The sequence below is a fragment of the Microtus oregoni genome, unplaced genomic scaffold (genome assembly GCF_018167655.1).
Source record: "Microtus oregoni isolate MIOR12 unplaced genomic scaffold, Mior012 000000F_ref0000247, whole genome shotgun sequence".
Classification (NCBI taxonomy): domain Eukaryota; kingdom Metazoa; phylum Chordata; class Mammalia; order Rodentia; family Cricetidae; genus Microtus; species Microtus oregoni.
The window spans coordinates 43,878,803-44,014,783 of record NW_024543059.1 but is presented as its reverse complement, the minus strand read 5'-3'; the positions used below and the strand labels follow the sequence as shown (position 1 = coordinate 44,014,783).

General features: G+C 50.2%; 10 protein-coding genes across 16 annotated transcripts in view; 5 read left to right on the top strand and 5 right to left on the bottom strand.

The window, feature by feature from the left end:
• Gys1 (glycogen synthase 1) overlaps positions 1 to 2,820 on the top strand; it is a 21,968-nt gene extending 19,148 nt beyond the window's left edge. The window contains exons 15-16 of the mRNA XM_041653995.1: positions 1,102 to 1,182; positions 1,300 to 2,820. Of these exons, the coding sequence (XP_041509929.1) occupies positions 1,102 to 1,182; positions 1,300 to 1,626 (408 nt within the window). The 3' untranslated portion in view covers positions 1,627 to 2,820. The remainder of the gene's footprint in view (positions 1 to 1,101; positions 1,183 to 1,299) is intronic.
• A 975-nt stretch (positions 2,821 to 3,795) lies between these two features.
• Ftl (ferritin light chain) lies at positions 3,796 to 5,491 on the bottom strand. Its single transcript, XM_041654492.1, has 4 exons — positions 5,178 to 5,491; positions 4,767 to 4,913; positions 4,243 to 4,368; positions 3,796 to 4,109 (listed from the first exon to the last, which is right to left on the bottom strand). Exons 1-4 carry the CDS (start codon positions 5,277 to 5,279, stop codon positions 3,954 to 3,956), a joined length of 531 nt encoding a protein of 176 aa, XP_041510426.1. The 5' UTR covers positions 5,280 to 5,491; the 3' UTR covers positions 3,796 to 3,953.
• Positions 5,492 to 7,140: 1,649 nt separating this feature from the next.
• Positions 7,141 to 12,728, bottom strand: Bax (BCL2 associated X, apoptosis regulator). 2 transcript variants are annotated; one of them, XM_041654476.1, is made up of 6 exons: positions 12,615 to 12,723; positions 12,108 to 12,159; positions 11,863 to 12,009; positions 11,171 to 11,306; positions 8,934 to 9,038; positions 7,141 to 7,416 (listed from the first exon to the last, which is right to left on the bottom strand). In XM_041654476.1, exons 1-6 carry the CDS (start codon positions 12,646 to 12,648, stop codon positions 7,312 to 7,314), a joined length of 579 nt encoding a protein of 192 aa, XP_041510410.1. In that variant the 5' UTR covers positions 12,649 to 12,723; the 3' UTR covers positions 7,141 to 7,311. The 2 variants fall into 2 exon arrangements, with proteins under 2 accessions (XP_041510410.1, XP_041510415.1); XM_041654481.1 differs by lacking the exon at positions 12,108 to 12,159 and having other exon boundaries at positions 11,863 to 12,010; positions 12,614 to 12,728.
• Positions 12,729 to 16,243: 3,515 nt separating this feature from the next.
• On the bottom strand, positions 16,244 to 27,239 carry Dhdh (dihydrodiol dehydrogenase). The gene is made up of 7 exons (XM_041653345.1): positions 27,065 to 27,239; positions 26,455 to 26,566; positions 25,433 to 25,596; positions 21,425 to 21,677; positions 19,546 to 19,670; positions 17,279 to 17,426; positions 16,244 to 17,058 (listed from the first exon to the last, which is right to left on the bottom strand). The coding sequence occupies exons 1-7, from the start codon at positions 27,152 to 27,154 to the stop codon at positions 16,952 to 16,954; spliced, it is 999 nt and encodes a 332-aa protein (XP_041509279.1). The 5' UTR covers positions 27,155 to 27,239; the 3' UTR covers positions 16,244 to 16,951.
• Positions 27,240 to 31,436: 4,197 nt separating this feature from the next.
• Nucb1 (nucleobindin 1) lies at positions 31,437 to 43,489 on the bottom strand. 4 transcript variants are annotated; one of them, XM_041649353.1, is made up of 13 exons: positions 43,352 to 43,489; positions 42,763 to 42,904; positions 39,310 to 39,417; positions 38,121 to 38,253; positions 36,857 to 36,960; positions 35,863 to 36,048; positions 35,541 to 35,631; positions 33,915 to 33,973; positions 33,605 to 33,697; positions 33,439 to 33,531; positions 32,984 to 33,154; positions 32,559 to 32,655; positions 31,437 to 32,480 (listed from the first exon to the last, which is right to left on the bottom strand). In XM_041649353.1, the coding sequence occupies exons 2-13, from the start codon at positions 42,895 to 42,897 to the stop codon at positions 32,368 to 32,370; spliced, it is 1,383 nt and encodes a 460-aa protein (XP_041505287.1). In that variant the 5' UTR covers positions 42,898 to 42,904; positions 43,352 to 43,489; the 3' UTR covers positions 31,437 to 32,367. The 4 variants fall into 4 exon arrangements, with proteins under 4 accessions (XP_041505287.1, XP_041505296.1, XP_041505307.1 ...); XM_041649362.1 differs by having other exon boundaries at positions 42,763 to 42,917; positions 43,352 to 43,445; XM_041649373.1 differs by having other exon boundaries at positions 43,361 to 43,427.
• A 2,741-nt stretch (positions 43,490 to 46,230) lies between these two features.
• Positions 46,231 to 54,490, top strand: Tulp2 (TUB like protein 2). Of its 2 annotated transcripts, XM_041656937.1 has the most exons (10): positions 46,231 to 46,356; positions 47,052 to 47,189; positions 47,292 to 47,459; positions 49,052 to 49,230; positions 50,063 to 50,359; positions 51,149 to 51,261; positions 51,761 to 51,875; positions 51,972 to 52,070; positions 53,977 to 54,148; positions 54,338 to 54,490. In XM_041656937.1, the coding sequence occupies exons 1-10, from the start codon at positions 46,266 to 46,268 to the stop codon at positions 54,469 to 54,471; spliced, it is 1,506 nt and encodes a 501-aa protein (XP_041512871.1). In that variant the 5' UTR covers positions 46,231 to 46,265; the 3' UTR covers positions 54,472 to 54,490. The 2 variants fall into 2 exon arrangements, with proteins under 2 accessions (XP_041512871.1, XP_041512861.1); XM_041656927.1 differs by lacking the exon at positions 46,231 to 46,356 and having other exon boundaries at positions 47,129 to 47,153.
• Positions 54,491 to 55,218: 728 nt separating this feature from the next.
• Ppp1r15a (protein phosphatase 1 regulatory subunit 15A) lies at positions 55,219 to 58,004 on the bottom strand. Its single transcript, XM_041631226.1, has 3 exons — positions 57,775 to 58,004; positions 55,910 to 57,238; positions 55,219 to 55,610 (listed from the first exon to the last, which is right to left on the bottom strand). The coding sequence occupies exons 2-3, from the start codon at positions 57,227 to 57,229 to the stop codon at positions 55,305 to 55,307; spliced, it is 1,626 nt and encodes a 541-aa protein (XP_041487160.1). The 5' UTR covers positions 57,230 to 57,238; positions 57,775 to 58,004; the 3' UTR covers positions 55,219 to 55,304.
• A 5,854-nt stretch (positions 58,005 to 63,858) lies between these two features.
• Plekha4 (pleckstrin homology domain containing A4) lies at positions 63,859 to 92,392 on the top strand. Of its 2 annotated transcripts, XM_041654918.1 has the most exons (20): positions 63,859 to 64,005; positions 64,458 to 64,549; positions 66,341 to 66,448; positions 67,175 to 67,247; positions 67,345 to 67,445; positions 67,578 to 67,687; positions 69,685 to 69,888; positions 70,295 to 70,574; positions 73,197 to 73,280; positions 74,164 to 74,214; positions 74,674 to 74,754; positions 74,877 to 75,026; positions 77,930 to 78,028; positions 82,735 to 82,875; positions 84,546 to 84,645; positions 84,714 to 84,784; positions 85,559 to 85,720; positions 90,975 to 91,024; positions 91,355 to 91,467; positions 91,564 to 92,392. In XM_041654918.1, exons 2-20 carry the CDS (start codon positions 64,466 to 64,468, stop codon positions 91,806 to 91,808), a joined length of 2,307 nt encoding a protein of 768 aa, XP_041510852.1. In that variant the 5' UTR covers positions 63,859 to 64,005; positions 64,458 to 64,465; the 3' UTR covers positions 91,809 to 92,392. The 2 variants fall into 2 exon arrangements, with proteins under 2 accessions (XP_041510852.1, XP_041510860.1); XM_041654926.1 differs by lacking the exons at positions 90,975 to 91,024; positions 91,355 to 91,467 and having other exon boundaries at positions 91,564 to 91,620.
• Positions 92,393 to 97,604: 5,212 nt separating this feature from the next.
• Positions 97,605 to 119,954, top strand: Hsd17b14 (hydroxysteroid 17-beta dehydrogenase 14). The gene is made up of 9 exons (XM_041675366.1): positions 97,605 to 97,671; positions 109,677 to 109,715; positions 109,879 to 109,961; positions 111,097 to 111,163; positions 112,080 to 112,171; positions 113,975 to 114,079; positions 118,906 to 118,973; positions 119,059 to 119,155; positions 119,483 to 119,954. The coding sequence occupies exons 1-9, from the start codon at positions 97,605 to 97,607 to the stop codon at positions 119,654 to 119,656; spliced, it is 792 nt and encodes a 263-aa protein (XP_041531300.1). The 3' UTR covers positions 119,657 to 119,954.
• A 2,193-nt stretch (positions 119,955 to 122,147) lies between these two features.
• Positions 122,148 to 133,929, top strand: Bcat2 (branched chain amino acid transaminase 2). Its single transcript, XM_041657570.1, has 11 exons — positions 122,148 to 122,223; positions 127,456 to 127,530; positions 127,780 to 127,983; positions 129,814 to 129,924; positions 130,011 to 130,130; positions 130,317 to 130,480; positions 132,142 to 132,284; positions 132,444 to 132,529; positions 132,673 to 132,813; positions 132,885 to 132,959; positions 133,549 to 133,929. The coding sequence occupies exons 1-11, from the start codon at positions 122,200 to 122,202 to the stop codon at positions 133,585 to 133,587; spliced, it is 1,182 nt and encodes a 393-aa protein (XP_041513504.1). The 5' UTR covers positions 122,148 to 122,199; the 3' UTR covers positions 133,588 to 133,929.
• The last annotated feature ends 2,052 nt before the right edge of the window (positions 133,930 to 135,981 follow it).

Here is a 135,981-nt window from a genome sequence, read left to right as displayed (position 1 = left end):
GATCTCCTGAGTAAATTGGGAGCATGGGGATCTTGGGGGAGAGCTGAAGCGGGGAGGGGAGAGTCAGGGAGGGGACCAGAGAAAAATGTAGAGCTCAATAAAAATCAATTTAAAAAAAAAAAAGGAAAACAAAACAACCTAGAAATAACATCTGGCCAGCGTTTTTTTCATTTGTGTGTAGTGGCGTGCCCAGTCAGCACCTGATCTGAGAATTTGTCTGCCCTGTGGTAAGGTGTAACAAAGATGATCCGTGCTTAGCCAGACGGGGCATTTGCAGTTACATAAGGATATTTACCTGGGACAGACAAATCTGCCCAGTGAACTTGTTTGCCTAAAGGTGTAGCAAAGTGGAGCCTGCTGACAGTTCAGAGCCAGTTGGGCGTGGGTAGTCATCCCCTCAACCCTCAGGTGTGACCAGCTGTATCTATTGGCCCAGGCTTGTCATCCCGGGTACTTGGAAGGGGGAGGCAGGAGAACTATACTATCTATAAGCCAGCCTAGCTAATTACCAAGGGAAAGTTGGCTGTCAAGCCCTTGCCTAGACTCCTCCTGTGACAGGGGTGGAGCTTGGCTCAGTGTTGGCTCAGGGGAAATGGGGTGGTTAGGTTGTAGACCCTTACCTAGCACCTACAGAGTGGCACAGTGTAGAGACCCTGCCTTGCTTCCCCCGGTGATAATCTGGGGAGCGTGGCTCTTCTTTTTTTTTTTTTTTAAATATTTATTTATTTATTTATTTATTATCTATACAATATTCTGTCTGTGTGTACGCCTGCAGGCCTGAAGAGGACACCAGACCCCATTACAGATGGTTGTGAGCCACCATGTGGTTGCTGGGAATTGAACTCAGGACCTTTGGAAGAGCAGGCAATGCTCTTAACCTCTGAGCCATCTCTCCAGCCCCGCGTGGCTCTTCTTTTAATAAAATATATGGCCAGGCAGTAGTGGCCCATGCCTAAATAACAGCACTTGGGAGACAGAGGCAGGCCGATCTCTGGGTTTAACAGGACCACCAGGGCTACACAGAGAAGAAAAAGTGGCTGGGCTTGGTCTGCCGGGAGCTGGAGTGTAACTCTGACATATTCTGTCCCCCTTCCTGCCCAGTACTACATGTCTGCACGCCACATGGCCCTGGCCAAGGCTTTTCCAGATCATTTCACCTATGAGCCCCACGCGGTAGATGCGGTAAGTGAAGCCCGGACCAATGCTGGGCCGGGCGGGACAGGCTGGTTTGGGACTGACACTAATGAGGGCTTATGTGGCACCCGTTCACCCTGTTTGTGTCTGCTCCGGGTTATGCAGTCCCAGGGGTACCGTTACCCACGGCCAGCCTCCGTGCCGCCATCGCCCTCACTGTCTCGACACTCCAGCCCACACCAGAGTGAGGACGAGGAAGAGCCCCGGGATGGACTACTGCGGGAAGACAGTGAGCGTTATGACGAGGAAGAAGAGGCTGCCAAGGACCGCCGCAACATCCGAGCACCGGAGTGGCCCCGCCGGGCCTCCTGTTCTTCCTCCACAGGTGGAAGCAAGAGAAGCAACTCAGTGGACACTGGCGCCTCCAGCTCACTCAGCACACCCACTGAGCCCCTGAGTCCTACCAGTTCCGTGGGCGAGGAGCGTAACTAAGCCCCTCTACCCCACTCCCTACCTGTCCTGTGTCCCTCCTGCAGAGGGCCTGATAGATGGGAGGGTGCCTGAACCCCACTCCAGACCCTGAGAGGGACCCGTACCCAGTGTGGTCCACAGCCCAGCCTGTTTCAGACACTCCAGCCCCTGGGCTCCAGTCTTGGAGCCCCCACACTCCACGCCGCTGTGTGCCTTTCTTGAATTGCAGAATGCATTCTTTGTGTTCTGGTCTGGAGTCTCCAGACTCAGACTGGGTCCCAGAGGCCAGGAATCTGCCTTTGTTCTTCGATGCCAGAGGTTTTCAGCCTCCTGGTTTATTGTTTTCCAGGCTGCAGCTTCTTCATTTGATCCTAAACCACAGAGTATGCTGTGCTCAGGCCTGCCCCTCATGTTAGAATCTGTGGCCTCTCTGCAACCGGGACGCCAAGTGCAGAGTTAGGACGCCTCAGGGATTAACATAGTTGAATATGAGCTGGAAAAGTAGCTCAGTTGTCAGAGTGCTTGCCTGGCACACCCAGGGATCTAGCTCTAACACCTCACCTCGTAAACCTGAATTGCTGGTGCACCTCTGTAATTCCAGCACTCAGTAAGTAGAGGCAGAAGGGTCAGGCGTTTGTCTTCTGCTACACAGGAAGTTAGTTCAAGGCCAGGCAGGGCAAAAGTCAATGAAGCAAAGGTAACAGTGCTTAAGGTCCTCCATTTCAGCCCGCAGCTGGGATTCCAGGACAGGCTGCAAGCTTGGTCTCCCTGGGTGTGTCCTGCTCATTTCTCCCAGGGAGCATGCAGAGTTGGACCAGACCTTTTTGCCTTCTTGTGGACCAGAGGTTATTCTTCCCTTTGGCCCAGTGTCCCCTCCAGGAAATGCCTCCTTTGAGAACAGGATGACTATCAACCCCACAACGGCTCAGCCTGCGGTGAAACAGCTGGGCTCTGGCTCCCAGTGGCCAAATCAGGAGTCTGATCACTGTGCTGCCCCCTGATCCCCTTTCCTGATCTAGAACCGAGCCCACTGGCTTCTCGAAGCCCCACATGTACCTCGAGGCCTTTCTGCCTGCAAGCTTTGTCCTGCCCCAGCTTCAGTGAAGGGGGGCCCTCATACCTGAGGCCCTTCTTGGTTTGCATTTGGAGGGGGAGGGCAGAAGGTGTGTGATTGGAGTGTGTCCAGAGATGAAAAAAATATACATGTATTTAAGAGTTCCGTGTGGCTGAGCATGAAGTCCTGTGTTGCAGCGTGTCCTGTCTCCGCTCCCCGCTCCCCGCCTTTGTGTAAGCTTAGTTTTTCAGGTAGGTCCTTGGCACACCCCAAGGTGATGGCTCAAATCTGCAGCAGTCCTGCCTTAGCCTCACAAACACATAGCAGGAGCCCCAGCTTCCTCCTGGTTTCAGTCTGCTCTAGCCTGCCCAGCGCTTCTGTGCAAAGCCTTGAATTGCTGTTGGGAGAGGCCGGTGTTTTCAGGAAAGGTGATGTTGACTTAGTTTGGATTTGAGGCTCAGTGACCGCTGGGTAGAGATATGCAGGAAGTCACAGGGGCTCGCAACAAAGGACCCAAAGTTCAAAGCCTCCCTAGACTGAGGCAAGAGCCAGCCTCAAAGAGTGAAAAGCAGGCTCCTGTCAGCCAACACCGTGAAAACCAAAACTTAAATTATGTTTCTCAGTCGCACTGGCTACTTCCTTGGCTCTCAGACCTCAGTGCATGGCTGAGTTCTCCCTTCAATCTCTAAATCTGAGGATGGGGTGGCCAGAGTACAAAGCAGTGATTGTATTGGGTCATTTTCCTGCCCATGTGACTGTCCAGGGAGCAGTTTCACCCAGCCCTCCTCCTGTATGTTAGAGCAGACACAGCAGTGTAATCCAGTGACCCTATCCCACCCACCCCCGGAGCAAGGTTTTGGTTCCCTTTTGGACAGTGGTCCAAACTTTCACATCCTCCTTTTTGATGGGCCCCAACCTCTAGCTCAGCATCCCATGGACACCCTGTGACCCTGGCTGCCCCACCCTCCCAGCATGCGTTGCACTGGCATTTAGAGGCCCCCATTTGTTTAGTTTTCCTTCAGTGATAGGGGTGTAGCTCATTTGAGTTCAGCTATGAGGCCTCCACTCCTCTGCCAAGACCCATCCCTCCAACACACACGGTTCCCACAGAAAACAAGAGCCAGGCCGTCACCAACTGCTGCTTCAAAAGGCTTTATTTTTACTTGGTCCAAAACTTGAGAGGGGCTCCAGGGCGTTACAAAGCTGCCTAGTGGCTTCTTGAGAGGTTAGGGTGAAGGTCCTGAGGCGGGCTGGTGCAGAGCAGAGGTGGGAGCCCCTCGGAAGGAGAGGCCTCCTAGTCATGCTTGAGAGTGAGCCGCTCAAAGAGGTACTCGCCCAGAGATGCCTGGGGTCCAGTAGCCAACCTGCGGAGGTTGGTCAGGTGGTTGCCCATCTTCTTGATGACCTTCACCTCCTTATCCAGGAAGTGGTTTTCAAGGAAGTCACAGAGCTGCAGAGGAAGGAGAGACATCAGAGACCCAGTTCTCAGAGGCAGGTGTGAGCAGGAGGTTAGGTTAAAACTGTAATACAGGCAGCCAAGGTCTTGCCATAACAGGGAAAAAAGGGACTAAGAAGGTACTTACATGAGGATCTGTGCGGGCAGAGCCCAGGGAATGAAGATCCAAGAGGGCCTGGTTCAAGTTCTTCTCCAAGGCCAGGGCAGCTTCCATGGCCTCCTGGGTTTTACCCCACTCATCTTGAGATGCCTTCTGCACAAGAGAAAATAGTGTCTCAGTACTAGTCCTCCATCCTCCCAGCCAAGAATAAAACGGTCTATGCAGGGCCTGCTCAGTACAGAAACATTACGGCCCGCTTCTGATGAGTTCCAGGTCAACTAGGGCCACAAAGTGAGACCCTGCCTCCCCGGATCACAGCATCCTGTGGTCTCGGTTTGCACTGCATTTCCCACTTTGAGACACTGTGCACTTAACTGTCTCTACCTGCCAATCCCCACCACCACCACATACACCCCTCAAGAATGGAATGCAACTTTCCAGCAGTCGGACCTATATCGGGTCAAAACCACGAGATGGCAGTAACAAACAAACCAAGGGGCCGCATGGGTGCGGCGCGCTCGGTGTTGACCAATGTCCCCCGCCGCTCTCACCTGCACATCCTGAAAGAGTGCACGGCCTCCGCGATCGTTCTGCAACTTGAGGAGACGCTCGGCACCCTCGCGCTTCTCCTCGGCCAATTCGCGGAAAAAGTGGCCTACACCCTCCAGAGCCACGTCATCCCGGTCAAAATAGTAGCCCTGCGGTAAGAAATATTACAAGCGAGTTAACGGAACGCAGTGGCGCACACCTTTAAACGCAATACTCGGGAGCAGAGGGAAAGCACGTGCTAGTCGAGGCCAGCCTGGTCGTCCACACTGTGCTACAATCTCAAAGTAAACAAGAGCTGTGCAGGGGCGAGGCCGGCGCACGAGGTCCCCGCCCTTGATGGAACAAAGGGGGCCCGCGCATGCGCGGCAGGGTGGGCGAGTGATCCAGTGCGGAGGGCAGCCCGGGTTACTCACCAGGGAGAGGTAGGTGTAGGAGGCCCGCAGGTGCAGGTTGACCAGGCGGTTCACGGCAGCCTCCACTTCGGTGGAATAATTCTGACGAATCTGGGAGGTCATGGTTGAGACGCAGTCTGGAGCTACCCGCAAAGAGACGGTGTTAGCTGGTCCTGGGAGCTGAAGGCGGCGAGGTGATGGTCCCGGAGGCTGCGGCTGCAGATGAGGAGCGGTGGAAGCTAACAAAGGGAGGCCCCGGGTCTGTTCCGTCCAAACACTGTTGAAGCAAGACACAGATCCACGGGATCTCCGAAGGCTGCTGCGGGCCGAGCGCGGACGGCTCCTTTTATATTGTGCTGACCCCCCCCAGGGGGCGGGACGCCCCAGCCAGGGATTAGCCAATGGGCGGTGCTGTGAGGCGGGGAAGGAAGATTGTACTCGACCAATCCTGACTGAGGGGGATCCCGGCCCCACCCTTCTCCCGTGGGGTAGTCACGCGCCTGGAGCGCGAGGCCGTTGTGAAATGGAGGCTGGGGGAGGGGCGGGGGTCGTGGTTCGAGCGCCAATCTGAGGTCGGGTGGTCATGGCGATTAGGGGGAGGGATGGCTCTGAGCTCCTTTGGGGGTGTTTCACAGAAGGCAAGGCCTGAGAACATGAGTTCAGCGATGGGCTCAGTGTGGGTGGGGTACGTCTGTAGGGCAAAGAGACCCTCCATTGCCCAAAAATTGCTTCACGTGATGAAGGGTATCACTTCATGGGGATATGTGGTATGGAAGGGGTACTCAGAAGTCTAGGGTTTCAAGGTTCACGATGCTTCGTGGGTTTGCTTTTTCCCTGCGGAGGTCTTGAAGCCTTGAGGTGGTATGCGGGATGGAAAGGGTAGAGAGCCCTGGAGTATCGCGTGTGCGCGTCTCTGGTGCTCTGAGTCCTGGTCAGCCTGTCTGGTCTGGGGACCGGTTTTTCTAGGAACTGAGACATGCCTATGGGGAATTTCTGGGCTGCCTTTCCTGGAGACTGGTCCAGAGGCTTCCTTGCCGCTTGTTCTTTGGGAATTAGAGAAGTCCGACTCTACAGAACAAGAACTCAGGATCCAGGAAAATCGTCTTCAGCCAAACACTTGATGCATGCAAGGTCCTAGTAGGCAGGAAAGGCCCCTACCAGGGTTCCAACCTCAGGAACTTGAGAGGAGGGCAGAGGTGAGAAATGTCCCATCCTCGAAGGGGAGTTAATACAAGGAACTGGAAAGATTGGCCTTGGGGCCTGGGAAAAGGTCCACTGGCTGCTGCTGAGTCATTGGTGGAAGGGGTAGCCCGGGCCAATACTGCTGAGTCACGCTGAGCTCAGCTTGGTGGTGGTTGTGGGATGGGGCTCTGGCCCCACCCTGGCTGACAACCTGTTGTCCCCAGCTGAGGGACGGTGGGGGCTGTGGCCTGGGTCCCCCCACCACGGCGGTTCGCTCCCTTCTTTCCCCAAGTGTGTTCATGCAGTTTTACTCTGCGGGTGGGTGTCCTACACATATCTTTACCCTGACTTGCCGTCTGCGGTGTCCTGTTGATGTGGGGACCAGAGTTAGTCATTAACCACAGCCTGACCTTTGTCTCCAACCTGACAGACCTGGACAAGGCAATAAAGGTGTAAAAAGGCAACATCCGGGAACCATAGAAAATAAGGGAGCACTCTGAAGGCATGGCGGAGTGTAGGGAATATGGGTGGCAGTCTCATGAGGGGAAAGGACCAAATCCCCTTTGAAAGTCCTCCTCTCCTTTTGTGCCTCTCTGGCAATCCAGCCCCTAGGAGTTTGCTCTCTCCACTCTGCTCTTCGGATCCAGCAGGGATGGATCTGGCCCCCCAGGCCTGCAGCCTACACTATCCCCAGAGCTAAAGGCAGCACGGCAGCTGCTGCACCCTTTGCGGAGCGGGCTGTTCCAAGTCCCTGGTGGGCAGGGGGCCTGGTGCTGTTGACACCAGCTGGGTGGACACTGGACCATACAATCCAAAGTGGACCTGAGGTTTATTGTCCCCTCCCCCAGGCCACCATTCCCACCCTTCCCAATAATTACAAAAGTAAGAAAAATGCCTGTCCCCTGTCCCCATTCACCCCAGAAAAATGCCATAATTTATGAAGAAAAGACACAGTCCAAGGCAGCAGGTGGCCTCAGCCCATCTTCTTCCAGATCGTAAGTGAGGCAGTGAGGACTCCAGCCACAAAGATGGTCACTGTCTGCCATGTGGGGGTCCCGAAGTACGAGAGGAGGCCATCCTGGGAACAGAGACATTTGTTACTTCAACACCAAGGGGGAGTGGGAGCAGGGAGCTCACATGTGGGAATTCTAAGGGGACCCCAGGACTAGAATCCTAGTCCCAACACTCAGGACCCTGAGGCATTCTAAGGGGACCCCAGGACTAGAATCCTAGCCCCAACACTCAGGACCCCGCCCGAGGCATTCTAAGGGGACCCCAGGACTAGAATCCTAGCCCCAACACTCAGGACCCTGAGGCATTCTAAGGGAACCCCAGGGAATTCTAAGGGGACCTAGCCCCAACACTCAGGACCCTGAGGCAGCAGGGTTAGAAGTTTAATGTCAACCTGGGAAATTTGTTGAAACCTTCACTCAAAAAACAAGAGGCTGGGTGCTGGCACATGCCTTTAACCCCAGCCAACACTCGGGAGGCACAGAGGCAAGTGGCTCTCTGAGTTTGAGGCCAGCCTGGTCTACAGAGTGAGGTCCAGGATAGCCAAGACTGTTTGTTACACAGAGGGACCCTGTCTCAAAAATAAAAAACCAAAACTCTAGAGGCAGAAGCAGCTGGATCCCTGAGTTCAAGGTCAGCATGTTTTACAGAGTGAGTTCCAGGACAGCTAGGGCTACACAGAGAAACCCAGTCTCAAAAAACCAAAAGCACCATAGGGCCAGCGAGCTATGGGAAACGTGATTGTTGCCAGGCCTTTATCAACGTAAATTCCATCTCCAGAACCAACAGGGTCAGAGAGAGCAGACCACTGCAAACTATCCTGACTTCCACACACGTGCTTACAAGCACACACACACATCAAAATAAACGTAAACGGTAAATAAAATATACTCCCCCTACACACAATCCCAAAACAGGAAAACAAAAACAAAATTCGACTTTGGAAGTGGTGGCCCACGCCAGCACTGAGTGGAGGATCACGTTTGGACCAGTGTTGGTTACACAGTAACTTCCAGACCATCCCTGAGCCACAGCATGACCCTGTCTCCAAAGAAAGAGGACAGAGGCCACAGCTCGGCTGGCAGAGTGCTCGGGGCCTGGGGCCTCCCCAGCACCTCACAAACTGGCACGAGGGAGGGAAGCAGGGTGCTGAGAAATTCAAGGGAGTCTTCAGCTAGAGTAGTCTGAGGCCGGAGTGAGGTAATGAGACAATCTCAAAAAAATCAAAGGGAAGATCAAGCTGGGATCAGAGGATCACCAGTGTACTGGAGAGATTCTGAAGGGAAAGCCATCTCAGCTCACAGAAGTCAGCGGGTACCAGATGCACCAAGCTGGGAGATACAAGTACAAGTATCTTAGATAATGTCTGACAGACTGGGGCACCTCTGTGGTGGGCCTTGGTTCTATGTAAGTGGTTCTCAATCTGTGGGTCATGACATATAAAGCTATCCTGCATATCAGATATTTACATTGTGATTCTATGGTTGGGGTGACTGCAGCATGGGGAACTGTACGACAGGGCTGTAGCATTAGGAAGGTGGAGAACCACTGCTCTAAAGTGTGGCAAGGACTGAGGAGTCTCACCCAGCCGCCCTGGTCTTGGATCCAGACAAGCAGTCGCTCTCGGAGGAAGTCCAGTGTCCAGCCCATAATGGTTCTGATGAGCTCGGGCACTTTGGTGCACAGGGCCTGCGGGGAGTGGGGAGGTTACACTGGGGTGAGTCCTGTGCCCACACTGCTGGAGAAGGAGGTCTCAAGCCTTTCTATCACTCCTTGGCCTCTATAAGCAGTGGCTCCTCCCACCCCCACCTGCTTGAGTCAGCTCCATCAACTACTATCTAGGAAAAGCCACCTGCTCAGGAACCTGACTCCTCAGTGCCCTCTAGCCCAACACTCAAAGGCAGGGCAGGGGGAAGGCTCAACAGTAGAGCAACAGCCTAGCGTGTGTGCCTGGTTCCATCCGGGAAGAGCTGGGAGTGCAGAATGTTTGAGCTGGCTTTCAGGGCCCAGACACCTAGGTGGTGGTGTTTTTTTGTTTTGTTTTTGTGAGACAGGGTTTCTCTATGTAGCCCTGGCTGTCCTGAACTCTCGTAAAGAGATACAGCTGGGGCTGGAGAAATGGCTCAGTGGTTAAGAGCATTGTCTGCTCTTCCAAAGAAAGGTCCTGAGTTCAATTATCGGCAACCACATGGTGGCTCACAACCATCTGTAGTGGGGTCTGGTGCCCTCTTCAGGCCTGCAGACATACACACAGTCAGAATATTATATACATAATAAATAAAAAAAGAAAGAGATACAGCTGTCCTGAGTGCTGGGATTAAAGGTGTGTACTACTACTCGTGGCCCAGATACCTAGTTCTTTTGGAAGGATAAGGATGTTGAGGACTCCAAGACCTGGGAACAACAACGGCAATCTGGAAAGCTCTGAAAGCTCAGCAGGACCATGGGAAGAACTCTTCCCAGTTTTGCTGTTATGAGTTTCCTAACACTGCCCAAGCCAATCTTGAACTTCTGGACTAAGGTGATTCTCTTGTTACAGTATAGCTGGGACAATATACACACACCACCAGCACAGGCAACACACCTCTTCATGTCTATCACTCTGATGCAGGCTGACTTGACAGAATAAGCTTTAACCAGCAATCCTCACCCCTCAAAGCTCAGGTCCTGAGCCACCTTCTAGAGACGTTTTCTAGACAGGTAAGACCACCTCCAGCCGACTCAGGACTTGCTCTCTTGATTGAAACAATGCATTTTGGGGTCCAAGGTGGACGATTGTTCAGACCACTATCCTCCTGCCTCCAATACTTAAGTCCCATCAGCCCAAGCAGGAAACCACATCAAGGAGATGGGGGGTGGCATGGACGATGGTCACAGTAATCTCCCTACTCTTGCCCTAACATACCCTACCACAGCCTGATCTCAAATGTTCTCTGTGAAGATAACCTTGAACTCCTGATCGCCTACCTCCAATTCCCCAAGTGGTGGAACTGGAGGAATGCACCAAACACACCTGGTTTATGTGGTACTAAACCCAGGGATAGTGTATACGCTAATCAAACACTCTATCAACTGAGCCATGGTCCCAGCCCCCTTTTTATGTTTGTGTAGGGTGATGGGAGATCGAACCTAAGGCTTCCCTACTCAGCCACACACCCCATTTGTCATGCCCATTTCTCGGGTTTGTTTTGTTTTTGTAAACTAGCTTTTAAAGCCGGGCAGTGGTGGCACACGCCTTTAATCCCAGCACTCAGGAGGCAGAGGCAGGCGGATCTCTGTGAGTTCGAGACCAGCCTGGTCTACAAGAGCTAGTTCCAGGACAGGCTCCAAAACCACAGAGAAACCCTGTCTCGAAAAACAAAAAAAAAAACAACAACAACAAAAAAAAAAAACAACCAAACCAAACAAACAAAAACCACCTAGGTTTTAGGTAGCCAGAATAGTCTGAAACTCAGTATTTAGCTATAGTTAACCTTAAACTTTGATATTCCTACATCAGTCTCATGAGTACTGAAATTAGAAGCATAAACCACCACGCCAGTTTTAAGGTACCACCTATCCTGAGAAATCTTTCTAGACCTCTCTGATCCATCCACCTTACTTCAACATCACAACAACCAAGCAGAGCTCCATCAGGAAGGGCTAGTTGCTTTGTTGGGGCAGAGACTAGGTGCTGGGGTTGGGCCATCATACATTAGGCCCAACCCATTTGTTGAGGGGATAAATACACAGCCATTTTTCTCCTGTCCCTGGACCTCACCACCCGGGCCACCACAGACCTGAGGGTGCGCCCCTGGCCCCGCGACCCTGTGGCTGCTCACCTTGAGCACCAGTTTGCTGGCAAAGTAGAAGAGGGCAACAACCCGGCCCCAATTGAAGTTGCCATCGGCAAACATGTCAGCTGCCACACGGAAGAAGACCTCTCGGGGGGAGTCTGTATCGACGTCAGCAATCATCCTACAGGACAGAGCAGTGCTGAGCAAGGTGGGCAGACCCATCAGGAGTTCCCACAGCCTCCCCATGCTAGGACAAAGGCCAGAGCCTGCTCTGGGAAGGAGGCGAGGCACCTAAGAAAGCAAAGTTCCAAGGTCCTGGGGAGAAAGTGACAGCAGAAGTGCACTCCTAGTACCTACAAGTGGAGGGCGGCAGAACACCTACCTCCAGGGGCTCCAAGTGGGACGAAGTGGCTCAGCCCCTGCCTAAGACTCATGGGAGGTGTCAGAGGCACAGCTCTGTGGTAGAGCACCTGCAAGCGTCTACCAGCCAGGGGCTGGAGACCTGGCTTTAAGGTAACTATTCATGCAGCGCCCACGAATGAGAGGGCTGTGGGCATGGCTCAGTATAGTACAGCACCTACCCAGAACCCACCACTGTGACTCCAGGGTGGCCTACCATGTAGAGTATCCCTAGCGCAGAGTATCTGAGGTGAGTGGTGGGAGGACCAAAGTACACAGTGCCCAGTTCTCGAGGGGGCATAAATCCCCGGATGGACCCCAGGTTGCAGGAACCACACCTCTGCAGTTCCATGTTGTTGTCCAGTTCATCTCCAATTCGCCTGAGACACTCGCCCAGTTTCTTGGTGGACGCATCCTGCGGTGGCTGCTCCAAGGTCAGCTCAGGCGTCTCCCCGGCCATCCTCCCAGCTCGGTCCTGGATGAAACTAGATGTGAATGGAAGTGGGTGAGGAAGGCGCAGAGTGAGAACCGCGTGTTGCTCCCGAAGCCAACCCCACCACAACAGGGCCTCACTCACACTCACCCCTGTAGCAAAAAGGCCCCCGTCTTCATGATCTGCTCAGAGCTGGTGGGCCCTGGTGGAGAGAGGAGGAAAGGGGTGCCTGGACTCCTAGGTCCCGGGAAGAGTCAGGGGGCTGGGGAGGCTCATAACCCTGAAGAGAGACAGTGCTGGGTACCCTAGTAGTGAAAGGCAACATGGAAAGCAGGGCGACTGCTCCTGATGGACAGGGGGCGGGACCCGGCCTGCATCCCAGCTCCTCCGAGCACGGAGAACCGGGCACCAAAAGCAAACAGACCCCCCGCCCGAGGGGCGGCGCTGGGACCCGGCCCAGCCCGGGCGACCAGCAGGAAGTGGCGCCAGCGACAAGCCCGGGCCTGCCCAGGGGCGCGCACGCGGATGTCCGCTGTCGGGGTGCGGATGCGCCCGGCGGGATGGATCCGCGCGCCCCAGCGGACTCCCACCCGAGCCCAGAGCCGACGGGGTCCCGGGGTCCCTCGTCCGGGACTCGTCCTCCGCCTCCCTCCTCACCGCCGCCTCCGAGCTGCTCCCCCGACCCGTCCATCACCGCCGCTGTCTTTCGCCGGGTGCGCCCCGGGCGGCTACAGCGCGCCCCGGTCACGTGACCGCTCGCGGACGTGCGCCCCTCACGTGGGTGCCCCGCAACATGGCCTCCGCCCCGCATGGCAGGTCACGTGACTGCCCGGTCTGCCGGGGCGGGGCCTCTGTCGCTAGAATGCGACACATCTGCATAGGGCTTCCGCCTTCTGGGATTACAGGTTTGGGCCACAGTACCGGGTCTGCAAGCGCGTTTCTGCCTGAAGCCAGACCAGTACCCATTATTCCTTTTGCCATAGCTTTGTGGCAGAGAGCACTAGAGAGGCTGAAGTAAGATTACCTCGAGTTCAAAGCCTGTCTAGGATAAGCAACAAAGCCTCGTCTCAAAAACAAAAACCGAGACCAGGCATAATCACTTTGTCTCCCAGCACTGGGAGGCAGGAGGGAGTATCGCCTCAAACTCAAAGCCAGCCAGGACTGTAACCAGACCCCCATCTGGAGAAAATAAACAAACAAAACCAGATCAAGGCTGATAGCCAACAGGGGCGAGGTCAGCCCTGAAGACAGTGAAGCAGGAAGATTGCCAAAGAATTTGAGGCAAGCCTGGACTGTACAGTTTGAGTCCAGGCTGCATTACTAAGAATTGAAAAATCAAAATCAGGCAGTACGCAGAGTCTTTAATGTCAGCTTCCAGGCCCAGAGGCCAGCAGACCTCCATGAACTGTAGATCAGTCTGGTCTACTACGTCTTTAATGCCAGCTTCCAGACCCAGAGGCAAGCAGATCTCTGTGAATCTGAGATCAGTCTGGTCTACTACGTCTTTAATGCCAGCTTCCAGATCCAGAGGCAAGCAGAGCTCTCTGAATTTGAGATCTCTCTGGTCTACTTAGGGAGTGGCAGGCCAGTTAAAGCTCAGTAGTGAGATCCTCCCTCAAGACAAACAGAGAAAGGAAGGGGATGGGACAGACCCTAGTATGCGCCCATCCCTGTAATCCCAGAACGTGGAAGCTCTATGTAGAATTGCTATGAATCTCAAATCAGCCTGCATGGCCAAAACAGACTTTGTCTCAAAAGGAAAGAAGGGCCGGGCAATGGTGGAGCATCCGTTTAATCCCAGCACTGGGCACCCTGGTCTCAAACCAAGGTTCCAGGATAGCCAGGGCTGCACAAGAAACCCTTTCTCAAATAAAAACAAATGAACAAAAAATAAGTAAATAAGCCGGGCTATGGTGGCGCACGGCAGAGGCAGACGGATCTCTGTGAGTTCGAGACCAGCCTGGTCTACAGAGCTAGTTCCAGGACAGGCTCCAAAGCCACAGAGAAACCCTGTCTCGAAAAACCAAAAACAAAACAAAACAAAAAATAAGTAAACAAATAAATAAACAGAAAAGGGAAAAAATGAGTGAGAGAAAGAAAACCTTCAGAATATGAAGTAGCAACAGGCAAGGACAAACTCTGTAATATACTAGGAGGAATTTATTAGCCTTCTTAGGGTGGCAGGGGCCCTGGGGGAAGGTAGACTCATCTAGGTGTCAAGACTGGCTTTAGTCCTCTGTTGAAAAAGCCCTCCTAGCCCCAGGGTTTTTTTCTCATTGTTTCTTTTTCTTTTAACTTTTTATCGATCCTTTGTGAATTTCACATCCTGCACCCTGATTCTATTCATGTCTCACCCTCTCACATCCACTCTCTGCCCCTTCGACCCCCACAAAACAAAACAAAATTTAAAAGAACAACAAGAAAAACAGAAAAAATTAAATAACAACAAAATTCGGCGTGGGAGCCTAGTGAGTCACACAATGTATCCTAAATCCATACTTCTTTTTCTTGTTTGTTTGTTTGTTTTGAGACCAGGTTTCTCTGTAGCTTTGGAGCCTGTCCTGGAACTAGCTTTTGTAGACCAGACTGGCCCTGAACTCACAGGGATCCACCTGCCTCTGCCTCCTGAGTGCTGGATGAAAGGTATACACCACCACCACCCCCCACTCTGGCTGAATTTTTAAAAAATGTATCTATTTTATTTTATACGTATGAGTAAATGAAAAAAAATAATAATAAAGAAAGGACATGACTCCTTATAAGTATGGTGGAGAAGAAAGTTTATTGTAACTAAAAGGTAGGGTGTAAGTAGAAGCAGAGACTTCTGGGAAAGTCCAGCATTGACAAGACGGTACTGACCGCGATTATGAGGAGAGAAGAGGAGGGAAGGGAACTGAGCCCCAACAGCCAAGGAGGCAAAGGTACAAAATGGTAGGAACCCAAATGTCTGGATTACACAGGGCAGAGCTTCTGGGGAGCTCCTGGGCTGGAGGGTTCAGGGTAGAGGGCAGGGTGTGCCAGCCATGCCCCACCACCAACAGGTAGGGACTGAGGGATGCTGGGAGCACCTCAGCCCTTTGACCCAGGGTGTGAGACTTATGGCCAGCACACGGATGTGTACCCGGTGTGCCTGGTTGCTCACGGAGGTCAGAGGGCATCGGATTCTCTTGAACTGGGGTTAAAGACAGTTGTGAACCACTTTGTGACCTGAATCAAGACCAACAAGGACTATTAACTCCTGAGTCATTTCTCCAGCTCCAGGGTCTCTGTCATCGTACCCCCCTCCCCGCCTCCTGAACCCCCCAACCAATCCCTCTCTAAGGGCTCACATTGGAACTGGATGACCTAAAACTTGCTGTGTAGACCAGGCTGGTCTCAAACTCATAGAGATCTACCAGCTTTTGCCTCCCCTTACACCCTGCTGCCACACCCACTCTCAATCAGTCCCTAAAAGGAAAGGAAGAGGGATTGATACAGTCAGAGCAAGCATAGCAGGGTTACCTGGCAATCCTAGCCACCGGGTATTCCGCATTCCTTCGAGGTTATTTTGGGTTTCTCTTTGTAGGGTAACAGGCCAGTGGAGGATCATCCTGCCCTGGCCTGTCCCCACCCCCATGACCCAGGGTTAATGTCCTAATCATATTTCTGACTGCTCGGTACTTTGTGTGGCTCACTGTGCATGCATAACAGACCCTATAAAAGCCTGCACCTGGAGCCGGGCGGCGGTGGCGCACGCCTTTAATCCCAGCACTCGGGAGGCAGAGGCAGGCGGATCTCTGTGAGTTCGAGGCCAGCCTGGTCTACAAGAGCTAGTTCCAGGACAGGCACCAAAACCACAGAGAAACCCTGTCTCGAAAAACCAAAAAAAAAAAGCCTGCACCTGGGGCTGGAGAGATGGCTCAGTGGTTAAGAGCACTGCCTGCTCTTCCAAAGGTCCTGAGTTCAATTCCCAGCTACCACATGGTGGCTCACAACCATCTGTAATGAGATCTGGTGACCTTTTCTGGCCTGCATGCATACATGCAGACAAAATACTGTATACATAATAAATCTTTACAAAAAAAAAAAAGCCTGCCCCTCCGCCCAGCCCGCTGCTGTCTCTGCTGTCTCTGTTCTGGGGTTGCTGCCATTCTGGGTTTCTCCCCAATAAAACCTCTTGTGTGACTGTGGGATTCTTTGGCTCCAGATCCCCAAGATACCCTTGGATCAGAAAACACTTTCAATCATTATAACCGGAAGTTTCTCTCCCGCCCACCAGTTCCCAAATAACCACTCAGAGGCTTATATTAATTTAAATGTTTGGCCTATGGCTCAGGTTTATAACTAGCTCTTACATTTATTTTTTTATGGTTTATTTAACTTTATTTCATTTGCATTGGTATGAAGGTGTCAGATCCTCTGCAACTGCATCTTCAGACAGTTGTAAGCTGCCATGTGGGTGCTGGAAATTGAACCCGGATCCTCTGGTAGAGCAGTCAGTACTCTTAACCACTGAGCCATCTCTCCAGCCCCTAGCTCTTACATTTAAATTAACCCATTTCTATTAATCTGACTATTGCCTCGTGGCTGTGGCATTACTGATCTGCTGGCATGTTGTTCCTTGGGCAGCTGGATGGCATCTCTCGAGTCTGCCCTTTTTCTCCTGTATCTGTGCTTGGATTTCTCACCTGGCTCTATCCTGACTTCCCATAGGCCAAAGCAGCTTTATTTATCAACCAATGAGAGCAGAACATATTCTACAGCACACAGAAAGACATCTGCATCAACTCACACTTCCCAGAGCTGCATCCTAGTGAGTGTGAGGACAGGTGATGCCAGAATGTGCAGGAAGAACATCAAGAGGACGGTGATTCTCAATAGCTCAGAAAGGGCTTTCTCCAATGGGAAAGCTCGGGCTGTTTTGCAAAAATAACTCCAAAGCAATGAGGGTCAAGCTAGAGTGTCCCAAGTAGGAAAAATTATTGCTTGTCGTGTCCAACCCAGGAGTTGCACCATCATTTGTCCTGAGGGAAGGTGACTCCAATGGCCTTCCTCGCCTCCTCAAGAATTTCAGCCAAGAGCTCACTCTCTGCCAGAGGAACGACGGGACTTTCCTTAAGTCCTGGGAGGAAAGAGCACAGGAAGCCTCGTCCAAAACCCACACACTGGACACCAAGAAAACTACAATTCCCAGAAGTTCTTATGGAATAGGCGAGGTGATTTGAGCAGGTGGATGTCCCTCAGCATCCTGGGAAATGTAGTTCCAAATTACCTGCTTGGGCTTCAGGGTAGGAGGGAGCACAATATTCTGCTTAGACTGATTGTAGTCCTTCACTCCTTACCTTTACGCAGGCACTCGCGGACGTGGTTTGCTTCATAACTCATGCATGATCCGTTTAAAAAATTGTAGTTTTTCCCAAGGGCAGGCGGAGGGAACTCTTTACGCTCACCATTCACTACCAGCTCCGTTGGGCACCACGTTTTGCAAATCTGGAGGAAGATAACAATGCCTACACTACCACTCAGCCCTTACCAGCAGAGCTGCAGACTCCACTCCGGAAAGCATGCCCAGAGGGCCAGGGGAGGAGCTCTGGCACCTGAGAGCTAAGGTTTTATCCCCATTCGACTTGTGAGGTTCAAGTTTGCCTTCTGCCGGGATTGGGGTTGATGAGTTTGATCCTTGGCAATGATCCTGTCATACTAAGACCCTGTCTGTTGTCTCCTGGAATCAAAACCAGCTTAGACTTGAGGACCAGCTCCTCCTCCAGTCCAGTAACGAAGGCTCAGGACCACACTGCAGGAGGGCATCATCACTCTTGGAGACGAGGGCTCATGAGGCCCAGGCTGGATCCCAACTCCCAGTGAAGCTGATGTTGCCCTTGAACTTCTGATTCTTTTGCCTGGTATTAGAAGTGTGTGCCACCTTACAACCCCTTCTGTAGAAGAGATCCCACAGAGACATTGCCTCTAGCTTGAATTCCCAAGTGTTAGCATCTAGCCTTTGAACTTCCTTCAGTGATTGTTACCTTTCCTTTAAATGTTTGCTTCTTAGTAATGGGAGGACTAGGCAAACCAAGAAGTCTCAAGGCTGAGAACCTCTCAGACAAACAGTTCCTTCAAACAACTTCAGATAAGAGTTGGGTATGTGGAAATTGCTTGCTTATAAATCCTGCCAGGTGGTGGTGGCGCACACCTTTAATCCCAGCACTTAGGAGGAGGCAGAGGCAGGTGGATCTCTTTGCATTCAAGGCCAGCCTGACCTACAAAGTGAGTTCCAGGACAGCTATAACACAGAGAAACTCTGAAAAGATGTATATCCTGTAACAATATAAAGGCTTTCGTAGAGCAAGGAGCAGTCAGTTCCCAGTTCACGGGAAGCGGGGACCCTGCTTTTGCTAAGCCCGATTCCCTAGAATGACCCTTGTTCTTCCAAGGACCCACACAAAGCAGGGCGCTGACAACCTTCCTTCTTACCTAGTAGACCTGAATGCTAAACTAGTCCTCTGCCCACCTGTAGGACAGAATGGAACCAGTGGATGGCAGCTGGGACACAAGGGAAGGACGGTAGAAGTCCTACAAAATGCAGGAAAGGGCTGAAATTATTCTATAGCTTGACTTGCTGGATATATGATTTCTTCTCCCTTTTTCATCTTTTTCATTGACGTGTTAGGGATCAAACATACTCAGCTGCACGCTAAAAGTGTGCTCTCTGCTGAGCCGTGCACACAGCCCTCACTGGAGGATTCTAGGCAAGGCTAGATCTCTCTCTCTAGATTCTTTCTCCTTTTTATTTTTGAAGGTCTTGCTAAGTAGTCCAAACTGTCCTTGAAATCCCTCTGTAGCCCAGAATGGCTTGGAACTGTGGTGCCTCCTGCACCCCAGGCCCAACAGGATCTCCTTCCTTTGGCAGCTAGGTGTCAACTGCAGGGTACCATACACGCTAGCCATGTCTTCCACTGAGCCACATTTTCAGGCCAAAAAATCGGATTTCTGTCTAGCAACAGCATTCCCAGAATCCAAGAAAATCTGGCTGCTGGTAAGACACAGATTGTCTGGAGACAACTGGAAAGCCCTAAGCCCGGCTAGCATGATGTTTAGACCCTGAATGGTTCACAGCAGAAGTAGGTGGCTGGAGTGTGGGCCTGGAGGGTTATGTCCACTCTTGGTGCTCACCTGAGTTCCCGGCTTCCTCACCGGCATGGAGAGCAAGCTGTGTGTAAAGCCTGCCATCGCTACAAATCACAGCTGTTCAGCCTCCGTCATGATGGGCAAGCCTGGGCCAAAATGAACCATTCCCTCACTTAAAATGCTTCTGTCAGACATTGGTCACAGGATTAGGGAAAGTAACAAATACAGCTGGAAAGAACTCAGGGCTGGAGAGTCACTTGGTGGAAGAGCATGTGTTCAGAGTTGGGAAGGTAGGCACCAAAAACCAAAGGCCTCAGAATAGGGGACTATAACCTTAAGGCCAAAACCGCATCCCTTGGCTTGGCTGTTGAGGAGTCTGAATGTCTCAGAAGCAGGGTAAATAGTGGTTACTTCAGCTTTAGCCTCCCCCCCCCCCCCCCGCAAGGCTGCTGCACAGCCTTCCGAGACATGTGTGGCTCACCTGGGCCATGCCCTTGGTGCCAATCACATATGCTGTGTTGGAGAGGTTGGAGGTGATGCTACAGGTGAAGCTGCCGTGGACCCCTCCTGGGTACTGAAGTAGCACACTAACGGTGTCGTCCACACCTGTAAAGAAAGCGCAGGTCAGCACAGGGCAGGGGCACAGGACAGACTGCACCGGCTCCAGCCGTGGCCCAGACACTTTTTTTAAAAATTATGATTTATTTTCATTTTAAATGCATTGGTGTTTGTCCTGCATGTGTGTCTGTGTGAGGGTGTCAGATTCCCAGGCACTGGAGTTACAGACAGTTGTGAACTACTATGTGGGTGCTGGGAATTGAACCTGGATCCTCTGGGTCATCTGGAAAAACTGCCAGCGCTTTTAACCTCTGAGCTATCTCTCCAGTCCCTGGCCCAGACACTTGGCCTGTTTTTTGTTGTTTTCTTTAGTCTCGTTTTTGTTACTTTTGCTGGGTTTTCTTTATTAGTTTGTGACAGAATTTTCTGGAGTTCGGGCTCAAGCTAGCCTTCTTAGGGATTAGATAATAACCTACCCAGATCCTCCTGTCTCCACTCCCTAAGGAGGCGGGATTACAGCCACACACCACCAGGTGTCTAACTTATTAGAAGTGTGCCAAAGCACACCTGTACAAGTGAGAAGAGTCCAGAAAATTCTGGGGATCAAACTCTGGCCTTGAGGCTTCCAAGGTCTCACCTGGTCCCTGTTATCCTGTTTGTTTGTTTATTATGCATAATGAAGTGTTCTGTCTGCGTTTATACCTCCATGCCAGAAGAGGGCACCAGACCTCATTATAGACGGTTGTGAGCCACCATGTGGTTGCTGGGAATTGAACTCAGGACCTCTAGGAAGACAGCCAGAGCTCTCCAGCTCCCCCACCCTGTTTTGTTTTTATCAAATAAGGCTTCACTGTATAATCCAGGCTGGCTTTGGACTCATGAACTCTTCCTGCCTCTGTCTTTCAAGGGCTGGGATTACAGGCTTGAACTACAATGCCCTGAATTAATAATAATGTACTTTGAACGAACAATTGTATGGCATCTGAATTTTACCTCAGTGTGTAGGAGACCTTGCTGCTCTTCCAGAGTAAGTGGGTTAGTTCCCAGGACCCTATGGCAGCTCATAGCTGCCTGAAACTCCAGTTTCAGGAAATCCAATTCCTTCTTCTGACCTCTGAGGTCACATAGCATATGTTCATGCTGACACACACACATACATACATACATACATACAAATTAAAATAACCTTTAAAAAAATCCTGCCGGGTGGTGTTGGCCCATGTCTTTAATCCCAAATCTCGGAAGGCAGAGGCAGGCGGATCTGAGTTTGAGGCCAGCCTGGTCTACAGAGTGAATTCCGTGATAGACTCCAAAGCTACAGAGAAACCCTGTCTTGATAAACAAAACAAACAGTCTCTTCATCAACTCCCATGACATTAATATTAACATCATTAATATTTGACCAGTCAAATTAAAATAGAGCAATCCAGTCTCAGATCACGTGACAGAGTGTCAGTGCGTGACCAGTGGAGAGCTGACATGTGTAAAAGGGTAAAGGTGTGGAGGATGGGGTTGGGAGTCAGGTTTTGAAGGAGACATTGGGCCTTACCGACCTTTCTGAGGGTGCACTAATTCTTTGAACTACATTTCCCAGAAAGCCATGGTGTAATATGTATACATGTGCCACTGGCAGTTCTGGGAATGGTAGTTCTTTCTGTGTGTAGTGCGTGGCTAGGAGAGGCGTCGCTCAAGGAAGTCCCTCCAGCTGTCTAATTTGATTTTTCTGGGGGGAAGCGGGGCTCAGTTCTCGAGAACTGAGCGAGAACGCCTCCTACCACCATCTAGCCGAGGGTGCGCAGTACCTGTTTCATGGATCCTTCCCACGGCTGAAACTTTCTCGGGCTTCTGCGCACCAAAGACCGTAGAGAGGAACTGCACACAGTAGATGCCTAGGTCCAGCAGGCTGCCGCCGGCCTGGCTCCAGTCTGTGGATCGGGGTAAATGGCTCAATTCTGCCCCAAATTCTGCCCTGGCCACTCGTAGGTCCCCGACAGTTCCTTGGGCCAAAACTTCCCGCAGAGCCTCCATAGCAGGAAAAAACCGGCTCCAGATGGCCTGCAAACCAGAGAGGGGAGCCCAGGGATAAGGAGGCTTCAGAACTCAGGAGGTAATCAGTCACATCTTCCTAGGGATCCTAATCCCTACCCAAAACCCAAAACACACCTCTAACCTCCCACAGCCCTTACACGCTGATGTAAGGTCCAGCCTTGACCTTCCACACCTGGCCACCTTCCCAGTTACCTTTTCTAACTAATCTCTGTCCCATAAACATGTTTATTTTCTTAGATAGGGTATCATGTAGCTCAGGCTGGCTTTGAATTCATTAAGTAGAGTCTCAATTGAGGAACCAGCTGGATCAGACTGGCCTGTGAGGAAAGTCCACTGTAGGCTAAATTACCATGCCTTGGGCAAGTGGGCATGAATCCAGAGCCTTGGGTTAGGGAACAAATCAAATGGTCTAGCCACTGAGATAACATCTCTAGCCCTTTAAAAAACTTTGTATTGGTGGGCAGGGTGGTGCACACCTTTAATCCCAGCCCTCAGGAGGCAAGGGGGCGGGGCGGGAGGGGGGTTTCTCTGTGTCCCCCCCCCCTCCAACCCTCTCCCTACTCTCTTTTTTTTTTTTTTTTTTTTTTTTTTTTTGGATTTTCGAGACAGGGTTTCTCCCTAGCTTTTGGTTCCTGTCCTGGAACTAGCTCTTCTAGACCAGGTTGGCCTCGAACTCACAGAGATCCGCCTGCCTCTGCCTCCAGAGTGCTGGGATTAAAGGAACCTCGCACTGTTTGTGAGTTCGAGGCCAACCTGGTCTAGAAGAGCTAGTTCCAGGACAGGAACCAAAAGCTAGGGAGAAGCACTGTTTAATAAAGTTTGTGGGGGCTGGTGAGATGGCTCAGCGGTTGAGAGCACTGACTGCTCTTCCAGAGGACCCGGGTTCGATTCCCAGCACCCACATGGCAGCTCACAACTGTCTGAAAATGTAGTTCCACGAGATCTGACACCTTCACACCAACGAACATAATAAAGTTAAATAAATAAATAAAAAATAAAATGTTAAAAAAAAAAATAAAGTTTGTGAGTCTGTATGGCACACATTCATGCAGGTGCCCACAAAGGTCAGCAGAGGGCGGCAAATCCCAACTGCAAACAATCCAATGCCTTTGATCAGACCTGAACTCTGGTCCTCTCAAAGAACAGCCAGTGTTCTCGCTTCTGAGCCATTTCTTCCATTCCAACTGCAAACCCACCCTCCTTCCTCCTTTCTTTCCTTCCTTTCATTTTTTTTTCTTTCTTCTTCTTCTTCTTCTTTTTTTTTTTTTTTGAGATACAGTCTGGCAACCCTAGCTGGCTTGGAACTCACAAAGATCCCAGTGCTAAGATGGGCTGGGCAGTGGTGGCTCCCGCCTTCAATTCCAGCACTCAGGAGGAAGATCTCTTTGAGTTCAAGGCCAGCCTGGTCTAGAGCTAGTTCCAAGACAGCCGGGGCTGTTACACAGAGAAACCCTGTCTCAAAAAACCAAATAAACAAACAAAATTGTTCTGTTACACAGAGAAACCAGGTCTTGAAAAACCAAAATAAATAAATAAATAAATAAATAAATAATAAAAGAGTTCACCACTAGGCTGGGAAGCCTTGAATTTTTACTCCCCCTGCCTCTGCCTCCTGCCCAGTGCCGAGTCGACAGAAGTGAGTCACCACCTTATTGCCTATTCGCATGGTGCTGAGGATAGAGCCCAAGGCCTCCTGCATGCAGGCAAGCACTCTGTCCACGGAGCCACATCCCCAGGGCCTCCTGCATGCAGGCAAGCACTCTGTCCACGGAGCCACATCCCCAGGGCCTCCTGCGTGCAGGCAAGCACTCTGTCCACAGAGCCACATCCCCAGCCTCTCTTCAGCATCACTTAATGGCTTCCTTCCTTCTTGCTTTTTGAGACAAGGTGTCACTGTGCAGCTCTAGCTGTCTGGAACTCCCTCTGTAGACCAGGCTGGACTTGAACTCACAGAGAACCACCTGCCTCTGCCTCCTGAGTGCTGGGATCAAATACCTGATCTCTTCTTGGTTGACTATAGAAACAGTCACTCATTTTAGGGTCTGGAGGGATGGCTCAGTAGTTAAAAGCACTTGTTGCAGCCGGGCGGTGGTGGCGCACGCCTTTAATCCCAGCACTCGGGAGGCAGAGGCAGGAGGATCTCTGTGAGTTCGAGCCCAGCCTGGTAACAGAGCTAGTTCCAGGACAGGCTCCAAAGCCACAGAGAAACCCTGTCTCGAAAAACAAAACAAAACCAAAACAAAACAAAAAAATTCTATCTGCGTGTATGCCTACAGGCCAGAAGAGAGCACCAGACCCCATTACAGATGGTTGTGAGCCACCATGTGGTTGTTGGGAGTTGAACTCAGGACCTTTGGAAGAGCAGGCAATGCTCTTAACCTCTGAGCCATCTCTCCAGCCCCCACCCCAATTTTTTTAATTAATTGTTTTATTTATTTATTTTTTTTAAATATTTATTTATTTATTATGTATACAATATTCTGTCAGTGTGTATGCCTGCACGCCAGAAGACCCCATTACAGATGGTTGTGAGCCACCATGTGGTTGCTGGGAATTGAACTCAGGACCCTTGGAAGAGCAGGCAATGCTCTTAACCTCTGAGCCATCTCTCCAGCCCCTAATTGTTTTATTTTATTTTATTTTATTGGAAACAAGGTTTCTCTGTATCTTTGGTGCCTGTCCTGGTCCTGGGACTAGCTCTTATAGACTAGGCTGGCCTCATACTCACAGAGATCCACCTGTTTCTGCCTCCCAAGTTATTTTTATTTTTTGAGATAGGGTTTCTCTGTAGCTTTGGAGTCCTGATACTGTCTTCTAATCCCTGCGAGCACCAAGTATACACTTGGCATATTAAATAAAATGGATAGTAAAAAGCTTCTTTTATATAATTTATTTACTTTTATTTTGTGTGCACTGGTGTTCTGCCTGCATGTTAGTCTGTATGAGGGTGTTAGATCTTGGAGTTACAGACAGTTGTGAGCCTCCATGTGAGTGCTGGGAATTGAACCCAAGTCCTCTGGAAGAGCAGTCAGTGCTCGTAACCACTGAGCCATCTCTCCAGCACTAAAATGTTTTTTTCCAAATCTTTAATTTTGGAAGTCATACAGTTTGGTGGCAATTTTTTAGTCACCCACTAGCTTTGCAATAGGTGATATCTCTGCCTGGAGCCACAAAATGTGTTCAAAACTGCAGGGCCTTGAAGGTCACCTCCCACCCCCCCACCCCGCTGGGGATGGCTCTCTGGAAAAGTATCTCTTTGTGGTCTCCTGTTCTGCCTGAGAAAGAAACTGTTTGTGCGCCAGGGCCAGCAGGTAACTTTTTCTGGGAGAATCTACAAAGGCTGAGTCACTGTTCTTATCCGTGGCTTCCTCGAGTTCACAGAGAGGCATTGACCGCAGATAACAGCAGTCCGTGCCTCTGGGAAGCTCCTGCACGCTGTGGACCTCTCCTGAGCTGTTGGTCTGCCTGCCACACCTCCCCACAACTCCTTAGGTAAGTCTCACGCCAGCAAGCCCTTAAGCAAAATGGCCTCTGTCTTCCTTGGTTTTCTTACTTTCAGAATAAATACTTTCCCTCATTGCTCTTTTCAAGTGGGGAACAGTGAACTTGGGTTTGTGCCTTCAACAGAGGCTAGATTCAGTTGTATCCTGGCCTCAGTGAGATTCTGATCCTTTGGCATTTTGACTGTGTGCAAGCTTGGGCAACTGTGTTTAGTCCTGGCAGCTGGGCTGTCTGGATGTCAGAGTGTCCTCCAGGCTTACCTCCATAAGGAAGATGCCCCGAGAACGGGCCTCTGCCACCATCTCCCGAACTTCGGCTGCATTCACACCCATGGGTTTCTCGCACAAGACGGCCTTGCCCGCTGCCAGGCAGAGAAGTACCACTGCCTTGTGCTGGGGGTGCTGGGTGCCGACGTAGACCACCTCTGCAGCAGAAGGAAGGAGAGTGGGTGAGCACTGCCCACAAAGAGGCCTGTCCGCCAACGTCCAGGGACTAAGTGTTCAACTAATCCTCTTGTTGAAAAGAGACTACCAAGCTTTTGGGAGGCTGAGGTAGGAGGATAACTGATTTGAGACGGGTCTGGGCTACATAGTGAGGTTTGTCTCAAAACTCTAAGGAGTCAGGTCTTTAGTCCCAACACTTAGAAACCAGAAATCGGGGCTGGAGAGATGGCTCAGAGGTTAAGAGCACTGGTTGCTCTTCCAGAGTTCAATTTCTGGTAACCATGTGGTGGCTCACAACCATCTCTAACGGAATGGGATCTGATTCCCTCTTTTGGCATGCAGTCAGAACGTGGTATACATAATAAATAAATCTAGAAAGACAGACAGACAGACAGACAGACAGACAGAGAGAAAGAATGAAAGTGGAAACCAAGGCAGGCAGAGCTCTGTGAGTTTGACCCAAGCCTAATCTACAGCCTCTGCTGTCGGGATACAGCTCTGAGGAACCTAAGTTGTGAGAGTCCATCCCCAGGGCTGTGAAATGAACACATTCTTAACAGATTCTCTAGCCTCCTGAGAAACTTGGCCTCAGCTTCAGCAGCCTGGCATCTAGGTACTGTTTGAGCAGGTCTTTGGCCAGGGCATGCCTACTAACTCTGCTGCTTCCTACCCCAGCTGAACCCAAGCCTTTCCAAAGCGCCGCCCACCCCACCGCGGTCAGTTGGGCCGGGATTAATGAACTGCACCGCCACAGCCCGGTATCAGGTGCACATTTGCCACAGCACAGGCCAGAGGCTGTGCCCAGCTCTGCCCCCACCTCCACTGTCCAGGCCACTCACCCACGTTTGGGTCCTTTGCTAACTCCTCGTAGGAGCCATAAGCCTTGGGGATGTTGTATTTCTGGGCAAACTCCTTTGCCCTGTTCAGGTCCCTCGCAGCCACTGCCACCACCTGGTGTGGGATTCAAAGGGTGAAGTGGGGCCGTTGTAGGAGGTAAAGTAGAGGAGAGACCGAGGATGGGAGAGGCTGAGATAGGGAGAGGACAGCCTCCTGTTTGGGAGGAGGAGAAAGTGGGGGCGGGGTGGGAAAGCCAGACGTGCTCAGGCTAGCCTAGGTTACATAATGGGACAAGACCATCCCGGGTACACGGCAAGACCCTAAATATAAAGGGAAGTGAGGTCCCCATGAGCCAAGGCCCAGTCCCTGACTGCACAATAGCTTCTCTCCGGGTAGCTAAGCTCCCCTTCCGTCACCCTCTCAAGCGCCTCAGGTTAGGAGCCTGGGGTGAGGAGGAGTGCGCTGTGAAAAAGTCTCCTGGCTGAGGTCAGAAGGCCTCAGCGTTCCCTTCTCCTCTCAGGGTCGCCTCCTGTCTCAGTCGTGGGATAGGGACCTTCTTAGACCCGAGGCTCCCCTCTTCCTCAGCCCCAGGGTCTCCCTAGGGAGCTGCACCTGGTGCTCCGAGGGAGGCAGTGAGCTCAGCACGGTCGTAAAGTCGCTGGCGATTAAGCCAGCTGACACGATGCCCCAGCGCAGCGCCATCCTCTCCGCTCTCTACTGCCGGTCTAGAATCTATGGCCTGCGAGGAGCTGGCCCTGGCGGCTATCAAGAAGAGCAGGCTGGAGGCGGGGCCAATGGAACCGTACGCCGCTGGCTCCAAAGTCCGTTGCTTTCTGATTTGGTTGAGACCTTGACCTCTAGATACTCTAGAGTCGTGTGTGTGTGTGTGTGTGTGTGTGTGTGTGTGTGTGTGTGTGTGTGTGTGTGTGTGTGAGAGAGAGAGAGAGAGAGAGAGAGAAAGAGAGAGAGAGAGAGAGAGAAGCATTTCTCCAATGCTAGTGTGCTGTCCCCACCCCCACCCCCCCTTTTGATAGTGCCATACTTTGTTGCTGGCCTGGAATTCACAATATAGCCCAGGCTGCTGACCTCAACTCAGAGCAATCCTCCTGCCTGAATGAAGGGATTACAAGGATATATCACTATGCCTATCTTTCAGGTGCCCTCTTACTTTTTATTTTGAGAGAGGGTCTTGCTATCGTTAGAAACTGGTCTGGGATCTCAAGTAAAGAACCACAGGACCCAAAGTGTTTTTGGCAAGGCAAAATCTGTAGATGGGAGCATAGCCGTGCCAATCAAGCAAGCGAACACACCCAGCAGGGCCCCACTAGGTTTGTTTTTGTTGTTCAAATGTGTGTGTGTTGCCTGTATGTATGTATGTGTGGTATGTGCACGCCTGGTGCTCACAGAGGTCAGAAGAGGGTGTCTCCGTGGCTGGAGAGGTGGCTCAGCAGTAAAGAGCACCGGCTGCTCTTTCAGAGGACCTGAGTTCAGTTCCTCATGGCAGCTCACAACCATCTTTAACTCTAGCTCTAGAAGATCCAATGCCTTCTGTGCTCTGTGTGCACCATGCATGTACACAGTGTCATAAGTGCAAACAGGCACACCCTCAACCCATGGCATGAGGAGGAGGAGATGCTGGATCCCCTAGAACTGGAGTTATAGACGCCGGGAACCTCTCATCATGTGGGTGCTGGGAACCTAGCCAAGAGCTCTTAAGTGCTGAGCCCCTTCCTCTCCACCCCAAGTTATGTCTTTACAAGTCTCTTTAATGATGGAACTTTATCTCATTTAACTTTTGGAGAGAAAAGAAAGGACATCTCATTTGCACCCGCTACGTCCTGCTCTCGTAGAATGGTTTCATTCTGTCTTTTCTTCAGGTTCAATTAACATTGCCTGAGCCGGGCGATGGTGGCGCACGCCTTTAATCCCAGCACTTGGGAGGAAGAGGCAGGCGGATCTCTGGGAGTTCGAGACCAGCCTGGTCTACAGAGCTAGTTCCAGGACAGGCTCCAAAGCCACAGAGAAACCCTGTCTCGAAAAACCAAAAATAAAATAAAATAAAATAATCATTGCCTGACCTGCATATTCAGTCACAATTGAGACAAGAATTCTGTCAGTAATCATAATTTTACTTAATCATTGAACTAAGGTTATGCAACATCTAACCATAGCCATGTTAATCTGTAATCACCTAACTGTAATCACGAATAATAACTATTCCCATTTCTGTTTAACCCTTTGATAGAAATGACAGTTCATTACATTCCCTGACAGTATCATTGTATGCTTAAATGACCCTCTTGCCTCAGTTTCCCAAGCAGCTGACAGGCCTGGGCCACAGGCCTGACAGGTGGTTCCACTTCTTATGACCCCTGGAATTAGGGACAGAATCCTCTTGAAAGACCCCCGAGTTGGGCTGCCTTTCAGTCTGGGGAGACCCTCCCAAGGAACAGCGAGACCACTCATGCAGATGCAAACAGCAAGAGGTTTATTTCAGATACACAGGTACCTGGGGCGTCTTAGTCACTCGGAGGACTAGCGCGCCTGCAGACTGGGGGAAGGTCTTTTTATAGGAAAGAGGGCAGCAGAAGCAGATTACAGAAGCAAATGCGTGGTTAGTGGTCAGTTGGAATGGGGCAAGGGGCATAGGTGGTTTTTCCTTTCCCCCACAGATGTATGGGAACAGATATCCTGTTCCTCTTTTGTTTTTTCCTTTCCCAGCACAGATGTATGGCAACAGATTTCCTGTTAATTGATGTCCTGTCCTATTCTATAGATATAGATATCCTGTTTTGCAGCCAGGGACCCTGACCTCACTCTGCACTTACATTTGTTCGTCAAAAGCCTTGTGAAATGACGTTACAGCAGCTAAGCTGGGATCTTTCATAGGGGGAATTGTTTCTTTTGTGAATTGCTGATATTCTAAGTTGGGCACATGTGCTGACTATAGGCATCCTGTTTCCCTAAGCAAACGGGATGTTCTCATGAGAGCCGGCTAGCTGCAGGTCCTGAGAGGGTCCTGAGGGTCTCAAGCGAACAGGATGTTCTCATGGGAGCAGGCCAGCTGCGGGTTCTGGTGAGGGGGAATGTCCAGAGGGTCTTTCACTATGAACAAAGAACATCTCCCTATTTTCACAGGTTTGGAGGGACCTGCAGTAGGTTCCACACCATGTGATTTAGTCTGGCTTAACCTACACGCCAAGGAATGGGGTGCTTGGGAGTCCCACAAATCTATAAGTTACTCTTGGAGCTGGGGGTGGTGGCTGGGCTTGTTATTGCTGCTGCTAACTTAATGCTGCTAGATAGGGGTCTTTCACTCTCCCCTCTGTGCTTCTTCCTGGCTCAGGACTGGACCCCATGGTGGGGGGTCACATTTCTGTTCCGGAAAATGCAAGTTCCTGCAGCTTCTAGTTCCTGGAAATCCTTAAGAGAGCAGCTGAGTTCTGTGGCCTAGTATGTAAAATAGAAAACTGATTCTCAACTGATTGGCTAAATCCACTTTCAGCAGGGCAATATCCAGTTTCCCTCGCATTGCAGATATTTTAGACATCGGGTAGCTGGGGCTGGAGGGATGGCTCAGTAGTTAAGAGCATGGGCTGCTCTTGCAGAGGGCCTGAGTGTGGTTCACAGCGTCAACATTGAGAAGCTCACAATCACCTGTAACTGCAGCTGCTCTCTGAAATCTGTGGGCACCGGCACTCCTGTGCCAGACACACAGAGACACCTATACTCAGAACTAACAATATTTTTAAAAAGGTGTTATGCAGGACTTGGTGGTGCGCACTTTTAATCCCAGCACTCGAGATGCAGAAGCAGAGGGATCTCTGAGTTGAAGGCCGGTCTGGTCTACATAGAGTTCCAAGATAGCCAGAGCTGCATAGTGATGGCCTGTCTCAAAAAAAAAAAAAAAAAAAGCAAGACAAACAAAAAAAGACCTTGGAGTGGGTCCTTCTCTGAGGATCTCTAAGCAGTTAGGGTTTCCAGCAGTGGAGCTGCTGTGTTGTTTGGTGTTTGTTTTTTCTCTCTGAATCACTTCCGTGGTACCATCTTGGAGAACAGAATATTCTCCCAGAAACCATGGCAACTAACTAGTGATAGCCAGGTCTACGTTTAAGGAACTCCAGGCACTTCCTGGTAGATGGAAGAAGGGAAAGTCACAAAACTGGTTCCTAAGACTCCAGCCATTACTCCTTCCGCACAGCCTCAGCTAGAAGCCTAACTCTGGGGCTCCCACCATGGCTCCTCTGACGTCATCATCGGTGACACTTGGTGGTGTAGCTGTTGGGGGCATGCCCTTATGTAAAGATGACCTTGGTCCTTTTCCCAAATACCCATTGCACCAGAGAATGTCCCCATTCCAGATGACAAAGCACCATAGACAGCACGTCCTGGTGTTCGTCTGGGAATGGGCTTTGGGGAGCAGGCTCTCCCACTGACACAATCGAGACTGCATGTTCTGCAGGTATGGGTGATATCTGGAGCTGTCACAGCGATGTGGGACCCTGAAAGGAGCCCGGAAAATCTCAGAATCCTGAAGTCTTAGATTGTGTGTGTGTGTGTGTGCGCAGGCCTGAGAGCCATGTTGGATGTGTTCAACATGCTACAGTTTTATTGAGAGTCTCCCTAAGGTTTGGTGCTTGCAGAATTGGCTAGGATGTGGGCCAGCAACCTGAAGGGACCCACCTGTCTCTGCCTCCCCGTTGCTGGAGTCACATTTTACACACAGGTCCTCATGCCTGCAGACACTTTTGTGTTAACCCTGCCCCCCTTCTGACAGGATCTCACTGTGTAGTCTTCTTGGCTGGCCTGAACTCAGGCCTGGCCTTCAACTTGTTGTACAGCTTAGGATGACCCTGATCTCTTGCTCCTATTGCCTCCACCTCCCAAGGGTTAGGATTACAGGCATTTGCTCCCATCCCCCATTTAAATGGCCTGTGGGACATAGGGCCTCATGCACGCTAGGCAGGAATTATACCAAGGGATCCACAGCCCAATAGTAATGTATTTTTTAAATTGTTTAAGCTATTAAATTTTTTTCAAGCTCAGGTTTGGGTTTTTTGTCCCCAATGCAATTTGAAGCAATATGAAGCCATGCTGCCAAGAACAGATAGAAAACCACCCCACCAATCTTCTCAGAGGTGAAGTTTAAATAGAACACGGAGGAGTGAAGAAGGGGCACGCGGGTGGGACGCCCAAGAGGGCGGTATGCACACACAAACACGCCAATGTTCATTTGGGCCGCGCTCTATTTGAGTGGAACCGGGCATGGAATAGGACACAGCAGGCTGGCATGAAGCCAGGGACGTGGGCATGCCAACTTCAGGAGCCCCCGCAGGGGGCTGAGGGCAGCTGGATCTCAGCTAGGGATGTAGCTGTATCTGGGTACCTTCTGGGGCCAGGAGGTCAGCGTAAGGCTGGTGAGGTGCCAATGGAAGCCAGGGGTCCAGGCAGAGCTGAGAGTTACTTGAAGGACACCCCATGTCCCAAGCCTCCAGCCACTGAAAGGAACTGAGATCACTGGCCCCACAGAAGGCAGAGTCCAAGGGACCAAGCCAAGGTCCTGTGGTCCTCTGACACTAGGCAAGGGACGCAAAGTGGAGGAGCCTGGAATAGCTAAGAGCAAACCAGGAAGGAAGGCGGGTCTGGGGCAGGTCCAAGTGAGGGTCTCTCTTGACTTCAGCTCCTGCAGCGAGTCCCTGACAGAATAAAGAAAAGCCAGGAGACAGAAGGAAGGGACCGGGACCTGGAGGCTGTGAGAGATGAGCTCAGAGTCAGAGATGGGCAGAGGCGCGTCTGAGGAACATGATAGCCCTGTTCTCCTCCCCAGGAAGCCATGCCGGCTCAGGCCTCCGGAGAGGCCGCAAGGACACTTCATCCGGCTTCCAACACTGTAGGAACTTAAGGTCAGTGAGAGATCATAAGTGCTGGGAATCCGGCTGGGGCAGCTCGGGGGGCTGCTCTGCGGCCTTCTTTTCAGGAGCAGCCACATCTTTCTGGTCACCTGCTGGAGCTGGGACAGGGACGTCGTCTGCGGAGGAAATGGGAGAATGTCGTTAGATAACCCACGACTCCTTCAGATCCAAGGTCCAGGGTCCAGAGCCAGTACCTGTGTCTGCACGGAACTGCAGCTGTCCCTCGGGTTTGGAAGGGGGAGCATTCTGTTCTTGCTGTTGCTGCTTCCTTTGTTCCATCTGCAGGACAGCCTGCAGGACGTGGACGCAGAGACAAGAGGTTAGAGCCAACTGCTAAGTGGCCACCGTGCAGGGATTCACACTAGTCGGCATTGAGTTTTCTCCTGCTGTGGCTTAGGCATTTCCCCACTGAGCCCTTATCCTCCTGTCTGGCCTCATGAAAAATGGCTGCAGCAGCACAGCCAGGCATGGAATCCCCCACTCTCACTAACGATGCATAAATGTATCCACTATCACTAACGCAGGAGCTACAGGCCATCCCACCTGAAGACACCCGTCAGGATACAGGAAAAGGCCACACGAAATGCAGATAAGGGGCCCAGGCTCCCCAAGTAGTCACCTGCTGCAGTTCTCTCTTCTGAGCCTCTAGGCGGTCCTGGGAGCGCCCCAGGGCCTCTGTCTCCTGGCTGAGGCGCTGGGCCTTGGCATTCAGCTCAGCTTCCCTGGCAGCAAGCTCCTCCTCAAAACGCCTCAGTTCCTCCTCTGTGTAGGCCGGATACATTTCCACTGTCTATAAGACACAGGACACAGGACTCAGCCTCACTGAGGTGGAAGGGTGAGAGGCTGGGGTGTATGTGTGCTGCTGGTACACACCCAGCGACCTGACTGAGATGGAGTGTTTGATAAAAGACTAGAGAAGAGAACAGGGGCCTAGAGATAGGGAAGGGGGATAGGAGATCAGAAAACCAGAAGGAGGGACAGAAACCTAAACAGACCAGGAAGCAGCCAGAGGTGCTGAAGGAAAGGGTGGACTGGGAGATCAATACCTAGGCCAGAGAGTTCCCACAGCCTCACCTTCCATCCTTCCCCGGTGTCCCCAAACTCCTTCCTCTGGGTGGATGCTAGGAACTCCTCCAGGGTCACAAGACGGTCCTGGTTGGTGTCTACCTGGAGAGCCAGGTCAAAGTTAGGGCTGTGCTGAGCCTGCTGCCCACTCCCCCCACAGCATGGCTTCGCTCACGTTCTTCATCACGTGCTCCCTCATACGCAGCCGCTCCTCCTCCATCTCTCTCATGTCATCCTCCTCATTCTTTGGGTCATAAACCTTCTCCAGCTGCAGGGGGAAGGGAGAAGCGTGAAGTGCTGAGAGGTCCAGGCAAGCCCCACTCCTGGAAACATCCTTCACCTCCCAGAGGACCATGGGGCCTGATGCTACTAGTAACAGCTTTGTCCCCAGGGGCTGCTTGGAGTTGTAGTTTTCTCCTGCACTCTCACCGATGGGAATGAGAGGCTAAAGTATATCTAGCCCAGAAAGCTTCCGGTACACTCACCTCCTTGGTAAAGAGAGCTTCCAGTTCTTGCTCATCTAGGACACCATCGCTGTTGATGTCTGGGAGAAAAGAGATATTAGGGACAGAGGTTTGGATGAGTCTGATCTCCAAGGAAAAAGCTGATGAAGGAATTGTGGGTGGATGTGAGGTCTCTCAGCAGAGAACAGAATGGTGGCCATGGCCAGCGGGCATCAGTATCCTGTAGGGCCTATTGCTGTAAGAATCAGTTCTGGCTGGGTGAAGTAGAGGCAGGCAGATCTCTTGTTTGTCAGTTTGTCCCTCAAGATGATGCCTGGCTTAGACCCACTTCTGTCTCCTTTTACGAACCAGTCCCCAGCACTTGCCATGCACAAGCCTTGAACTCAGAGATCCCACCTGCCTCAGCCTCCTCAGTGCTGGGATTAAAGGTGTGTGCCACCACTACCAGGTTTTTTTTTTTTTTTTTTTTTTAAGATTAGATCTCCTACACCCCAGACTGATTTCCAAACTGCCAAGTGGGTGAGGGTGACCATGAACTCTTGATCTCCTCCCAGATCTGCGGGGACCTCAGGGATCAAAAAGTGTGCTTCCTTGTATTTGGCTCAAAGTTCCAGATTTGCAAGATTAAAGTTTATCTTGGAATAGCTGCCGAGCAGAGCACTCCACCCTGGGCTGGAGTCAAAGGTCAGTGCTGGAGTGCTTGCTCCACATCCGGATGCTCCATTTCTGGCAACAAACCGAGCCAAATCCACCACTTGCTACAGAAATTCACTTAGAAACTATTGCTGTGGGCATCTGAGCCTTTGTCACCTCCCTGCTCTCTGCTCACCCCATTCCCGGCAGCATAACTTTGTCTTCCTTAATAAATTTATCATTTAAAAAAAAATCAGTTATGTGTATGTGTCTGCATGTGGGTACGCGCACATGAGTGCAGGCACCTTCAGGGCTCGCAGTATCAGATGCCCAGGGGCTGGCGTGTCTGCTGGATGTGGTGCTTTGTGTGCTCTTGTGGGGACGTGGACGCAAGCATGCACAGCATAGCTCCAGAAGCAGAAGAAACCGCGTGTGTGTCCTCATTTTCTTTCAGAGAGGGCCTCTCATTGCCTGGACCTGCAAGTGGGCAGGCTAGCTGGCCTAGGAGCTCGGAGGGACCTGCCTATCTCTGCCTCCCCTTCACCAGCACTGACACCACTTCACCTGGCTTATGTGGGTTCTGGGATTCTGAACGCAGTCCCGTATACTTGCAAGGCAAAGGATTTTCTAACTGAACCATTCCCCTATTCCCTACATTTTTAAAAAAAATTGTAATTTGGGTATAGTTCGAGGCCAGCCTGTTCTACAAGAGCTAGTTCCAGGACAGGCTCTAAAAGCTATAGAGAAACACTGTCTCGAAAAACTAAAGGCGGGGGGTGGGGTGGGGAGAATATAGAGGAAAAGAAAGAACAATGAGGAGAAAGACTTGGCCCTCTTCCATGTTAGATCCCAGGCTTAACAACAGGGAGGGGCAAGGTCTTTGGCCAGTCAGGATATGAAGGAGGCCTGGTAAGGCTCACAGAGCCCCATGGAAAGGTAGACTTCCCATGGCATTTAGAGGACCGTCAGGACCTCTCATGTCAGCCTGGTTCTGGAACACTCTCCCCACCTTACCATGCAGTATGAAGAAGGTCTTGGGGTTGAATCTGTTGGGGTCCAATCCATCTAGCTCCTCCCATACCTCCTTCAACTGGGCTTGGCTGCCCTGTGGAGAAGAACGGCAGGAGCTTGTGACCAATGAGTTTGAGAGCCATTATATCAGGTCAGATAGTGCTATGGACCCAGCTAGAACTACAATTCCCGGCAATCCTTAGAGTAGTTTCATATAGGTAGATGAACTTTTTGCCTCCAAGCCTTTTGGGAGTCGTAGTCCTGCATCTGCCTTTTTTTTTCTGTGTAGGAATTGGATATGGTAAAGCATATGTGAGGTTCTTACTGGGACATTGACTTTGGGGTGTTCCCGGTGTCTGCGCTGTTGCTCTTGTAGCTTCCTCTCGGCCTCCTTCCGCTGCTCCTCTCCCAGAGATTCCAGGTAACGTCTTCTCTCATGTTCCTTGAGCATCTCATAGCGTTTGAATTCTTCATGATGGGCAGCGTCATACTGGGCAAGGTCTCGGGTGGCCTGTGGAGAGACAAGAGGGTCATGCTCTCCCTGCCTCTCAGAAACCTGGCATGACTTCACCTTCTTGGTCCTCATGGTTGGTCCAACCCACAGCAACCCCTAGGCTGCTTTCCCAAAGTGATGATGTTCATGTAGTAGCAGCTTGGATGTGAATCTTCCACGTCCTCCACCAGCTCAGCACTTCAGTGATGAACAGGGGACAGCATGTGTGGTGGGCTTACTAGGGAAAGGAGCCAGCCTGCAGTCTCAGCACTTGGGAGACTGAGGAAGGAGGATGGCAAATTCTAAGCCAGCTTGGGGCTACATATAAAGACACTGGCTCAAAGCAAATCTTTTTTTTTTTTTTTTTTGGTTTTTCGAGACAGGGTTTGAGTGTCCTAGGACTAGCTCTGTAGATCAGGCTGCCCCTGAACCCACAGAGAACTGCCTTCCTCTGTCTCCAAGTGCTGGGATTAGGCATGCACCACCATCTCCTGGCTAAAACGCATCTTATAAGACTAGGCATCCATGCTTTCTCAAGCTACTCAGTGTGTAATAGGTCACCGCTGCAGCAAGCAGAAACTGACACAGATGTTGTGAGGACAGATGCACACCAGGTGGCTCTGCACCAAGGGACAGCTGTCGGTGCCAGCTACACCAGGAGGAAGTCTTAGGGCATCTAGTGGATAAGCCCGGGACGCTGCTGAGCACAGACTCCATCAGGAGCCTGGTCCCCTGTTCTCACGTGGAGAACCAGGAGGGCGTGGAGCACCGACCCAGACCCACAGCTTGACCCAGTTCCCCCTCCTCCCCACCGAGCATCCCGTACCGTCTGGATCAGCAGCTCCAGGTCCCGAGCCTCAAATGTGTGTTGGTTCTGGGGGTCCAGGTGTTCAAACTGCTTGAGGAGATTCAGGTGGTCCACCTGCAAGTCTGGATAAGGGAAGATCAGACAAAACAACACCCACCATGGCTTCTCTGTCAGAACCCTGAATCGGGGCAGGATTGCAAAGGGCAAAGTCACAGAGGGCCAAGGAGGATGGCGCATGGGCCTGGGACAGTGTCTGGGACGTGTCGGGGTGAGCCCTCCACTGACTCTGATGCTTCAAATAACAAAAACCACGAGGACAGCCACGCCAGTCCAGGCTGGCCACTGCAGCCTGGTGCCACGCTTCGTGACCGGCTCCCGTTAGTTTGCTGCTGTGAGAGTGGGCACGTCTCATCCAGCTCGAGAGTCCTCAGCAAGCTGCTACCGAGCCTCGGCGGCAAGTGCCTTACGGGCTGAGTCATTTGCCGAGCCCCAAACCACCTGTTTAAAGCATACAGTTTGATGGCTTTAGTGCATTCAAAGGTGCATTCAAGCACCACCACCAGTCCTTTTAGGACACTGCTATCATGCTCAGTCCCTCAGCCAGCACCGTCTTTTCCCTCTCCAGTCACCGGCAGCCACGCCTCCCCATCCCATCTCTGTGGACTTGCTCTTGGGAACATTTCGTGTGCTTACTGCCTTCTATGTCTGGCTTCCTACAGCATCCTATTTCCGCTGTTCTGCCCGCCAGCTTCTCTTATCTTTCTTAGGGCTAAGTTCCATGGTGTGGATCATGTCTTACTTAACCACACCACAGCTGGTGGACATTGCCTTTAGCACCTGTGTGTACAGGTGCATATCACAGAATTCATGTGAAGGGCAGAGGTCAACTATGTGGAGTGGTTCTCTCCTTCCCAGCATGTGATTCCAGGGTTCAAACTCAGTCATCAGGCTTGGGGGCATGCTCCTTTACCCATCTCACAGGCCCTTATATAGCTCAATAAAGATGTTTAAAAGAAAAAGCAGCAATATGTAGTGGCCTACACTAGTACTCAAGAGGTAGATGAAGTAGGATCAAGAGTCCAAGGCCATCCTTGGCTACACGGTAAGTCTGAGGCTAGCCTGGCTGCATGAGACCCTGTCTCAGCAAAGCAAACTCGCACTCGGTGGTGGGGGCGCCAGGCAGAGACAGGGAGATCTCTGTGAGTTCAAGGCCAGCCTGGTCTACAGAGTGAATTCCAGGACAAGCTCCCCACCCAGGACACAGCCATCCACCCACACTCACTGGGCTCCTGCTGTGCGTCCATCTTGGCCTTGAGCAGCATCCGCAGCCTAGACACCTCCTGCCGCTTGAGCTCGTCCAGCTTGGTGCGCACGTGGTGGCTGACGAAGTCGAGCTCTCGGCTCAGCTTTCCACTCTTCCAGGAGAGGGAAGGGCGTGCCCCAGTCAGGCTGGTGCCAGGAGGGAGTATGCTGGGTAGCCCCCCTCTATAGCCTAAACACTCAAACCCCCAAAGCTCGATTATGCCCTTGTCTTCCTTTATCTCAGGCTGCCCTGGTACCTGGAAGCCCACATGACCAGGATGCAGCCTGAGCTCGGCAGAGAGGCCCTGCTCACCTCAGACCCAACAGTACTGCCTGGGAGTGCCCACGAGTATGTCAGTCCTTAACCAGAGAACCATCAGTTCTGCCTTCCAATATTCAGAGGTGGTACATCCCCCTTAAAGAGCATCTCCAGGCATCACCTCTGCCCTCACAGAGCACCAAGCCCGTTGCTCTCTCTGGGCCTGACATGTCTGATATCACCTGGACTCTGTATTCCTCCACCAGAGCTGACCCTGGCCTCTCCTGCTCACAGCGCAGGGCTCGCCAGGATCCCTGCTAGGTACAAGCCTGCAGCACTACCTGCCCATCATCCCCAAGGGAACCGCCAGTAAACACCTGAAGACCAAGAAGGCGTCTTTTGCAACCCAGATCTGTTGTCTGGGATGCTCAAGACTGCCAACTTGACAAGATCTAGACTTATCTGGAGTTCAAACAGACAGGGTAGCTAAGGTGGGAGAACACGCCCTAAGTGGCCATGGCACTATCCCACGAGCTGGGCTCCAGAGCTGAATAAAAAGCAGGAGGGTTTGCTTTGCCTGCAGCTACAATACAGCACTGACCCATCCTCCTGACCCACGCCTGTCTATGAGGGATGGCGCCTAAACTGTGGAAAGGGCAGTACTTCCCGACCTTGCTTTTGTCAAGTACTTCGATACGGCCAAGTGAAACTAGCTAAGACAGAAGTCAATTAGATGAAGCAGAAAAGGACTCAAGGGCACCAGGGCTACCTCCATGGTAAACTGAGGTTCCATAGCTCGTGACTCATCTCTATGCTTTAACACATCTTTGGGATCCACAGATTCCTTCCCAGCTGTGGCCCCGAGAATTCCCTTGAGCACATCCTCCCCCATAGCCCATGCCTAGAGCACCTTGATGTCCTCGGCATTGGCAGCTTGCAGCTTCTCCCGGAAGTGCCCATCTGTCTCCAGCACATTAATAACCTCCTGGAGGTAACGGTGGTAGTACAGGCCTGTGTCCTGAGGGAGGGACAAGGGCAGACATAGTGACACCTGCCTATCCTTCTAAGTTCTTTCCCCAGCCAGGACCACAGCTCAGCTTCTAAGTTGCAGCTGATGTACCTGCCACACACAACCGGAGGCTGGCTTTAGTGGCTGAGGACTCCAGAGCCGCCAGCCAGTCCAGTTCCAACCTCCTGGGAGGTGCTATAGCGCACAAGATACGAAGACCACGTGGGGGAGCTGAAGAGATGACTAAGGGGGGAAAGGCTTTCTGTGAGCGTGAGGACCTGAGTTAAAAGAGTCAGACAACTGGGCAATAGTGGCGCACACCTTTAATCCCTGTACTCAGGAGCAGAGGCAGGCAGATCTCTGTGAGTTGGAGGGCAGCCTGGTCTACAAGAGCTAGTTCCAGGACAGCTAGGGCTCTTACACAGAGAAACCCTGTCTCAAAAAACCAAAAAGAGAGCCGGGCGATGGTGGCGCACGCCTTTAATCCCAGCACTCGGGAGGCAGAGGCAGGCGGATCTCTGTGAGTTCGAGACCAGCCTGGTCTACAGAGCTAGTTCCAGGACAGGCTCCAAAAGCCACAGAGAAACCCTGTCTCGAAAAACCAAAAAAAAAAAAAAAAAAAAAAAACCAAAAAGAACAACAAAAAGGAATGGCCAATAACTGGCAATTTAAGTTTTTTGTTTTTCTGTTTTTGTTTGGTTTAGTTTGGTTTTTTGAGACAGGGTTTCTCTGTGTAACATCCCTGACTGTCCAGAGCTCACTCTATAGACCAGGTTGTGATGTGGGAAGGTCATTTGTCTATCTGTTGCTTTCATTGGTTAATTAATAAAGAAACTGCTTGGCCTGATAGGTCAGAACATAGGTGGGTGGAGTAGACAGAACAGAATGCTGGGAAGAAGGGAAGTGAGGGCAGATGCGATGGAGCCAGCCGCCAGATCAGACATGCTGAATCTTCCCCGGTAAGCCACCACCTCGTGGTGCTACACAGATTACTAGAAATGGGTTAATCAAGATATGAGAATTAGCTAAGAAGAGGCTAGAACTAATGGGCCAGGCAGTGTTTAAATGAATACAATTTGTGTGTTGTTATTTCGGGGCACAAGCTAGCCAGGCGGCAAGGAGCTGGGTGGCAGGAAGCGGCCCACCACTCCTTCTACAAGGTTGTCCTTAAACTCAGAGATCCGCCTGCCTCTGCCTCGTGTGTGTGTGTGTGTGTGTGTGTGTGTGTGTCAGTGTGAATGGAAATCAGAGAACACCTTGCAGCACTGATTCTCTCCTGCCAGCATTCAGGGCCCAGGGATTAGACACAGCCAGACTTGGTAAGACAGTACCTTTAACCAACTGAGCAACTTATTGGCCCCACCATGTTTTTGACAAACAGTTGTGGAATTAAATCTATGGATCTTCATGGTAGAAATGGTTCGTGTCTATTATAGTCTAGACAGTGAGTTTATTAAGCTTTGGATATTTTATACTGAGCTGCTATCTTAATTCTGTCTCTGGTCCTTTACAGTTGGTTTTTCTTCAGATGAGTCTACGACAGTGTAATGCCATCTAACCGGTGCCTGAAAGTCATCATGAGTGGAACCCACTTCAGCTGTAAGTGGTCAGATCAACTCAACACTAACCTAACCTAAACACGCCAACACTGAAATCTAAATGGTCTTAGGGTCTCAACTCTCCATGTGAGAACGTTAGACAGCCCAGGCAGGTTTAGGGGTCACGGCAGATAGAGCCCTCCTTCATAGTCAGCTTTACACATCCTTAACATTTAAAACTGTGTGAAGGGGAGGGTGGAGATGGGCGGGGCTTTGCTGAGGACCAGTAAGGGAAGCTACTTCCTCCTGGTCTAAAGAATAGAATCTGGCTGGGTGGTGGTGGCACAGGCCTTTAATCCCAGCATTCGGTAGGCAGAGGCAGGTGGATCTCTGGGAGTTCGAGGCCAGCCTGGTCTACAAGAGCTAGTTCCGGGACAGGCACCAAAGCTACAGAGAAACCCTGTCTCAAAAAAAAAAAAACCAAAAATAGAATAGAATCTGGATTCATCCTAAAGCCTAAAACATTGTATATTATTGTTCCCTCCTTTAAGAATCCATTCAAGCCTTTAATCCCAGGACTCTGGAGACAGAGGCAGGCGGAACCTCAGGTATACAGTGGGCTCAGGGCCAGCCTGGGCCATGTAAGACTGCCTCAAGAAAAACAAGGCCAGGTGTGGAGGTGCACACTTTAATCCCAGCACTCTGGAGGCAGAGGCAGGCGGCTCTCTGAGTTAAGAGGCCAGCCTGGTCTACAGAGTGAGTTCTAGGGCTACACTGAGGAACCCCGTCTTGGGAGGAGGGGGAAGAGTCCACTCAACTAGACCTGTTGATTCCCCTGAAGACACGCCCGGGTTAGGAGTTAAGGCCATCTTTTAAGCAGGGGCACATTTCCAGGCCAGCAGCCCCTCCCTAGGAGCAGCTGGTGGCAGACCTTCGCTGCTGAACCTCCACTTTTCAGATGCTCGCTCAGAAGCACAGCATCTACCCCCCCCCCTTCTCTGGTATCCGCAGAGCTCCGCTCAAGACCCTCTCTCCCGCACTTCAGCTGCAGTGACCATCGCCCAGCCTGTCTGTTCTCTTCCATCCCACCTCAGAAATCCTGGCTTTCTCTCCTTCAGCTGCCTTCCAGGAACCTGCTAAGATAACTTGACTGCCCTATTATTTTTCTCTGAAACTCTAACAAAATGGTACTCAAGCTTCAAGATTTCAGAGGACAGTACTAACACCTGAGAGCAGGCCATGCCGCTCAGGAGCTTGGAACCAACCACCTATCTCAGGAGGCATCACCAGCTCACACTGCCAGGGAGAGCGCTAGAAAGAACTAGGTCAAAAACCACGTACCTGGGCTTTGAAAGTTCTCCTAAGAGCAAAGGTTTCACAGGGTTCAATAGACGTTTGCTGGAGCCAATCAGCAGTCCCCTTGTCCGTTTCTATTTTAAACTACACCTCCCATGAGCTCTTTGAAGCAGGAATGCCGCTGCTAGATAGTAGGATCCAATTGCCTATGGTGCTAATGGGAAATGTAGTCTTTTTTTGGTTTTCTCCATTTCTCATTAAAGGAGGATCTTAACGATCAGGGAGAGGGGTTTAGGTGAGAGAATGACACAGGTTTTCATTTGAGATCTCTCTTTACTTCCATATCTTAATGACGGGGGCTCTCAGTTCTGCTTGTCTACCAACACACTACTGCAAAGGAAGGCAGGTAAACCACAAGCCTCGCGTCCTCAACGGGATCCCTGGAGTTTTCGCTAGGGCCTTGGGGATGGCAAGCACCGCACCATACAAACACGCCGGAGCACAGGGCAGGGCTACTCACCGGGCTCTCGGTGGCCTGGTTTTCCTCTGGATGGGGTGCCGCGCGGTCCAGGGGTACAGCCAGCACAGCGGACAGCATCAGTAGAGGTGGTAGGAGAAGGAAAGGGGCCCCGCGAGGCACAGAGGTAGGCATCATGGCTGGTCTGTGATGAGAGACTGAGAATGGCTTTTTGTTGTTTTGCTACGGTTTTTTGAGACCTGTTTAAGTAGCCTTGGTTGGTTTTGAATTCTTGATCCTCCTGCCTCTCCCTCCCAAGCGACTTGTAGCTGCGCATTACTACCCCAGCTAAGGCTGTCCCAACCCGAATCCGGCTAGGCAAACGAGTGGCACGCCTCGGTGCCATCTCCATTTGCAAAAATGAAGACTCCAAGCGTTTCGTCACCTGGAACCCAGGATGCCAGGCCTCCAGCCTCCTTTTCCTACAGCGCAGTCCGTAGACATTCATCTCGGTTCCCTCGAAGCAGGGAATCCTACCCTGGACCGAGATCCCAGGCCCCTTAGGCTCCCCTTCTCACCGGCCTAGCGAGACCCGAAACCCTGAATACCGCAAGCTGCAGCCCTCCGCCCTCCGCTACCGAACGCCCCTCACCTCTCCTACCGCGGAAGGCGTTTTCCCACGCTGGGACCTCCGCCGGGTTTTTGGTGATCTTCCTCCTAAGTCACTCCCACTTTTCCACACGCAGAGGACCCGCCCCCAGGATACTGATTGGTCCACGCTGGCTCAGAGCTTCCGCCCGCGTTTGCAGCCCCGCCTCTTTCCGATGAAGTTCCCTTACTTTCGAAAATTTCTGCTTTCTTGGAAGCTTACATTCTTCAACGTGACATTTCCTGCGTAGTTTTCAAATAAAAGTCAAAGCCCTGAATGCGGGTGGGGGTGGGAAGACCAACTTTTGCGGACATCTTGCCGCTGTGTCTCCTGGGAATTGTAGTTTTCTCATTTATTTTCGCTTCACAAGTTCCTGCAAGTTTAGTGGCACGCAACTGCATAGTATATTATTATTATTTTTTAGACAGGGTCTCACTATGTAACCCTAGCTGGAACTCTGTGTAGACCAGGCCGGCCCAAGCGCTGACCCCCAAGCGCTGAAATTAAAATACCAAGACTCCCAGACTCCCAGCACCCCCCCCCCCTTTTTGAGAAATGGTTTTTTACATCCCAAACTGACCTCGAAGAGATAGGAGCGCTTACAGAGAAGGAATGTTTTGATTTCCCTGCCCTCTTATCTCCACTTCCCCAGTGCTGAAATTACAGGCGTAAGACACTAGGCCTTGACCCTATCAATTTCTTAAATGCTCTATATGTAGAAGTGTATTATATTGCTAGGTAGTTACTCTTGGGTCACTTTAAGGAACGCTGGCTTGTGGTTCCAATTCAGAACCCCCAGAACAAGGGATCTGTCTGCTTCAGTGGCCTGGAGGCATTACTCTGTTGGACATGGATCGTGAGGGGCCAAGAAGAGGGCAAGTCCCTGTGGGAATCTCCTTTTCTGAGAGTGTCCAGCTGTGTTTAGAGTTTTAGCATCTCAGCAACACCATGAGATCTTCAAGCTGGCGCTAGGGAGGGGTGGCACCCCTGGGATTCCAGACAAGTGAAGATTGAGGGTTTGGGACTTGTGACCCTAAGCCCCGAGTCCCAATACTTAGAAGCAGGACAAGCCTTCCGTACTTGGTAGAAAGGTGGATTTTTGTGTTCCCAATAGTGCTTAAAGCTCGACACAGGCAGCTTAGTCTCAGGTGGGAACTGGGATTCGGGTTGTCAGGGTTCAAAAGAAAAATGAAGGCAGATGTCAGATATCGGAGGGTGGTCTCTATTGAGATATGGAATCTGGGTCTTGATTATGCCTTCCTAATTCTCTAGAACGTCTCAGGAAAATGAACCATGGAAGAAAGAGTGAGTGGGGAAGCCTAATGGGCAGTGGGTTGGGGAGGAGAACGTCGATGCGCACTACAGGGATGCGCACTACGGGGATGTGCACTTCAGGGATGCGCACAACAGGGATGCGCACAACAGGGATGCGCACAACGGGGATGCGCACTAAAGGGATACGCACAGCTCTGGGCTCAAGCTTCGTCTTCATGATCACCACTATCAACTCTGTAGGAAGGTGCCGGAGGCCTGGACTCCAGCCTCCCTTTGAAAGGCATACCGGCCTAGATGCTTAGGTCTGCCAGATGAAAGGAGCTTGGGACCTGGACTCTTGAGTCTCCCAAGATAGCTAGAGCCTGGGGGTCTCTGTTTGGGTCCTAAAGGGGGAGGGGCTGGGAGAAGGGGCATCATAACTGATCTAGAAAGCTCCCGTCCTGCAACTACTATGACATCACTGGCGCTCAGAACCCAAATAGGCCAAGGGGAGGGGCTCTCGCACAGACAAAGCTGCCCTGCCGGCTGTGGTCCTCAGCCTGTGTTTCTCTCAGGACCTTGGAGGATGAATTCTCGGGTGTAAGGCTGCAGAAGCTGGAACAACAGGTATGGGCCGGAATCCCACTCTTCATCTTCCCAACCTTCCCCGAGGTTTCTCAGAGACCCCAATCCCATGTTCGTTTTTTCTGAACATCAGGTTCTCAAATTAGGAAAAGAGAAAGTAGGAATTAGGTTTTATTTTGAAACAAGACCTTGCTGCCTAGCCCAGGCTGCTCTCCAGCTTGCATCTTGGCCCTGGAATTACAGTTGTGAGCCATTGTTCTTGCTTTGTTTTGCTTTAAACTAAATTTATTCTGGGATAGAGCACACGCACGCCATGGCACGCATGTGGAGACAACTTGCAGGAGCGGGTTCTCTCTTGACAGTGTAGATCCTGGGGCTAGAACTCAGGTAGTCAGGCTTGCTGGAATAGCGAGCACATTTCCCCGTGGAGCCGTCCGCTCCTCGGTCGCCTGTGCTGACCTCGTTCTTGCTCTCATCCTCTTCTGTCTCTGGACCTTACAGATGCCAGTCGTTCTACCTGCCTTTGTATCTTGAAACAGGGTCTCCCCGAAGTGTCTAGGCAGGCTTGGATAGTGCAATCCTCATGCCTCTGCCAGGATGGCAGCCCAGGCTGAGGAAATGTGTGAGGAGTGGAAGTTCTTGGGAGCTGGAGAGATGGCTCAGCAGTTAGGAGCACTGACCATTCTTCCAGGGGAGCTGGGTTCAGTTCACATGGCATCTCACAACTGTCTGTAACTCCAAGATCTGATACCCTCACAAAGACATGCATGCAGGCAAAACACCAATGCAAACAAAATAAAAATAAATTAATTAATAAAAAAAAAGTTTTGGAGGGCTGGATTCCTAGTTCTTGGAAGAGGAGTTGGAGGTAGATCTGATCTGACCGGAAAGGACTAGAGAGACTGAGGGACTGGGTATCTGGGACCTCAACGGAGGAAGGAGGAAGGGTACCTGGATTCTGCCAGGCCAATCTCACCCCGCCCACCTCTCTGGTTTCTGTCCTCACCACACACCCTTCTCGTTCCTACAGCGGCAGCTATTTGAGAAGAAACAGCGCAGGAAGCGCCAGGAACCCCTCATGGTTCAGGCCAATCCTGATGCTTCCCTGAGGCACCGGCGACCAAGGCGTGGGGACGATCGCTTCCAGAGTGACAGCGGCTGGGGACTTGGTCTGATGGAAGGGATTTCTGGGTGCTCCAGAGTGGGACTTATTGAACACTGGAGGGGGGAGCCTAGTGAGCCCTAGGCTGGGAACTTGGTGGATGGTGCTGGCTGCTGGAGGGGCTGGCCTATAGCTTTCAGGACTGGTGGGGCCTAATTGCATCAGAATAGGGAGTTTATGGTAGAGGATTGGGGACAAACTTAAGTGTGGGGTTTTATGAGGGAACAGGGGTGAGTGGAACCTCATCCATCCTGGGGCAGAAGATTGCTTGGGCTGTGGGTTTCTTAGAAGCCATTCCAATAAAACTGGGCCCTTGAGATTACAATTTCCAGTTGGAGTTTAGAGCCAGAGGGCCAGACCCAAAAGAATTCAGGAACTGGCTTTATCAGAACCTAGTAGAGTCTGAGGGAACCCGGACTCCCCAAAAGACAGAAGTTCTGCTGGGAGAGCAGGATTTCACTTTGTGTGTGTGTGTGTGTGTGTGTGTGTGTGTGTGTGTTACTAAGGATCAAAACCTAGGGTAACATGCACCCAGTCATGTGCCTTCCTGAGTTTTGTTTGGGATTTTGGGAGGTGATGCATGCATCTCATGCTGCAGCACAGGCTATCCCGTATCTTGCTATGTAGTGCAGGATTTGAGTCTGTCCTCCTATCTTCCTCAGGAGACCCTTTTTAAACGGGCTGCTTTGCACTTTTCCCCAGGCGCTGGGAGTCCTCTCCTCCAGAAGAACATAGCACAGACACATCTGCCCTCCGGGGCCCACAGTGCCCTGGCCACCATGAACTATGGTGGAGATGGTAGTGGCGAGAGGGCCCCCCTATTGTCACACAGAGGAGCAGGTAAGCTTGGGATTCCACCCTTTCTCTCCTGACATTGGGGTCATGTCTGGAGCCTCCTCCTCTCGCATCAAAGGGCCCTAAATCTGAAACTGTTTTCTCTAGTGTACACTCGGGGCACTGGTGCTGCTTTCCACCACCTATGCTGGCTCCCAGACAGCTCGGATTCAGATGTGGAGGAAGTGAGCATGGAGGATATCCCTGTCATCCCCCCACCTCCCAAGACACATATGGCAAACCGTCGCAGGGGCTGGCTAGCCTCCCCAGGACCTGGTAATTTTAGGGAAAGGGGAGTGAAATGTGGTCCCTGGGTCACATGACAAGTTGTCTTCCTTGCTTTGGTTAACAGCTTATCTGTGAGATATCATAACTCATGGGTCTCCCAGTTCATCTGTCTATCCCTGTTATAGTGTATTCAGATATAAGACATTATCACATCAGAAGTATTTATCTGCACTAATTTTGGGAGGGTCAATCTCTGTGTGTCCCTGACTGGCCTTGAATTCACAGAGATGCACTGGCTCCTGCCTCCTTGTGTTCTGGGATTAAAGGTATGTTGCACCACACCCAAATCATTAATTGTTATTATTATTTTCATTTTTCAAGACAGGGTTTCTCTTTGTAGATCTGACTGTCCTGGAACTTCCTCTGTAGACCAGGTTGGTCTCAAACTCAGCGATCCACCTGCCTCTGCCTCCCAAATTCTGGGAATAAAGGAATGCACCACCATGCCGGGCTCAGATTATTTATTTTGATTCTTTTTGGTTATGCGTATGTGCATCTGTGTTTGTGAATGTGAGTGCAGTTCCTACAGAGGCCACAAGAGGGTGTCAGACCCACTGAAGCTGGAGTTAGATGCATTTGTGAGCCATCAGACTTGAGCACTGGAAACTGAACTCTGTTTCTCTACAAGAGAATGTGGGGCTGGAGAGATGACTCAGCAGTTAAGAGCACTGGCTGCTCTTCCAGTTTGATTCCCAGCACCCACACGGTGGCTCACAACTGTCTATAACTCCAGTTCCAGGGAATCTGATACCCTCACACAGACACACATGCAGGTAAACACCAATACACATAAAATAAATAAATCTTAAAAAAAAAAAAGCAGAGGGAGCTGGTGAGATGGCTCAGTGGTTAAGAGCACTGCCTACTCTTCCAAAGGTCCTGAGTTCAATTTCCGGCAACCACATGGTGGCTCATAACCATCTGTAATGACGTCTGGTGCAAAAAGAAAAAAAAAAAAAAAGAAAAAAAAGCCTGGTATAGCTTATCTTTCCACCTTTCTAAAGTGACAACTAGAAAATCATGTTGCTGAAGCTGAGGACATAGCTCAGTGGTAAAACACTGACTAGCATGTACAAGGCCCTGGATTTGATCAGTAGATCTGCAAAAAAAAAAAAAAAAAAAAGCAGAATATACCCAAATGTGCCCTTGACTGTTAATCTATCTCTCCAGTCCCTCTACTTATGTTTTTTTTTCTTTTTTCTTTTTTTAATGAAAGCTTATTTGTTCGTTTACTTTTGGCCAGGAATTTTGATAGACACATGCCTTTAATTCCAATGTTGGAGACAAAGGCAGGTGGGTCTCTGTTCAAAGCAAGACCAGACTAGAAATCTAGCTTCGGGCTAGCCAGTGCCACACAGTGAGACACGACCCTGACCTCTCCCTGTGCATCCTCGGGGAGATCAGGAGGTCGGTCTTAGTCCTTGCAGATTCCACATGCATATGAAGCGCTCAGAGTGTGGTCAGGGGGAGAAACAGGCAAGGCAGCTGAGCACTTGAGTTCTTGCTCTAGCTGACAGTGCTGACCGCGCCCCCCCAACCCGGAAGCCATGTCCTGACCTGCCACTGCTTCTGCCCCCTAGGGATCAGTGAAGAGGAGGAGGAATCCAAGGAAGTGTCAGTGGAACACAAGGCACCCAGCCCGGCCCCAGCCCCTGCAGTGGACTCTGACAGGGTTCATGGAGACTCGGCATCCTGCATGGTGGGAGAGAGCACAGAGAAAAAGAACACAGAAGCAAGCCCACCAGCCTCCGACGTCAGGGTAGGCGGTACTAAAAACCCCGCAGCTCACCAGCCTCCGACGTCAGGGTAGGCGGTACTAAAAACCTGCCGTTCGGCCGGGCGATGGTGGCGCACGCCTTTAATCCCAGCACTCGGGAGGCAGAGGCAGGTGGATCTCCAAAGCCACAGAGAAACCCTGTCTCGAAAAACCAAAAACAAACAAACAAACAAAAAACCAAAAAAAACCCCAAAAACCTGCGGTTCGGCCTACTGGGTATGTTGACTAGAGGAGGTAGCAACAAGGTGAAAGTCTGTGCTCGGGCTGCATGTTTGCATTTCCTGCAGTTAGAAGTCCAAAGCAAAAGAGAAACCCTGTCTCGATCAAAAAAAAAAAAAAAAAAAAAAAAAGGACTCCCAGACTCCCTCCCCTAAAAAGAATACCATGAACAGGTGAACAGGTGACTACTAATAGAGACTACAAAGCATGATTTGAAGGGGTCATTTTGTAGTCAACATGACTACATGCCTGCTCTTACCACTGAGTGACACCTGAGCCCCTCACTGGGGGATTCTAGGCAGGGCAGCTGCTATGCAGCAGTGCCCGGCGACCTCGCTGGCATGTTCTGGCAGGTACTCTGGATTTATGTGTCCTAGAGAAGGACCTCACGCAGATTATCCAATAGGTCTGTGGAGCTGATGAAATTGTGAGTTGGACCAATGGACAGACGTGCCAGCGAGGTTGGGTGGGTTACGGCCATGCTTGATTAACAGGAAGCCGGGGATCTTCAAGGGTCACCCCTAGCTGGAATAGCCAATCAGTCTGCGTGGTCAAGCCTGACTGCCCCTCCACTTTTGATTTGCACTGGAGCTAGGATGAAGACCTGGAGAAGAAAGTGGCTTCGGAGTCTACGGGGACAAACAACGCCCCAGTGGCGCCCAATGTCTTGCAAGGCAATGGCGACACCAGCAGCCACAATTCTTGGAATATACCCTGTTCCCTGCCCCGCACGCCAGGCCCTCGGCTCGGGGAGGACATGGAGGCCTATGTGCTGCTACCCGCACCCCGAGAGCACATGGTGCAGTGCCGCATCGTCCGCAACAAGCATGGCATGGACAAGAGCATGTTCCCCTCCTACTACCTCTACCTGGAGGCAGACGACGGAGTGGCCGTATGCTTCAGCCCCGGCGGCGGGAGGCTTCACACTGGAGGGGACAGATAAGGGAAACAAGCCCCAACTTCGAGGGTTATGTCCCTCCCTTTTTTGGACAAGGTTAAAAATTTCTGGAGCCAGATGTGGTGGCATAAAACTCTAATCCCAATAATCCTTGGGAATGGTGGCAGGGAGGGTCAGGGGAGTAAGGACAGCTGAGTTCAAGGCCAGCCTCCTGACCTAATGAGACACTGAAAAAACTAGAAACAGAGCCAGGTGGTGGTGGATCCTTTAATCCCCCACAGTTGATAAACAGAGGAAGGCAGCCCTTTCTAAATCATGAATTCCAGACCAGCCAGGCCAACAACATGAGCCCCTTTCAGCAACTATTTATTTATTTATTTATTTATTTGGGACTCAGACCTGTGTCTCATAGTTAGGACTTGACAGCTCCAAGCCCTGCCCACCTCAGTCTGCCAAACTTTTTAGAGCATGTTTCTTTAGGTCCTCCCTACCCTATAACCAAGCCTTATCCATTCCAGAGTTAGTTCACATCTCCCTCACCTCCCTTCCCCTTGAGACGAGTGGGTCCCTTTGGCCTCCCATTGCCACCAATCCTGGTGTAAGCTAGGCCTTCAAAGCGGTTCCATTTTCTAGCTAAGCCACGCCCTCTCCATCTGACCAGTCTTCTCCCAGTGTGGCCTCCACCTTCTCCTGAGAGCGTCATTTGAGTTTAGAGCTGTGTTCAGGACCCTGGCTCTAGCAGGTGCCAAAGGTCAGTCCTGAAGTGTCTTCTCTGGTCTGCAGCATTTCCTTCTGGCAGGGCGGAGAAGGAAAAGAAGCAAAACCTCAAATTATCTCATCTCCCTGGACCCCAAAGACATGTCTCGCAACGGGAACAACTTCGTAGGTAAAGTTAGGTAGGTGAAGCCTTTTTGGTGTGTGGCGCTCCTGGCATGCGGGTGAGGCAACAGGTGGCAAGAAGTCACAAGAAAGACAGGCAAATGGACTACATTTCCCAGCAGGCCACAATGCACTAAACTGGACCTGCACCAAAGTCTGATGGGTTTTGTAGTTCTGCAGATTGTATTTCCATAGTTGGAAAAGAAAAACCTTGAAAGCTTTGGGTATCATGAATACAGGCTGGCATTTAATATGTTTAGGTTTTTGATAGGCAGAGGGCTGGGACCCCTCAGTTCCTGTGGGGAAAGAGGTCTAGCGTGTGTGAGTTCTTGCTTCCTAGATGGAAGAGGGTTCTCAATAGTCGATGTAGGATGCTAGAATGACACCGAGGAATCAGAAGGCTGGGACTGTGATTTTTTTTATTTTCCTTAGAAGATGGGTTTGAGAAACACTTAACACAGAATAACAATCACTGTCACGGTTGTTATTGCTCTGTCCACTGCCCTCCTGGGGCAGATCCAATGTCTTGGGCACGAAATATACCATCTTTGATAACGGGGTGAATCCTGAGCGGAACTACTGGATCCCAGACAACACCCGGATCAGAGAGGAGCTGGGAGTTGTGTGTTATGTAAGTATACTGGAGGGGCAGAAATGAGGGGTGCCAATAAGTGAGACACCATAAGGAGCGAGGCCAGCTGGAATATAATCTAATTAATCCTCCCAGGAAACCAATGTCTTGGGATTCCGGGGGCCTCGCAAAATGACCGTGATCCTTCCAGGAATGGACAGCCAGAAGCAGAGGATGAGAGTTCAGCCACAAAGTGTGAGTGTTTAGGGCGGAAATCACAGCACTAAGAGATGAGATGGGCTAGGAAATCCCATCATAGATCTCGACTTTGTCAGGGTTCCATCTCAGGCAGTGAAGACTAGAGACTCAAAAGTGCTGGGGCTGGGGCTGAGGCGGGGGCTGGGACTGGCGAGATGGCTCATTTGTTAACACACATGTGCTGCCCTCCTAGAGGAAGAGCAAAGGCAGAGCTCGTGAGTCTGTGGCTAGCCCCGTCTAAAGATCTAGTTCCAGAACAGCCAGGGCTACTTAGTAAGACCTTGTCTTAAAAAAAAAAAAATTAATTCTAGCACTCAGGAGGCCAAGAGGCAAGTGTGAGTTTGAGGCCAGCCTGGTCTACAGAGAAAGTTCCAGGAGTCAGGGATACATAGAGAAATTGTCTCAAAAAACAATAAATTTCTGGTTGGTTCCCTTGTAAGGTGGCTCGCGACTACTCTAGCTCCAGGGGACCTAACACCCTCTTCTGGCCTTTGAAGACAACTGCATTCACACACACATAATCCACATATGCAGACACATATATATTACATTTAATCAAAAAATAATTTTCTAGCCGGGCGGTGGTGGCGCACACCTTTAATCCCAGCACTCGGGAGGCAGAGGTAGGTGAATCTCTGTGAGTTCGAGGCCAGCCTGGTCTACAAGAGCTAGTTCCAGGACAACCTCTAAAGCTACAGAGAAACCCTGTCTCAAAAAACCAAAAAAAAAAATAAATAAATAAATTTCTTTTTTTGAGACAGGGCTTCTCTGTTGTAGCCCTTAATGACCTGTGTGTGATTGTGAGTGTCAACGTTTGCACAATAGAGTACACATAATGACCTGTGTGTGATTGTGAGTGTCAACGTTTGCACAATAGAGTACACATAATGACCTGTGTGTGATTGTGAGTGTCAACGTTTGCACAATAGAGTATACATAATGACCTCTGTGTGATTGTGAGTGTCAATGTTTGCACAATAGAGTATACATAATGACCTATGCGTGATTGTGAGTGTCAATGTTTGCACAATAGAGTATACATAATGACCTGTGTGTGATTATGAGTGTCTGTTCATAAGTTGTAAATAATTTTTGCATAAATGTGTATATAAAATTTATCTCTGGAGCAATACACATAGTATTGAAGATATGGAAATCACCATGGGAAAGGCAGTAAGAATTCCAAAGCTCAGGTAAGAGATCTCTCATTCTGTCTGTTCTGCACACTCATGCATTCTTGAAAGTTCACAAATAAGAATCAAGTAACTAACAACTGTGTTTTGAACTTGACCATCGAGAAGTCACTGCAATCCTGATAAAATGCTGTTTCCATTCATACCAATAAACAAATTAGATGGTGAACTCAAGGACCAGCTACAAAATGAAAATATAAAATACCAATTACAAGCCAGGTGGTGGCGCATACCTTTAATCCCACCACTCAGGAGGCAGAGGCAGGGGGATCTCTGTGAGTTTGAGGCCAGCCTAGTCTATAAGAGCTAGTTCCAGGACAGGCTCCAAAGCTCCAGAAAAAACCCTGTCTAGAAAAAAAGGAAAAAAAAAAGAAGAAGAAAGAAAAAGTGAATTTCATGCCTAAGACATTGGGTCTGCCCCAGGAGGGCCACGGTGAGAGTAATAATAACCACCACAGTGATTGTTTACTCTATGTTTAGTGCTTTCTCAAACTCATCTTCTAAGAAAAAAATTACAGTCTCAGCCTGGTCTACAGAGCTCTGTGTAGCCAGGGCTACAACAGGGAAACCCTGTCTCTAAAAACAAAGAAAAACAAAAGGTAAATCTAGACACACTATGTCTCAAATAAATAGATAAATAAATGTGTGTATCTGGACCAACGGATAGGCGGGTAGGCTAACAAACGATGCCCTGTTGTATCATCCCCAAGGATCAGGATTCCATATTGAGTCGCCTACAAAAGGGTGCTAGACACGGCCTGCTCCAACTGAAGAACAAAGCCCCATCTTGGAGCGAGGAGAGCGGCGCCTACGTGCTCAATTTTCACGGTCGCGTCACTCGGGCTTCGGTCAAGAACTTCCAGATTGTGCACCCCGATGAACGTGAGCTCTTAGCAATCCCAAGACACGGGCTTTGGGGGCAGGAAGAGGGCGTTCAGGGCGGGAGCCTCACTTTCACAAGGCCTATTGGGACGTGTAGTCTATGGGGCTCCCTGAGTATCCTAGGTTGGCCAGGGTGCAGCCGCGTGGCTACATTAGAGTTTAAGTCCTATTTCCTGGTTTGCTCATCAGCGGACTGCCTGGTGCTCCAGTTCGGCCGCGTGGCCCCAAACATATTCACTATGGATTTCCGATATCCTCTTTGCCCTCTCCAAGCCTTCGCCATCTGCTTATCTAGTTTCGATGGGAAATTGGCGTGTGAGTAACTGAATAAAATACCATCCCTCACCAGCTCTGTCGTGTGCGTTTGGAGATAGCTTCACAGCAGTTTTTAAGTTTTTTTGGGGGGGTGGGGTCGAGACGGGGTCTTTCTTTCTTTCTTTTTTTTTTTTTTTGGATTTTCGAGACAGAGTTTCTCTGTAGTTATTGGTGCCTGACCTGGAACTAGCTCTTGTAGACCAGGCTGGCCTCAAACTCACGGAGAACCGCCTGTCTCTGCCTCCCGAGTGCTGGGATTAAAGGTGTGCGCCACCACCGCCCTGTCTCTTGAACTCAGGTTGGGCTTGAACTCAGATCCACCTGCCTCTGCCTCCCAAGTGCCACCACAGCCCGTTCTTTTTTAGTTTTCTGATACTCATTCTGGTCCCTGACAATGTAGCTGAGATTAGCCTTGAACACCCAATCCTCCCCTTCCACCTCCGGAGTACTGGATGACAAGCATGCACCTTGGTGCCCGGCTTTGCACATGTAGTACCTTTTATCTACCACCCTCCCTTTGTTTTTTAAGGCTGCCTCGCTCGATAGGTTATGCCTGCCTGGAACTCCTGCCACAACTTCTAAATGCTGGGATCAGTTGCGGCACTTGACCCCAGCCTGGACACAGAACTCAGTGTTTTGAGACCATCACTGTGTATATCAGGCTGGTTTAAACTTCAGTTTGGACACAAACCTCATTTTTAGCCTCCCTTGAAAATCCACCAGCAGGATATTATCAATACATAATTAAGACTTGATCAGTATAAATCAAAAGGCTTTATTTCATATTAAAAAAATAAATAACAAAACTATACGGGTTTAAGTCAGGCTGGATGGAGGGGCTTCACTGGGAAGGGGAGAGGGTGTGGTCAGAGCTCGGCTCAAGGGCGTGGCCTAAGGAGGCACAATGCCCAGGCTGTGGAAAAGGTGTGGAGGCCAGAGTAAGAGGTGCGTTTCCAAGGCGAGCCCGTGCTCTGGCCCGGAAGGCAGGGGTGAGGTAAGGACCCAGCTCCTTCTCTGCCTGGGCAATGCGGCGAGCAAAGCGGCTCCGATCTCGTGCGAGCTGCTCCCAGGGACCACGGCGGGCAGCCTGGGCTGGTCCTGCCCAGACAGCAAGGAGATGAACTGTGACTTTCTCAGAGAAGTGCACCTGGACAGATGGGCAGAGGCAAGACAACGTTAGTCACACAAAAACACTTGGTGTTTGAATAGTCACCTCCTGACTGTCCCTGACTCACTCCATTAGCACCACTACCACTCCCCTGCTCTTTCAGGAGATTGCAACAGGGTGAACACAGCCTTCCCTTGTAAGAACTTGCAACAAAAGGTCCCTGGAGTCCCCGCCTCCAGCACGCCTCCTTAGGGATTTCAGGTCCGGCCCCTCCTCCCGATTGGGAATCTAAACCCTTTGTATAATCTCTGAGTTAGAATCCAGGCCCAGGCACTCACCTTTCTGGTCCGCAGGGGAGCTGCAGAGTCCTGATCCTGGGTGGGTGTTTTCAATAGTCTGAGCCTCCTTTGCAGTCGAGGGGGCAGCTTAGGGGCAGCCCAAGGTGCTGCTGGCTTCTCTCCAGGTAAATAGAAGACCACCTGAAGAGAGGGCTCTGCTTGCACACATCCCGCTGTCTTCTCTCCAGGCAGACACCGCCGGGCCTGAAGGCAGGGACCTGAGTCATCTGGGACATTCTCACACTCATCTTCTGTGTCCTCTCCTGGACAGTAGACCCAGGCCTTCAGGAAGGCACTTGTATGGGGGGTTGCACAGGTCTGAGCTACACTGTCTTCCCCATCTGATCCCCAGTCACCGTCGTCCTCATCCTCCGTGTCCTCTCCAGGTCTACACACCCAGGCCTTCAGGAAGGCCTGTGCAGGAGAGGTAGGGGAAGGCAAGGCCTGGCCTTCTTCCTCTTCTTCCCCAGCTGATCCCCAATCCCCGTCGTCCTCATCTTCCGTGTCCTCTCCAGGCCGACATACCCAGGCCTTCAGGAAGGCATTCCCACTACAGACAGCTTCAGCTTTCCCCTCTTCCTCAGCTGCTGCCTTCTGACCAGGCTGATCCTGCTCTGCCCCGTGTGGCTCTCGGTTGCCTTCTCCCTCCTGCGTAGGCCCCTCTCTAGAGCAGTACTCCCAGGCTCTGGGGTGAGAGCCTAAAGGAGAGCTGGGGGGGTCAGCTTTCTTTTCTGTTCCTTTTTCCTCCGTGGCTCGATGTCCTGCGTCTCTGTAAGCAGCAGAGGCTTCTCCATCCTCTTCCTCGTCCTCGGCTGAACCACCCTCCCCGTGTGCTGTGGGATAAGCCAGCTCAGTCCCTCCCTCTTCTCCAGCCACCACCTCCCTGAGGCTCTTATCAGCACCTTGCAGGCTAGGGGACAGGGGCATAGGCAGGCCAGCTGTGTGTTCCCTCTGCTGCTCTCGAGGGCCATCCTGTCCTTGCTTCTCACTGTATCCATCATTTGAAAGTCCCCATGCTTCAGGAGGGGAATTGTGGGCTTGAACATCAAAGGAAGGCCCCTGGGCTGCTGGACTCTCCCTAGGAGCTCCACAGTCCTCAGGGTCCCCCTGAGGGAGGTTCCCAGGGACCAGGGGAGGTGTCACCAGAGCCTTGGCGGCTATCTGATCTGCTCCTGTTACTGTTTCTGTCAGCCAGGGCTCTGGACCTTCCGGGCCCCTCAGGTGGCTCCAAGCCCGGCTGAGGAAGCCCATCAGTGGAGACAGGAGGTAGAAGGATTGGACATCTCTCCAGGGCAGGGTATACTTGGGTCTTGGGGCCATATGTCTGGGCTGTAAAAAGGGGAGTTGTTTAGAAGCCATTCTGGAAACAGTATCATACCACAGCCCTGAGTCATGGTAATATAAATAGTCACGGTACCAACACGAGAATCCATGCCTCAAATTCCTAACAGCACTGCTCACACCCACCTCTGCCACCTGCTTCTCAGTACCCGACAGACGGCACTCGGTTCTACATGTTTAGATCAAGAGAGCCCACCCTCCTAAACCCTTTCTTCAGCCCCCGTCAAAGATTCCCCGTCCTCAGACCTGGGAGCCTGGCTTCTAAAGACCCCTTTCCCCTCAGCTTATATGTTTACATTATGTATTATATAATTATAGATGCTATAATTCACGCCCCCCAAAGCTGCTCCTGCCCCCTCCTGCTTCCCTTTAGTCGGCTCTACCCAAGCACCTCGGCTCTGGCGGCCGGGCCCCTCCCCTTTAATCGCAGAGCCTAACTTCAACTTTACTCAGACCCTCCATGCCTGCCTCTCTTCTCAAAGCGTCTGGGATTTCCCCAGCTTCCTCCCCCAGACCCCACGCACCGGCGGGCTGTGCGTCACCCCGGAGGCAGGAGCGTCGGTTCGGGCTGCCAGAAGCGGTCGCGGGTCGGTAGGTCTCGCAAGGCCAGCGCGGTCATGTCGCCCTCAGGCGTGCGGTTCGGGGATGCGAAGTCTCACAGGCGGTCGCAAGGAGTATCCCGGCAAAGGGACGCGGAGAGGCGCGGAATATCGCATGCAAGCAATCTTCACCAGTTGAGAACAGGCTCAATCTGGGCCGAAACTGTCAACCGCGCTTTTATAGCCTGACGCTGGCGCTGCGCTGACGTCACCGGGAGGCGGGGCTTAGGAAGTCCCTGGGAAAGGTGGGAACTGGAAAACAACACCGCACTTCTCGCGGACTTTCCGGGCCTCATGACGTCACGGCAGCCTTCCCGGCACACTGAGTGCTGAGCCCGCGGGCCAGGTTCCCACGTGTCCCCAACCCCGTGACTTTCCTTTCTATTTTTTTTTTTTTTTTTTGGTTTTTCGAGACAGGGTCTCTCTGTGGTTTTGGTTCCTGTCCTGGAACTAGCTCTTGTAGACCAGGCTGGTCTCGAACTCCCAGAGATCCGCCTGCCTCTGCCTCCCGAGTGCTGGGATTAAAGGCGTGCGCCACCCGGCTCTATTTTTTTTTTTTTTTTTGAGAGACAGAGACTGGCCTCAAAATCAGTGATCCTCCTGCTGCTTTCTTCTAAATGCACCACCACTTTTTGCCGTTTTTCCCCCCAAGACAGGTGTGATTTTTGAAGGCAAAACACTCATTGTTGGTTTTGGTTTTTTTTTTTTTGGTTGTTTGTTTGTTTGTCTGTCTGTCTATCTGTCTCTCTCTCCTTTTTTTTCCTTGGTGTTTCGAAACAGGGTTTCTCAGTGTGGTCCTGGCTGCCCTGGAACTCGCTCTGTAAACCAGACTGGCTTCGAACTCACAGAGATCCGCCTGCCCAGTACTGAGATTAAAGGCGTGCGACACCACTGCCCATATGTATTTATTATTTTTTTAAAAAACACTTTTTTCTTCTATAAATAGTGTATTTGTGTTTAGAAGTTGCAGTTTTAGTATTATCAGAAAATATATAGCAAAGGTTTCCTAAAAGTGAAAAAAATAATTATTAATGTTGGAAAAATTAGCCTCATTAACATATTTACAGACTTTTACTTAATATATTCTCCTTTGGAAATTACTTAACGTGACATTTTACAGCATTAACCCTCCCCAAACCTCTGCGTAGTGAGCGCTTCAGCTCTTTGCTGTCTCTAACCAAAGCTGAACCAGCCTCCTGTCAGTCAGACACTGCTGGCCCACTGCTCTGCTCCTTCCCTACCCATGCTTCTGCTGAGGAAGCGTCCTTCAGCAGCTTCTCTCTACTCTGCCCTTCCTGTACTTTCAGAATCACGTTTCGGATTTCTTCTCTTTCTGTTTTCATTCTCAAGGGACGAAACCAGTTCACCAAATTCATAGGGAGCTCAGAATTTAGTACTGGATTCTCAGAAAAGCCCTCTACACCCTGCAGTATGTATGTGCCACAGTCGCTGAGGTTATTCTGCTGTGGACCGTTTGGGTTGGAACCTCTCACGACGTCTTTGGAAAGATTTCTTTTGTTTGCTTTTTTAACCTCCCATTCCACTTCTAAACACTCTCTTGGAATTTTGACAACATTTGACCGGGAAGGACTGTGTGAGTCTGTAAGGAGAATACAGAGTTACAGACACTAGGTTTTAAACGCCACTGTCCTATTTCTGAATTGTAGCCTTCATCATTGCTCCTATCATCCAGCCCGTCCTGATCCTCTGAGAAGTCACTGAGTTCATCTTCCAGCATTTTGCCTCCTTCAGCTGACCGATCACCGTAGTTTAGTCTGATTTTGCTTAGGGAATCTGGATAATGTGTAGAATTTATAGCCAGGCGGTGGTGGCGCACGCCTTTAATCCCAGCACTTGGGAGGCAGAGGCAGGCGGATATCTGTGAGTTCCAGTCCAGCCTGGTCTACAAGAGCTAGTTCCAGGACAGGCTCCAAAGCCACAGAGAAACCCTGTCTCGAAAAACCAAAAAAAAAAAAAAAAAGATGTGTAGAATTTAAACATTCATCCTTTAGCCATTCTCACTTTTAGCTCTATCATTGACTTCCTGCCACACAGATTCTCCATTACTTGATTCTTCGTTTTCACTTACAGCATGGATTTAAAAAAAAACTTTTAAAATGCCAGCTGGCCTGGTGGGGTGGAGGCACACGCCTTTAATCCCAGAACTGGAGAGGCAGAAGTAGGGAGATCTCTGTGAGTTCGAGGCCAGCCTGGTCTACAGAGTGAGTTCCAGGACAGGCTCCATAGTTACTTAGAAACCCTGTCTCAAAAAAACAAAAATAGTGAAATGCCAGCTGTGCCTCACAACCGTATACAGTAAGATCTTGTTCCCTTTTCCAGAGTACAGGCATACATGTAAGCAGAACACTGTTTTTAAAATTTATTTACTTTTTATTAGTTTAAATCCAGGAAGGATACAGCACCACACAGGATTCTTTGCCCAACGGCCATTTCAGGAAGGTTGTTTCGGAATTTGGCAGGAACCACGCCACTGTTTCCGTGACCCGAGTTACTTTTCTCCAGACCACTCCAGTTTCTTTTGGTTTGCCTGATGGTGCTACTGTGTTGTTTGTTTTTTTGTTTTGTTTTGTTTTTCTTTTTTGTTTTATACATGTAAGTATATAATTCTTCTTGTCCAAGAAGAATTCAGTTTCATCTCAGGCATAAACGCCTTCAATTTTAAGAACAGCATGCTCTCTCAGGTTCCGGAGACCTCCTTATAGCCAGCAAAAGTGGCCTCGCACCACAGCCTTCCAGACAAATTTGCCTTTTTTTTTTTTTTTTGGTTTTTCGAGACAGGGTTTCTCTGTAGCTTTGGAGCCTGTCCTGGCACTAGCTCTGTAGACCAGGCTGGCCTCGAACTCACAGAGATCTGCCTGCCTCTGCCTCCCGAGTGCTGGGATTAAAGGCGTTCGCCACCATCGCCCGGCTGACATATTTGCCTTTTAGAAGTCCTGTTCAGCAGGCCTCCACAGGCACCAAGATGGCGGAAAAACATAAATAAATCTTTTTTTTTTTTTTAAAAAAAAGATTTATTTATTACGTATACAATGTGCCTCCTGCATGTACACCTCCACGCCAGAAGAGGGCACCAGATTTCATTACAGATGGTTGTCAGCCATCATGTGGTTGCTGGGAATTGAACTCAGGACCTCTGGAAGAGCAGCCAGTGCTCTTAACCTCTGAGCCATCTCTCCAGCCCCCCCCCTTTTTTTTTTTTTTTTTGGTTTTTCGAGACAGAGTTTCTCTTTGGCTTTGGAGCCTGTCCTGGAACTAGCTCTGTAGACCAGGCTGGTCTCGAACTCACAATAAATAAATCTTTTAAAAACTAAAATAAAGGCCGGGTGGTGGTGGCGCACGCCTTTAATCCCAGCACTCGGGAGGCAGAGGCAGGCGGATCTCTGTGAGTTCGAGACCAGCCTGGTCTACAAGAGCTAGTTCCAGGACAGGCTCCAAAACCACAGAGAAACCCTGTCTCGAAAAACCAAAAAAAAAAAAAAAATTCAATCATTATCAAAAATCTTTGGGGCTGGAGAGATGGCTCAGCGGTTAAGAGCACTGACTGCTCTTCCAGAGGACCCGGGTTCGATTCCCAGCACCCACATGGCAGCTCACAACTGTCTGAAAATGCAGTTCCATGAGATCTGACACTTTCACACCAACAAACATAATAAAGTTAAGTAAATAAATAAAAAAAAGTTTAAAAATAAATAAATAAATAAATCTTTTAAAAACTAAAATAAAGGCCGGGCGGTGGTGGCGCACGCCTTTAATCCCAGCACTCGGGAGGCAGAGGCAGGTGGATCTCTGTGAGTTCGAGGCCAGCCTGGTCTACAAGAGCTAGTTCCAGGACAGGAACCAAAAGCTACAGAGAAACCCTGTCTCGAAAATCAAAAAAAAAAAAAAAAAAAGAAAAGAAAAAGAAAAACTAAAATAAAGTGCAAGCCAGAAACTGAAGAGGCAGAGAAAGGAGGATCACTGTGAGTTCAGGGTCAGCCTGGACTAAGAGCTAGCTCCAGACTGGTCAAATGTACACAGGGAAAAAAAATCTTTTGGGGCCTGATAGTATACCTTTATCTCTGCACTTGAGAGGAAGAGAATCTGAGTCAGAGCCTAGCCAGGGCTATAAGTAAGTTCCCAGACAGCCAGAGCTACATAATGAGACCCAGCCTCAAAAGAGAAAAAACAAAATAATTTCCCCTTACTTTATATGAGAGGTTTCCTTCATATATATATATGTATTGTGTGTCTGTCTGTGTATGCATGCATGCATTCATATATACGTACACACACACACACACATACTATGTCTGTATATGGTACGTGGAGACCAGACAATGGCTTCTGAACTTGTAGAGTTAGAGAAGGCTGTGAACCCCATGTTCCGGGAGATGAATCTGGGAGAGAGGCAAGTGCTTTCTCAAGCCCTGAGCCATCTTTCTAGTCCCTTGGTTGTTTTGGTGTGTGGGTCTGTCTGTCTGTTTAGGGACAGCCCTTCACAGTATACCCCACACTGTCCTGGAACTAACCTTGATATTTGGGCAATCCTCCTGCTGTGCCCAGAGAAGCTGTGACCCCAGCCTACTGCCTGCCTTCATGGAACTTTCTCTTTTTACTTCTTTGAAGGTTTGCTTGTGTCTCCTTTGTTTTGTCTTTTGACAGGGACCCATTTTGTATTCCAGAATTGCCTGGAGCTGGCTATGCAGTCCGGGGTGAACTCTATCTACATTTGTAGCCCAGGCTGCCCAGGAATTCTCAGCAGCCCTACCCCAGCGTTCCTGCATAGAGGCTACAGTGTGACCGTGATGCATCCTACATGGAGAACACTGCCAAGCAGACTCTCTTGCCTTCATAGGCAGGCATCTGCATTCTCCACTGCTCCAAAATCATGTGCAATTTGAAATTCTGATTGGGCTGTTCCCTGGTGGGGTGCGGCTCTGTTTAAATCCCAGATCCAGATCCAGAGACCAAATTCCAACCTCCCTTCCTCTCCCTACCTGGTGTGTGTCTCTGTGTGTCTAAGTGTGTTTGTGTGTATGTGGGTGGTGTGTATGTGTATGAGTGTGTTTAGTGTGTGGTGTGTGTGTTTGGTGTGTGGTGTGTGGTGTTTCGGGGGATGGATCCCAGGGCCTCACACACACTGGGCAATGCTCTCTGGGAACTACACTCTGAGCTCTGATCTGCAGAATAAGGAGTCCTCAGAATGCACTATACCTCCCTCCTAAAGGGTTATCAGTCTCATCTGAGGGAGAAATTTCAAACTGCCGCTTAACTCTGTCCTTGCCAGAACCTAGTTCTCTGGGACGCCCCCCTCCCCCTTCCAGGACCAGTGCTGATCATGGATGCACAGTCTGTGAGTCTTGACTTCTGGCTCAGCCCTTCCCAGGCACCCACTAGCAAGTATCCCAATTTTCCAAAGTTTCAGGAGTTGGATACCCCATTCTTCAAAAGACCCAGGTCAGCTCTCTAGGAGGTGCCTGGAGCTCAGAACCCGAAGTAACAACAAACTTGTACTGGGGTTCAAGTCTCTGCTCCAAACACTGAGGAGTCCCAGCAACAGTTTAGGGGAGCCAGGAGTTGGGGAGCCCAATCCCTCCCCTTAGTTGTGGGGACAGCTGAGCCAGGGGTCAGGCTGCAGTAGGGAGGCCAGAAGAGGCGGGGACAGCCAGGATTGGGAGGGGAGGCAGCAGCGTGGGCGGCTGCCAGAGACAGGGAAAGCCCAGCAGAGAGGAAAGAGAAACTGGGAGAGGGAGGAAGAGAGAAAGTGAGGAAGAGCACTTGAAAGAGAAGAAAGGAAACAGATGTGTCTGGCTAGGGAGAAAGAGAGACTGAGCGCGGAGAGAGGGACTAGAGGAAGGAGATAAGACTGGAGGGGTGGGGAGTTACACAGGAGCAGAAGGTGAGGAGAGGGAAGGTGACATAAGCAGACAAGGGGAGGGGGGAGAGAGAAAGAGAGGGAGAGAGAGAGACAGAGAGGAAAAAAAGAGGGAGAGAAGGAGGGGGGAGAGAGAGAGAGAGAGGAAGAGAGAAGGAGAGACAGAGAGAGAGACAGACAGACAGACAGACACACACACACAGAAGCAGACATCAGGTGTGGAGAGACAGCCCTGAGAGGCAGTGTGTGAGGTGGCAGATCCTGTGGGACACCAGAGCTGGGTAAGTCCCTGGCTGGGCTGGGAGGGACTTGCCTGGATGCTCATTCCTAGTGTCTCAGGACTTGTCTTGGGTAGTTGACAAAGATACTTTGGGGGTTCATGAGAGAAAACAGGGACAGGTAGCCCAGGGCACCCTGAAGGAGGCAGGGAGTAGAATCCCTGCGCATAGAGGGGGTCACATTCCTAGCCAGAGTTCAGTGGGCAGGAATAAAGGAGCCCCTATTCTTAAGGCCTGACTGCAGACAGCTGCCCCCTCCCCACAGCTGCCAGGGCCGCCCACCTCTCTTGGCACTGCTCTTGGTATGTGATCCCTGGCCATGACCTCCCCAGTCCCCCAGTCCCCAAACAACAGTTTCTTTCTCCCGCAGCATTCTCTGACCTCCAAGCCCTGACCCCAACTCTGTCCTCAGCCCCCGTCAGTGGAGAGACACAGTCCCTTTTTCTTTCTCCCAGAGCTCTCGATGGAGCAGGACCGACCCCGGAGCAGCCTGAGCCTGGCCAGCAGCGCTTCCACTGCATCTTCTCTGAGCAGCCCGAGCACCAAGGTTCTTAGCGTTCGCAGGGGGATAGGGAGGAGGGAGCAAAGGGTGACCCTGACCCATTTCCTAGCTGTGGTTCTGTGCCACCACGGGGCTCCAGTTGTCAAGGACAAGGTTCCTTAGTGACTGGGTCTGCCAGACTGGCCCCTAGTTGAGCATCAGCTGCAGTTGGAACTTGGAGACATTCCCAGCTCTGTCCCCACCCTCTCAGTCTTCCACAAACCTAGACTGAAAGGAGGTGGCTGCTCCTGACTGGCTTAGGGGACTTCCTCTCCAGTCTACAACAGGGGAACCCACCCACTAACAACCAGGCATGGTGGTTCACAACTGTAATTCAGTATAGGGGAGATGAAGGCAGAGATATAGATTGGCCTAGGTGAGACACTGCCTCATGCGAAAAAAAATCCCAAACCAGAGCCAGGTGTAGTGGCACATGCCTTTAATTCCAGCACTGGGGAGCAAAGGCAGGTGGATCTTGGTGAGTTTGAGGCCAGCCTGGTTTACGTAGTGAGTTCTAGAACAGCCATAGCTACATAGTGAGACTCTTTCTTGAAAAACAACAACAAAACAAAACAAAACACGAAAGAAGAAGCCAGGTATGGTGGTACACACTTCAAATTTCAACATTCAAGAAGTAGAGGCAGGAGGATCAGAAATTCAAGGTCATCCTTGGTTACCTAGTGATTTGAGGATAGCCTGGGCTACATAAATATCACCTAGGACAAAGTTCACCTTACTCCCTTAAATTCAGAACCCAGAGATTTGATTCCAGTCTTGGTCATCCGACTCCCAAGGAGGAGTCCAAGGCAGCTTGGACATAGGGGTCTGTGCAGTCTGTGTGTCGACAGGTGCCCCTCTGAGAGAAAGGAAGGGTGAGAAGCCCCATCTCCACCTTGAACTCGCTTGCTGAGGAAGTCTCTGCCCAGCATCAAATGACGACCTTCTCTCCTTTCACTTCCCAGGACTTCTGTGGGGAACTCCCAGCCCATATGCCCTGTGGGGATTGCAGAGGTTTTGTTGTTGTTGTTGTTTTGTTTTTTGTTTTTTGGCATTTCTGGCTGTGGCAGGCAAGAGTGTGTTCTTGCCAGGGGCATCTCTACAGGGTCTCATGGAGCCCAGACTGCTTGGCTTCCTAGGTAGTCAAAAAATGACCTGAACTTGTTACTGTTACTGTTGTTGAGAGACAGGGTTTCTCTGCGTAGCCCTAGCTGTCCTGGAGCTCGCTCTGTAGACCAGGCTGGTCTCAAACTCAGAAATCTGCCTGCCTTTGCCTCCTGAGTCCTAGGTTTAAAGGAATGGCCACCACCCACCCACCTTGAACTTCTGATTCTGCTCCTGTCTCCAGCGGGATGGAATTGCAAGTGTGAACAACTCTAGGACTTGAACTTGTGCTTCATGTACAATGAGGAAGCACCGTGTAAACAGAGCTAACTCAATCCCTTGTCATTGGTTTTGTTTGCTTGTTTTGAGACTTGGTCTCAAACAGCATAGACTGTCCTGGAACTCCCTTGAATCCTGATCCTCCGTCATCCACATCCCAAGGGCTGGTTCCGTAGGCAGTGCTACTGTCCTCAGCCTCCTGGCCTGACCTCTAAGAGAGAGAGGTCACTGCACAGCCAGTCCCAGGAGAGAAAGGCAGGGTTTTTCTGTGTAACACTCTTGGATGTCCTGGAACTCTCTCTGTAGACAAGGTTGGCCTCAAACTCACAGAGATCCTCCTGCCTCTGTATCCCGAGTGCTGGGATTAAAGGTGTGCGCCACCATGGGCTGGCTATTCACTTCTCTTCTCACAACTAGAAGCCTACCCGTGCGGTACACAGGGTCCATGCCTTTGGGAAAAGGAACAATGCGCTTCGGCGAGACCCCAACCTGCCTGTGCACATACGTGGCTGGCTGCACAAGCAGGTAAGGATGGTGGGAAAGCTGTGTCCCTGGGTGCTGAGACTTGCTGTTGAGTTTCCTTCCTTATTCCCGACATGATGGATATGACATGCCTCTGCCGCCTGACCCTCAACCTCTTACTCTTTCCTCCGAACCTTAGCCATTCCTTCTCTGTCTGTGTTTGGACTATTTTCTGTTCCTGGCCCCAGGACACAGGTTATGTGCACGTGAGAGGAACAGGTATCTGAGCATCTAAGATCAAGGTGGAGCGCAGAGCATGGTGGCACATGCGTTTGATCCCAGAACTCCTGAGGCAGAGGCACACAGATCTCTGTGGGCAAGCCTGGTCTACATTCCAGGGCAGCCAGGACAACATAGAGAGAAAAAGTGACCAAGCTTAGAACCAAATGTGCTATCACTCAGTCAGGCACCCAGCTTTCACTTATCCATCGTACCAACACATACCTATTGGCCACCCCAGTCCCTTTAGGGTCTCCTTCTCCCCCTCCCTTCTTCCCTCTTTCCCTCCCTCCCTACTTCCCTCCCTTCCTTCCTCCCTCACTCTCTTTGCCTGCCTCTCTCTGGGTCTCTGCCCCCATCTCTCTTTCCTCAGGTCTCTCTGGACCTTTGTCCCTCTGTCTCTGTCTTTCCCTACACCTAGTATCTGTCCCTCTGTCCCCCGGGCCACTTTCTCCGTCTACTTTCTCTTCTCTGCTCTCTGCTGAGGCCCTTTCTTATCTCTCTCCCTAGGACAGCTCAGGCCTCCGGCTGTGGAAACGCCGTTGGTTCGTCCTCTCAGGACATTGCCTCTTCTACTACAAGGGTCAGTGTCCCGGCTGGCCCTTTCCCACCAGTTCCTCTCCCAGGCTTCCAGTTGCCCTGACACCTTCCTGACCTCTGACCCCAACTGCCCTCTGCAGACAGCAGAGAGGAGAGTGTCCTGGGCAGTGTACTCTTACCCAGCTACAGCGTCAGGCCAGATGGGCCAGGAGCCCCACGGGGCCGGCGATTCACCTTCACAGTGAGTATGTTGGTGGGTTCTCGTTAGGTGGTAGGTGGGAACTTGAGGTGACCACGCCTTGGGGTTTCCACGCTCGGAAAAGTCTTACCGCACTTCCTCTGAGTTCTGGTTCCAAACCTCTGTCCCTCGCAGGCAGAGCACCCGGGCATGAGGACCTATGTCCTTGCAGCTGACACACTGGAGGACCTAAGAGGCTGGCTGCGAGCTCTGGGGAGGGCCTCTCGTGCAGAAGGGGAGGACTGGTGAGTGAACACCAGGCAAGCTCCTCCCTTTGTAGGGCAGCCATTTAAATATGCAATTCGTAGCTGTCACAGAATTGGACCCTACCATCAAAGACTCCTCCCCCCAAGGAACTTTCTGCAATAGCAAAAAGGTTTTCTCTTTTAAGATCTGCCCACCTTCTTGTCCACTGACTTCTAACTGACCCTCTAGTCAAGGTATTCTGGAGCCTGTCCTGAACTGGCTTTCGTAGACCAGGCTGGTCTCAAACTCACAGAGATCCACCTGCCTCTGCCTCCACCACCGCTGGCCCATGTCACATTTTTAAAAAGACTTGTTTCTTTTTATTTCATGTATATGAGTGTTTACTAGCATGAACCACATATGTGCATGGTACCCTCAGCGGCCAGAAGAGGGTGTCAGATTCCCTGGAACTGGAATTACAGTTGTGAATTGTCTCGAGGGTGCTAAATTGAGGCCAGGTCTTCTGGAAGAGCAAAAAGTGCTCTTAACCTGAGTTGTCTCTCCAGCTACAAGGCCAGGCCACATTTTAAAATGTAAAAAGCCTGGCAGTGGTGGCACATGCCTTTAATCCCAGCACTTGAGAGGCAGCAGTAGGTGGGTCTCATAGAGTCTGAGGCCAGCCTGGTCTACAAAGTGAGTTCCAAGGCAGCCAGGTTGGTTACACAGAGAAACCCTGTCTTGACAAACAAAACAAAACAAAACAAAAGCTTGTAAAATTTACTTATTACTTTTTATGTAGACCAGGTTGTTCTGAAAACTCTCTATGTAGACCAGGTTTGCCTGTGCCCCGGGATTAAAAGCAGGCCTGTACAACCACACGGGTTTTGTTTTTGAACAAGGTCGAATAGTCCAGACTAGCTGTGTAGTTGATCACCTTGAACTTCTGATCACACCACGGCCACCTTGCTAGTGCTGGGATTCCAGATTCCTCACTCTGCGCTGTGGGGACTTATCCTCGGGGATTCTTGTATACCACTAGGCAGGCACTACTGACTGAGCCACACCCCAGCCTTGTGTGAGTTTTTGTTTGGTTGTATGTCTGTGTGGGTGCTAGTGGAGGCTAGAGGTGTTGGGTCCCTCTGGAACTAGTTACAGGTAATCACGAAGAGCTGAACTAGGGTCTCTGAAGGAGGAGAAAACACTCTTAACTGCTAGGCTACCTCTCCAGCTCCTGCTATTTACTGGGAGGTGAAGCCAGGATTTCATACTTTAAGCAAGCTGGCTAGCATCGAGTGACCTCTCCAGCCCTAAAAGTGTATGTGTCTGTGTGGAGGCTACAGCAGGACAGTATTTTTCTTTAAGATGTATTTATTTATTATAGCTATAGTATTCTGTCTGAATGTTTGTGTGCATGCCAGAAGAGGGCACCAGATCTCATTGCAGATGGTTGTGAGCCACCATGTGGTGGCTGGGAATTGAACTCAGGACTTCTGGAAGAGCAGCTAGTGCTCTTAACCTCTGAGCCATCTCTCCAGCCAGGTATACTTTTCTGGTACTGTCTATCTTATTGCCTTGGAAACAGGGTCTCACTGAACTGGAAGCTTGCCTTAGTTAGGCTGGGTGGCCCATAAGCTCTCAGGGTCTAACCGTCTCAGCCCCTCAGTTACCGTGGGTATTGGCATGCAGAGCCATGTCTAGCTGTTTGTTGTTTGTTTAGTTTTGGATTTTGAGACCAGGTCTCACTGTATAAGTCTGGTTGGCCTGGAACCACCTGCCTCTTCCTCCTCCCCAGGGCTGATTTATTATTATTATTTTTTCCGAGCAATGGTTCCATTTATACCCACCCATGATGGCCAAATGTTTAAAAAAAAAAAAAAGAACAACTCAGGTCAGAACAATATCATCTCAACCCCTATTTCCCCCCTTAAATGTCGACTGTCTCAGGGACTTTCCCAGCTTGCCCAGTTCCTAGCCTCAGGACCCTGGGTCCTGTGCCAGTAGACCCAGTGACCTTTTAGGAGCAAGAGTGATGTCCTTTTCTGTGCCCATTTGCTAGTGGACTACCTAGGTCACCTGCACGTCCCCAGCCGGGAGAAGGCCCCGGGGGTCCCGGGGGGCCTCCAGAGGGGAGCAGAAGGGAAGAGGGGCGCATCTCGGAATCACCAGAGGTAGCAAGGCTCTCCAGAGGTCGTGGCAGCGATGGAACGTACATGTCTAGCCCCACAGCTGGCACCGGGAGTAGGAGGACCAGGAGCCCAGAGTAAGTAGGAACACTTTGGGGACTTAGGGCGGAGCCCTGTTGTTATCAGGGCGTGGCATAAGGGAAGTGGGAGTTAAAGAAGTAGTTGGAACCCTGTCTCGAAAAATCAAAAAAAAAAAAAAAAAAAAAGAAGTAGTTGGACCAGTAAGGGATTGTTGGTGGTCTAAGGAGGGAGCGAGCCGGTTGGAGGCATCGCTTAAGGGAAAGATAAGGCCTGGAGGGATCTTGGTGGTGGCTTGACCATTCGCAAAGTGGACGCAAATGTTCCCAAAGGGAACTCACCCACAATCTGTCCAGCAGAGAGGGGCAGTGCAACCTGGGAAGCCAGACATCCTTGTTGGGTACTGAGGTGGATGGAAGCAGATGCTCAGACTACCTCAGTTCCCTGATTCTTTCCTCTCCATAGGCTGTTCTCATCCCTCTCCCGCCCGCCTTCCCCTCTGAGCCTTCCCCGTCCTCGTTCTGCTCCCGCACGGCGACCCGCTCTCTCAGCAGGAGAGATACCGTTTCCTGCCCGACCTCACACTCCTTTGAGTCGCATCGATGTCCGACCTCCTCTGGATTGGGGACCCCAAAGACAGACCCTTTCTCGACCACCCACTCCACGGCGCGGACCCTCCTCCGAAGCTGGCGGAGGGCGGCCACCCAGGAGTCCCCAGCCCTGGAGACAAGAGCCTAGAACACAGGTGCCCGGACAGAGCGGACTACATTTCCCATAAGGCTTCAGAGCTCTCTTTCCAGGCCAGTGATCGAATCACTCTGGCATTATGGGGATTATAGTTCAAAATGCAACTGATTTTCCCAGCCCTCCAAATCAAAGGCAAATGGGTTTCATGCCCCATCAGGCCTCAGGATTATTTTTGTGACGTTGCTCCTATGTATTGTGGGTATTGTAGTTAATAATACTCTACATCAGATGGAGGCATAGTTTGTTTTCCAGTTATTGTTTCAAGATAGTGCCGGCTACTTGATAATTTCTCTAAGAGTCACGGATTTATACCCTAGAATATCTTCAGCTAACTTCCTACAGCCTCTAACGGTTTTGCCAGGCTTGGCCATTGAGTAATAACTTGTGTGTGGGGCCACTAGAGTTGAGGGTGTGTGTGTGTGTGTGTGCTCTGAACCCACAGCCTGGCCATTCTAGGCAAGCACTCTACCACTGATCTACTCCCCAGTCCTCTTTTTAACTTATTTTGAGACATGGTTTCCCTAAGTTGCCCAGGCTGGCCTTGAACTCACTCTGTAACTTAGGCCTCCAGAGTACCTGAGATGATGGCCTATGACACTAGGCCTAATTTTTTTATTGATATTTATTGATCTCTACATTTTTCTCTGCTCCCCTCCCCGCCTCCCCCCTACCCCTTTCAGTTCTCCTTCTCCCCCAAGGTCCCATGCTCCCAATTTACTCAGGAGATCTTGTCTTTTTCTACTTTCTACTTCCCATATAGATTAGATCTATGTAAGTCTCTCTTAGTGTCCGCATTGTTGTCTAAGTTCTCTGGGATTGTGGTTTGTAGGCTAGCTTTCTTTGCTTTATGTTTAAAAACCACCTATGAGTGAGTACATGTGATAATTGTCTTTCTGTGTCTGGGTTACCTCTCTCAAAATAATGTTTTCTAGCTCCATGCATTTTCCTGCAAAATTTAAAATATCATTATTTTTTTCTGCTGTGTAGTACTCCATTGTGTAAATGTATCACATTTTCCTTATCTGTTCTTCAGTCGAGGGGCATTTAGGTTGTTTCCAGGTTCTAGCAATGACAAACAAAGCTGCTATGAACATAGTTGAGCACATGCCCTTGTGGCACGATTGAGCATCCTTTGGATATATACCTAAAAGTGGTATTACTGGGTCTTGAGGAAGGTTGTTTCCTAATTTTCTGAGAAATCGCCACACTGACATCCAAAGGGGTTGTACCAGCTTGCATTCCCACCAGCAATGCAGAAGTGTTCCCTTTTCCCCACAACCTCTCCAGCATAAGTTGTCATCAGTGTTTTTGATCTTGGCCATTCTTACAGGTGTAAGATTGAATCTCAGAGTTGTTTTGATTTGCATTTCTCTGATGACTAAGGATGTTGAACATTTCCTTAAGTGTTTTTCAGCCATTTTAGAGTCCTCTGTTGAGAGTTCTCTGTTTAAGTCTGTACTCCTTTTTTTTTTTATTGGATTATGTGATTTTGGTGTCCAATTTCTTTTTTTTTTTTTTAATTTTTGAGACAGGGTTTCTCCGCAGCTTTTTGGTTCCTGTCCTGGAACTAGCTCTTGTAGACCAGGCTGGCCTCGAACTCACAGAGATCCACCTGCCTCTGCCTCCCGAGTGCTGGGATTAAAGGCGTGCGCCACCACCGCCAGGCTTTGGTGTCCAATTTCTTGTGTTCTTTGTATATTTTGGAGATCAGTCCTCTGTCTGATGTGGGGTTAGTGAAGATCTTTTCCATTCTGTAGGCTGTCGTTTTGTCTTGTTGACCATGTTCTCTGCTTTACAGAAACGTCTCAGTTTCAGGAGGTCTCATTTATTGATTGTTTCTCTCAGTGTCTAGGCTGCTGGAGTTATGTTTAGGAAGTGGTCTCCTGTGTCGATACGTTCAAGTGTACTTCCCACTTTCTCTTCTATAAGGTTCAGTGTGGCTGGCTTTATGTTGAGGTCTTTAATCCATTTGGACTTGAGTTTTGTGCATGGTGATAGATATGGGTCTATTTTCATTTTTCTACATGTTGATATCCAGTTATGCCAGCACCACTTGTTAAATATGCTTTCTTTTTTCCATTTGATATTTTTTTGCTTCTTTATCAAATATCAGGTGTTCAAAGATGTGTGGATTGATATCCGGGTCTTCTATTCGGTTCCATTGGTCCTCCTGTCTGTTCTTTTGCCAGTACCAGGCTGTTTTCAGTACTGTAGCTCTGTAGTAGAGTTTGAAGTCAGGGATTGTGATGCCTCCAGAAGTTCTTTTATTGCCCAGGACTGTTTTGGCTATCATGGGTTGTTTGCTTTCCCAAATGAAGTTGAGTACAGTTCTTTTGAGGTCTTTGAAGAATTTTGCTGGGATTTTGCTGGGTGCCTCTAGGCCTAATAAGACCTTTCTTTTTCTTTCTTTTTTTTAAATATTTATTTATTATTTATTATGTATACAATAGTCTATCTCTGTGTATGCCAAAGGCCAGAAGAGGGCACCAGACCTTATTACAGATGGTTGTGAGCCACCATGTGGTTCACTCAGGACCTTTGGAAGAGCAGATAATGCTCTTAACCACTGAGCCATCTCTCCAGCCCCCTAATAAGACCTTTCTAAGCATTTTTATTTCAGTCTACCCAGGCCTCCTCTGGTTCTTCCACCTATCTGCAGCTGCCTCCGCGACCCCCTGGGACCCGGGCCTCCATGATTTTGCTGGTAAGTTTCCTGCAACACTAGGAATCCACTAGAGTCCTCTCTTGCTTGACCACCCCACTCCTCAGGGTGATTGTTTCTTGGCCAAGGAGCCTTGAAAGGAGAATCCAGGTTCCCTGTGTAAGTTCTCTTATTTCCCTGTGGCTGATGAAACAAGGCACTGAATGAAAATATGAGGACTTGGCCACTCCTGGGTATGGTTGAGGAGGTTTATTTTATACAGGAGGGAGAGAACAGCCAGAGGCATCTGGAAGAGTGTGACTAAACAGGGCCATGGGAGGAGAGAAAGGGGCGGGGAAATAGAGCAAAGAGAGGAGCAGAGGACCCAGAGACCAAGAAACTGTGTACTCAAATGGCTGAGGTTATGTAGGAATCAGAGAAGCTGGGAGGAAGGGGAGGGGAGGGGAGGGGAGGGAAGGGGAGGGGAGGGAAGAAGCTCCAGGACTGGAGAGGTGAGAGGGGTGGCCAGTGTCCTCTTTGATATAAATAGGCACCTTGGTTGGCCTTTTGTCTCTGGTTTCTTTGAGACTTAACAAGAATCACTTGGGGTTCTTTCCACAGTGTTCTTGCTGTGGTTTTCTTTTCTTTTTTGTTTGTTTTTTCAAGAGAGGATTTTTATGTGTGCCCTGGCTGTCCTGGAACACACTCTATAGACCAGGCTGGCCTCGAACTCACAGAGATCCACCTGCCTCTGCCTCCCGAGTGCTGGGATTAAAGGCGTGTGCCTTGCTGTGGTTTTCAAATCACTGGGGAAGACCAAAGATTAAGACTTAATTCAAATTTGAATTTGGCCTTAAAGCCAAGAAGTATGCAGTGCCAATGGGTTAAAGGAAGGACCTAATAAAACGGACATCAAAACCCTTTGACCCTCGAATTTTCTCCTTAGCCAGGTCCTCCCCCAGCGGACTCAACTTTTCACCAGAGTTTGGAGACAGATGTAAGTTCTCTCAGATCCAATCCCTGTCAAACTCTCCGAGTTGAAAAGAAAAGGTTTAGCCAGTGGTTCTCAACCTGTGGGTTGTGACTGCTATGATTTTTTAAAAATATTGCAAGATCCCGGGGGGGGGGGGGGGGGGGGGGGGGGGCGGCAGTAGATAGGCAGCAGGCTCTGGGAGCATGGGAGTGGGCGTGGCTTGTCTCTTAAAGTGACGGCAATCATAACAGCGACCCCTTTGGGTTATATATCAGACATTTACATTACAATTCATAACAGTAGCAAAACTGCAGTTATGAAGTAGCAACAAAGTAATTTTATGTTTTGGGGGGTCACCACAGCATGTGGAAGTGTATTAAAGGGCCACAGCTTTAGGAAGGTTGAGAACCACTGCTCTAGATGGAGCTGGGAGGGGAAAAGTCAGCTGAGGTCCATAAACATTTCCTTCTCCACTTCCCCCAGACCTTGTTGACCAAGCTGTGTGGGCAGGACCGGCTCCTGAGGAGGATTCAGGAGGATCTAGACAAGAGGCAGGAGGAGAAGGTGCAGAAGGGGAGGGTCTTAGCCCTCCCGTCCTTGAGTGCTTCCCTGGTATGGGAGTCTAGCTGCCTTGTCTTCTTGGGTTGGAAGTGGCTTCAGAAGTCTGACCTCTGTTTTCTGTGCAGGAGCAGCTAGAGGCAGCCTTAGAGCTGACCCGGCAGCAACTGGGCCAAGCTACCAGGGAGGCTGCAGCTTCTGGGAAGGCCTGGGGTCGCCAGCGCCTTCTGCAGGACCGGCTGGTGAACGTGAGAGCTACTCTGTGTCACCTGGCTCAGGTGAGAAGGACTCTCAGGATGCATTGGAGGCTGTACGGGCTTGGAGGTCATTCCTGAGCCATCAGTCAACCCAGGAACAATTTTAAATCTATAACCTCTTTTTGTTTTGTTTTTTTGTTTTTTCAAGACAGGATTTCTCTGTAGCTTTGGAGCCTGCCCTGGAACTAGCTCTTGTAGCCCAGGCTGACCTCAAACTCACAGAGATCCTCCTGCCTCTGCCTCCCGAGTGCTGGGATTAAAGGCATGTGCCACCACCGCCCAGCTTAAATATATAACCTCTTAAACATGTGTTCTTATTATGTGTGTGCACCAGTGTCTCCCATGGCATCCCTGTGAGCGTCAGAGGACAGCTTGAAGTTGTCTTTACCAACTGAGCCATCTTCCTGGCCTTCTAGCCCCTGAGACCCATAACCTTGATTATTACAAAAGGTATGGGGCACGCAGCCAAGCAGCGACAAAACTGAACTTAGTCACTTGAGATGGTGATGATGATGATGAGGATGATGATGGTGGTGGTGGCTTCATTGAGATAGGGTTTCTTCAGCCCTGGCTGTCCTGGAGCTCACTATGTAGACCAAACTGGCTTCAAACTCCCAGAGATTCACCTGTCTCTGCCTCTGAGTGCTGGGATTAAAGGTGCGTGCCACCACACCTGGCCAAGAGAATGATTTTTACAATGTATTTACTATTTTCTATTATACATTCGTTATGTGCATACGAACATGTATGTGCACACATGTGAACACATATGTTGGGTGTTGTGTGACTCAGTCGAAGGAAGAAGGTCACTGCAGAGGTAATTCAGGCTCTGTGGCCGCAGGAAGAACAGTTTCTATGAACTGAACCCCGAAAATCCCTGCAGGAGCGTAGTTACTTATTATTACACAAAAGTCGTTTTTTGGGCAAAACAAATTCCTCTTACCAAAGATCTAATCTCTGTGTTTCATGAAGGAAAACATCGCACGCCTGCCACTTTAGTCCTGGTTGTGTGCACACAGCACACAATAATGCCAGATGCTCCAGGTGTGCCAGGACCCTCTGTGTCCAGGGTCATGCAGAGGCCGTAGCGCCCCTTCAGACAAACAGCCCTGCAGATAACAGAACACAACCACTCTTTTCTACAGCGACTTCTTCAAGCTCGAAATGCCTCCAACAAGCAGTTGTTTTGTTCTGCTATTTTATTGTTTCCCTAGATACAGTGACTCTGCTTGATTCTTCCTCCTACACACACACATACATGTGAACCAGGCCCTCAATCCTAAAACGATCTGATTAGATTTTACCTTATTTTTTTAAATAGTCTCACAGTCGCCGGGCGGTGGTGGCACACGCCTTAATCCCAGCACTTGGGAGGCAGAGGCAGGAGGAGTTCTCTGTGAGTTCGAGGCCAGTCTGGTCTACAAAGGGAGTTCCAGGACAGGCTCCAAAGCTACAGAGAAACCCTGTCTCGAAAAACCAAAAAAAAAAAAAACCAAAAAAAAAAAAAAGTCTCACAGTGTATTCCCGGTTGGCCTGAATGCCCAGAGTTCTGCTCCTTCTGCCTTCCTGCTGCTGTAATTAAAGGTGTGTGCCACCATGCCCTGCACAGTGAAACAAAGGACAGCCCTATTACTACTGTAGTTGTTATGTATTCTGTGTGTTGGCTTGATGAGAGGTCTCAGCAGGGGAGAGCACCAGTCCCCGGCCTCAGCACATGATTCTCGGAACCCACGTGTTCGATAAAGAGAGCCAACCATAAGCCGTCCTTTCCGCTCACTTCCAACCATGCATGAGCATTTGCACACACGAAATAAATGATTCAAGTGAATTGTTTGTACGTGTGCCAGAGTGCTGGTGCTGGCCAGAGAGCATCTTCCAGGAGCTGGCTCTCCCCTGCGCTGTGCAGTTTCTGGGATGGACTGGGCCTTCAGGGTGGCTGCCAAACGCCTTCTCCTGTTGGCCTCCTCACTCGCTCTCCTTAGGTGGCTTTGAATGGACTCTCCCTCAATGTTACAATGATTTTAAAAATGTTATTTGAACACTTGGGTCATTTCTCTAGAGAAGAAAAGTAGTATGGGGGAATGTAAAAAAAAAAAAGAAAGAAAAGAAAACTAGTATTTGAAGAGGCAGAGGCAGGGGATGCCTGTGAGTTTGAGGTCAGCCTGCCTGGTGGACATAGTGAATTCCAGGACAGCTGGAGTTACGTAGAGAGACTGTCTCAAAAAAAAAAATGAATAGGAGAGCTTGCTCGATGATTTAAGAGCACTTTTGCTGTCCTAGAGAACCTGGGTTCAATTCCCAACACCCACATGTTGGCTCATAGCCATCTGTAACTCCAGTTCCGGGGAATCCGACACCCTCTCTGGCTTCGGTGTATAGGATACACACACAAACATACAGGGAAAACACTCATGCCTGTAAATACATCTAAAAGAAGGCATCGTATCTACTTCATATGACCCTTGTGAGGATCATGTTAAAAGACAGATGTGAATAGATACTTCCGATTTTATCTGTAGGCTGCTAGGCTGCATGGCTTAGGATCAGTCCATGTTCACGGGGATCACTGAAGCATGTGCCTGGGTTCCCAGTAGTTCAGGCAAAGTCATGGAGTTGAAGTCCTTCTGGAATGAGACTACCTAGAGGAAGCCTCCCCCTCAGCTGGGGCAGGAGACTACCCAGAGGAAGCATCCCTCCTCCACTGGGGCAGGAGACTACCCAGAGGAAGCCTCCCCCTCAGCTGGGGCAGGAGACTACCCAGAGGAAGCATCCCTCCTCCACTGGGGCAGGAGACTACCCAGAGGAAGCATCCCTCCTCCACTGGGGCAGGAGACTACCCAGAAGAAGCCTCCCTCCTCCACTGGGGCAGGATCTGGTGGTTTGAGGGACTAACCTTGTATCTCTCCCTTTTTTTGGGACTCTAGGAACGAGAGCAGGTTTGGGACACCTACAGTGGCCTGGAGCAGGACCTGGGCACCTTAAGGGAGACCCTCGAATACCTTCTGCACCTCGGGTCTCCCCAGGTACACCCCCACCCTTTCCTCCCTGCCCACAGCACCTGAGCCACAGGTTCTCAGTACTTCAAGTACCACCTGGGAACTGTGGCCATGCCAGCCCTGTCCGGGGGCCGAGTACCATCCCCTGGATTGGTGACTGGGAACTGTGGCCATGCCAGTCCCGTCTGGGGGCCGAGTCCCATCCCCTGGATTGGTGACTGGGAACTGTGGCCATGCCAGCCCTGTCCAGGAGCCGAGTCCCATCCCCTGGATTGGTGACTTTCTTCTTGATGTGACCCAATATTTTTTTTTTTATTGAAAAAAAAATTCTGCCTCCTCCCAGCCTCCCATTTCCCTCCCCCTCCTCCCGCCCCTCTTCCCCTCACCCCACTCCTCTCCTTCTCCCTCTCCAGTCCGAAGAGCAGTCAGGGTTCCCTGTCCTGTGGAAAGTCCAAGGTCCTTCCCCCTCCATCCAGGTCTAGGAAGGTGAACATCCAAACTGGCTAGGCTCTCACAAAGCCAGAACATGAAGTAGGAACATAACCCCATGCCATTGTCCTTGGCTTCTCATCAGCCCTCGTTGTCCGCCATGTTCAGAGAGTCCGGTTCTATCCCATGCTTTTTCAGTCACAGTCCATCTGGCCTTGGTGAGCTCCCAATAGATTAGCCCCACTGTCTCAGTGGGAGGGTGCACCTCTCGTGGTCCTGACTTCCATGCTCACGTTCTCCCTCCTTCTGCTCCTCACTGGGACTTTGGGAGCTTAGTCCGATGCTCCAGTGTGGGTCTCTGTCTCTATCTCCATCCATCGCTAGATGAAGGTTCTATGGTGATATGCAAGATATTCATCAGTATGGCTATAGGATAGAGTCATTTCAGGTTCCCTATCCTCAGCTGCCCAAGGAACTAACTGGGGACATTGCCCTGGGCACCTGGGAGCCACTTTAGGTTCAAGTCTCTTACCAACCTAAGGTGGTTCCCTTAATTAAGTTATGTGATTCCTTGCTCCTCTATCCAACCTTGTATGTGAACCAATATTTGACAAGAAGCAATTAGGGGAAACGTGTTATGATAGGTTTTATTTGGTATGTGGGGTGAGTATATGGTTCTTCACTGTGGGGAAGGTAAGACGGAGCTCATGGTGGCAGGAATAGGGGCAGGGACTTCTCCAATCTCTCTGGATCAAGTTGCAAGAGTCAGGGCTGCAGAGATGGCTCAGGTCAAGAGCACCTGCTGCTCTTGGAGAGGACCATGGTCCAGTTCCCAGCACCCACACGGTGGCTGTCCACACACACCGCACTCACACGCACATCCTCACATACAGAAACACATCTACTCCTATTTATTTATTTTAGTTTTTCGAGACAGGGTTTCTCTGTGGTTTTGGAGCCTGTCCTGGAACTAGCTCTTGTAGACCAGGCTGGCCTCGAACTCACAGAGATCCGCCTGCCTCTGCCTCCCGAGTGCTGGGATTAAAGCCGTGCGCCACCACTGCCCGGCCATCTACTCCTATTTAAAATCATCAAAATAAACATGAAAAACAGCAGAGTCAGGAAATGCTGGCTAGAGTGGCTCTAGCTCACTCACTCTTTTCTTTAAACAAGTCTTGAATGCTCTGCTTCTGTTTTTAGATTTTAAGATTTATTATTTTTTATTTAAGTGTGTGTGTATACATATGTGATATATATATATATATATATATATATATATATATATATATATATTTTAAACTTGTGTGTGTGTGTGCCCTTGAAATCCAGAAGAGGATGTTGGAGTCCCTAGAACTGGAGTTACAATCAGTTATGTGGCTGCTGAGAACCAAACTTAAGTCCTCTGGAAGAGCAGCAGGTGCTCTTAACCCCCCCCCCCCCAGACAAGATCTCTTTGTTACATTCACATAGTGGTGGATGTCCTAGAACTAGCTGTGTAGACCAGGCTGCCCTTGAACTCCTAGAGATCCACCTTCCTTTGGCTTTCTCTTCTGTCTCTTTGATTCATTCTGGGGTCCCAGCCCGTGGGACGCTGTGACTTAGGTCCGTGTGGTCTTCCTCTCTCAGCTAACCATCTCTGGAAATATTCTTAGATGCAGCCTAGCCATCAGACAGTGTCCCAGCCTCCTCTTCCTCCTTTTCTAAGTCCCCTACTGTCCTAAAGACCTAGGTTCCGAAAGCCGCTTCTGGCTGGTTCTAAATGGCTCCTCTCACATGGAGCCCTGCTTGCGCTGTTAAATGCCACAGCTAAGCCTGGCTCCCCCCACCTCAAAAGTTGATGTTTAGCACCCATCTCCAACCAGTTGCTGTTAAGTTTATCCTGGGGGTTTTCTGTGCGTTGGCTCCCTCTCTCTCCTCTCCCAGCTTTTCTCTCTTCTTTCCCCTTACATTTTGTGTGTAAGTGTGTGCAGGTGCGTGTGCCTGTGTATTTTGTGTGTAAGTGTGTGCAGGTGTGCCTGTGGAAGCCGGGGGAACAACATCCTCGGGCACCGCGCACCTTGTTCCTCCGACCGGGTCTCTAGGCTAGTGAGCCCCAGAGATCTGCCCATCTCTGCCTCCCCAGTGCCGAGAGGACAAGCTTGTGCCTGTACATCTGACTTTATCTAAGTTTCTGGTATTGAACTCAGGTCCTCAAGCCTGCACAGCAAACCCCTTGCAGGCAGAACCGTTTCTCTAGCTTTTTTGTTTTTGCTGTTGTTTGGTGGTGGTGGGGGGGGGGGGGCGGAGGGGCGTGGTATAAGCCAGGGTTTCTCTGTGTGGCCCTGGCTGTTCTGGAACTGGCTCTATAGACCAGGCTGGCCTAGAACTCACAGAGATCCGCCTGCCTCTTCTTTCCCAGTTAGTGCTAGGATAAAAGGCATGTACCACCATGCCTGACTTTTCTCTGCTGGTTTTTTTTTATATTTATTTATTTATTTATTTATTATATATACAATATTCTGTCTGTGTGTATGCCTAAAGGCCAGAACAGGGCACCAGACCCCATTACAGATGGTTGTGAGCCACCATGTGGTTGCTGGGAATTGAACTCAGGACCTTTGGAAGAGCAGGCAATGCTCTTAACCACTGAGCCATCTCTCCAGCCCTTTTCTGCTGTTTTTTGAGACAAGGCCTGGTGTTGTAGCCTTGGCTGGCCTTGAACTAATTTGGCTAGAAAATATGGTGATCCTCCTGCCTCTGTCCCTCAATTGTTCATCTCATCCAACCTGCTTTAAGCCTGCTGTAAACAGCCTATCGTGTGCACCTGTATGCCTGGCTGCTCACTTGTTTCTACAGAACTCCACATTTTGTCTGTAGGGGGTGCACCCCTGTAATCCAAACAATCAGGGGACTGAGGCAAGATGACTCAAAATTCCACCACCACCTAGCCATAATTTATTTTTAAGTAAAAAAAATAAGTATTATGAACAGGACATATCAAAATAAAAAATAATTAAAGTTTTGCTGGACCTGCTATAGCAGGACATTGGCTCAAGTCGGACAGTGGTGGCACACTCCTTTAACCCCAGGACTCGGGAGGCAGAGGCCAGCCTGCCACAGAGCGAGTTTCAGGACAGCTAGATCTGTTACATAGAGAAACCCTGGCTTGAAAAAAACAAAAATAAATAACTTAACAGATAACAGGACACTGTTTTAAAAGCAAAACCAACAAGAGCAATGGTCTTTATAAAGAAATGAGTTAGATCTAGCGAAGGGTAGGCCAGACCTCACTGAAAGCCACAGACACCTCCAGTTATCTCTAAAGCTGTATAAAACAGGGGCTGGACAGAGGGCTGTTCTTCCAGGGAACTTGGGATTCAATTCCCAGCACCCACATGGCAGCTCACACCTGTCTGCAATTACAGTTCCAGGGGATCTGACTCCCTCACACAGACAGACATGCAGACCAAACACCAGTGTGTGTGTGTGTGGGCGGGGGGGGGGGGGGAGACAGGGAAAAGACCTGGGCACACTGTGTCTCAACAGCTGTATAAAGCAGAGGTGTGCCAGGACACAGACAGGAGAGGCAGCAGTGTGAGATGTGGGCTCTCCAAACTGGTGTCCCCAGTGGCAGCGCACAGATCTCGTATACGCTTGAGAGCATGCGGCGGCAGACATGGCTCAGTTGTTCAAGCTCCCTGAGAGGACTGGAGATCAGATTTCTTTCTTTCTTTTTTTTTTTTTTTTTTTTTTTTTTTTTTTGGTTTTTCGAGACAGGGTTTCTCTGTGGTTTTGGAGCCTGTCCTGGAACTAGCTCTTGTAGACTAGGCTGGTCTCGAACTCACAGAGATCTGCCTGCCTCTGCCTCCCAAGTGCTGGGATTAAAGGTGTGCGCCACCACCGCCTGGCTTGGAGCTCAGATTTCACACCCACATGAGATGGCTCACAAACTCCTGCAGCTCCACCCCCAAGGGATCTGATGTCCCTTCACACATTAGCCATGCACACAGGGAGACACATCCACACACATGAATAAAAATAAATAAATCTTTAGAAATTTTTGGGCTGGTAAGATGGCTCAGTAGGTAAAGGCATTTGCCAAGACTGATGGCTGAAATTCAATCCCAGGGACCCACACATTGGAAGAAAAAAAAGCAAGCCTTTTAACCTACACACGCACAGGGACCATGCGTGGCACATGGAGTTTGTAAAGGCCGGAAACCGTCACGGCAACCTCCACAGCTGACATTAGAGCCTTCTGGGTGGGCCCATCTGCTGGTGCCACCCTTGCATGTTTTCCTCTTGAACAAACCCTTTCCTTCCAGGACCGAGCAGCTGCCCAGCAGCAGCTATGGATGGTGGAGGACACGCTGGCAGGCCTAGGTGGCCCCCAGAAACAGCCCCCACATACTGAGCCCAAGTCTCCATCCCCTGCACCACAAGGAGAGGAGTCCTCAGAGCGGGAGGTGAGATTTCCAGCTCCTTCCCAGGTTCCTGTCTCGCCTGTCCTAACCCAGTGAGTCCCCACCCACCTCTTTCCCTTCCCCTTGATCACCCACCCAGTCCCACAACTGTGGGGGTGGGGAGGGAGGGCATGGAATCCCTGGGACTGGTTAGAATGGTTGGCAGCCATCATGTAAATGCCGGGACTTGAACCTGGGTCCTGTGCGAGAGCAAGTGCTCTAACCACTGGGCCACCTCTTCAATCCCATCCTCTTCTATTTGCTCCCAGGACCCGGCCCCAGGCTATGGTACCATCCCCTTTCAGGCTGGGTCTTCCCTTAGCAATGAGACAGTCCCTACAGACACGCCCACAGCCCAAGCTGATGGAGACATCCCCTCAGGGCACAGTGTGTGCACTTTTGTGTGTGCACGTTGTGAGGTCAGGGACAGTTCATGGGAATCAGTTCTCGCCTTCCACTGTGTAGACTTTGGGGATGAGACTTAAATCGTCAGACATGGTGGCCAGCACCCTATCTGCTGAGAGAACGCACCAGCCCCTTATTTAGTGTATATATTGCTATTTTTCTTTGGGGAGATGTTTTTGTTTTTGAGACAGGGTTTCTCTGTGTAGCCCTGGCTGTCCTGGAACTTGTTTTATAGACCAGGCTGGCCTCGAACTCACAGAGACCCATGTGCCTCTGCCTCCAGACTGATGATATTGAAAGCTATACTACTGCCCAGTAATATATTGTTATTTATTATTCTGTTTGGTGCTCTGTGTTGTGTGAGTTGGTCAAAGAAAGAGGTCAGTCCAAGGGGGCTGTGTGGCAGCAGGAAGGCCCAGTCTCTGGTGACCTGAACTGAACAGCCACACAACGGCACATTTATTGATTATTACACAAAGTTCTTTTTTGGATAAACAAGTTCCTCATTCCCAAGTCCCTATTCTAGTTCATATATTTCTCTAGAGGAAGGTATCACACCCTGGCTACTTCAGTCCCTTTGTGACCAACTGCAGTTCCCAATAATCCGAGAGCTTCAGGTGCACCGAAAGCATTTGTGGCCAAGGTCACGCAAAGTCCGCAATGTCCCCTTCAGAAAAAACAAACCCTCGCTGCTTTCCATGGTGATTCTTCATGGACAAAGCACTCTCAGGAAGCCACCCTCCACTCAGGTCTTCCCTGCCACAGTGGCTGCTAGGTTCCTCCCACACTGCTCCGTCCGTCCACCCCAGCCACTTAGGGCATCCGCACCAAAGATGACATCAAGTGTGCTTTGGTTACCCGCCGAGGTTTTAGGGTCCTTACAGGAGCGTGCATGTGTGACTTAGACTCAAAGGCAGTTGCTCCCCTGGGAAGCCCCCCCCCCACCAAACACCACCATATCAGCCAGGTCAACACCATAGCATGGCGCCCTGTGCGCTCCTGGGAAACCTCACACGTGTGTCCGTGTTCACAGCGGCTCCGACTCTTCACATGTCAAAAGGGGCGCTACTTTTGATGTTGAACAGCTTGTTCGAAGTCACACAGCCAGTAAGTGGCAGAGATGGGGTTTGAAGTCAGTGTATCTAGCTCTGGGTTTGTCATCTTAATCTTTTCCGTGATGTGCCCCAACTGGCAAATACTTGAAAATCTGTGGTAGTAGTAATAATAAGAATGACAGACAATATTTGACCCTCACTTTTTCCTTCCAGAGCCTTCCGGAGTCACTGGAGCTTAGCCCTCCTCAGTCCCCTGAGGTGGACTGGGGTCGACCCCCAGGAGGTGACAGAGCCCTCCTCAGCCCTCGCTCAGGTGAGCACCCTGGTAGGGTGGGAATATTTCTGTGATCTTGTTCTGACTAAGTCCCCTTCTGCTTTAAGGTGTTGAGTCTCCCAGGGTCTCCCGAGCATCCAGTCCTGAAGGTCGTCAACCTTCATCCCTGAACACTAAGGTAGACACCTTAAATCTGCCTCATGTCTGTGCTCGATCACCTCTGACCTCCCAGCACTAGGAGAGGCCAGGTCGAAGACCATAACCAGAGCGGACAGGATTAGTATCTCAAATATTAGTAGCTGTGTGATTTGGGTTAGTTACTAAGCCCCTCTGAGCCTCTGTACTTGTCATCTTTGGAATGGCACTAATAGCCTCACTTAGCACAATGACATGAGATTTAAAATAAACAGGGCGTGGCTCAGTGGTAGAGCCCTGCCTAGAATCCCCCAGTGAGGGGCTGGGATGTGGCTCAGTGGTGGAGCCCTGCCTAGAGTTCCCCAGTGAGGGGCTGGGGTGTGGCTCAGTGGTGGAGCACTGCCTAGAATCCCCCAGTGAGGGGCTAGGGGCGTGGTTCAGAACAAAGCAGAGGAAGCCACAGAGAAGGAAGCCTTGGGTTCTTCTGCAGCACTTCTCTGGCTAAAAGGGCCAGCATTTTCCACTTAGTATCAAGTTATTGGGAGAAGCTGACATGCCCAGGAGCATGATGCTTCCTTGTCGTAAGACAGAGCAGGTGATGGAAGGAGGTCGAAGATGTGGTAGGAGTCAGGCTGCACAGGGAATGGGAAGCCTTTGTTCTTAGCTGCAGGTCAGGGAGGGGGGCACAGCAGCCTCTGGTGTCCAGGGGTCCTCTAAGCTCTAATGGTCTGTGAAGTGCCTGACTATTGATGGGGAGTTCCTGGGACAAAAAGAATGAGGAAACCGAAGGTTAGAGTCTTGGTCTGTCTCTCTGCAGGTCCCCTTGGCGCGGCCTCGCATGAGTGCACAGGAGCAGCTGGAGCGCATGCGCAGAAACCAAGCCTATGGGCTTCCTTTTCCTCGTCCGGCCTCTCCGAGACTGCTGACCCTGGGGAGGGCACTGTCACCAGCTGGACGCCAGCTTGATTTAGAGCAGAGGGTGAGGAAAGTAGGACCTTGGATTGGAGAGCATCTGCTCCGAAATCGAATCTTTCTTTCTTTCTTTTTCTTTTCTTTTCTTTTTTTTTTTTTTGAGACAGGGTGTCGTGTATCCCAGGCTAGCTTTGAACACGCTAGCTACTTAGCTAAGGCTGGCCTTGAACTCAGGCCTTATGCCTCCACCACTCCTGTGCGTGATTACAAGCATGTGTCACGACGCAGTACTGGGGGTAGTGCCTGGAAGGCAAGCATTCTACTGGTCAGCCATTTTCAGCTCTGCTGCTTTTCCCATTTCCTTGTTGCTAACTAAGTCATCCTGCCCTGTACTTGTGGAGGTAGTGTGGGAGAGTCTTTTCTGGGGAGAAGCCGTGTACACAGGTTCACTCAGTCCAGAACAGGAACTCTACAGACCACAGTAGACTGCACCAAGTTCCAGTTTGGTGAGCCAATGAGGTTTTACGGGGTTACTAACAGGAGTATGTGTTACCTGCCGTAGCAGGGGTAGCCTAAAAATAGCTGCATTGCCAAAAAGCCTTCCCCCATGAGTGACAGCTGACGAAAGCTGCAATGAGGGCCCTGGCTGCAGAATCTGCATGCAGCTCAGCAGTTCCGAGTGAACTCTCTGTAGCTTGACTCGCCAGTCTCCTTTTCCAGCTGTGTTTGCTGCTTCCTTAGTACAGTCGTGAAGTTTGCTCATCTTCTCCGTCTCAGGGTTCTCCACGCAAGTTCAGAGGAAACGGGTATCTCTCTTCAGTTTTCGTGCTGGACTCGGGCTCTCCTAGTTGCCATGTGACATGAGAGAGGCTATGCCTTCCTGTAACTCTCTCTTCCATGCTCCCTGTGGCACATGCTATGCCAAACGAAGTCACATGACCTAAGGGAAAGAGGGGTGGGGAGAGAGAGACAGAGGGTGGATACCTTTCCTAACCACACACCCTCTCCAGCTAGGCCCGGCTTCCTAATAGCACAGTTAGCGGTGAACTGCTGAGGTCACGGTGAGGAGAGAGGGCAGCCTGGTCCTGAAGGAAGCTGACTTATAATGTAGTCAATGAAGATTCTAGTGAGAGAGCCTCACGGCCATGGTTGGCTGTGAGCTGGGAAGGGGAGCACTGAAAACTATGGAGCCCTAACTTTATGGGAAGAGAGAGATGGCTCTTCCAGAGGACCCAGGTGGCAACTCACAGCTGTCTGTAATCCAGCTCACAGTGTATGTCCTAGTCATAAATGCAGACAAAACACCAATACACATAAAATAATAAAAAAATAAATGCAAATTAAAGAGCTAGAAAGAGAGAGGCACCCCAGAGGCATGGCGGGAGGATGGGAGGCCAGAGGAGCCTCTGCAGAGAGAAGCTGTCACCGCATGTCCCCGAGCAAGTCCTGAGGAATCTCAGACTCTTTCTCCAACAAGGCATAGGTCCGACTTTTAGGAAGTTCTGGATCATGTGATTTGGTTCAGCATAGTGCATGTGACAGGCAGCATGGAGGATCAGGTGCCACGGATATAAGCTGTCCAGTCACAGCAATGACCCTTGATTGTGAATGTCAGGGAGCCACGGCCTGATGCGGGCTGTGGAGTCAGGCCTGAAAGCACGAACCTCTTTCCTGTCACTCTTCTGTGGATGATTCATTGGTCAGATGAGCATTCTCATAGTCCAATCACATCTCAACAGCACACAGGCTTGGGACCAAGCCTGACACATGAGCCTCTGGGGATATTTATATCCGAATCAGAGGAGCTTTTGTAGGGAAGGATTAGACCTGCTGCGGGTGTGGGCAGGGCTTCGTAACCTTGATCTTCTCCAAGAGCACAGGTGAATTCAAATAGTGTGTCTCTGAGCCCCCCACCTAACATCACCATAAAAAGTACCCCCAGTGAAGCTGATGCACAGCTCGCACCCCAACACTGAGGACAAGGAGGTAGGAGGATCAAGGTCATCTTCCTCTACATAATGAGTTGGAGGGCACTCTGAGCTACAAAAGAACCTGGCCGAAAAGTATGGGGGGACCTGGGGAGATGGCTCATTGAGAAAAGGGTGAGGGGACCTGGGGAGATGGCGTTGGAGCTTCAGAACCCATGTATAGAGCCTGGGCCAGCAGTAGATGTCTGTAATCCCCACGGTGTGGAGATGGGAGGTGGGATGCTTAGCTCCCTGGAATCCCATGGATCAGCTAGTACAGAGAGTCTCTCTGTCCTGCCAGCCAGCGCCCAAATCACAGCACAGAGATTCATTAATAATTATGAAAGCTCGGCCGGTAGCTCTTATTTCTGTCTAGCTCTTGTAACTTACATCAAGCCATTATTTTTCTTCTGTACGGGGCCCTGGCTTTACCTCTCATCCTGCTTGGCTTGCTTCCTCTGCATCCTGCCGGCCACTCCCTTCTTCCCAGAGTCCTCTCCGTCCTGAAAATCCTGCCAAGCTAGTGGCTGGTCAGCTGTTCTATCAAACCAATCAAAGTGACACATATTCACAGTGTACAAAAGTATTATTCCACATTTCCCCCCTTTTGTCTAAATAAGAAGGAGAGGTTTCAACTCTAGCCCAGCAAAACTTATACAATCAGAACAGTTACCAGGTAGGAGTTACACTGCAGTGTCTGGCCCCTTAGTGTTTGGCATTTGGAGTTCTATCCGACGAGCCCAACACTCTGTACTAGTATTTTCTGTCCTAACTAAGGAAAACTGCAAGCATAGCTACCTAGTCTCCCACTCCATCAGGAGCGTGCAATATTACCTTAGTAAACAGGAAGTGCGGACATCTCTCTGCAACACTGGAGCATCCAGTCTTCAGCCTACAGGCCTACAATATCTGGCAGACCTTTCTTCTTTTATCTTCTTTTCTTTCTTTCTTTCTTTCTTTCTTTCCTTTTTTTCAAGACAAGGTTTCTCTGTAGCTTTGGAGGCTGTCCTGGAACTCACTATGTAGACCAGGCTGGCCTCGAACTTACAGAGATCTGCCTCTTCTACAATGTAACATATTTTTGACTTACATTTGGAAGTTAAGACATTTAAAAAAAATAAATATAGGTTGGTTTAATTCAGAAGATTTTATGAAAATCCAGGGTCTCTCAGCAGCTGTTGTTCGTGTATCAGCAACCAGACATTGAAGGAGAACACAATAACACACAGGACGCAGGCGCCTGGGGAATACACAACACAGTAACACACAGGACCCAGGTACCTGGGGAATACACAACACAGTAACACACAGGACCCAGGTGCCTGGGGAATACACAACACAGTAACACACAGGACCCAGGCGCCTGGGGAATACACAACACAGTAACACACAGGACCCAGGCACCTGGGGAATACACAACACAGTAACACACAGGACCCAGGCACCTGGGGAATACACAACACAGTAACACACAGGACCCAGGCCCCTGGGGAATACACAACACAGTAACACACAGGACCCAGGCCCCTGGGGAATACACAACACAGTAACACACAGGACCCAGGCCCCTGGGGAATACACAACACAGTAACACACAGGACCCAGGCCCCTGGGGAATACACAACACAGTAACACACAGGACCCAGGCCCCTGGGGAATACACAACACAGTAACACACAGGACCCAGGCCCCTGGGGAATGCACAACACAGTAACACACAGGACCCAGGCCCCTGGGGAATACACAACACAGTAACACACAGGACCCAGGCCCCTGGGGAATACACAACATGATAACACAACACACAAGATCCAGGCCCCTGGGGAATACACAACACGATAACACAACACACAAGATCCAGGCCCCTGGGGAATACACAACACGATAACACAACACACAAGATCCAGGCCCCTGGGGAATACACAACACAATAACACACAGGACCCAGGCCCCTGGGGAATACACAACACAATGACACACAGGACCCAGGCCCCTGGGGAATACACAACACGATAACACAACACACAAGATCCAGGCCCCTGGTGTTCCCCATCTCTGGATGGCTTATTCTTTTCTTTATTACTTTACTTCCTTTAAAGACTTTATTATTTTTGGGCCAGGCAGTGGTAGCTCACGCCTTTAATCCCAGCACTCAGGAGGCAGAGGCAGGTGGATCTCTATGAGTTTAAGGCCAGCCTGGTCTACAAAAGCTAGTTAGGCTCCAAGGCTACAGAGAAACCCTGTCTCAAAAAACAAAACAAAGCAAAAAAGACTTTATTATTTTTAAACTATTTTTGACTGTCTATATCCCTTTTCTTTTTTTCTTAAGCCTACATGGTTGTTAAACACACAGTAACCTGTTTGGAGGCTGTTCTGTCTGAACCTGCTTTACTGCGTATCTGTAACCTTTCCTGTCTGCATGAGCAAAACCTTAAACTGCCAAGCAGCTTAGCTCACCGTGCGCTGGCAGCTCAAGCCCTCAGGCTGCGGCCAGGAGACCTCTCTGTACCTTGGACTGCATGAGAGACTGTGGGACTAGCAAGCCACGTTTGACCACATTTTTGTGTGTTTGGAACCTTTTGTAAAGCTTTCTCAGGTTTTTATGGATTTAGGTGCCTGGACGTCGGGTGCTGTTTGTAGTCAGGCCTTTCTTTGGCCCCCATTTCACAAACAATGACGTGGAGACCATTAATGGTGAACACTGACAGCCTCGGTTTCTTTCTGATTAGGTCTTATACTTTAATTAACCCTTTGCTATGCATCTGTGTGGTGCCGCACGGCTCATGGCTTCTACCTCTCATCCTGCTTGTCTTGCTTCCTCTGAGTCCCTCTGACAACTCCTTTCTTCCCAGCATCCTCTCTGCCCCCCAAATCCTGCCGAGCTGTTGGCCGTTCAACTTTTTATTAAACCAATCGGAGACATATATTCAAAGTGTACAGAAAGATTATTCCACAAGTTAGTCTGGCAACTTGCTGAGGTTCTAGGCCAATGAGAGATCTTGTCTCAAACCAAGGTGGAGGATCAGAGAAGGGACACCCAAGGTCATCTTCTGGCCTTCCTAAGCACCCGTGCGTAGATCGGGAGGGAGGGAGGGCTGAGGAGAAGAGAGGAGAAAGAGAGGGAGAGGCTGGGGAAGGAGGCAGAGAAAACAGGGCTTCAATGGCAAGAATTCTACCTTTTCTTCCTTCCCTTCCTTCCTTTCTTCCCCTTTCCTTTTTGCTCCCCTCTTTTTTCCCCACCACACTCTCCTTTTATTTCCATTTGGACACAATCTCATGAGTACTCTGACAAGGCTGGTCTTGAACTTCTGACCATTCTCCAAGGCAAGATTCTAACTACCCAATTCCTTCCAGCCTGTTGTAGGAGCTGCACAATGGCTCAGGAGTTCTGGATCCTGGAGTAGGTATGGAACCCAGTGTGAGTGGAGATGAGGGGTGGTCTGGATGCAGACAGGGCAGCAATGGCATTAGCACAGTCCCCTGTGCCCCAAACACAGCTCCAGAGACCCTGAGTTCCTATGGCATCTACAACAAAGCCAGGAAGCCCCTCACACCTGGTCAGGGACTGCAGAGCTCCAAAGGCCTGCTTCATTCAGTAATGACAACCTTACTGCTGGTCTGCCTGCAATGCCTAGGGCCTGGCTTCAGAGTCCGCTAGACACAGGCTAAGAAACACAGCTCCCATCAGGCCTTTGGGGCTTGTTTGACTTGACACCGTGGCTTATTTTCTGTAGCTCCAGGCCCTCCACAACCTGCATGCCAACACCCAGAGGCCACCGGGAGCGGGTCCTCAGTCTCTCCCAGGCCCTAGCTACAGAGGCTTCCCAGTGGCGCAGGCTGATGACTGGTGAGGTGCCCAGGATCTGCACCCCTGGGTCAAGGGTGGAGGCCTGGAAATGTGGAGCTTGGAGGTCTAAGTTAACACTTCTCCTTCTCCATTTAGGCTCTCCGGGGGTAAATTCGGACTCCAGGGGAGACTGTCTCCCACCAGGCTCACAACCTCCCAGTGAAGAAGTGCACCAGGTCACCTCGTCACCAGCGTCTCCCAAGGCTAACTCTGCCCCAGGGAACAGGCGAGGCCTGGCCCAATGGGAACCCAGCTGGGACCCTGGGAACACCCCTGCTGCTCCACTGCAGGATCAGGGGGCGTGGCCCCTGAGAGTCACTCTGCTGCAGTCCAGTTTTTGACTTTCTCTTTGCACACTGCTCCTGTGTGACACAAGTTGTATGCACAGCCTTGAGGTGTAAGATCAGTCAGGACCACAGGGGAGAAGTGTATTCCAACAGGTGTTCTAGGAGGGCTGGAGCTACAGTGGTCAGACTGATTATCCCCACACTGTCCAAACTATTAGTCAATAAACATCTTTATTCTCTCTGAGGCTGTGCCATTGTGATCAGGGCCTTAGGTTCACAGGTATAGAGAAACCTACCTGACACCATTTTGAAGGCAGGAGCCGTTATGCTGTGTTTTTAAAAACAAGTTTCTATTTACTGTGAGAGTTGAATTGCTCTCTGTTTCTTGGAACCTGACCTTCCCCAACCCATGATGTTATTTGGTTTTGAGAATACCCTGGCCCTCCTTGACCCCTTGGAGGGTAACCATAGCATGAAAGTTTCTTTAAGGTTTTTTAAATTCCTTTTGGGCCCATTGCCTCCACTCTGTCAAACTACTCATGCTTTTACCCTTCAAAGGGGCCCACATGGATTCTCTGCTGTTCTTTTTAACCCAATTTAGGAGGCAGTTGTTGGCCAGCTGTTCCAGGCACCCCAACCCCAATAAAAATCAAGTTTGCTTCAAATTTTGCTTAAATTGTGGTAGTGGTCTTATTCTTGCCATTTGGAATTGACATTTTTTGGAGGCCCCTGATGTGGGATTCTCTGTATGCTATGAATAGGTTTTATTTCCGTTGGTTAATAAAGAAGCTACTTTGGTCTAGAACCGGGCAAAATATAGCCAGGCAGGAAAACTAAACTGAGTGCAGGGAGAAAGAAGGCAGAATCAGGCAGATGCCACGTAGCCGCCCAAGAAACAAGATGTGAGGTAACAAACCACGAGCCTTGTGGTAAAATATAAAATAATAGAAATGGGTTAATTTAAGATGTAAGAGCTAGCGAGGAATACACCAAAGTTTCTGTGTAATTATTCAGGTCTGGATGGCTGGGAAGTGAAGGCAAGGTCTCCATTTACCTGCTTCAGTAAGATTCAGACCACACACCAACATTCTAAACCTGGACCTCACTTCAAAACTTCGGGGGCTGACTCGGGAGACACGTACCTTGAGAGGCTCCAAGGCTCTGGGCTGCCTTCAGCTCAGGGACTAACAGGGTGAATTTTTTGTGCGAAGAAAAGCAGCAAGCAGGCATCTACGGAGGCCTCCTGGTGAGATACAGGCTCGTTCTGTTTTGTGGGACCCCTATGGAGGCCTCCTGGTGAGATACAGGCTGGTTCTGTTTTGTGGGACCCCTATCTGGGATGTGTGTCAGGTTAACAGGACGCAAATATTTTGTTATTCAGGGAAAAAAGCAAGACATCACACTGCCCACCTAGGGTCTTGGTCTGGTTTTTATGCCCAGTTTGTCTTGTTTTTGGCTTCATTTTACTATCCTCCTCCTGCCTTTTGTAGTTTCTGTGTGAATTGGATTATTTTGGACTTGGGGTGACTGAACTGATGGACAGTGTGGGTATTAAGACTTGCGAGCCTGCCGGGCAGTGGTGGTACACGCCTTTAATCCCAGCACTCAGGAGGCAGAGGCAGAGGCGGGCGGATCTCTGTGAGTTCGAGGCCAGCCTGGTCTACAGAGTGAATTCCAGGACAGACTCCAAAGCTACAGAGACCCTGTCTAGTAAAACAAAACAAAACAAAACAAACAAAACAAAAGACTTTCAAGCCTAGCCACTCTTGAAAACTGTGTTCTAAAGGATTTATTAGACTTTGCCCACTATAATAAGGAAGATTATGATTATTCTACCACCAAGCACTGCTTTCGAACATTCTATGACCATGAATGGCCCACGTTTAGGGTTGCCTGGCCTTCCCAGGGTACTTCTAATTCTTAGATAGCCTGGACAGAGGTCAACGTCACCCATGGTAAGCCTGGCCATCCAGATCAGATTGGGTTGAAGTTACTTCGGCCTGAACCCCTGAATGACAGTCTGGATGGTCCGCAGTGGGCTAAACCCTGGGTGTCAGCAGACGGACCTTTTGAGGGCCTGTAGCAGAGACCAACAAGCCTCCTCTACAGACAATTCTGCAGGACTCACAGGAGGAAGAATCCTTTCCCTCGTATAACCATATTTACCTTCCTCTCCCCTCTTCACTTCAGCCATCCCAGTCCCAACCACCAAGACCTCACTCTGCCCCCCATCTGTACCTACCCCCACCCCATCTAGTCTTCCCTGCCTCCCCTGACTTTCCTCTTCCGACACCCGTCAGGAAGTCCTATATGACCCTTCTAACTTCTCTGGCTCTGGGGTGGCACCTCCTTCAGTCCTCACTCCCATACCGCCATTTACTGACCATTGCTACCTGTATGTCCCTTTCTCCAGCAGAGATCTCTACAACAGGAAGAAACAGAACCCCCTTTCAGCACTAGTTCCAGTTCCTTAACCTTTCGAATTGATTCTCTTTTTCATTGATCTCCCCATGTGGGACGACTGTCAGCAGATTCTCCTCCAAACAAAGAGAACAGGTTCTCGTGAAAGCAACTGAAGCACTCCCTGGATTTGCTTGGATGGCTGATGACCAGAGGGCAGAGGCAGCTGGCCGTGCCCTGCCAAGGAGGAGAGGTAGAAGGTCACTCAGTGATCACCAGGTCTGATAGAGGGGATGGAACAGGCTTCCCAGAAGCCCACTGACCTAGCTAAGGTAACAGACGTGAAAGAGGGCTCAGATGAATTAATCACCTTCAGCCTTCCTGGAGCAACTCCTGGACGCCCATCTGTTACACACTCCTATAGACCCAGAAGACCTGCCAAATCTCAAAGCACTTAACCTGGCCTTTGTTGCTCAATCGGCCCCTGACATGCGCACAAAGATACAAAAGATGGATGTGTTTGCAGGAAAGAACAGGTCAGAGCTATTAGAGATATCCCAGAAGGTGTTTGATGATAGAGACAGCAAAGATCTTCTGGTAAACGAGATGGGTGTGCTACCTTGGCTACACTACAAGCCCCAGCCATCAACTCTGCCCATGCATACCATGATAAAAGGAGAAGACCTTTACTAAAGGACCAGTGTACCTACTGCAAAGAAATGGGCCATTGGAAAATGAATGTCCATACTGGAAACAGGTAGACCCCAAACCCAAGCCAATCCTAACTATGGTGGCTGAAGCTCCTTTGAACTAGGCCCCTGGAGTCTATGGTTACCTTCACCATAGGGGGACAACTGTAAAATTTCTGGAGGACACGGGGGCTACTCATTCAGTATTGCAGGAGCCCAGGGACCCCTTACCAACCAAACAATGGTAGTACAGGGGGGCAACAGGGGATGTCAAAGAACACAAATGGACCACTTACTGGACTATTAACTTAGGACAAGAAACTGTGACTCATTCTTTTATTATTATTCTTGAATGTCCCTACCCTTTACTGGGGGGGCTCTTGAGCAAGCTCCAGGCAACAACGTTGTTCTCAGGAGACTCCCAGGTTGCAGTGAGGACTACCTGCGCCTCCAGACCCAACCCATTTCCTGGAAGGGGAATGGAGAAAGTTACAAATCCAGGAAATTCATAAAGTTTGGGCAGAGAGCAATCCTCCTGACTTGGCAAAGCGTGTGCCGCCACCGTAGTGCAACTAACGCATGGGGAAGTGGCCGTTCCAATCAAGCCATATCCCATCAGTTCGGAGGCAGGGAAGGGCCCAAGATTCATATCAGGCAGTGGCCATTCAAATCAAGCCATACCCATCAGTTCGGAGGCAGGGAAGGGCCCAAGATTCATATCAGGCAGTGGCCGTTCAAATCAAGCCATATCCCATCAGTTCGGAGGCAGGGAAGGGCCCAAGATTCATATCAGGCAGTGGCCGTTCAAATCAAGCCATACCCATCAGTTCGGAGGCGAGGGAAGGGCCCAAGATTCATATCAGGCAGTGGCCGTTCAAATCAAGCCATATCCCATCAGTTCGGAGGCGAAGGAAGGGCCCAAGATTCATATCAGGCAGTGGCCGTTCAAATCAAGCCATATCCCATCAGTTCGGAGGCAGGGAAGGGCCCAAGATTCATATCAGGCACCTCCCTGAAGCAGGCATATTTATTCATTATTATTCATACTTATTCCAGTCAGCCTGAAACAGCCGCTGATTGTCTGTCCAAAGCCAGGCTATGGACCAGTACAGGACTTGAGGGAGGTGAACAAGAGGGTAGACTCCATTCATCCAACTGCTCCGAATCCCTATGCCTTGCTCATGTCATTACCCCCAGAGCAGAAGGTCTGCACTGTATTTCATTGGATTTAAAAGATGCCTTCTTCCCCGTCCCTCTGCTGAAGTCCAGTCAGCCTGTCTTCACATTCAGAGGGGCTGAACCCGAACTGGGGATATCAGGACAACTAGCCTGGACCACACTGCCTCAAGGATTTAGAAACCCCACCATCTTCAACAAAGCACTGGACCAGGATGTAAGGCTCTTTTGTACTAAGTATCCCGAGGTAACCTTGTTTCAGTATGTAGATGATTTCTTTTTGGCTGCTAAGGATGAGGAGAACTCAAATAGGAGCCACCAGAAGCCTTTTGGAAACTCCATCCCAGTTAGGCTACAGAGTTTCTAAAAAGAAAGCTCAAATGTGCTCACTGCAGGTTCCTCACTTGGGAAGGGAAAAGACTGCTCTCCTGCGAAGCAGCCACACTGCAATCCCAACTCCAGCCACCGGGGAACAAGTTAGGGAATGTCTGGAGCTGGGGAATGTTGCCGTCTTTGGATGCCTGGGTTTGCTGAAATTGCCAAACCCACTACTCTGCTATGGCCAGGGCCATTGTTTGGAATGGACTGAGGAACATAAACAGGCCTTTAAGAACTTTAAGAGGCCCTGGGACAGGCTCCCATATTAACTTTCCCTGGTGTCTCCAAGCCCTTTCACCTTTATGTCCACAAAAGAAAGGGAGTCCTAGCTGGGTGGTGGTGGCGCACACCTTTAATCCCAGCACTCTGGAGGCAGAGGCAGGTGGATCTCTGTGAGTTCAAGGACAGCCTGGTCTACAGAGCTAGTTCCAGGATAGGCTCCAAAGCTACAAAGAAACCCTGTCTCAAAAAACAAAACAAATAAAAAAAAAAAAAAGAGGGGCTGGAGAGATGGCTCAGAGGTTAAGAGCATTGCCTGCTCTTCCAAAGGTCCTGAGTTCAATTCCCAGCAACCACATGGTGGCTCACAACCATCTGTAATGAGGTCTGGTGTCCTCTTCTGGCCTGCAGGCATATGCACAGACAGAAAGAAAGAAAGAAAGAAAGAAAGAAAGAAAGAAAGAAAGAAAGACAAAAAGAAAGGAAGGGAGTCCTGACTCAGAGCCTGGTCCTGGGAAAAGCTGATAGCATCCATCTCAGAGACTCGATACTGAAGCCTCTCAGATGACCTCCTTGTTTAAGTTCCATTGCAGCCACTGCAGTTCTTGTAGAAGCTGACAAGCTCACGTTGGGTCAGATCCACGCGCTGTGGAAGCCCTGCTGAGAGATGCCACAAACCAGCAGATGACTAATGCCCTTCTGACCCAGTACCAAGCCCTTCTTTTAGAAAAGGACAGTCTGACATTTGATAAATCCTTGGCCCTTAATACTGCTACCCTGCTGCTGACACATTCTGACTTGAGAGTTCAGGAGAGCTGTTATGGATGGTGGATCTTGCCTGATGGAAGAATCTGCATGCCAAAGGTACTGGGCCAAAATTGGCTAAGGCCTTCCATCCCATCATGCAATTGCACCAGAAGATTGCAGGACTTGTCTCCCCTCATGTCTGGCTATCTGGACACTGAGAAAAACTTCAGAGCATTTCAGAATGCTCTGCCTGACCTATGTCCAGGTAAATGCAAAGAACATATTTCCCCCGGGCCAATGGAGACAAGGTATGGTACCTGGTGAATTGTGGGAAATGAAGTCCAGCCAGGACTGTTTGGCTACAAATATCTGCTGTTCTTTGTTGAAACCATCACAGGCTGGGTAGATGCCTTTCCTGAACTGAACTGAAACGGTCCAAGTGGTAGCTAAGAAATTAGTGATGGAAATTATTCTCAGATTTCACCTCCCCACATCTCTGGGGTCTGACAGTGGCCTGGCCTTCATGGCCTAGCTATCTATCTCAATTGCTCTCTGAAGCTCCTAATATAAACTGGGAACTTCGTTGTACGTAGTTCAGAGCTCAGCAAAGTGCAAAGAATGAATAGAACTTCAGAGGAGATTTTTAAACAAATGCCCTCCTGAAACTGGTGCCAACTGGTGGACATCTTGCCTTATGTCCTCAGAGTCTGATGTACCCACCGCTGAGTAAAGTTCACCCCAGCTGGGCAACCTCTTGATCCCTTGGGCACAAGCCGGATTATTTTCAGATTGTCCCACACCAATCTCTGAGTCCTTAAAAGGATTGCAATTAACTCTGGATAAGATTCTTCCTTGGGGCCGGGCGATGGTGGCGCACGCCTTTAATCCCAGCACTCGGGAGGCAGAGGTAGGCGGATCTCTGTGAGTTCGAGACCAGCCTGGCCTACAGAGCTAGTTCCAGGAAGGACAGGCTCCAAAGCCACAGAGAAACCCTGTCTCGAAAAACAAAAAAACAAAACAAAACAAAAGATTCTTCCTTGGATTCCCCCACCCCCACCCCCATCACCTGTTCCAGCCCGGAGATGCTGTCTTAGTTCACTGCTTCCAAAATGACTGGCTTGAACCTTGATGGAAAGGCCCTTACTTCGTGACTCTCAGACTCCCACAGCTGTCAAAGGTGCTGTTCTTTCTTCCTGGATACATCACTCACACCTCAACAAGGCACCCGAGGGACCCATGGAAGGGGCACCCAATCCCCCGAGGCGGCACGTGACTGCAAAAGGACCATTAGGAATCAAACTTTCCAACGTTTGACTGTCTAGCACAGCGTTGTGGTCTCGCTGTTGAAAGTTGTGTGGTTGTTCTCTGGCTACTGTTGTGCTTTATTTTCAACCTATGCCAACATCTAAATGCATCTTGACAGGGAAATAAGAGGCACCCCATCATAGGAAGCACCCTGATATTGTCTTGCCATGAAAAAGTTGCCTTTATCCACCAGGCACTTAGTTTGGACAAAAGAAAGGAACAGATAATCTTTAGCTAGCTGGATGGAGGATGCTGGGATGGGCTGACTGACATCCCAACATAATAGCAGACTTCAGCATAATCAAATATCCTTCGAAGGGTTCTGACAATAGAAATTACAGGTGTGTTAAAAATAAGAAAGGGGAGGGAAGATTTATTAATCACTTTAATTGAATTTAACATAACCAGAGCAACCCTGTCTGGAACTAATAATATCGATTAAAATCTCTGGGTCCATTTAGCACTAAAAGGTCAATGAGAAAACCCCTTCTATGTCAGAGGAGATCCCGCTATTCCTGAGCTCTTAAAAAGAAATTATATGGACTAGGGTTTCTTTTCTTTAATTTTTTATTGGTATTTATTGAGCTCTACATTTTTCACTGCTCCCCTCCCTGTCTCTCCCCTCCCCTCTTCAATCCACTCCCAAGGTCCCTATTATTTTGAGTGAGGTAACCCAGACACAGAAAGACAATTATCACATGTACTCACACATAGGTTGTTTTTAAACATAAAGCAAAGAAAGCCAGCCTAGAAACCACAATCCCAGAGAATTTAGACAACAATGCAGACACTAAGAGAGACTTACATAGATCTAATCTACATGGGAATTAGAAAGTATAAAAAGATAAGATCTTCTGAGTAAATTGGGAGCATGGGGACCTTGGGGAGGGCTGAAGGGGGGAAGGGGGAGGCAGGGAGGGAATCAGAGAAAAATGTAGAGCTCAATAAATATCAATAAAAAAAGGAAGAAGAAGAATGTAGAGAATGAGCACAGGAGGTGCTCTTAGCTGCCACAGTTAAGGAGGGAGCCTGTCAGGACCCCAGGGGCAGACCAGTGCAGATGCCTGAATGTTAACATTCATCCTTTTTATTTATTATAAAAAGGTGAGAACTTAGAAGGGGGTAGCAGGTAGGTAGGGCAGTGGTGGCTCACACCTTTAATCCCAGCACTTGGGAGGCAGAGACGGGCGGATCTCTGTGAGTTCCAGGCCACCCTAGTCTACAAGAGCTAGTTCCAGGACAGACTTCAAAGCTACAGAGAAACCCTGTCTCAAAAAAGGAGTGGGGGTTAGCAGGTGAAGCAGGGATGAGGATGCCATGCTCTCAAGACTACTTCCTGTTGACCAAGGGGGCATTGTCCATCTTTGGGGGGCCTGGGAAAGCTGGGGTGATGGCCATGTCCTGGAGTATCTGGTAGTTTCACGTCACTGTCCAGGCTCTGTGGAACCATCAGGCACCGCCTGGACCTGGCGAAATGCTGCTAGAGTGACCCAAGTCAACCCCTAGGGCTTACAGCACTGATCCTTTCCCATCACCACGTCCTTCCCTGGGCATGTTTGATGGCTTGTCACCTCCAGCTCTGTGGCCAGCAGCTGGTAGTCCTGCAACAATAGCTGACCAGGAATGGTCAGTGGGACTCCAAAATCATCCCCATGTGTTGTAATAGTGGAGTGGGCTGCTTTTTGTCCTGCCCGGCCGCCCGGCTAGCTTTACCCAAAATAATTACATGGAAACTGTATTCATTTAAACACTGCCTGGCCCAATATTTCTAGCCTCTTATTGGCTAACTCTCACATCTTGATTAACCCCTTTCCATTAAATCTATGTAGCACCACGAGGCTGTGGCTTACCGGGAAAGATCCTAACCTACATCCGTCTCAGGCCAGAGATTCATGGCATCTGCCTGACTCTGCTTCTTTCTCCACGAGGCTGTGGCTTACCGGGAAAGATCCTAACCTACATCCGTCTCAGGCCAGAGATTCATGGCATCTGCCTGACTCTGCTTCTTTCTCCCCGCATTCTGTTCTGTCTTCTCCACCCACCCCTAAGGGCTGGCCTATCAAAAGGCCAAGGCAGTTTCTTTATTAACCAATGAAAGTAACACAGACAGATGACCCTCCTACACTACCCATGGGAGCAGAAGCATAAACACAGTTCCCATGAAGGGAACAGAGAAATAAGACCCAGGGGTCTGCAATTCCTAGATAGCACTCCAGGAATTCAGAAAGAGTTGGTTGATTTTGAGATAGGTACAAGCCACCCGGTGGGTCATCTCACAAAGGGCAGGGGCCGAGGGCTCTGAGCTTGAGACAATCACCTGGTATCAGGACTTCAAGAAAAGCCAGAGGCAAGGAGATTTCTGTGCTCAAGAAAGGAAGCCTCACATCCAGGGGAATGGTCAGAGGCAGGTAGCCCCGCCAGACACCCAACTGAATGGAAGGCAAAGTCACCAATGATCAAGAAAGCAGATTTGTTGGGGGTGAAACAGAGCATATCTGTTGAGGGTGGAGCAGGTGGGTAGGGTCCCAGTATGAAGTGAGTACCTTTTGGTGGGCCCTGCTACTAAGCAAAGCCACAGAGTGAGTGTAAGAAGTTTATTGGGGGAGAAGGAAAGTAGAAGGTGTTATGCCCAAATCTGTGAAGTCCTGCAAAAGCCAACAAGGAAACCAAGTTCTGTATGTAAAAGCAAAGAGCCTTTATTTTATTCAAGTTTGCAAACTCTGTCTCTCTGCATGTCCAACATATCGAAATTGTTGGACTAGGAGTCCAAGCTCTAGGGAAGAGGTGCTTTAAGACACCATCCAGACTCCACAGTTGATGAAACAGCAAGAGGATTTTAATTAATTCTGTCATGACAGGATCCCTCAGCTAAGTGAAGAGTGTCAGTTATCTATTTTGTACTGTTTTTAAAGCAAAAAGCCACAGAAAAAAAAGGGGGGGGAGCCCGAGGGTTGTTTTCCAACTCATTGGATTGGCTTATTCAAAGGGCTACTAGCAGTGATTGGTCTGTGCCAGGGCAGGAGACTAGCTGCGTGATCTGGTGAGGTAAGAGGGAGCATCGGTGGGCCATCCTGACCTTGTTCCAGTGACTGAGTCAACCTCCATGGTTTGTCTTGCCTCAATAGAGTTATGTTTGGAGAATATCCTCAAGAACGTAGGGAGACGGAAAGTCCAACATTTGTGTGTGGGCGACTGTCAACGTCTCCAGGAGAGAGGCATGCAATGCTGAGAGGCCTCAGAAATGCATTTAGAGTCTTTCAGAGTGAATGGAGAGCCCCAGCTCAGTTAGAGTTGGGTCTTTATAGTAGTAAAGGTGGGGTTGAGGGATCTCTGAGGTTCAGGGCCCTGGTTGGCTGACACTTGTGAGTGTGCTGGCAGGTGACCCTATCTACAGAGGTTGGAACATTAGGCATTTCCTTTGGATGGTCTGTTCTTGGGTGGTGCTGGGTAATCTCAGTTTGTTCTTCCTGCAGCCAGGTATTGCTTCTGGGTAAACTACTAAGACTAGGGCCTCCATTTAAATTTATCGATGATGGCTGAGTCCTACTCTGGCAGGTGATAATGACTGGAAGTAAAGAACTTCCTTTGGGGGCTGGAGAGATGGCTCAGTGGTTAAGAGCACTGGCTGCTCTTCCAGAGGTCCTGAGTTCAATTCCCAGCAACCACATGGTGGCTCAAAACCATCTGTGATAAGATATGGCACCCTCTTCTGGCGGGCGGGCATACATGGAGGCAGAATGTTGTATGAAAAATAAATAAATAAATAAATAAATCTTAAAAAAAAAAAGAACTTCCGGGTGACCTGCCCATACTTAGCTTATCATTGCTGGCTCCCACATTTCCCTCTTCACAAGCACCCATGATAATGCCCAGTCTTGGGTCCTGCTTGCCTCTGGTTTTAAGGAGGTATGGGACTACTTAAATTAATAAATCCATTAATTGACAAATATGGGCCTGTTTTTCTAGTATATCAACAGACACTATAGGTAGTTATCTTGTCCCCCATGCCAGGGAGTTTCTTCTTGTCTCAGCCTTTCAACCTACTTTGGTCAGTGGGTATGGGACGACGTGTTCCTTTCCACAACTGCTTCAAGCTGACATTGGGGCATTGTTATCAGGGCCCAAGCAGGTTGAAAGGCTAGCCAAAGGTAGGGAGGGAATTCAGGCAATGGGACATTCTTCAGACTTCGTAGAAAGAACAGGGAGTGTTCACATCAGCTGGACTGGTCCACATCAGCTTTCAGCAAGTCCAGGGCTCACAGTCATTCAGAGCAGGTTGTGGTCAGCACTGATGCCTAGATGCGTCTGCCAGCCAAGTGGAATCCTATTGAGATAAGTTTAAACTAAGAACAGAAGTTTAAATTTATTTACTTAAAGAAAAACTTATATTGTAGAAAAAAAGCAGATAATGGGTATCTGTAAACAGAAGGAATAGACTCATACCTTTGAGTCCTAGCAAAAACTACAGATTTTGGTTAGAAGCATGTATATTTTTCTGCTGCCCAGAGAACCATGTATGGTTTGGACAGAGATGCCTTTGGCCCGATGAGAAACACCTTTTAGTTCATATTTAAATGGCAACCAGGCTGGGCGGTGGTGGCACACGCCTTTAATCCCAGCACTTGGGAGGCAGAGGCAGGCGGATCTCTGTGAGTTCGAGACCAGCCTGGTCTACAAGAGCTAGTTCCAGGACAGACTCCAAAACCACAGAGAAACCTTGTCTCGAAAAAAAATTTAAAAAAATGGCAACCAGAATAGATCTACAATCTTGAGCTTGTGACCCACACAGCAAGTAGTAATTGCTTATTAGAACTACCATGGGGGGGAGTGAAGAAATCAGAAACATTTTTTATATCTTAAGTCATTTTTTTAGACCCTCAAAGCTTATAAACTTTTATTTGCATGCCTTTTGTTGCTAAACTGACATTATAACCGCCCTAGCCATCAATACTATCAGGGATCTCAGAAGGATAAATAAAGTGTATCTGAGTGCAGACCAAATAGTTTCCGAGTCTATTATAATTGACAGGGACCAGCGCCCATACACAGTTAGTCACACCCAGGTCTCTATGGCATTAGAGGCAGAAATATCCAGAACAGCAGTCTCACTGTCTAAGCCAGGCCCATAAGGTGAATTTTTCTTTTTCTGTGGAAGAGGGACATGGAAAAGACTGACTTCATTTTGTCTAGGCAAAGGTGGTGCAATCAATTCTCCAATGTCCTGCAGTTTGTCCACAATCTGGACCCGGTTCTGGCAGCTGGTGTTGCACTGGGGCATCTCACCCAGTGGTCAGCATCATCATAATCCAGTTGGAGACATCATGGTGTCCATAACTTCTCTGGAGACCTTGGGTCACTGCTAGGATCTGAGTGTCTGTCTAATACAATAAGCTTTTTAATCATTATTTTAAATGCCATCTCCTGCAGATCTCTGAAGTTTGAGGGCTGCCTAGGTATGTGTGATTAGACAAACTTTGTTTTTTATTATTTGTTTTAAGTTTGACTTTGAAAACATATACAGGCTAGAGAGCTAGTTCCAGGACAGGCTCCAAAGCCACAGAGAAACCCTGTCTCGAAAAACCAAAAAAAAAAAAAAAAAAAAAAAAGAAAGAAAACATATACAGGGAACTAAACTAAATACGACTTACTTCTGTAACTAATAATATCAGTAGTTTAAGGATGACTGACTAACTTGTATTTCCTATATAATAAGTTAGCAGCTTTCACAAGACTGGAACTCCACACTCTGTAATGATTCTGAACTGAAGCTAATAAAGAAACTGAATTAGTCATTCCGAGGGTGAACACAGAACAAGTTTCTATCCAGCTGTGAATGCTGTCTCCTGGAAGGCAAGGAACAGGTTCCCAGGTGAAATGGGATCAGGAGGGAGTCTAAGAGCTGGCATTGCCCTAGGGCAAACTGAGACTCAGGCCTATCTTCCTGCTGATCTATAGACCCCATCTTGGCAGGTGTGTACTAAGTTGCCCTGAGAAAGCTGTCCTCTTTCCCCCTTCACAAGTAAGTACAGATGACAGGACTCAATCGTGGGTCCTGTCTGTTCAGGGGCTCAAATCTCTTGATAAGAAGAAGCAAGATGGGCCGGGCAATGGTGGTGCACACCTTTAATCCCAGCACTCCGGAGGCAGAGGCAGGCAGGGATCTCTGTGAGTTCGAGACCAGCCTGGTCTACAGAGCTAGTTCCAGGACAGGCACCAAAGCCACAGAGAAACCCTGTCTTGAAAAACAAAAACAAAAACAAAAAAAAAAAAAAGAAGAAGAAGAAGCAAGATGCTGGGTGGTGGTGGCGCATGCCTTTAATCCTAGCACTCAGGAAGCAGAGGCAGGCTGATCTCTGTGAGTTCAAGGCCAGCCTGGTCTACAAGAGCTAGTTCCAGGACAGGCTCCAAAGCCACAGAGAAACCTTGTCTTGAAACACCCCCACACACACAAAAAAAGAAGAAGAAGAAGCAAGATCATTAGTGGCCTGTTAGAGTTGGAAGTAAGGTTGCTAACCATGGAGACCAGTTGAGCACGTTTTCATCCAGCTTCTGTGTGAGTGTTCTGTTCTCTATCATTAACAAGGCCATTGGATTTCTTATTACCCTAGAGTGATTAACTAAGGTAGAAACACGTTCTTTCCCCAGAAAAGGAGGTCCAAACCTTTTAGTATTAATACAAAAATTTATGACTCAGTTTATCCAAATAGCATAAACCCTAACAATATAAAACATCTTATAGCACAGATGTCTCACAGCCTTATAAATTTATTTAGAAACTTAAAATCTCTCTTTATTTATTTATTTATTTATTTATTATGTATACAATATTCTGTCTGTGTGTGTCTGCAGACCAGAAGAGGGCAGCAGACCTCGTTACAGATGGTTGTGAGCCACCATGTGGTTGCCGGGAATTGAACTCATGACCTTTGGAAGAGCAGGCAATGCTCTTAACCACTGAGCCATTTCTCCAGCCCAACTTAAAATCTCTTAAATGTCTTCCTACAATATTAAAAATAAAGTACTTCTTTGTTCCCACCCTCGACAGCATATAAACAGCCTGTCTTTTAGATCTCAGCCTGCTCCATTTCACTGTAGTTGATGCTTCTGGTGACGATCCCCTGGCACTGGCATTTCTAAAACTGTTAAGGTCCATTGTTGCAACTGCACATTCTTTGGGGCTCTAGTCCTGCCATACATTTGTAAACCTCAGCTGTTTCCTGTGATCCCTTTATGTCTTTCTAACCATTATCACCTGGGTGACTCTTAATTAACAAAGTCTAGCTGGCAGAACGGCATAAAACATTGAGGTGCAGCTTTAATACTTAAAATCATATATATATATATATATATATATATATATATATATATATATAACCTTGTTCTTAGAATGGGACATGAGTCACCATGCACAAATCTGTCCCAACCCAAACTATCTTGGAGATCTGTTAGGCCCACTCCACGTGGTCACCGTTAATTAAGATGGTGGTGAAATCACGTGGCAGTCATTTATTTATTTATTTTGGTTTTTCGAGACAGGGTTTCTCTGTGGCTTTGGAGCCTGTCCTGGAAATAGCTCTTGTAGACCAGGCTGGCCTCGAACTCACAGAGATCTGCTTCCTCTGCCTCCAGAGTGCTGGGATTAAAGATGTGCGCTACCACTGCCTGGCTCATTTTTCTCATACCAAAAAGTTATTTGAATTTCTGAAAGCCCAAATTCAGTAACCAGAGCTCAGTGACAAATTTCTAAAGTCAGGCCCGTAAATGTGGCCACAACAGTGACGGGTGGCAGAGACAGTGAAATTAGCCAGAACATTTCTCTTTTGGTTTGGTTTGGTTTTTCAAAACAGGGTTTCTCGGTGGCTTTGGAGCCTGTCCTGGAACTCACTTTATAGACCAGGCTGGCCTAGAACTCACAGAGATCCGCTGCCTCTGCCTCCTGAGTGCTGGGATTAAAGGCGTGCGCCACCACCGCCTGGCAAACCTTTGTAATCTGTACTGGGACTGCAGGAGCTCCTCCTGAGAACTGCGAAGATTCCCTGCAGCTGTTGGATCCCACTGGCGCTGCCTTTCTGTCACCTGTCCCAGGACTTGTGGGGACTCCAGAGGGAGGCTCTAAATAGCCTGCCTCATTTCAGAAGCTACAGCAGAAACGTTATCAGGAACTAATCAAGAAGTAGAAGAACTGAGAGCCACTGTTCTCCAACTTAAACCATCTTGGTCGTCAGCAGTTTACTGGAGTGTGCTGTCTTGACATCTCTGATTTCTCCAATACTATTGACAACTAATTGGTGATCTACGTAAAGAAATAGACAAGATCTCTCAAACAAATTTAGACTGGCCAACATGGCTCCAATGGCTCTCCTTCCCTGGCCTCTAATGTGGTTTCTACCAATTATCATAATCAGTGACTAACCCATGTGTGTGACTCCAATGCATGACCAACCATCACTTATGCCCAGGTCACAGAGCCCCCCAAGCCGACTAAGAGACCAAGTCCTGTGTGTAAAAGCCAAGAGCCTTTGTTCAGCTTGGACTCTGTCCGACACGGCGGTTGAGAGCAGAGAGTGCCCAGCCCAGTCAGGGTAGGGATTTTATCATAGTAGAGGTGGGGGGGCATTTCCAGGGTTCAGGACCCTGATTGGCTGACTTTTTTTTTTGGTTTTTCGAGACAGGGTTTCTCTGTGGTTTTGGAGCCTGTCCTGGAACTAGCTCTGTAGACCAGGCTGGCCTCGAACTCCCAGAGATCCTCCTGCCTCTGCCTCCGGAGTGCTGGGATTAAAGGCGTGTGCCACCATCGCCCGGCCTGATTGGCTGACTTTTGTCTAGGGATCTTGGCAAAGGGAAAGGGGAATAGGTGAGTCCTGGGCTCAGGGCCGTCTGGTGGTCTTACCTCATCTTACCAGGGTTGGATGTCAGGTACTTCCCTCAGATGCTGGCCACCCCTGTGTGGTGCAGGCTTAGTGCGTTTCCTGGAACCCTGTGCTGCCTGCCCTGGCAGCTGTGAGGCCTGGGCCCCACAATCGCCAGTCATATAGACAGTTCTAGAAACATTGCTGCTGAGCGATATTATGACACCCTCCTGTCAAAGATTTGACAGGGAAACATAAGCCAGGGGAGGGGGATGAGGAGCCTACCTGACTCCATTTTGAAGGCAGAAGTCTTTATGCTGTGTGAGTTTCTTTTTACCGTGAGAGTTGAGTTGCTTGTCTCCTGAAACCTTCCCCAACCCATGACACTGATTTGTTTTTGAGAATACCCTGACCCTCCCTAGCCCTTCCTAATCCTGACCCCTCCCTAATTACATGGCGGGTGATTTTTTATTTTTCCTCACTGCACATCGTCTCTCTTCTGGGAAATTACTCCTTAAAAAGGACCCAAGAGCTGGATTCTCTGCTGCTTAACTCAACTTAGGAGGCAGTCGCTGGCCAGCTCTTGGGTACACCCTAATAAAAATCAAGCTTGCTTCAAATTTTGCCCAATTGTGGTAGTGGTCTTATTTTCCATGTTTGCGATTAATAAGGTGAGAAAGTTGGGAGCCAGCTATTAAAATGTTGGGTCTGAGGGAAGCGGCTGGAGCCGGATTTCCTAGGTCGGAGGAAGAGGTGCCTGCCCTTAGGGGTCTGGAGACAATCTGATGGGGGAGGGCTGGGGGCGGGACCCTGAGTCTGAAAGAGGATTGTCAGGGTGGGGATTCCTGGGTCCGAGAAATTGGGCTAGGAGCCAATCTCCAGGTCTGAGGTAGGAGAGCCTGCCCACTTCTCCCAGGCGCGTGGCCTTCCCGGGAACACCCTTTCCCAGGGGCAGCCTTTAAGGACACAGCTTGTATATCTGGTCCCACTACTTCTGCGGACTGTGGAGGTGGAAAGAGGCTGTGAGGGCGTGGGAGACGAGCCAAATCAACTGGGAATGGCAGCTGTACCCCGATACTCCGGGAAAGTGGTGGTGGTAACTGGGGGTGCTCGCGGCATCGGGGCTGGGATCGTGAGAGCCTTTGGTGAGTAAGGGTCTTCCTGCCTGGATTGTCCGGATGGCTGGGACGACAGATTTTCAGAGTGGAAGAGACTCCATTTCCTTTTCTTTAAAAATGATTTACTTATTCTTTTTTATTTATTTATTTTGATTTATTTTTTATTTTATGTGCAATTGGTGTGAAGGTGTCAGATCTCGTGGAACTACATTTTCAGACAGTTGTGAACTGCCATGTGGGTGCTGGGAATTGAACCCTAGTCCTCTGGAAGAGCAGTCAGTGCTCTTAACCACTGAGCCATCTCTCCAGCCCCTGATTTATTTATTCTTAAATAATTTGTTTATTCTTATTTTTTCTGTGCATTGCTTTTGTCTGTGTGAGAGAGTTGGGTCCCCTGGAACTGGTGTTACAGACAGTTGTGAGCTGCCACGTGGGTGCTGGGAATTGAACCCGAGTCCTCTGGAAGAGCAGTCACAGCCAGTGCTGTTTGGCGTAACCACTGGGCCATCTCTCCAGCAATCTCTCCAGTCCTCAGTTTTACCTGAGTCAGTTTGGACTGTTGGGTGAGCTGTGTGACGACGGCTTCAGCCTGTGCTGATGAGCTTGCCCGCAAGAGTTCTTCCCTAGGCTGGGCGGTAGTGGCACACGCCTTTGATCCCAGCACTAGGCAGGCAGAGTTCAAGGCCAGTGTGGTCTACACAGCAAGTTCTAAGCCTTGGCTACACAGAGAAACCATCTCGAAAACCCGGAAGAGTCCTGGGTTAGGATTAGGAGTTAGGGTTAGGCTTTCCCCTGATGGATCCCTACAGACGATAGCTTTGAGGAATATATTCCTCGTAGGTTTGGGATTTTTCTAGAATCCAGGATGGCGGTCCAGCAGAGGCTTGATGATGGAGGGAATTTGTCTCAAGATTCTGCCCTTTGCGAGAACAGAAACGAGAGCCTCTGGAGAGCGGTGCTCCGATTGTCCACAAGGGGGCAGCAGAGGCAGAGCCCCAAGTCTGCAGGACCCGTAACTTTTCTCCCTCTCTTTGTTGGCAGTGGACAGTGGAGCTCAAGTGGTTTTCTGTGACAAGGACGGTGAGTGATCAGTCCTTAGCCCTGCCTTCCCTCCATCGACGCACTGATCCAAGCCTAGCATTCCTCCCTCAGCCCCCATGCCTGGACCCATGTCCTCTGCCCTTAGTCTCTGGCGTCTAAGCCTCAACTCTTCTCCCTCAGACCCAGAGTCTTTCTCTTACAGAGGCGGGGGGCCGGGCTCTGGAGCAGGAACTCTCGGGCACTGTCTTCGTCCGTTGTGATGTGACTCAGGAAGGAGATTTGCAGGTGAGCATTGCCTATCCCTACCCCCACCCCCGTCTCTAGTAACCCCACCCCTCTCCTCTCCTCTTTGCCAGCTCAGTGCGCACAGGTGCACAGGAGACCCTTCCTTCGTAGATTCAGTCTCCCGCTTTCGCCCGTCTTCTACAGGGGCGCGCTGGGCTCTGTCCTCCACTTGAGTCAGGTGGGAAGAGGGAGCATCAATAGTGAAGTCGGCTTGTGGGCGAGCCTGTGGGGCATTTTCTTTTCTTTTCTTTCTTTCTTTCTTTCTTTCTTTTCTTTTCTTTTCTTTTTCTCGATACGGGGTTTCCCTGTGTAACAGTCCTGGCTGTCCTGAACTAGCTCTTGAGACCAGGCTGGCCTTGAACTCACAGGGATTCACCAGCAGCGTCTGCCTCCCGAGTGCCACAACAGCCCCGCTGGGGGCATTTTCTTATTAGTAGTTGTTGTGGGAGGGTCCAGCTCCCCGGGGGATACGCTATCACTAAGCAGGAGGTCCTGGATCAGGGGGCTGAACAAGCCCTAGGGAGCAGGCCAGTGGGTAGTGTTCCTCCGTGGGCTCTGCTTCAGCTCCGACCTACAGGCTTCTGCTCTGAGCCCCTACCCCGACTCCTCTCAGTGATGGGAGTGTGACCCTCCCACTCCCCTCAGTGATGGAGTGTGACCCTCCCACTCCCCTCAGTGATGGAGTGTGACCCCCGATTCCCCTCGGTGATGGAGTTTGACCCCCCACTCCCCTCAATGATGGAGTGTGACCTCCCCCTCCCTCCACACTCCCCTCAGTGATGGAGTGTGACCCTCCCCCCCACTCCCCTCGGTGATGGAGTGTGACCCTCCCCCCCACTCCCCTCAGTGATAGAGTGTGACCCCCCCACTCCCCTCAGTGATGGAGTGTGACCCCCCCACCCCCTCAGTGATGGAGTGTGACCCTGTCCTCCCCAGTTGCTTTGGTCACAGCAGTCAAAACCCTGGCCATGCCCTGGCAGCTGAGGTGCTCAAGCGTCTGGTCTGGGTCCCCCTCCAGGGGGTTCTGGGTTCTCTCCTTTCTTGACCTCCTGTGACCCTTCTCCCCTCCACCTCACTCTGCCCTGCTACCCCAACTGAGCCTGTCCTGACTCACTGCAGTCTGTTCTCTCCTCAGACTCTGATTTCCGAGACCCTCTCTCGGTTTGGCCGCCTGGATTGTGTGGTGAACAATGCCGGCTACCGTAAGTTGTGTGGCTTAGGGGCTACTGTCCCCCAATGTCTGCTTCTATCCTATTGTCCCATCCTTCCCCTTAAAAGGTGTTACGTGTGTGCTTGTGTGTGCACGTGTGTGCGCGCGTGTGTGTGTGCGTGTGCCTGTGCCATCTCCATGCCTCAGTTTCCATCTTTGAAATAAGAATCATCGGGGCTGGAGAGATGGCTCAGAGGTTAAGAGCGTTGCCTGCTCTTCCAAAGGTCCTGAGTTCAATTCCCAGCAACCACATGGTGGCTCACAACCATCTGTAATGGGGTCTCTTGCCCTCTTCTGGCCTGCAGACATGCACACAGACAGAATATTGTATGCATAATCAATCATCACCTTTTTCATTGGGGGTGCTGTGGTCTCCAAGCGAGGTCACACTGCCCCTTAGGTTATTCCAAGAGCCTGCGTGGTTCCTGCTTTGCTGAAGGCCCAGGCCCTGGCTGGTGACAAGGACACCCAGGCACACCTTATCAGACTCCCTGTGGTGTGGCAATCTGGAAGGTTTCCATTAACCTAACAATGTGTCCCCGTGGAAACTAAGGTTCAGAGAGCTCGCAGGCCCTGCAGAGTCCCGGGGCTCCCCTAGCATTCAGAGTTGCAGGGAGTCCCTATTATCTGTGTCCTCCTTTTCTTAGGCTCACGCTTATTCAGTCTGGCTACAGAACCAAATTCCGTTCTGGGGAGTGCAGGGAAACCCACATTCCACAGTGGGGAGAGCAGATACCAGCTGGGGCGTGGCCCAGTGACTTAGCCCTGCAATGGCAGGTCTGGGCCAGCAGAGACCGCCATGGTGTACACCACGGCACAGCCTCCTTCTTTGCCTTGCTCCCTAGCTCTCTGCCTCTCCTCCCATCCTCTCCTCTCTCCTGTCTCCCTCTCTCTTCTCTTCCCTTTAGACCCACCTGCGCAGTGGCCTGAAGAGACTTCTGCCCAGGACTTTCGCCAGCTGCTGGAGCTGAACCTACTGGGGACATACACCCTGACCAAGGTGAAGCAGGCACAGTTGCAATGGGCGTGTCTCATTTCATCGGGAGGGTTATCAACCTGTGGGTAGCAACCCCTTTGGGGGTCAGATGACCCTTTCACAGGGGTCATCTAAGATCATCAGAAAACACAGATATCCACAGACTTTATGCTTGGGGTCAGCAGAACATGGAGCTGTGTTAAAGGGGTCAGCCTTCGGAATTCTGAGAACCGCTGCTCTAGAGGACGCTGCTCTATGTAGAAAACAAATGGGCCCAGATCCACATCCCCCCCCCCCCCCCCCCGCAGCTACAGCCTCCTCAGACTCTTCCAGAGCCTCCAGGCCTGCTTGGAGGTGGCCAAGAGGATGTGAAGAGCCCAGGGGGTAGGACTAAGACGCAGCCTTAGCTTGGATCCCCAGCACCATGCAAACCAAGCGTGGTGATGTGACCTGTGAGCTCACACTTAGGAAATAGAGGCAGGAGGAGCAGGAATTCACGGTGTGTGACCTGTGATCTTACTCTTAGGAGGTAGAGGCAGGAGGAGCAGGAGTTCAGGGTCAGTCTTGGCTGCACCGTGAGATTCTGTCCCCAAAAACAAACCAGGAAGGAAAGGGCTGGTGCTCCTGGTCTGGGGGAGGGCCTCGGTGCTGCTTCTGGATGGGAGGAGAGGCCCTAGATGGAGACGCATGCAAGGCCATGGAGCATGGATGAGCATGGTTGAGGTCCCTAATCATATTCTAGAATGTTCCATGCTAAACTCACTGATCAGTCTGCAGCACAAGCCTCTCCCTAGAAGTTCATCCCCATGAGGACAGAAATCTCTCCCTCTGTTTTATTTTTATGAGCAATAGGAGCCATGAAGCTGGGCGTGGCGATGCACATCTTTAATCCCAGCACTCAGGAGGCGAGGCAGGTGGATCTCTGTGAGTTCGAGGCCAGCCTGGTCTACAGAGTGAGCTCTAGGACAGCCAGTGAATATAAACAGGATACATAGTGAGATCCTGTCTCAAACAAGCAATAAAGAGGGGTAGGGAGCATGGGAAGGGTTTTGCTCCCACAAATACTATTTCACAAATACTGGCCCATTTGAGAGGAGAGAAGGGGCCCTAGTGGTCAGGGTGCCCTTATACTCAGGATGGTCTCATTACGGAAGTGATATTGCAATGCCAGTTACAGGAGTGGAGGGCACGTGACAACCCAGGACAGTCACCAGGGTCCTCTCCTCCCTAGGCAAGCTGAAATGGTCACTGTGTGAATGGCTTTCTCGGGAGGGAGCAGTCCAGAGTCTCTGAGGTCGCAGCGTCCAGGCTGCATTTGGTGGAGTGGGGGTTAGCCACGAACCCTTGTAGGTTCCTGTTCTAGGTGGCTCCAGGGTGCAGGTGTGTGCTCAGTCATGTTTAGTGGTGAGAACAGGCTGTGCCTGTTCAGCTCCAGTGCCCACGGCAATCAGAGGAACAGACCGAGCTTATTGGGCTTTATCAGGTTTGTGGAGGAGTGGCCAGAGACGGTGGCAGAAAGTGGGGCACATCTCCTAAGGTTCACATGTCACATTCTGACCACAGAGTTTTGGTCAACCCGCACACACCGTCTCTGAATGGAACTGAAGGTGTTCTCCTCAAAATAGGCAGGGTTTTGAGCAGCATTTAGGTTTCCCAGCTTGATGAAGGCTGGACATTGAACAGCACCTGAAAGAGAGGGGTGAGGAGAGGGAGAAAGAGAGAGAACTAGGGAAGACTAGAAAGGCCATCGCTGTGCCTCAAGAACGAGGGGGTGATGGTCTCGTCCCATGCTTGGGGTGCTGATGGCTGATCTGTCTGTCTCCACAGCTTGCCCTCCCCCACCTGCGGAAGCGCAGAGGCAACATCATCAACATCTCCAGCCTGGTTGGGACCATCGGCCAGTCCCAGGCAGTCACCTACGTGGCCACCAAGGTAGGCCATTCCTCTCCTCCATGGCTCTTTCCTGGCTCCTTGAGCCTCGGCTTTGAGCCTGCAACTTTCTCTTCTTTCTTGTTTTGGTTGTTTTTCCCCTCAGAGGGGTTTCTCTGTGTAGTTTTGGAACCTGCCTATTCTGGAACTCTGTAGGCCAGGCTGGCTTCTAACTCACAGAGATCCACCTTCCTCTGCCTCCCAAGTGCTGGGATTAAAGGTGTGTGCTACCACCTCCCGGGTTTAACTAGCTCTTATAACTTAAATGAACCCGTTTCTATTAATCTATCTTCTCTCACCACCACTTCTTTCTTGTCTCCTGGCATCTCTTGCATGCCTAGATTCTTTTCCTACTTCCTCTCTTTCTGCCCGGAAGTCTCACCTATGCTGCCTGCCTAACTACTGACCAATCACAGCAATATACCTTCACACAGCATGCAAATATCCCACAACATTTCCCCCTGTTGTCTAAAAAGGAAAGGTTTTAGCTCTAACTCAGTAAAACTATGTAAAACAGGAACAATTATCAGCAAGAATTACATTCACAGTGTTTAGTCCATATGTACTTGGTAAGTTTAGAGAATGTGCTGTGTTAACTACCTTAGTGAGGCCAGAGTTTTATACCTAAACCATTTTCAATCTGTATTATCACTCTAAAAATAACATCTTCTTAGAAAAATCTCTTTCTGAATTTGGTAACAAGGAAAACTGTATGCTATTGAGTCTTCAGTCCCCATCAGAGACCCAAGAAGGGCATAATATTACCTGAGTAAACAGGAAGTGTGGTGCAGACAGAGACAGCTGGCTGTCTGGACAGTCACCCAGTGTTCCTCTGCGGCATTGGGGCTTCCATCTTCAGTCTACAGATTTTCTGTGAAGCAGGAATTTTAAAGGACTGTCCTACCTTGTCTTGGCAAAGTTCAGCAGTCACTTTTGTGTCCTCGTTGTCCAGTTTGGACAGCAAACTCTCAGCAGTCAAGGCAAGGGCAGTTTCTTGCCCAGTGGCTAAGTTTGCCACAACAAAATCAAATTCTATATGGAGGTTCTTCAATGCCCATCATCTTTTTTGAAGATTGGTGCTGCCAGGAGCAGATGTGTATCACTACCATGAAGAGTCTTATTTAATTAAAATATTTTAAATGCCACATTCTGTAGAATCTGAAGTGTTTGAAGATCATCTATGTAAATCATATCATCGTATAACCTTAAGAATATATCTAGGCCGGGCGGTGGTGGCGCACGCCTTTAATCCCAGCCCTTGGGAGGCAGAGGCAGGCGGATCTTTGTGAGTTCAAGAAAACCACAGAGAAACCCTGTCTCGAAAAACAAAAAACAAAACAAAACAAAGAATATATCTAATATGACTACAAGTTTTATTATAGATGACTACTAACTTGCATTTCTTATCTTAAATAGTTTTTAATAATAGTCTTTACAGACTAGAACTATACTTTTTAAAATGAGTTCCATAACTTTACATTACATTTTAAAATGAGCCACATCGGAAAATACTGTAAACAAGAGTAGAAATATATATATCATGTAACAAAAATAACCTTAAATTTGTATCAATATACAGAAATCCATACCAATGTAATATATTTGAGACTAGTGGTTGTTCAAAAGTTGACTCAGCAACCCACCCTTTTATCCATCATTTCTATATATAACCCCCCTTTTTCCCTTCAGAAAGGGATCTCTGAATCTAATCTCCTTTGTTCAGCTTTTTTCCTGACCATGACCTGAAGGTATAAGTCACAAATAATCCCACACCAGTTTGGAATTATGATTAATAGAATGGTTATTTATTTAAGGGGGAAAAACTTACATATCACTGTCCCAGACAACAGCCCTCTGAGCAATCAGGAAGGGAGCATAGTCGCTGGAAGCTGAGTGGGAAGCCAGAGAGCGAGCGAAGGGAAGTTGCTGCTTTTTTAAAGAGAGAGAGACCACGCCCCAATGGGCTGGTATCTCAGCAGCTATTGGCTGGAGGAGCGGAAGGAGCTCCCGCAACCACGACCAACAACAACTTGTACCTATCCCATGATGATAAACATCCATTATCCACTGAATGACCAATAATCATCCACCCCACCTCTCAGGAATGTGGGTGTCATGTTCTCTAGGCTGTTTCCTGTTGTCTGGGGGCAATGGTATCTTTAGGGGATCCCAAGAAAATTGGGCTAGTGGTCAAGTCCTGGTAGAGCTAGGTGTGGTGGGAAAATGTAAGGCTTATCTGAAGACTGGCTGGGGTAGTCTGTGAGGCTGGACCATCTCAGTTGCAGCTTTGAAGTTGCCCTGGATGCAGAACTCTGAGAAAACAGCAGCAGAGGTGTTCTGAGAGCATGGATCACCTGAGCTACTTGTCTTTAGACAAGCTACGTGTCTGCTCCTTTTTTCTGAAGGCACAAACTTTTAAAGGTAACATACATACCTGCATTAACACAACTATGGAATATGCAGTGTGCACAGTTAGCTAGAGACTTTTTGTTTTATGTTTGAGTAGGTGAAAGGCATCTGTCAACTTTATAAGTCCATTTGGACTGTATAGCTGAACCTCTGTCCATGCCATGGGAAAGAACAGCATGTAATGATAAGTCATGAGCACTCTGTACCAACAAGATTCAGTCTCAGGGCTGTTCCCATAGTAGAAGGATCAGCATATACGTCATGTCACCTGTTCTGTAGTCTTTTCTGTCTTTTCCCCTCATGTTGGTAGCCAAGATCCTCAGGAGGTCTCCCTGCTCAAATCTGATCTCATTTAACTTTGAAGGAATCCATAGCTTTTCATGTCCTGTGGAAACAAAGGCATAGCTCTCACCCAGCGCAGCATTTTTCTCGGCTTCCATAGGCTGGTTTACTCAGCAGGCCCTTCCCTGCATAGTGTCTCTTAGCAGACGTTGTTTTCCTACATTCGCATTCGAAAAATTCAAAGTCAGCAAAACACCATACAGGATCCAGATGCCCTGTGCATTCCCCATCTTCATGTATCTTATTTTTATTATTATTCTTTCAAGACTTTATTTCTAAATTATTCTTTTTTTAAAGGTTTATTTATTAATTATGTATACAGCATCAGCCTGCATGTATCCCTGCAGGCCAGAAGAGGGCACCACATCTCATCATAGTTGGTTGTGAGCCACCATGTGGTTGTTGAAAATTGAACTCAGGACCTCTGGAAGAACAGTCAGTGCTCTTAACCTCTGAGCCATCTCTCAGCCCCTAAACTATATCTTTCTATGACTGTTTATACCCATTTCTCTTCCTTTCTTCCTTCCTTCCTTCCTTCCTTCCTTCCAACATTTGAGCACATTTTAAAGCGTTCTGTACCTGTTTAGAGTTTCTTTTTGGCCTGGACCCAGCTTTGCTAACTACCCACAGCGTTCTCTGACCGCATAAGCCAAAGTTTAAACGGTTAGATATCAGCTAGGCCTCCAATACTGGGCTCTGGAGGCTGACTTGACCCCCTTGGTTCCCTGACTGCCTAACCTCACACCAGCTGGTAGGGACAGGAGCCACATTTTCCACCCCGGCCGTGGGAAATTAATGAGCTTACTTTCCTTGTGGTTGTGCCCCACATTGAGTGTGTGTGTATACACACTGGGGTTGTGCCCCACATTGAGTGTGTATGTATACACACTGGGGTTGTGCCCCACACTGGGTGTGTATGTATACGCACTGGGGTGGTGCCACACACTGGGTATGTATGTATACGCACTAGGGTTGTGCCATACACTGGGTGTGTATATGCACTGGGGTGGTGCCACACACTGGATGTGTATGTATGAGCACTGGGGTTGTGCCACACACTGGATGTGTATGTATACGCACTGGGGTTGTGCCATACACTGGGTGTGTATACGCACTGGGGTTGTGCCTCACATTGAGGGTGTGTGTATACACACTGGGGTTGTGCCATACACTGGGTGTGTATGTATACGCACTGGGGTGGTGCCACACACTGGGTGTGTATACGCACTGGGGTGGTGCCACACCCTGGGTGTGTATGTATATGCACTGGGTGCCTTTCTGGTTCACACTGACTTTAGAAGAGGGAATCTGATCCCCTGGAACTGGGCCACCATGTGATGCTGGGAATGGAACCTGGTTCCCTACAAGAGCAGCCAGTGCTCTTAACTGCTGAGCCATCTCTCCAGCTCTGATTTTTTAAATTGCATTTTTTTTTTCCGAGACAGGGTTTCTCTGTGGCTTTGGATCCTGTCCTGGAACTAGCTCTGTAGACCGGGCTGGTCTCGAACTCATAGAGATCTGCCTGCCTCTGCCTCTGCCTCCTGAGTGCTGGGATTAAAGGCATGTGCCACCACTGCCCGGCTTTAAATTACATTTTTCTTTATTGTATGTGTCTTTATCTGTGTGGATCTCTGTGTGTGTGCGCATGTCACAGCACACACATGTAGGTCAGAGGACGACGTAGAGGAGTTAGCTCTCTCCCTTCACCATGTGGGTCCCAGGGATCAAACTCAGATGTCAGGCTGGGCTGCAAGTGCCTTTAAGGCTCAGCCTGCCTGAAAGGCCCTTCCTGATTCTGTTTGAACCAAAGTCTCACCCTTCAACCTGGGTTGGTATTGAGTTCATGGCAATCCACCTGTCTCAGCCTCCCAAGTTCTGGGATCAATGGTATCAAAACCCAGGATTGTCCACACTGCCTCCCTCAGTCAGTCCAAACTGGCGTGCACAGAGCCCATGTGCAGGGAATGTCTGCAAGATGGCTGAGACTAATCTAAAGCTTGCTGGCTCCTGGTGGAAGAGGAGGTCTGGAGGGACTCCATCCACAGAGACTTAACCCTTTTTGATCTCTGCTTCTGCAGGGGGCAGTGACAGCCATGACGAAAGCCCTGGCCTTGGATGAGAGCAGATATGGTGTCCGTGTCAACTGGTGAGCTGATCAAACAGTCGGGGCAGCTGGGGATGCCAGGCCAGAGTTAGCACAAGCTTCTCTTCTTCCTCTCTCCCTTCTCCAGCATCTCCCCAGGGAACATCTGGACTCCACTGTGGGAAGAGCTGGCGGCCTCCACCTCAGACCCCAGTGCCACCATCCTAGAAGGCACCTTGGCCCAGGTAGGAGCAGGTGCGAGCTGGGAGGTATGGATGTAACTGGGGAGAGGGTACAGATCAGACGGGCAGTCGGGGTCTTTCTCTCCTCCTTCCTCTCTCGGAGCTTCATGTAATCCAGACAGGCTTGGCCCTTGATATGTAGCTGCACCCTTTCTGCTTCCCCTTCCTGAGTGCTGGAGTCACAGACACATACCGGTCCTCGTGTGTTCGCACGGGCACACTTGTGCGCCTGTCTCACTCTAGCTCAGGCCTTTTCTGCTGAGGGGACAGGTGTGAGCTAACTGCCTAAGGAAGACTACTCCTAATTTTTTACCTCCCTTCCCTCCCCAGCCCCTGGGCCGCATGGGCCAGCCAGCTGAGGTGGGAGCTGCAGCTGTGTTCCTGGCCTCTGAAGCCACCTTCTGTACAGGGCTTGAGCTTCTTGTGACAGGGGGTGCAGAATTGGGGTATGGGCGCAAGTCTACTAGGAGCAGCCTCGTGGAAACCCCTAGTCTCCCACCCTAATTCCCACTGACTTATGTCCTACCTATCTCTCTTTCCCTTTCCTTTCTTTTTTTTGTGTAGTACTGGAGATTAAACCTAGGACATTTTTTTGTACTAGACAGAGCTCCACCACTGAATGACACCGGGGTACCTCACTGGGGGTTCTAGGCAGGGGATCTACCGCTGACTCCCTCCCTACCCCTTTTGGATTACTGGGTTGTGGTTTCTTTCCTTAAATACCCCTTCTCCCAGCTACTCAGGGTCGAACTCTCTACCCCTGCGTGGGAAATGAGTTTTGGCCCAGTGCACTGGTTCCTGTCGTGTCAATAAACCTCGTGTGATTGCAGCAAGGACGGTCTCTTGTGAGTTCCTGGGGGGTCGGGTCTTTCAGGTTTACCCCAACACCTTAGACTCTATCCACTGACTATTCGTCCTGGAGTCATAAGGAAAACTTGTATCCAGAAAGGAAACATTATATTTATTTCCTGTTCTTTACCACAAGTTTGTCCACACTAGCTTTGTCTCCTTCCCAGCTACCTTTATGCCACGTGGGTATTTCTGACTCCAAAGAGACCTGGCAGCAGAAGCGAGTGGTCGCCAGGGAGCGCGGTTCTGCTTCACCTGGTGCTAATTAAAAGGCCCGCTGGGGAGGATAAATTAAGTCGTAATTGACAGATAACGGAGGAGACACAAAAGCGGGTGCTTTTATTCTCGGCGCTTGCGGGAGAGGAGTTTTGCGCTCTTTGCCAGCGCAATAGGGAAGTGGTTTGGAGACAGGATCTTGAGTGCTGAGGCGGCGAGGAGTTGAGACATTTGGGTCAGAGGGAGGAGGCTGGGACTTGTATTGCTAGGTTTGGGACTGAAGGACACTGCGGGGGTGCGCTGGGGAAAGAACAGGCCCTGGACACTCCCCAGGTTGGGCGCGGGGCGCAGCAGCTTCCCCACACCCCAGGTAAGGGGGTGGAACTGCTAGGCTGCTGTGGATTGGCCAAGGCAGGGGTGTGCGGCAATCACTGATTGGCTGTGGCGGGGGCGGTTGCTGCCGTGGGTTCCGCCACCGGGGAGTTCGGAGATCTTTGGCGAGGAGGGAGGGTTTAGCGGGAGAGAGCGGGAGATTAGGGGCGGGGGAGGTGGGGTGGGTCGGGGGAGGCGGAAGGGTAGCATAGGCAAGGTCTGCGGGAGCAGGTGTGTGGTTTGGTTACTGCAGCCTGGGGCAGTCTGAAGAACAGTGTTGGGATTTGAGAGAGTTGGAGCTGTAGTCTGAGAATCTGCTGCAGAAGTACACAGACACAGGATTAACTATACCCAGTTAGCCCGTGTGTGTGTGTGTGACTTCTGATGGGAAAATCTTGTGTCAAGTGACCAAGAAGCACAATATGGAAGGACATTGCCACAGCTGGCTGGACAACACTGTAATCCCTGTACTTGTGAAATTGAGAGAATGGCAAGCTTGAAGCTTGCCTGGAGCACAGAGTGAGATTCTGTATAAATGTATTGTGTGTGTGTGTGTGTGTATTGTAATTACAAAGAACAAGCTATCCCCCACCCAATCCTTTTTCTACATGGTCCTGTTCTTTTGTTTCATTTGTTTGAAACCAGAGACTAGCTCTCACTTAGGATGCTCTCATGTTTGCAGCAAATCCCCTGCCTCAGCTTTCAGAGTGTTGGGATTGCAAGTAGGGGCCACCAGGCCCATTCTCAAATGTCCTTTCTCTGCACCCACTGCCATTTACAGTGCGCTTTTCCTTGTTATCCATGTACTGGTGACGGAAGGAGCACGCTGACCCCCGCCTCGGCGACTTCGCCGACAAAGATCCTCTGAAGATGCGTGTTTTTGTTGTTTTATTTCTAGAAAATCTTTTCACGTTTTTATTTTATGCGTATGAGCGTATTGCCTGCATGCATGTAAGCTTACCATGTGCATGCCTTGTGTCTGTGGAGTTGAGAAGAGGTCCACAGATCCCTTGGAACTGGAGTTACAGTTGTGAGCCACTGTGTGGGTGCTGGGAACCAAACCCAGTGCTCCGGAAGAGCAGCCAGTGTTTCTGACTGAGCCCTCTTTCTTTTGACATTGTCTCACTATATAGCCCTGACTGCTCTGGAACTCATTAGGTGGACCAGGACGGGCTTGAACTCACAGAAATCCTCCTGCCTGTGCCTCCGAAGTGCTATAGTTAAAGGCGTACTCCATCACACCCAGCAATATAATTTTTTTAAAAAAGGAGATGTTACTTGGGTGGTTAGAGCGCTTCCCTAACATACGTGAGGCCAAGGGTTTAGTACCCAAGTACTGCAAAAGCAAACGGAGCCAAAGCTTGCCTGGCTGGGGCCGAGCAGGGCCGGATGGAGGCCAGGAGGGAGCGAGTGCATGCCAGTTCTGGACTGTTCCAGCCTATGTTCTCTGCAGCAGACCTGGGTCCCCGAGGTCCTATACTCAGAAAGGCCTGGCTGAAGTGAGGCCCGCAGAGAACAGCCATGTGCGGGAGGGGGAGTGAGCAGGGCGGGGCCGGAATGCCTTTACCAGGCCGCGCCCCAGGCGGGCACAGTTACGGTCTGCACGGATCATGGCCGCAGCGGTTCTACTGCAGGTGGGTGCGTGGCGGACCAGCGCTGGGGCCTCTGGGGATCCCGATGGGGGGCACACTTCCGGATGGACCACCGGTGTGCAGCCTTTCCGACTGGGCGTCTTTCCTCTGTGCCTCGGGTTCCGCTGCTGGACGCAGAGGCGGATGGGGCCCCTTGGAAAGCAGCACCGGCCTTTAACGGGCGGCAGCGCGGGTAGACATGGGTGGGGTGCGGGAGGTACCTGACGCGAGGATCCGTGGACCGGGAGGTCGGAAGTGAGGAGCATAGAGGAGGGCATGGGAGAAGCACGGGGTGGACTGGGTGTGAGGAAGTTTTGGCTGGGGCGTGCAGCCTGCGGGTTTTCAGGGCCGGTCCTCTTGTGTTCCTTTAGATGAGGGGCCCCGAACCTTGGGGACTTGGCGTATAACTAGCCAGAGTCTTGGCTGGGAACTGGACCCAAGATCTTATTTCTTGGAACAAAGAGCACATAAAGAAGTGTGTAGTGTCTGTCTGAGGCTCTGTACGTGGTTTGGTAATCTGTATGTCAAAATGACACAGATCTCCAGACAACAGTACTCAGTGCTTACAGAAGGTGCCAAGCAGCAGAGTTTTGGAGTCAAGAAAACATGATTTACAAGTGAGGACGCAAACAGTTGGGCCATACATAACTTCGGGGAAATGTTTGCTGGTAGCTGCCCTGACTCTCTGATGCTCTCAGTCCAGACTTATGAATTCCTGAACAGACCTGTATATCTCTCGGTTCTAGAGACAGACAAACATGTTGTAGACAGACACTGTCTTGGGCTATGACAGGATAGCAATCTAGGTTTTGATCATGTGGTGGCCTTGGATGGTACAACTTTGCCATCTTGGGCCAGTCCCCGTTCTAATGGGACAGATCTGAGTTCTGAGGAAGAAGGCAGTTTTCAGAGCTAGGAGTGCCCAGTGGTGAGTGCCCACATGGGGAAATCCGGAGTATAAGGGAAACATTACTGGCTGGGGCCTGGCAAGGACTATCTTGCAGGGACTAGTTAGTCTAGATTGACATTGGAGCAATTCTTGGGTCTGAAAGAAACAGCCCCGAGACTTGCCAAGGACAATCCTAGGCTGTAGAGGGAAAACAGCCCTATGTTAGAACAGCATGTGGCTGTGCCAGGGACAGTCCTGAGGTGACAGGTTGTAATACAGAGAGCACTGGATTTGTGCAAGTCTGATGGAAGTCCAGGCTGCACTCAGAGCATCCCGGGGCTACGAGAAGACCTGTGCTGGGATTTGGTAGAGAGTGCAGGGACAGTTACCTGAGTCAGGACAGCACTGTACAGTGATCCTAGTCCTTCGCTGCCCTGTGAGGGAGGACGGAGCTGTGACAAGACCAAGACCAGCCCTGATCTTTGACAGACACCTGGGCTGTGTTGGGTTCAGCAGTTCAGAGCTTTCTGGGACATGAAGGGAACACCACCATGTCACACAGTACCCTGCCCTGCACACTCCCCTATATTCCCCTTTAATTTCTTTGCTTTGTCTTTCTTTCTTCCCTCCTTCCTTTCTTTTTTTCGAGACAGGGTTTCTCTGTAGCTTTGGAGCCTGTCCTGGAACTAGCTCTCATAGACCAGGCTGGCCCCAAACTCAGAGATCTGCCTGCCTCTGCCTCCCGAGGGCTGGGATTAAAGGCATGCGCCACCACAGGCTCCCCTTCAATTTCTTAACTCAGCTTAACCATTTACACTTCATCCCTGTAGCCCACCTGCCATTTTATTTTTTTTATTTTTTATTTTAAATATTTTTTTATGGTCTATTTAACTTTATTTTATATGCATTGGTGTGAAGGTGTCAGATGCCCTGCAACTGGATCTTCAGACAGTTTTGAGCTGCCATGTGGGTGCTGGGAATTGAACTCAGGACCTTTGGAAGAGCAAGCAATACCCTTAACCACTGAGCCATCTCTCCAGTCCCCCACCTGCCATTTTAGTGCCCCCTTCGGGCTTAAATCCCATAGTGTAGGTAGGGGCGGGCTTTCTTTGAGCCAAGAGAAGAATGCTGGCCTTTGAATTGCCTCAGGAAGGTGAAGGTGGCACTTCATTGTCACCAAGGCTCTGTGGCCAGTTCAGACATTATCTCTGAACCATGTCCCAGGCTGTGTGATGTTTCTCTATCTGCTTTTTCCTGGATCTCTTTAGCTCAGTCCAGGCTCGAACTTAGACCTTCCTGCCTCAGCCTCCAGAGTCCTGTGACTATAGGTGTGCACCATCAAACACAGCTTAGAGTTTTTTTTTGCCTGGCTCCCTGCTTCTCCCTCTTCCCCTAGTGTTGCCCACCTGCCCCGTTATGTTTTTATTTATTTGGTATGTGAATCTATGTGGGGTCATGGTGCCTGTGTGGCGGTCAGGATAATGAGTCGGTTGGTTCTGTCCTTCAGTTGGCTACACGTGGGTCCCAGGTATTAAACTCGGGTCCTCAGGCTGTGGACAGGTGGTGCCTCCATTTCTTTTCTCTTTCTTTTTTCTTTTTCTTTTCTTTTTTTTTCTTTCTTTCTTTCTTTTTTTTTTTTTTTTTTGAAACAGGGTTTCTCTATGTAGACCAGGCTGGCTTTGAATTCAGAGCTCTGCATGTCTTTGTCTCTCCAGTGCAGGGAGTAAAGTATGTTCACCCCCATATCCGATTCCATCTCATTATTATTAAAATAGAGTCTTATGGCCAGATGGTGGTGGCGCATGCCTTTAATCCCAGCACTCAGGAGGCAGAGGCAGGTGGATCTCTGTGAGTTCAAGGCTAGCCTGGTCTGCAGGAGCTAGTTCCAGGACAGCTAGGACTGTTACACAGAGAAACCCTGCCTTGAAAAAACAAAACACAAACAAACAAAAAGATAGGGTTTTATATAAACCAGGCTGGCCTCAATCTTACTACAAATTCAAGGATGGCCTTGGATTGCTGACCTTCCTTTCTCTACCTCCCCGGTGCTAGGATTGCAGGGTATGTGTGCTGCCAGAGACATAAACCCAAGAGCTCCAGCATCCTAGGCAAGCATTCTGCCAACTGAATAGCCCCAGCCCCAAGGGCTCCAGCATCCCAGGCAAGCATTCTACCAACTGAATAGCCCCAGCCCCAAGGGCTCCAGCATCCCAGGCAAGCATTCTACCAACCGAATAATCCCCAACCCCAAGGGCTCCAGCATCCCAGGCAAGCATTCTACCAACCGAATAACCCCAGCTCCATTTTTTTTCACCCCTTCATCTCTGTATCTCTTTCCCGCATTGCTCAGCTTCTCCGGCTCACTGTATTAAACAAAAACATTTTTTTTTGTTGCCTCCATGCTGGCTGCCCTGCCCAGGGTGCTGGCTGTCTTTCCCCATACTATGAGTGTCTGGTGCATGGTGGCAGTGTTGGGCAAGCTTCATGTCACCATCCTGAGACACAGGAGGGTTTGCCGCTCTCAGATCACCCAGAAGCCCTCAGTCGTCACACCGTGACTATGGGCTGGAGCTATGGGCACAGTTGGTAAATACTTGCTGCCTGATCATGAAAGCCTGAGTTTAATCCATGGAACCCGGTCGGTGGGAGGGGGGGAGTGCAGTGACTCCCTCTTAAAATATCATTGTTGGCAAGGCAGAGACTGGAGGGTCCCTGAGCCAAATTGGTAAACTCCAGAACACAATCATATTCCTTGTCAAAAAAATAGGATGGGTTGTGGGGTGGGGTGGCAAACACCTTTGATCCCAGCACTCAGGAGGCAGAGGCTGGTGGATCTCAGAGTTCAAGGCCAGCCTGGTCAACAGCGAGTTTCAGAACAGCCAGGACTAGGTAGTAAGACCTTGTCTCAAAACAAACAAACAAACAAACAAAAAGCAGAATGAAGGGCTGGAGAGATGGCAGTGGCTAAGCACACTGCCTGCCCTTCCAGAGGACCCAGGTTCAACTCCCAGCACCCACTTGGCAGCTCACAGCTGTCTGTAACGCCAGTTCCATGGGATCTGATCCCCTCACACAGACACATAAAAATAAACAACAAACAAAAACCAGGCTGGACATCACCTGAGGAATGACATCTGAGTTTGGCCTCCGTACGCACATCCACAGATGTCCATATGCACCCTCACATGGTGCACCACATGCACACACACACAGAGTCATCTTCTCTGAGCCAGGTGTCACCACACACGCCTGTCATCCCAGCTCGTGCAGGGTCTAAAGCAGGAAAATCCTGACTTCAAGACTGGACTACAGAGTGAGTTTGAGGGCAGTAGGCACCTTAGTGAGACCCTGTCTCGACCCCTCCCCTCAAAAAAAAAATAGAAAAAAAAGTACTTCCTGGCCCAGACTCATCCACATGACATCCAAGACTCACCTACTGACCGCTGGCCTTTGCTGGATGCCCCCATCTTACTGGTCACCATCAGCTCTCCCAGCAGGAACAGGCTATTATCCTTCCTGTCTTCCTCAAACCCAGGACCCGGATGCTTCTCTGTGGCCTGCAGAGAAAAGCTTGAGGTCAGAAGTCAACAAGAAGGGGCCTCCTGTTACACAACTAGTTCTGTAGGCCATGCAGCTTCAGTGAGGGTCTGCAGGGATGTGTGCCCTTCAGCCATTGACAGTGACAAGCACGGCGTGGCTGCCCATGTAAGGGTGTTCCAGCCGTGTGGCTGGGGCTGTAGCCATGCCAGCCAGTGACACATTCCTAAAGAGTAAGCACTGGGACCCCTCGCGGGAGGGAGGAGGGCTGGAATCTGGCACCTGTGGGCCTGAGGGAAGAAGATTAAGGAGGAGAACCACTGGGTCTGAGGGAGGAGAGCAGGAGTCTGGGGCTCTGGGTTTAATGGAGGAGCGCATGGCCTTTACACCTAGGCCTGAGGGAGGAGGTTTGGGGTGTGGGCTGCTCAATTCTAGGATAAGGAGGGCCTATCCTTTTCTAACTCTCGTCAGATTTTGGACCCCCCAAGCCAGGAGTGTCCCCTTACCTGCTCACTGTCCCTGGTCGTTGTCTAAGCTGGTAACAAGCTGTGATCAAAGGTCTCTAGTAGAAGGCACGCCCCTGTCGACTTTGCCCTGCATGGTGGAGGGGCAGGAACTGACTTTGCTCTTTCTGGGGATAGTCATCCCAGTGGGGACATGGGCCGAGCACAGGGTCTGTCTAGAATGTGCTGGGACTGTGACAGAGCCAGCCTCATGGGCCTCCCCAGCCAGAGGTGGCAGCTGGGTGCCAGGTTGCCTGCTCTTCCTGGCTCTTTCCTTGGTCATATTTACTTCTCTTGCCATCCCAGGTCCAGGCCCCAAAACTTCTCCCTGTCTCCTGGTTTCTGTGTGGGCCCAGAAGATGTGTATCTTCCAACTTCAAGGTAAAGGGGGCCCTGAGTGTAGGGGAGGAAGCCTGGGTCTGTCCGCTGTTCTGGAGGGAGGCCAGGTCTCATCTCTCTCTGGCTTAGTCGTCTGCTCCCAGGTGTTGTAAAGAGATAATGCCGCATCGCTCAGAAGGCTCGTGGAGCCTGGTCCTCTGTGGGGCCGAGGCCGGAGCCGTGGAAGCTCTAGTCTCTCAGGCTGGGGACTTCAGGCTGCTGAGCTGCTGTCTGGTTGTTGCTTCCTCTCAGGCTGCAGACCTCCAGGTTCAGGTGACCAGGGAGCCACAGAAGAAGCCAGGCCCCAGCCAGCCATTGCTGTTTGGAAAGACATTCACAGACCACATGCTGATGGTGGAGTGGACCAAGAAGACAGGCTGGAGCCGGCCAAGGATCCAGCCCTTCCAGAACCTCACGCTGCACCCGGCCTGTTCGGCCCTGCACTACTCTCTGCAGGTGGGACCAGCTGCCCATCGGCCACCCTGCTGCCTCTCTGCCCTGCCGTGTGCCTGCCCGACTTCATCTCTCTGGGATTTTGCATGCTCCGTCCTTTGTGGTCTGTCATCTTTTCCCGAGATCCCCTGTGCTCTGGGACCTAGACTAGGTGACAGTCGCTTCCTGGGATGAGCAGATCTTGGCTTTGTTGGAACTCTGTGCTCTGAAAGAAAGTGGGGTTCCCCTGGCAAAGAAGAGGAGGGACAGCTCCTGCAGACAGAGGGGCTCGGTTGGCAGACACTGGAGTCTCCGTGTGGCCCAGGAGGCCTAGGATGCCATCAGGGCCACAGTGATGAGGACCTTTGGAGGAGTCTGAACAGGGACTGACCCAGCCTGGATATAATAAGACTGCCTCAGGCCCTGTGGGAAGTAATATAATTCCAGCACTCAGGAGGTTGAGGCAGGAGACTAGCCAGGGCTATAGAATGAGACCCTAAGCTGTTGTTGAAAGACTAGCAACCTGACTTCCTGTGGCGCTCCTTCCGGAGCCTTGCCCATCTTTCTGCAGCAGGGTTTCTGTTGACAGAGGCCTCCTTAGATGGTCCCCTGATGTCGGACATCTGGCTTCTTTTCATCCCTGAGACATGATAAGGAATGCTGCAATAATAGCCAATATCACTTTCTCTGACTGCAAGTGTGTCTGCCCAGTTTCCAGTCCTAGTGAGTCAAAGGGCAGGTGTGACATTTTGAACAGTGTTACTAAACTATTCTCTGTAACGTGTATCAGTTTCCACACTCACCGCCCCAGCCTGTTCCTCAGAAAGAAGCCTTGCCAAACTGCTCGAGTTCTTCCCGTCGCCTGAGAGCTGTTTTAAGTTCTCAGAATGATTTCCCCCTGACTGTGTGTGAAGTCAGGGATTGACATAGTGTCTTTCTCCACTGTTCTCCATCCTGGTTTTGAGGCAGGATCTTTTTTGTTTGTTTGTTTGTTTGTATTCCAAACAGGTTTCTCTGTGTAGCTTTGGAGTCTGTCCTGGAACTTTCTTTGTAGACCAGGCTGGCCTCAAACTCACATAGATCCACCTGTCTCTGCTTCCCAAGTGCTGGAATTAAAAGTGTGCGCCACCACTGCCCGGCCTATTTATTTTTATTTTATATGTATGAGTTTTTGCATACATAGAGTTGTGTCTGTGTATTGCTGTGAATGCAGTCCCTGCAGAGGCCAGAAGAGGGCACCCAATCCCTTGGAGCTGGAGTTAGTGATTGTGAGTCTCCATGGAGGGCCTAGAAATGGAACCTGGTTCCACTGGAAGAGCTGCCAAGCTCTGAACCACTGGGACATTGTTCCAGCTCCCTAGGATAGACTTTAAAAACTATGCAGGGGGGCCGGGCGATGGTGGCGTACGCCTTTAATCCCAGCACTCGGGAGGCAGAGGCAGGCGGATCTCTGGGAGTTCGAGACCAGCCTGGTCTACAGAGCTAGTTCCAGGACAGGCTCCAAAGCCACAGAGAAACCCTGTCTCGAAAAACCAAAAAAAAAAAAAAAAAAAACAAACAAACAAACAAAAAAAAACTATGCAGGAGAACTTTGTATATTAAATGAGCTTTTGTTTCCTTGCATGGGGTGATTTTGAGACAGGACCTCACCCTATGGGCCAGGCTCCTCCTGCGGTTCTCCTCCTGCGTAGTTGAGTGAAAAGGCTTGACCTCCACGGCTGCCTTGCCTGTGCTTTCTGAAGTCTCCATGCCTTTGTCTCCATCAGTCTGCCTTTCTCCGTCTCCATTTGTCTCTTGCTATCTGGATGCTGAGGGACCCAGCCCTGAGCACCTCTCCCCCGCCTGTCCCTGCAGCTCTTTGAGGGCCTGAAAGCATACAAAGGTAGAGACCAGCAGGTACGCCTCTTCCGGCCGTGGCTCAACATGGACAGGATGCTACGTTCTGCAAGGCGCCTCTGCTTGCCAGTGAGTGTCCAGTCTGCCCTGGAAGGAGAGAGGGTAGAGGGTGGCTGAGCGAATCTGGAGCCCTGACTCCTACGGGATCCACCCAGGACTTTGACAAGCAGGAGCTGTTGGAGTGCATCCGCCGGCTCATTGAAGTGGACAAAGACTGGGTTCCCGACAGCCATGGAAGCAGCCTCTATGTGCGGCCCGTGCTGATCGGGAATGAGGTGGGCATTGCCGTGGGAGCTGCTGGTGTGGGGCCCTTCATATCCGCTTCGGCATCAGGGAACGCAGAGGCTGAGCCTGGACCCCAGGCTCTGAGGGAAGGGGGTGGGCCTAGAGCTCCGAGTCTAAGGGAGGAGGAGGCTGGAGTGTGGACCCTTGGTCTGACGCTGTCCCTATGCCCATCATAGCCCTCGCTGGGTGTCGGCCTGGTCACACAAGCCCTCCTGTATGTCATTCTTTGCCCCGTGAGCTCCTACTTCCCTGGAGACTCCATGACCCCTGTCTCCCTCCTGGCTGACCCCACGTTTATCAGAGCCTGGATGGGTGGGGTCGGTGACTACAAGGTCGGGGGGTAAGTAGTTCCCCACACCCGTAAGTAGCTGTGCCATGGCAGGGGTGGGGGGTGCTGTGGAAGGGTGAGCTGTACCCCGCATGCAGCCATCGTACTCCACATGCTTCTTGTTTGGGGCCGGGCCTGGTTCTGACTTGGAGAGCCATTGTCACTGGCTCTGTGGTTGGGCCCTGGGCTTTGTGTCCTGTGTCTGACACTAACCGTGAAAGGAGCATGGGATGCGTTCTCACGGCAAAGGAGCATGGGATGCGTTCTCACGGCAGAGGAGCTCCGAGATGGGAGGGTCAGCCAGAAGGTCGAGCCCCTCGAAACCTCTAGAAAGCAAGAGTCCCTTAGCTCTTCCTTCTGGGTGGAATCTCCATTTATAGCTCCCTGCATTCCTCGGGCCTCAGTCCCTATGCGTCATGACCCTCTGGACCCACCGTGCTGTGTTGCTGAAAGCCAGCAAAGGTGGCTGAGTCTCCTGAGGTCAGGTCAGGTGCTGGCTACTGGCATATTGGAATGAGGAAATGTGGCCACACAGGCAGGGTACTCAGGTCCTCTCAGAACCTCCTGAGGTCTTCCTGGTGTCAGGCCCTGTGTTGGCTGCAGCTGGTACACAGATAAGGCCAAGCCAGTCCCACCCCCCGAGGGCTGCTGGGAACTCTAGTGAGGGTTCACAGAGTCCTGTGGAAGCTCCATGTAAGAGGTGACACTTCATTTGTGGTTTCTTGGCTATAGCGGTAGTAAGAGAAGCCAGGCATGGTGGCATATGGCCATGTATGCTATGCAGTCATCGTACCTCAGTCGGCTGAGGCAGGAGGGCTATACAAGGAAGTAGCGGGCAAGGATCAGCAGTTGAGCCCCTGCCTTGTATCCCCCAGAGAGGGGTTGGAGAGACAGTTCAGCAATAGAGTATTTACCTAGTATGCGGGCAGTCCTGAGTTCAAACCCCGCTACCCTATCATTTTCTAACTCTGGGCCCTCATAAATGGGCTGGCGGGACAGGATCACGGTTGGCACAAGGGAGACAGACAAGACCAGTTTTTGCACAAGGCTCAGAACGTGGCTTGGGCTCCTGTCCTGAGACAGTGGGAGCCCTGGGTGGCGTAAGAGGTGAAGCCTGGGGTGGGTGACACACTGCAGGTCAAAACAGGGCAGAAACCAGTGTGGGGGTGCAGAGCTGTAACCCCAGCACCTGGGAGGTCAGGAACTCAAGACTAACTTCAGCTTATTGTGCTTTGGAAGCCAACTTCTGCTACCAGAGACCCTGGCCCCAGACCAGCTGGGTGTGGTGACAGCCTTTAATCCCAGCAATGCAGAGGCAGAGTCAGCCTGGTCTACAGAGTGAGTTCCAGGACAGTCAGGGATACACAGAGAAACCCTGCATCAAAATACACAAAACCAAAAAAGGAGAGTAGAGTAAAGTGAGCCAAACCACCGGCATCACCGTGCCTGTAGTTTCAGGACTTATTGGTGGGGAGAGGAAAGACTGAGAGGCAGGAAAGGGGGCACACCAGCCCCACAGGGCCCTAACTTTGACCCCAACTGCTAGCTAAGAATTCTGTCTTGTGGATGTGGGAGCCCTCCCAGGAGGGCTGTGGGCTGGGAAGGAGACTCCTCCTTGGCTGTGTTTGGGAGTATGGAGGGTCTCTGCCCAGTCTGACCAGGCTGCCCTCTAGGAATTATGGGCCCACTGTGGCCCTGCAGCAAGAAGCCCAGAAGAAGGGCTGCGAGCAAGTCCTCTGGCTGTACGGGCCGGACCACCAGCTCACCGAGGTGGGCACCATGAACATCTTCGTCTACTGGACTCACAAGGACGGGGGTGAGCCTACCCATGACCCAACCCACACCCTGTATGATGTTCTGCCCAATTCCTACTGGGTTGCAAGGTTGCAGGGTCCTGGGCAGGTTGCTTCTAAGAGAAAGAGAAGGTCATTTAAGGGTGGAAGGCAGTGACACCCATCTGTCATCCCTGACTTAGTACTGGAGCTGGCAACCCCCCCACTGGATGGCATCATTCTGCCTGGAGTGGTTCGACAAAGCCTGCTGGACCTGGCTAGGACCTGGGTAAGGCCTGTGTGGCACCTGCCCCTCTTCTCTGGGTCCGTCTGTGGACCTGTCTTTCCCAGCAGCCTTAGGGGGGCAGTGATGCTGGTCTGCAGCAAGGTGGGACTCCCGGGACTGAGAGTTTCTGCCCCCTTGTTGTGCAGGGTGAGTTCCGCGTGGCAGAGCGCAAGGTCACCATGGAGGAACTGAAGCGGGCGCTGGAGGAGGGCCGCGTGCGGGAAGTCTTTGGCTCAGGCACCGCTTGTCAGGTCTGCCCAGTGCATCAAATCCTGTACGAAGGCAAGGTGAGCCGGAGCTGCCAGGGAAGGTGGGAGAGAAAGGGGGAGTGCCCTTCCTCACGGCTTCTTTGCCTCAGCAACTCCACATTCCCACCATGGAGAACGGGCCGGAGCTCATCCTGCGCTTCCAGAAGGAGTTGAAGGCTATTCAGGTGAGCTCAGGATTGGCAACGCTGATAATGGGTCCTGCCCCCTCCTCCAATGCCTGTGGCCAGAAGCACGGGCATTTTCCGTGCTTCAGGAGACTTAGGCCCCTTTCCTCGAATGTCTGTGGCTCTGCGTCTGAAGAGAGAACCTCTGTTTTCATGAGCCTTGGGGCCATTGACCACAAAAATGAGCCTCCCACAACTCCCTGGGGCCATGGGCTGCCCCTTTGGCGTGATAAGCCTTCCTCCCAAAAGTCTCAGGAGCATTCCCATTCTTGTGAGCCAAGAGAGCTTCCAAAAGACCTCTGGGCTCATTTCCCGATGAGCTGGACCCGAGGTGACTGGGTATCCTGGCCCCGTGTTGGCGCCTAGCACTCCATAGTTAGTTGAAAATGCCTTTTCCCAAGCGCCTTCAAGGCTGTGTAACTCGCTGCCTTGCTGTCCTTCTGGACTTGTGGGCGGGCCTCCGGGTCTAGGACTACACTTCCCATAAGGCCCTGGGGCTCAGCTCTGTGAGCTGTGAGTTGCGACGTTCCGGGACCTGCTGGGAGTTTATAGTGCAGCTGCCTGAAACCAGCAACTCGGTTGTCTGTAGTACGGAGCCAGTGCCCACGATTGGATGTTTCCGGTGTGACGCAGCCTGCTGTGCCTTTACGGGTTGGATCCGCGGGTCTGCAGCATCCAATCCAGCGTCCTCGCCTCCCAAAGACTCATGAGCAGTGCAATAAAGGTCTGGCCGGACACCTGGGTCTCTTTCGCCCTCACGTGCCGCTGTGCTCCAAAGCCTTAAGGGCGGGACCCGGACTATTTGAAGCCCGCCTCAAGTGTTGAGTCTCAGGGTTGAGCTCCCCAGCTGCTCCTAAGGGGGACCTTGGCATATTCTCTATCTCCGTTCTCAGGCCGGATCCCCCGTGCTCTCCATGATGCATTTTTCCCTCTCTGTACGTGCTGCAATTTTGAAATAAAATGCCAAAGAACAAAACATTGTCATGTTCAAAGCGCCGCCCTGGGATCCTGGGGGTTCAGCACATTTCATCATCAGGGACCCAGCTTGGAGGCGTCTCTGACCTGAGGGTTCCTTCTGTACTTTAGTATCGAAGCTCACTTACTGAATTCTCCCTGTACTCCTGTCTTGGGTGTAGCCTCACAGTAGTCTCACGGGATCTCTTAGGGTCTTTTCCCTTCTTGTAGGACATTGGGTGCCCAAGCTGTCTGGGATGGGCGCTGGGGCTGAAGAAATGTCAGATTAAGAGGAATAGAGACAGAAAACCTAGGACAGATTGAGTTTATTTTCAGCCAGCAGATATACTAATTCCAGTCAAAGGCAGAACAAAGAGCAGTAATGTCGGTGGGTGGCGGTGGCGCACACCATTAATCCCAGCACTCTCAGGAGACAGAGGCAGGCAGATCTCAAAAAACAAAAAAAAATAAAGAAAAAGAAAAGAGCAGCTGACTGTCCTTGGGAGGAAGCTCAAGCGGGTGCGTCATCTCAACACAAGAATTCAGCTAGCAACAAGCAGCTGCTAATCACTAAGGAGGAGTGATTACACCAGCCCAGATCTTAGTAGAATACTGTGCTTTCTCACGGGCAAAATGCTCCTTCCGCGGGCTAACACAGGCTTTACTCACAGCCCTCAAGGTTACTGGAAAAGGCAGAGCGGGCTTTGACACAAATGACTTTTTATTTTTTATTTATTTTTTTATTTTATTTATTTATTTATTTATTTTATTTTTTTTTTTTTTTTTTTTTGGTTTTTCGAGACAGGGTTTCTCTGTGGCTTTGGAGCCTGTACTGGAACTAGCTCTTGTAGACCAGGCTGGTCTCGAACTCACAGAGATCCTCCTGCCTCTGCCTCCCAAGTGCTGGGATTAAAGGCGTGCGCCACCACCACCCGGCCACAAATGACTTTTTAAAGTCAGTAATGGCTCCAGATGGAAACTGAGTCACACATGGGCTACCACACCAAGCACTGTTCCTGGAGCCCTTGACACTGTCTCTTCATGAACTCCCTGCCTGGTCCTCTGCCTGTCTCTATGCCCTAGCTTCCTCTTTGTCCTCCTGGCCTTCATCTGCTCTCATCTGACATCAAAAGCTCTATCTGTAATTGTGCCTGTCTCATATGCATTTATATTGCTGTGAGGAGACACGAGACACTGTGACCGCGTCAACTCTTATAAAGTAAAACATTGCTTACAGAGGTTTATAGTCCATTATCATCATGGCAGGGAGCACGGCGGCCTGTGGGAAGGCATGGTGCTGGAGTGGCAGCTGAGAGTGCTCCATCTTGCAAGTTTGGGGGTAGCCTGTGCATAGGACACCCCAAAGCCTGCTCCACAGTGACACCCTTGCTAGAGCAAGGTCACACCTGATAGGGTTCACAATAATGGGTTTCCCCACCAGTGCAGTAAGCCAGATCAAACAAACTGAAAAAGTAAAAGAACAGGTTTATTTGAGCAAACTCCCAGGTGAGTCCTCCAGTCCTAGAGATCGGGGCAGAGCACGCTTGAACTAAAGCAGGGTTTGTGCCCAAGGACATCAAAAACTGATTGCTTTAGGCGGGGTCTTGTGCTGCAGGCAACTTCGGGGGGGGGGGGGGTTCGGACCAAGCAGAAATGAGCTGGTTCCAGCCAAATACTACCCACTCCAACAAGGCCATAGCTCCTAAAGTGCCATTCGCTATGAGGTTATGGGACCAATCATATTCAAAACTCCCACATTCCACTCCTTAGCCCCCATAAGTTTGTAAGTATATCATAATGCAAAATGTATTTAGTCCAACTTCAAAAGTCCCCATAGTCTAGCGCAGTCTCAACAATATTTTAAAGTTCAAAGTCTCTTCTGAGACTTGTGCACTCTCTTCACTATAATCCCCCATAAAATCATAATTCAAAAACAGATCATACACTTTCAGCATATAATAGCACAAGATAAGCATTATTTTCGCATGGTTCTATTATCTATCTATCTATCTATCTATCTATTTATGTTTTTCGAGACAGGGTTTCTCTGTAGCTTTGGAGCCTGTCC

Excerpts from the sequence above, each read along its gene's own strand:
- Ftl (XM_041654492.1), bottom strand. The coding sequence starts at position 5,279 with ATGACCTCCCAGATTCGTCAGAATTATTCCACCGAAGTGGAGGCTGCC. Across the intron at positions 4,914-5,177 it reads CCTACACCTACCTCTCCCTG|GGCTACTATTTTGACCGGGA; the intron begins GTGAGTAACCCG and ends TTCTTACCGCAG. Across the intron at positions 4,110-4,242 it reads CTGCCCGCACAGATCCTCAT|CTCTGTGACTTCCTTGAAAA; the intron begins GTAAGTACCTTC and ends CTTCCTCTGCAG.
- Bax (XM_041654476.1), bottom strand. The coding sequence starts at position 12,648 with ATGGACGGGTCGGGGGAGCAGCTCGGAGGCGGCG. Across the intron at positions 11,307-11,862 it reads AACAACATGGAACTGCAGAG|GATGATTGCTGACGTCGATA; the intron begins GTGTGGTTCCTG and ends TCTGTCCTGTAG. Across the intron at positions 9,039-11,170 it reads CCAGCAAACTGGTGCTCAAG|GCCCTGTGCACCAAAGTGCC; the intron begins GTGAGCAGCCAC and ends CACTCCCCGCAG.
- Dhdh (XM_041653345.1), bottom strand. The coding sequence starts at position 27,154 with ATGGCGCTGCGCTGGGGCATCGTGTCAGCTGGCTTAATCGCCAGCGAC. Across the intron at positions 21,678-25,432 it reads GGGGCATCTTCCTTATGGAG|GCCATCTGGAGCCGGTTTTT; the intron begins GTAAGCCTGGAG and ends TCTGGTTTGCAG. Across the intron at positions 19,671-21,424 it reads GGGAAGGATCCATGAAACAG|GTGTGGACGACACCGTTAGT; the intron begins GTACTGCGCACC and ends CTTTCTTTACAG.
- Nucb1 (XM_041649345.1), bottom strand. The coding sequence starts at position 43,203 with ATGTCTACGGACTGCGCTGTAGGAAAAGGAGGCTGGAGGCCTGGCATC. Across the intron at positions 33,155-33,438 it reads ACACCGGGGAAGGATGGAAG|ACAGTGGAAATGTATCCGGC; the intron begins GTGAGGCTGTGG and ends TGTGTCTTATAG. Across the intron at positions 32,656-32,983 it reads AGAAGAGAGAACTGCAGCAG|GCTGTCCTGCAGATGGAACA; the intron begins GTGACTACTTGG and ends CACGTCCTGCAG.
- Tulp2 (XM_041656937.1), top strand. The coding sequence starts at position 46,266 with ATGGTTCAGGCCAATCCTGATGCTTCCCTGAGGCACCGGCGACCAAGG. Across the intron at positions 47,190-47,291 it reads ATTGTCACACAGAGGAGCAG|TGTACACTCGGGGCACTGGT; the intron begins GTAAGCTTGGGA and ends TGTTTTCTCTAG. Across the intron at positions 51,262-51,760 it reads AACTTCGTAGGTAAAGTTAG|ATCCAATGTCTTGGGCACGA; the intron begins GTAGGTGAAGCC and ends CTCCTGGGGCAG.
- Ppp1r15a (XM_041631226.1), bottom strand. The coding sequence starts at position 57,229 with ATGGCCCCAAGACCCAAGTATACCCTGCCCTGGAGAGATGTCCAATCC. Across the intron at positions 55,611-55,909 it reads CTCCCCTGCGGACCAGAAAG|GTGCACTTCTCTGAGAAAGT; the intron begins GTGAGTGCCTGG and ends CCATCTGTCCAG.
- Plekha4 (XM_041654918.1), top strand. The coding sequence starts at position 64,466 with ATGGAGCAGGACCGACCCCGGAGCAGCCTGAGCCTGGCCAGCAGCGCT. Across the intron at positions 67,446-67,577 it reads GCCGGCGATTCACCTTCACA|GCAGAGCACCCGGGCATGAG; the intron begins GTGAGTATGTTG and ends TGTCCCTCGCAG. Across the intron at positions 74,215-74,673 it reads ACCAGAGTTTGGAGACAGAT|ACCTTGTTGACCAAGCTGTG; the intron begins GTAAGTTCTCTC and ends CACTTCCCCCAG.
- Hsd17b14 (XM_041675366.1), top strand. The coding sequence starts at position 97,605 with ATGCTCTGCCTGACCTATGTCCAGGTAAATGCAAAGAACATATTTCCC. Across the intron at positions 112,172-113,974 it reads GGACATACACCCTGACCAAG|CTTGCCCTCCCCCACCTGCG; the intron begins GTGAAGCAGGCA and ends CTGTCTCCACAG. Across the intron at positions 119,156-119,482 it reads TAGAAGGCACCTTGGCCCAG|CCCCTGGGCCGCATGGGCCA; the intron begins GTAGGAGCAGGT and ends TTCCCTCCCCAG.
- Bcat2 (XM_041657570.1), top strand. The coding sequence starts at position 122,200 with ATGGCCGCAGCGGTTCTACTGCAG. Across the intron at positions 127,984-129,813 it reads CCCTGCACTACTCTCTGCAG|CTCTTTGAGGGCCTGAAAGC; the intron begins GTGGGACCAGCT and ends CTGTCCCTGCAG. Across the intron at positions 132,814-132,884 it reads AAATCCTGTACGAAGGCAAG|CAACTCCACATTCCCACCAT; the intron begins GTGAGCCGGAGC and ends TCTTTGCCTCAG.